The sequence below is a fragment of the Pristis pectinata genome, chromosome 27 (assembly GCF_009764475.1).
Source record: "Pristis pectinata isolate sPriPec2 chromosome 27, sPriPec2.1.pri, whole genome shotgun sequence".
Lineage (NCBI taxonomy): Eukaryota > Metazoa > Chordata > Chondrichthyes > Rhinopristiformes > Pristidae > Pristis > Pristis pectinata.
The window spans coordinates 582,484-726,662 of NC_067431.1; the positions used below are offsets into that span (position 1 = coordinate 582,484).

The following is a 144,179-nucleotide window of genomic DNA, read 5'->3' on the forward strand; positions in this document are numbered from 1 at the left end:
CACACTGGTCAGACCAGATGAGAACGGCAGATTTCCTTCCAACATGACATCAGGGTACCAGTAGGCTTTATCCGTATTTGTTTATGTCAGTTTTTTCATTCACAAATTAATTTATTAATTGCATTTAGATCATCGGAATTTGTAATTGAATAATTTAACACTATGCTGCTATGTGCCTTCATCGGGGGCAAAGGGATTAGGACATTTACTGAGACAAAGGGACAGAAGTGGATCAGGGCAGAATGAAGAGGACTGGGTGCAGAATTAGGAGGATGAGATCAAGGGGAGGAACAAAGAAATGTTCAGCAGCAGAGTGACAGGGAGAGTGGTGGAAACCGAGCAGGTGAGTGGTAGGGCAGCAAAATTTAGGCAAGATGAATTTAGTCACGAAGAAAAGGGTGTATGTAAGGCTTAGGAAGCTAAAATCACACAGCCATTCAGGATTGTAAAGAAGCCAGAAAAGAACTGAAGGGCGGAATTGGGAGAGCCAGGGCAGGCAAGTCGGATTAAAGTGAATCCCACGGCATTCTACAGCAACAGCAAGAGGATAACTAGGGGAGAGGGTCGGACCACTCAAGATAGAGGAGGAAGATGTGCTTGGAGCAGAGGATTGTGGGCGAGGTCCTAAATGAATACTTTGCATTGGTATTTACCAAGGAGAAGGGACGTGGAGGATGGTGAGATCAGTGTGGAGCATGCTAATATAATCAGGCATTTTAAGATTAAGAGAGCCGTGAAGTGATGATGCAGCTTTACAAAACTCTGGTTCAGACCACACTTAGAGTACTGTGTCCAGTTCTGGTCGCCTCATTATAGGAAGGAATTTGAGGCATTGGAAAGGATGCAGTGGAGATTTACCAGGGTGCTGCCTGGATTAGAGAGTATGGATTACGAGGAGAGACTAAAGGAGCTAGGGGCTTTACTCATTGGAGAGAAGGAGGATGATGGGAGACATGATAGAGGTGTACAAGATATTGAGAGGAATAGACAGAGTGGAAGCCAGCGCCTCTTTCCCAGGGCACCAATGTTCAATACAAGAGGACATGGCTTTAAGGCATTGGGTGGGAAGTTCAAGGGAGATGTCAGAGGGAGGTTTTTCACCCAGAGAGTGGTTGGTGCATGGAATGCGCTGCCTGGGGTGGTGGTGGTGGCTGATACATTGGACAAGTTCAAGAGATTGTTAGATAAGCATATGGAGGAATTTAAGTTAGAGGGATATGTGGGAGGAAGGGGTTAGATAGTCTTAGGTGTGGTTTGAAGGTTGGCACAACATGGTGGGCTGAAGGGCCTGTATTGTGCTGTATTGTTCTATGGTTCTATAGTGTTGCATTTCTTGAAGAACGTTAAGGTGGATAAGTCCCCAGTACCTGATGGGATATACCCCAGGTTATTGAGAGGAACGAGAGATGAGATTACTGGGGCTTTGACCAGTATCTTCATGTCCTCTCTAGCCACAGGCGAGGTCCCAGAAGACTGGTGAGTAGCTAATGTTGTCCCATTATTCAAGAAGGGAAATGGGGATAATCCTGAAACCATCAACCAGTGAGTCTCACATTAGTGGTAGAGAAGATATTGGAGAGGATTCTTAGGGATTGGATTTATGAGCATTTTGGAAAACCATGGCCTAATTAGGGACAGGTCAGGATGGCTTTATGCAGGGCAAGTCAAGTCTTACTAACTTGATTGAGTTTTTCAAGGAGGTGACGGAGGTGGTTGATGAAGGTAGAGCTGTGGATGTTGTCTCGATGGATTTTAATAAGGAGTTTGACAAGGTCCCTCATGGGAGGCTCATCCAGAAGATTGAGATGCATGAGATCCATGGAGATTTTGGCCATTTAGATTCAGAATCAGCTTGCCCATAGAAGATGGTAGTGGTCGATGGGACTTATTCTGGCTGGAGTTCTGTGACTAGTGGTGTCCTGCAGGGATCTGTACTGGGACCTCTGCTGTTTGGTGATACATAAATTATTTGGATAAAAAACACGGATGGGTGGGTTTGTAAGTTCACAGACGATACAAAGATTGGTATTGTGGGTAGTGTAGAAGATTGCCAAAGGATACAGTGGGATGTAGATCAGTTGCAGATATGGGCCAAAAAATGGCATGGAGTTTAATCTGGATAAGTGTGAGGTGTTGCACTTTGGGAGATCAAATGTAAGTTAATGGCAGGACTGTTAACAGTGTTGATGTACAGAGGGATCTTGGGGTCCAAGTCCATAGCTCCCTGAAAGTGGCTGCACATGTTTAAAGAAGGCATATTGCATGCTCAATTAGTCGAGGCATGGAGTTCAAGAGTCAGGAAGTTGTGTTACAGCTTTATAAATCTCTGGTTAGGCCTCATCTGGAGTATTTGTATACAATTATGATTGCCCCATTACAGGAAGGATGTGGAGGCTTCTGAGAGAGTGCAGAAGAGGTTTACCAGGACGCCGCCTGAATTAGAGGGCATGTGCTATAGGGAGAGGTTGGACAAACTTGGGTTGTTTCTCCGGAGCGAAGAGGGGAGACCTGATAGAAGTTTGGGGGGCATAGACTGTAGATAGCCGGTATCTTTCTCCCAGGGTTGAAATGTCTAATACTGGAGGGCATACTTTAAGGTGATTTGTGGGGGTGGGGGGGGGGCGGTGTGGAAATGTTCACAACTGATGTTCGGCAAGTTTTTTTTACAGAAGGATGTGGTGGATGCCTGGAAGGTGCTGCCTGGGGTGGTGCTGGAGGCAGATATGATAGGTGGTTAAGAGGCTCAGAGAGGCACATGGATGTGCAGAGAATGGAGGGATATGGACAGAAGGGACTGTGTAGGGCAGAAGGGACTAGTTTTCGAAGGCTTTTAATTATAGTTTTAATTAATTTAGCACAACATTGTGGGCCAAAGGGCCTGTCCTGTGTTATAGTATGTCCTGTGTTCAAAAGTCTGCTGCAGAAATGTTGAAAACCTGAAGTGTTAATTCTGTCTATCTCTCCACAGATGTTGCCTGACCTGGATGAGAATTCTGTTTTTATTTCAGATTTCCAGCATTTACATTCTTTTGCTCTTGCACAATAAATATTTTCCTTCTATTTGTGTTTTCTACCTAACTTGTTCATCAGGTCAGGAGCTATTGACATGTACAAACACTTACCTGAGAGTTGAATCGCCGGTGACAAATGTTGCAGGAATTGATCTGCTTCTTACTGAGAGGTACGGAACCTTGAACAAAGGACTGATGACCACCCTCTGTACAGCATCTATCTAAATGGAGTCAAAGTACAGAACCACATCATAACCAACTTCCATGGAAAAAAGGTTATGCACATTCACCTTATCTATGCTCCTCAAGATTTCATATGCCTCAGTCTCCTACACTCCAAGAATAAATTCTCAGCCTGTCCAACCTCTCCCCATAACTCAGGCCCTCGAACCCTGGTAACATTCTCGGAAATCTTCGTTGCACTCTCTCCAGCTTTATGATATCCTTCCTATAAGAGGGTAACCAAAACTACACAATACTCTAGGTGTCCCCTTGCACTAGACTCCCTGGCTGGTAGCAACAGCTTCTCTCCATCTACCGTCATACCATTGATGACTTTAACTACCTCTCTCAGATATCTTGGTAAACTTCTCCAAGTTATTGATGGTCGTTGAGAAAAGCTGTGGAAGAATTTTAGAATCAATAGTGTCAAAAAAAGATTTCAGGATGAAAGTTGGAATCGCCTGAAATAGATATAGAAATTTTGGTAAAATATTCATCTTAACCGCATTAATTCAGCCTATCAATTATAGAGATAATGGGGACCATTTAGTAAATAATTATTTAATGTGATCAATTAAAGGTAACAACTTAACTTTAAACAGGTCCTTATGCTTCTTGGTAATTTTAACACCCAAATATGTAAAATAGTTACTAATCTAAAAGGTAATTGCCTATAAATTGGGGTTTGCATATTTAATGGAAAGAGTTCACTCTTATTAAGATTTAATCTCTAACCATAAAAAATGCCTAAACTGAGCACGGAGTGATAGTACTGCAGGGATGGATTCCTCTGGGTTAGAAATATAAAGTAACAGTTCATTTGCATATAGAGATACCTTATGAATCCCCTGTCCACAAATGATACCAAATATTTTAGAAGAATCCCAAAGGGCAATTGCCAAGGGTTCCAAAGCAATAGCAAAATAATAAAGGACCTAGAGGGCAACACTGTCTAGTACCTCGAAAAAGCCTAAACAAAGGGGATCTCCGATTATTAGTAAGTATTGAAGCCAATTCAATGTCCCAATATGGGTTTACCTTGAGTATGAATCAGTGCAAGGATTTTCATTAGTTTCTATTTTAGGAGCCTCGCTCCCTTTTGCACTTAATAAATTGAGTAAACGTATGATTAACTCAATAGTTAAATATAAATATGGTTTCAATTCTGTAAATTCTTTGGATTGAATAAATTCAATTTATCAAGTCTCATTCAATCTAATTTTTTCTTTCAACCATCCAGAATCGACGTAGCTTTTCTTTATGAAAAACCGAAGGGAATAACTTGCTTCTGCGATTTATTCATTGATAACTGTGTTTTTATCTTTTGAACAGTTGTGTATAAATACAATTTGCCTAGATCACACTTTTTTCGATACTTAAAGATTAGAAACTTTTTAAAAGTTAGTATACCTTGTTTTCCGACTCCATATAAAATTGAAATTACAGAAAAAATTTTAGGTTTTAATCCCTATCAGAAGGGCTTGATAGCAATAATTTATGATCTAATTATGAAATACGATCCAGAGACACTTGATAAAATTAAGAATGAATGTAAAAGAGAACTCCAGATACTCTTACCCACAGAGACATGGAAGAAAATTCTTCAATTAGTTAATACATCTTCAATGTGGGCCAGACACTCTTTGATACCATTGAAGGTGGTTCACAGGACCCATATGTCTAAGGACAAGTTAGCCCGTTTTTATCACCATGTAAATCCTATATGTGACAGATGTAAGTCAAAGGTGGCTTCCCTGGCACATATGTTTTGGTCCTGTCCTCTTTTGGAAAAATATTGGAAAGACATTTTTAACATTATTTCAACTGTATTGAATATTGATTTACAACCTCACCCAATCACTGCAATTTTTGGGCTACCAATGATGGAATCTGGCCATTTATCTGCTGCTGCTTGCCGTATGATTGCCCTTGTTACATTAATGGCCAAACGATCCATTTTGCTTAAATGGAAGGATCCAATACCCCCTACTACTTTTCAATGGTTCTCTCAAACTATATCATGTTTAAACTTGGAAAAAATTAGGAGTGGTACTGTTGATCCTTCGCTTAAATTTGAGGAAGTTTGGAGTCCATTTATTCAATATTTTCATATGATCTAGATCCCTTTTCAATAACCTTTGAACTTAGAGGAGTGGAGTTGACGACATAATACTGCTCTTTGTTCATTGAGAAATGTCAGTCCAGTTTTTTCATTTGAAGTTTTGTTAGTTTGTTTTGATTTATTACTTACAACCCTTTTTTGATTTGGGGGTTCTTTTTTTTATACAATAAATCTTTTTCTTTCCCGTTCTGATTTTTTTTGTATTATATTCGCTTACTAAGAGACCGTGGGGTCTAGAATATATTTTTTATTCTTTATGATTATATATGTCATGATTGTCCTCCTGATCTCTTTGTATGACATGTATAATCACTGATGTTATATATATTAATCTGTACTAATTTGAAAATTAATAAAAAGATTGGAAAAAAAAGAGAAAAGCTATGGAACCGGTTCTGATCCTGAGGAAGTCCTCTGCACATTTCCTTACAACTTGCGCCCTTATATCGGTTTCCTGTCATTTAGCCGGTGTTTTATCCACACAGCTACAGCCCTTTTTATTCATTGCCCTTCAGCCTTGATGACAAGCCCATTAAGTTCATCAAGCACCCTTGGAAGGTCCATATATACCACATCATTGACTTTCTCTGTCACTTCATCAAACAACTGTGATGTGGATCGAGACAGTGATGACTGATTGAGACTGATGTGGATTGAGATTCAGAAAATGAGGCGACATGGGTTCCACCAAAAGACAGAAAAGGGGCAACAACTGTTTGGAATATACCACCAAACAACCCGAGGAAGATAGAAGAACAAATTTACAGACATATTTCTGACAAGTACAAAGAACATTATGGAGGTGGGACAGAGGTTGGTGTGTGGATGTGGGAGTTGTGTGTGGGGGGAGTTTGTTAAACAACCATAATGTTAACTGCCACACAGTCAGTGTAATAGATGAAAGGGGCACAGAATTCAGGCACAGTTACACAGCTACAAGTGCTGCCACCTCACAACTCCATGGTGAAACCCATGTGGGCTCAGAGAATCAGCCACTGTCAACCATCCCTCAGTGTAGGGAACTGGCAAAACAATCAAAGGGGAGCTGGCATGGACTTGATAGGCTGAATGGCCCCCTGCTGTGTGATAATAATAATGATGTAAGGAGAACCTTTCAGCCCAGCAGGAGTGGGGCAACTCTGGCTTTAGTTTTAGGGAAGAACCTGGGCAGGGGACGGAAGGGGCTTGGGGCCTGGAGCGGAGATCTGTGCTGAGGATCATCTGTCACTTACATTTTGTGAAATTACATAAAATTGACAAGGATGAAATAAGAATAAATAAGAAATAAGAATAATAGTTCTCAATTAGGCTCAGACCAGTTTTACTGGGCCAAGTGATCCAAGTGATTGGAAGCTGCTCCTGGAAGGCGTTAGTGCAATGGAAGGCGACAACAATGCCACTGTTGTGGCTGTCAAACCCAAGAGCCAAGATCCAGCCAAAAGAGTTTTATCAGACCCTGGGAGCTCTGTTGCAGAGAGCCCTGAAGAATATAGAACACGTAGGGAACATGAGAGGCAAGTGTTTTACACAGAGCATGTTTGATATTTGGAACACTGAGATGGTGGAACCAGATACAATCACCGTACCTAAGTGACGTTTGGACAGAGAGGAAGAAGACTGAGATTTTGCTGAGACTGGCACAGGCACAGTAGGAAAAAGGGACTGAGGGATTTGGCATCTTTGAAAGTGGACAAATGAGCAGGTCTGCATGAAATATTTCCCAGGCTGTTGATAGAAGCCAGAGAGCAGTTCACACAGGCTGTTTCCAGTGACTTTCAGTCCTCCTTTGCTAAGTGCCAGAAGACTAAAGGACTGCTCACTTTGTATAATTGTTTAAAGATAGAGAAAGGAATAAACCAAGTAGTTACAGACCCGTTAGTGGTGGGCAATTTACAGCAATCAATTCCGAGGGTCAGTATAAGCCTTCAGTTGGAGAGGCCCAGATTAATCAAGGATAAAAAGTGGCGATCTGTAGGGGAAGGTGGAGTCTGACTAACTGATAGACCTTTCTCAGGAGGTGTGAGGATGGTCGACAAGGAAAATGTTTTGATGTAGTCTACAGCAGGTTTTTGACATGTCCACAAGTCAGCAAAAGAATCAAAAGCATGTGGATCCCAGGGGGAGCAGCAAATTGGATCCAAAACCGTCTGAATAGCAGGAAGCAGAGTGGCAATTAACGGTGGGAGCCGCAGGGCTCAGGATTCACTGCCTTGCTTTTTAAATAAATGAGAATAATTTAGATTTAAATGCAGGGAGCATAATGAAGAAGTTTCCATGTGACACAAAGATTGGCCATGTGGTTTGACTGTATGAAGGCACAGATTATAGAGTCATAGAATCATACAGCTAGGAAAGAGACCCTTCAGCCCACCTTATTCATGCTGACCCTCAAGTACCCACCCACACTAATCAAGTTGAGGTAGGACACATCATTAAATGGTAGAGCACTAAGGAATATTGATGAACAGAAAGACCTAGAGGTCCAAGTCCATAGTTCCCTGAAGGTGGCAACACAGGTCAATACGGCGGTGAAGAAGGCGTATGGTATTGCTTGTTTTCGTGGGTCAGGGGCATAAAAGAGTTGGGATATTCTGTTGCAACTTTACCAAAAATTTGTTAGATGGCACTGGAGAACTGTTTGCAGGATGTGATTGCACTGGAGAGCGCAGAAGAGAATCACCAGGATGTTGCCTGGATTGGAGGACTTTTTAAGGGGAGAGATCGGACAGGCTGGGCTTGTTTTCCCTGGAGTGAAGGAGACTGAGGGGTGACCTGATAAAATTATATAAGATTATGAGAGGTGTAGACAGGGTAGATGGTCAAAACCCTCTTCACATAATAGGGCTGTCAAAAATAAGAGGCCATAAGTGCCCAGCGAGCTAGTCCCACTTGCCTGCATTTGGCCCATATCCCCCTGAGCCCCTCCTATCCATGTACCTGTCCAAATGTCATCTGAATGTCGTTATTATACCTGCCTCAACTACTTTCTCAGGCAGCACGTTCCATATAGATACCGTCCTTTAAATGAAGAAGTTGCCCCTCAGGTCCCTTTTAAATCTTTCACCTCTCACCTTAAAACCTATGCCCCTAGTTTTTAGTTCGCTTTTCCTAGGTAAAAGAGTGTGTTCTTTCACCCTACCTATACCCCTGATAATTTTATACACCTCTATGAGATCGCCCCTCAGTCTCCTACACTCCAATGAATAAAGTCCCAGCCTTCCCAACCTCTCTCTATCACTCTCCCTATTAATAAGTTGAGAGGAAGAAATTTTAAAAGGGATCTGAGGGGTACACAGAGAGCGGTTGATATTGAATGTGGGCAAATGGGATTAGTGTAGATGGTGCATCATAGTGCATCACCTCACACTTATCAGGATTAAGTTCCATCTTCATTGCTCTGTGCATCTTACCAACTCATCAATGTCATCTGCAGCCTATGACTATCCTTTTCACTATCAACAATTTTCATGCCATCTGCCTACATACCTACGTTCACACCCACCTCCAGATCCAAACTGTTAATGTAGGTCACAAACAGTAAGTGTGCCAGAGGTCAAAGGTTTCCAACCACAAATAAAATCACCCTCTGCCTCCTACTACAAAGCCAATTTTGGATCCAAATCCACCTGGATCCCGTGGGCTCCAACCTTTGCAGCAAGTCTGTCATGTGGGACCTCGTCGAAGACTTTACTGAAGTCACGTAGACTGCAAGAACCTCACTTTTCTCATCCATACATTTTGTTTCCTGTTTGAAAAGTTCAACCAAGTGAGCAGACAGGATATCCCCCTAATAGAAGCAGACTGACAATTTTTGATTGATCCCATGCCTTTCCAACTGTAGATTAATCCTGTCCCTTGGATTTTTTTCCAATAACTTCCTTATCATTTACGGTAGACTCACAGGTGTGTAGTTATATGGATTATCCCTGCTGCCCTTCTTGAACAAGAACAGCAAATGGAACGTAATCTGGAGAAGTGTGAAGTAGAGCAGTTGGGGAGATGGAACATGACAAGGGAATACATTATAAGTGAGGGGATATTGAGGAGTGTGAGGGAACAGAGGGACCTTGGAGTCCACCTGCATGTTTCCTTAAAGTTAGCAGGACAGATCAGTAAGTTGGTTAGCTGGAGCAGAGAATATAAGACCAGGGAAGTTTTGTGTGAATACAGTTCTGGTGAGCACATCACAGGAAAGATGTGATTGCACTGGAAAGGGTGTGAGAGGGGATTATGAGGTTGATGCCAAGACTGAAACATTCAGCCAAGAGGAAAACTAGGTTTGTTTTCTTATCTACAGAGGAAGTTGAAGGGAGACATAATTGAAGTGTATAAATTATTGGAGGCGTTTGTAGAGCAAATAGGAAGGACCAATTTCTTTACAGGTCCTCTACAGGTCAAAACCAGGAGGCATGGATTTAAAATCATTAGTAGATAATTTAAAGAACAAAGATTTTTTTCAGTCAGTGGGTAGTAGAGGTTTAAAATTCACTGCCTGAAAAAGTTGGGAGAACCAGAAACCCTCATCACGTGTATAAAACCTGTGAAGAGTCCTAAAGAACCAGGATTGGAAGGCAGGACTGGGTTGGGGAGCTTTTTCTTGACTGGCACAGATGTGTTGGGCTGAATGGCCTCCCACAGTGACATCCCTTTGCTCTGATTCTGTGATTCAGACTCTGATGTGCATTGAGTTTTTTAATTATTTTCCAGGATGTGGGAGTTGCTGGCAGTCCCGACATTTATCGCCCTTCACCTGATTGCCCACGAAGAGATTGCATTGAGTTGTCTCCTGGTGAAGGAGTTCCCATGTTGCAGAGGGAGGTCCAGGATTTAGACCCAGTAACAGTGAAGGACCAGCAATATATTTCCAAGTCAGGATCGTGTGTGACCTGGAGGGGAACCTGCAGGTGGTGGTGCACCAATGCACCTGCTGCCTTCGTCCTTGTTGGTAATGGGAGGTGCTGTTGGAACTGGCTGGGTGGGTAACTGCAGCGACTAAACGGTGGTGGTGCAGGAAATGGATATTTAGGATGATGAAGGGGTGCCAATCAAGCAGCTTCAAATAACACCAATAGAGGCCAGTCAGCCTCTCTGATCCATACTGACCCCAGCAGAGCAAATCCCATCATTCTGATTCTCCCTCCTTGTGGAGCTCGAACATGGAACAGCAACAGGCCTTTCAGCCCACAACGATGCCAAGTTAAACTAATCCTTTCTGTCTGCACATGATCCACATCCCTCCATTCCCTCCATATTCATGCAGCCTATTCCAGGCACCCACCGCTCTCCATGTGTAAAAACTTCCCCGCACAACTTTGAACTTTCTACTCCCCTGCCTGAGTTCCTTCCGGCTTCTGTTCCTCTCCTCCTGAGGCATGTCCTCTCTCACCTGTCCATCAACCTCCCTCTGATTCACTTCACTGCTGAACACCAAGGGGTAACCAGCAGTACCCAATTAACCCATCAGTGCTGGAGGAACTCGGCGGTCAGGCAGCATCTATGGAGGGAAATGGACAGTCGACATTTCAGGTCGAGATCCTTCATCTGGACTGGAAAGCGAGAGGGGGAGCGGGTGGAGCAAGAGCTGGCAGGCGATAGGTGGATCCAGGTGAGGAGGGAGTGGGAATGGTGTCAGAAGCTGGCAGGTGATAGGTGGAAGTGACAAAGGGCTGAAGATGATGGAATCTGATAGGAGAGGAAGGGGGAGCCCGGAATAAAGGGAGGGAGGTGGGGAGGGGAGCCGGTGGGAGGAGTGTGGGGGGGATGGGCAGATGGGGAGGGTGGGGGAGGGGATAGAGAAGGGGTGATGGGGCCGGTGGGATCAGGAAGGCAGAGAAAAGAGAAATGAAGGTTGGAGACTGCCCAGGCGGGATATGAGGTGCTGTTCCTCTAATCTTCGTCATGACCTGGCAGTGGAGGAGGCAAAGGACGGACATGTCAGTGTGGGAACGGGAAGTGGAACTGAAAGGGCTGGATGCCCCACTGCCCCAGGTCCTACCGCTCCTCTCCCACCACCACTCTCCAGCCCCCTGGTCTCCCACACCACACCCCACCCCTCGTCCTCCCTTCACCCCTCCAAACCCTTCTCTTCTCACCCCTCACCTCCCTCACCTCCCCTGAGCCCTCTACCCCACTGCCCTCCCCAGACCCCACACCTGACCCCAGCGCCAACCCCTGCCACGTCTTCACCATCCCCTCCCATCTCCCCCTCTCTGAGGCTGAAGTTCTGTCCTCAGCAGGGGCCTCACCTTCGTCCCCCCGCGCCCGCACGTGCCTGCCATGATGCCGAGCTCTCCTTTAGTCTCCTCCGCCTCAGCGACTGCTTCTTCAGCAAAGATTCCCCACCCGGCACCACTGACCCCTTCCCCTGCCTCAAACCCTCCTCTTGGACAACCCTCTCTGGCCTTCTGCCCACTCTGGATCTTTTCTTCTCCAACTGCCGACGGGACATCAACCATCTCGACTTCAATCCTCCCCTCACCCCCTCCAACGTCACCCCCTCTGAACGCAGTGCTCTCCACTCTCTCTGCTCCAATCCCAACCTCACCATCAAACCCGCAGCCAAGGGCGGACTGACCTCTACCCGGCAGAGGCCAGACGGCAGCTCTTGGACACCTCCTCGCACCTATCCCTGGACCAGGACCCCACCGAGGCTCATCAGGTCGTTGTCCCCTGTACCATCACTGGCCTCATCACCTCCAGAGATCTCCCTCCGCAGCCTCCAACCTCATTTTTCCCCAACCCCACACTGCCCACTTCTACTTCCTACCCAAGATTCACAAACAGAACGGCCCCGCGAGGCCCATCATTTCTTCCTGCTCCTGCCCTACCGAACTCGTCTCCCCATATCTCGACTCCATCTTGTCCGCCCCGGTCCAGTCCCTTCCCACCTACATCCGTGATACCTCACATGCTCTCCACCATTTCCACAACTTTCAGCTCCCTAACTCCAACTGCCTCATTTTCACCACGGACGTCCAGTCCCTGTACACTTCCGTTCCCCATCAGGAAGGCCTCAGACTTCTCTGTTTCTTTCTAGAACACAGACCCAACCAGTTCCCCTCCTCCGTCTGGCAGAACTGGTGCTCACCCTCAACAATTTCTTTCAGCTCCTCCCACTTACTCCAGACCAAAGGTGTAGCCATGGGCACTCACATGGGCCCCAGCTATGTCTGTCTTTTCGTTGGCTACGTGGAACAGTCCAAGTTCCAAACCTACACCGGTAACGCTCCCCAACTCTTTCTCAGCTACACTGACGACTGCACTGGGGCTGCTTCCTGCACCCGTGCTGAGCTCGTCAACTTCATCAACTTCGCCACCAATTCCACCCTGCCCTCAGATTCGCTTGGTCCGTCTCCGACACCTCTCTCCCCTTGCTGGATCTCTCTGTTTCCATCTCAGGAGACAGATTTTCCACCAACCTTTACTACAAACCCACCGACCCACAGCCACCTCGACTACACCTCTTCCCACCCTGTCACTTGTAACGATGCCGTTCCTTTTCCTTAGTTCCTCTGTCTCTGCTGCATCTGGTTCTCGTGATGAGGTCTTCCACTCCAGGACATCCAAGATGTCCTCCTTTTTCAGAAAACTGAGTTTCTCCCCCAGTGTCATCGACGCAGCCCTTGCCTGCATCTCCTCTATTTCCCGCACGTCTGCCTCACCCCATCCCCCTCTCGACATAACAGGGATTAGAGTTCCCCTGGTGCTCACCCACCATCCCATGAGCCTCCACACCATTCCTCACAGCTTCCACCAACCCCAACGGGATTTCACCACCAGGCACACCTTCTCCTCCCCTCCCCTCCCCTCACTTCCCCTCCCCTCTCCACTTACCGCAGAGATCCATGACTCTGTTGTCTGCTCACCCCTCCGTCCCCAGGCACTCTCCCCTGTAACTGTGGCTACGTGCTACACCTGCCCCTTCACCGCCTCCCTCACCCCCATTCAGGGCCCCACACAGGACTTCCAGGTGAGACGGTCCTTCACCTGTGAATCCCTCAAGTGTCATTTATTGTAGCTGGTGCTCCCAGTGCAGCCTCCTCTACATCAGTGAGACCCGACAGATTCGTCAAACACCTTCGCTCCGTCCACTGGAACAGCCAGGATCTCCCGGTGGCCAGCCATTTTAATTCCACTTCCCATTCCCACACCGACATGTCTGTCCACGGCCTCCTCCACCCCCAGGCTGAGGCCAGATGCAGATCAGAGGAACAGCACCTCCACCTGGGCAGTCCTGCAGTCCTGGTAGCATGAACATCGAATTCTCAAGCTTCTAGTAACCACTCCCCCCTGACCCTCCTCCCCATTTTTCTTATTTATCTCCCGTCCTGATCCCACTGCCCCATCTCTTTCCCCTCCCCCACCCTCCCCATCTGCTCATCCCCCCCACACTCCTCCCACCGTTCCCCTCCCCACCTCCCTCCCTTTCTTCCAGGGTCCACCTTCCTCTCCTATCAGATTCCATCTTCTTCAGCCCTTTGTCACTTCCACCTATCACCACGCAGCTTCTGACATCATTCCTGCCCTCGTCTACCTATCACCTCCCTCACCTGGATCCACCTATCACCTGTTGACTCTTGCTCCACCCCCTCCCCCCACCATTTATACCGGCCATCCTCCCTCTATCTTTCAGACCAGATGAAGGGCCTCGACCCGAAACGTCGACTGTCCATTTCCCTCCATAGATGCTGCCTGACCCGCTGAGTTCCTCCAGGACGAAGCATACCTTGGCTTTGTCAGGGATGGTGCAGAGATTACTGAGAGGAGTTGATACTGCCCTCATCCAGGAAAGAGAAGACTACTTCACCGCATGCCTTCACCACTCACTGCAGGATACCCAGCCTTTACCCACTCATCTTGTCACAGCATTAATGTGGCTGGTCCAAATCAGTGACCCCTCGGGATGTTGATGTTGGGGACCAAGCGGTAACAATGCCAGGGTAGCGGGGTTAGCCTCTCCCTTGTTGGAGATGGTCATCGCCTGGCACTTCAGTGGCACATATGTTACTTGCCACACCAGCTAAATGTTGTCTAGGCCTTGCTACACACGGGCATGGGCTGCTTCATTTGTAAATGGAATTTTTCATTGTCAATTCATCATCAAATCATCAGACCACAAGTCTGCTCTGATGACAGAAGGAACATAATGAAGTCGACTGAAGGGCACTGGACCCCTGACTGATGTCCTGGGTTCTGGGATAATTGACCTTCAACATTTACCCTTGAAGCCCATTGACTCCAGTTTTACCAGGTGTCTTGATGTCACAGTCAGAAGCTGCCTTGATATCAAGAACTATCACCTCTGGAATTCTGCTCTTTGGTCCACATTTGACCCAAGGCCTAAAGTGGTGTGGTCCTGGCCAATGTGGACTGAGATGTTGACATGTGTGGTTCCTTAGTGTCTGTTTGTGATACAGGTCCATGGTGTGCAGTTGTCTGCCCACCTCACGTCATTCTGTATTCAAGCAACTTTCTTGGGAATGACACGACGTTTACTGGTGTATGTTCTGGCTTCTTTTTTAAATCTTCCACGCATCTTACAATGTTGATTTTGGAGAAAGTGTTGCAGAGTTTTGTGGTTCTCACCACAGATCCCCTCACTCCATCCTCCCTCCCCTCGCTCCATCCTCCTCCCCTCACTCCATCCTCCCTCCCCTCACTCCATCCTCCACCTTCCCTCCCCTCGCTCCATCCTCCCTCCCCTCACTCCATCCTCCCTCCCCTCACTCCATCCTCCCTCCTCCCTCCCTTTGCTCCATCCTCCAACTGATTTACAGCACATTTATTTGGTGCAATTCAACCTTTGACTTTACTCACTGTGTTGTGGATGAGCCTGTTGCGAGAAGGCAGATCAAATGGGATCGAGACAATGGGCTTCACCACACACTGCTGTGCTGCAGCACTGTGGGGCCTTGGGATTGCGGGGATTACGTTGTATTGATTCATGCTTCCTGCAAAACACAAACCAAAAATATCCAAACCGTTACCTGTGACAAATAGTCCAGCAAAATAACGATCTCCATATGGACTTCTTTCCATGATCATCTCCACCTCTCCTCCTTGAACATGTTCCTTCACCAAGCTTTTGTTCACCTGCCCTCAAATATTCCTCCGTGACAATTTTTATCTGATAATATTCCCATGTGATCTGAGAGTCATGGAGTCACACAGCACAGAAACAGACCCTTCGGCTAAGCCATGTCCTCTCACCTTAAACCTATGCCCTCTAGTTTTAGATGCCCCTGCCCTGGGAAAAAGACTGTGTCCCTCTGCCTTGTCTACGCCCCTGATGATTTTATAAACAAGTTCATCTCTCAGCTTCCTTCACTCCAGGGAAAACAGTCCCAGCCTATCCAGTCTTTTCTCATAACTCAAGCCCTTCGGTTCAGGCAACATCCTTGGGAACCTTTTCTGCACCCTCTGCAGCTGAATCCCATCCTTTCCATAGTGTGGTGACCAGAACTGCACTCACTGTTCCAGGAGCAGTCTCATCAATGTCCTCTCCAGCTGTAACATGACGTCCTAACTCATGTACTCTGTGCCCCGATTGATGAAGGCAAGCATGCCATGTGCCTTCTTCACCACCCTGTCTAACTGTGCGGCCACTTACAGGGAACCAGGTCTCTCTGTTGTACAACACTCTCCAGGGCCCTGTCATTCACTGTTGTATCCTGCCCTGGTTTAACTTCCCAAAGTGCATCACTTCACACCTTCTGGGTAAAAAAATCTTCCAAACCCCTCTAATCTTTTCACTCCTTATCTTAAACCCACAGCCTCTGGTTTTAGTTGTCCCTGTTATAGGGAAATGTTTCTCACTATCCACCCGATCTATGCCTCATAACCTCAGGTTCCGCCTCAGCCTCTTCCTTTCCAGGAAAACAAACCCAACCTATCCAGTATCTCCTCATAACTGAAAGATTGCATGCCAGGCAACATCCTGGTAAACCTTCCCTGCTCCCTCATTCTGTGGATGGATCAGGTATCCTGCGATGCATTGTTCAGTCACGTGCACTGTCTCTGGGTGGATAACAGACACTCTGTTATCCACCCAGGGACTCAACTCCTGGCATTGCAAAGCCTTCTTGTCATCTACTTTTCCATCTCTTGCCATGAAGTGCCATCTACCTACTAGGGTTACAAAGTATGACTTGTGAGTGCATCTCCAATAACATGATTCAGGGCAGAAGAGCCCAACTGGTCCATGCCGACCAAGATTCCCATCTAAGCTAGAGCCATTTGCCCACATTTGGCCCGTATCCCTCTAAACCTTTCCTATCCAAGTACCTTTTAAATGTTGTTCATGTACCAGCCTCAACCACTTCCTCTGGCAGCTCGTTCCATACATTGACCACTGTCTTGGTGAAAAGTGGCCCCTCAGGTTCCTATTAAATCTCTCCCCTCTCACCTTAAACCTGTGCCCTCTAGTTCTTGGTTCCCCAACCCTGGGGGAAATAAGGTGCACATTGACCCCATCTATGGCCCTCATAGCTTTATGCACCTCCATAAGATCACCCCTCAATTCCCCTGCACTCCAATAAAAAGTCCCGACCTGTTCAACCTCTCTCCATAACAGTCCCTTGAGTCCCAAGCAACATCCTCATAAATCTCCTCCGCACTCTTTCCAGCTTAATGGCATCTTTCCTATAGCAGGGCAACCAAAACTGAACACAATATTCCAAGTGTGGCCTCACCAACATCTTGTACGACTGCAACATAACGTCCCAACTTCTTTACTCTGCCCTGACTGATGAAGACCAGCTTTCCAAACACCTTCTTCACCACCCTGTCCACCTGCAATTGTTTACTTTCAGGGCACCATGTACTTGTACTCCTGAGTCCCTCTGTTCTACAACACTTCCCAGACCCTACTGTTCACTGTGAATATCAGAAGGATTCCATGAATGAGGAATGATAAAGAAGGGACAATTTCCCCTTGCATGAGACTTTCAAACTTCTGTTCAGTCTCTGACTAATGATCTCAGCAGCCATTTGGCCATGAGTTATGAATGTAAGACCCAACCAAATCAGGATTCAAAGCCAGATTTATACACGCAGCCTAGAGTAAAAGCAAACAATTACTGACCAATCACCCTCCATCACAGTGTTCCCTTGTGGCCACAGTAAGATGCCCACGAGGACATGGAAGCCATCGTCAGATCGTGTGCTCCCAGCAGTAGAGGCAGCAGCCAGGGCTGTCTGCTTGCTGAGTTACAGTAAATGCTCCAGTGTCCAAGGATCATCAATGCCATCACCATGAGAGATGACAGCCAGTGTTCCCTGGAGCCAATGCTATTCCCTCAGGACAATGCCGTAGCTTCACATAGCTGCCTCACAGCTCCAGTGATCCGGGTTCGATCCTGACCTCAGGTGCTGTCTGTGCAGAGTTTGCACATTCTTCCTGTGGCTCTCTGGGTTTACTCCAGGTGCTCTGTTTTCCTCCCATATCCCAAAGATGTGGGGTTGGTGGGTTAGTAATAATAATAAGGTTAAAGTGTCCGTCTCAGTGACTATGACCCAGGAGCTCTAACATTGACCAAAATGAAGTGCTTTGAGAGATTGGTAATGGCCCATATCAGCGCCAGCATAATCAAAGACCCCACCCACCTGGGACATTCTCTCTTCTCCCCTCTTCCATCGGGTGGAAGTTACAGGAGCCTGAGGGCACGTACCACCAGGCTTAAAGACGGCTTCTACCCCACTGTGATAAGACTATTGAACGGTTCCCCTATACAATGAGATGGACTATGACCTCACGATCTATCTTGTGACCTTGCACCTTATTGCACTGCACTTTCTCTGTAGCTGTGACACTTTACTCTGTACTGTTATTGTCTTTACCTGTACTACATCAATGCACTCTGTACTAACTCAATGTAACTGCACTGTGTAATGAATTGACCTGTACGATCGGTACGCAAGACAAGTTTTTCACTCTACCTCGGGACAAGTGACAATAATAAACCAATACCAATAATTGGCTGCTGTGTGGGTGAGTGGGAGAATGGAGAAATGTGGGCCAACATTGGGGTCTATCCTAACCAGAAACCATGAGGGTACAGGGAGACACTTTGCTGAAGTTCAGATCTGAGGCTTTCAGGAAGGATAACCCCACACTGTACAAGAAGGCAGTGTATGGTCTCCTAAAGCTATCAGGGATTCAAAGAGAGAATACCAGAGCAAGATGGAGGCTCAATTCAATCAGGAAAATGCCAGACAACTGTGGCAGGGCCTGAACACCATCACGGGCTATAAGCAGAAATCAGGGGGTGATCTCTGGCAACGACACATCTCTATCCAATGAACTCAATGTCTTCTACACCTATTTTGAGCAGGCAAAGTTCTACCAAGGGGCATCCCTCATCCCGCACTGACTCTGTCCCTGACAGCTCAGTGGCAAAAGTCAGATCTGTTTCACAAGGGTAAACTCTCAGAGAGCGGCCAGCCCAGATGAGTTCCGAAATCGTGCGCAATCTGAAATGGCCAAGGTCTTTGCTGACATCTTCGACCTCTCACTTCAACAGTCTACTGTTCACATCTGCTTCAAGGAAGCCTCCATCATTCCAGTGCCCAAGTGTCCGTCTCAGTGACTACGACCCAGGAGCTCTAACATCGACCAAAATGAAGTGCTTTGCGAGATTGGTAATGGCCCACATCAGAACCAGACTCCCAGACAATCCAGACCCCTTGCAACTTGAATACAGGAAAAATAGGTCTACAGAGGATACCATCTCCCTTGCACTATATTCAGCTCTGGATCACCTCGACAATGAGAATACATTTGTCAGGATGTTAGTTATTGATCACAGCTCAGCATCGCTGAACTCTTGGACCTTGGACTTCCGCCCTCCATCTACAACTGGCTTCTGGACTTGCTGACCAGCAGACCTCAGTCGGTTAGAATTGCATCCACTCTGACCCTCAGCACTGGTGCTCCCAGGGTTGTGTGCTCAGTCCCCTGCTCTACTCCCTGTGTACCCAGGACTTTTGCCCAGATATAGCACCAACTCGATCCTGAGGTTCACAGATGACACCACTGTGATAGGCCGGATTAACAATGATGTAATACAGGAAGGAGGTTGTGAACCTTGTGTCATAGGGTCAGAACAATAACCTGGTCCTTAATGTCAACAAGAAGAAAGAGTTGGTTGTTGACCTAAGGAAGTGGGGAACGTGAACACAGCCTCGTCCTCATCAACGGAACTGCTGTAGAGATAGAAACATAGAAACATAGAAAAACCTACAGCATAATTCAGGCACTTTGGCCCACAAAGCTGTGGCGAACATGTCCCTACCCTAGAAATTACTAGGCTTACCCATAGCCCTCTATTTTTCTCAGCTCCATGTACCTATCCAACAGTCTCTTAAAAGACCCTATCGTATCTGCCTCCACCACCGCTGCCGGCAGCCCATTCCACACACTCACCACTCTCTGAGTAAAAAACTTACCCCTGACATCTCCTCTATACCTACTCCCCAGCACCTTAAACCTTTGTCCTCTTTTGGACACCATTTCAGCGCTGGGGAAAAGCCTCTGACTATCTACCCGATCAATGCCTCTCATCATCTTATACACTTCTATCAGGTCCCCCCTCATCCTCCGTCGCTCCAAGGAGAAAAGGTCGCGTTCCCTCAACCTACTTTCAGAAGGCATGCTCCACATCCCAGGCAGCATCCTTGTATATCTCCTCTGCACCCTTTCTATGGCTTCCACATCCTTCCTGTAGTGAGGCAACCAGAACAGATAATCGACAGCTTCAAGTTCTTTGGCATCCATGTCACCAGCAACTTCCCCTGGTCCCTCCACACTGATGTGGTGATCAGGAAAGCACATCAGCATGTGTACTTTCTCAAGTGTCTGAGAAGATTTGGCTTGTCTGTGAGGATTCTCTCAAACTTCTACAGATGTGCTGTAGAAAGTATCCTAGTGGGTTGCACCTCAGCCTGATATGGCCACTGCTCTTGGGGTCCACGTCCACACATCCCTCAAGGTTGCCGCGCAGGATGATAGGGTTGTTAAGAAGGCACATGGAGTGTTGGCCTTCATTAGTCAGGGTATTGAGTTCTAGAGCCGCCAGGTGATGTTGCAGCTCTTATAAGACCCTGGTTAGGCCACACTTGGAGTATTGTGTTCAGTTCTGGTCGCTTCATTATAGGAAGGATGTGGAAGCTTTAGAGAGAGTGCAGAGGAGATTTACCAGGATGCTGCCTGGAATGGAGAGCATGTCATACGAGGATAGGTTGAGCGAGCTAGGGCTTTTCTCTTTGGAAAAGAGCTATCCACACACAGCTCTCACACAACATGTGCACTCACACTGATTACACAAACATGAAGCTCACCAGTATTTACATGCTGTTCACTCTCCGGGCTGACGTATTTATAGTGTACTTGCACAGTGCAAATGCATGGACTCCTTCTGAAAATTTGGTGTAAACATTATACATGGTGTTCACAGACACAGATGTAAACAATTCTCACAAACACTCACACACTGTATGCACATGACACTCATTCACCTCCAGATATACCACACACTCCAGGGAATGTGGGGAAATGGGACTGATGGGATTGTTCTAAAAACCAGAAAAGACCAACAGGATAAGTGGCCTCCTTCTGTGTCATGAGGAAAGATGAGAAAATGTGCTCACTTACCCATGATGGTGACATAAACAGTGTCCACACACTCAGTGCAAACAATGATTTGATGCTCACCTTCTATCGTAGTCACAGGTGAGGTACCTGGCGGGTGGCTAATCCAGTGCATTTATTTAAGAGGGGCCGCAAGGACAAGTCAGGGAACTCCAGGTCAGTGGTGGCAAAGTTACCAGAGGGGATTCTGAGGGACAGGATCTACCTGCATTTGGAAAGGCAGGGACTGACTGGGGACAGTTAGCTTTGTGCGTGGGAAATGGGACCTCATAAATTTGATTAAGTTTTTTGAAGAGATGACCAAGCGGACTGATGAAGACAGGGTGGTAATGTTGTCTGCATGCAACTTACCAAGGTGTTTGACAGGGTCCCGCTTGGTAGGTTGGTCCTGAAGGTGAGATCACATGGGATCCAGGGTGAGCTCACCAACAGGATACAACATCAGCTTGCTGGAAGGAGACAGGAGGTGGTGGTTTTTTGGACTGGAGGCCTGTGACCAGTGATGTGCCGCAGGGATCGGTGCTGGTCCAACTTTGTTTGTCATCTCTGTTCACGATTTGGCTGAGACTGTAGGCAGTGTGATTAGTAAGTGTGTGGATGACACCAAAATTGGTGGTACTGTGGACAGTGAAGAACGTTGTCTGAGGTTACAATAGAATTCAATGACAGTAAGGTCAGGAGACAAGTCAGGCAGCAACATAGCAGGGAGTGAGGAAAGACTGTTGGATTAAATTGCATTTACTTCAATGCAAGAAGCCTGACAGGTAAGGCGGATGAACTCAGGGCATAGACTACATGGGACTGGGATGTTACGGCCATTACAGAAACATGGCTAAGGGAGGGACAGGACTGGCAGCTTAATGTTCCGGGGTACAGGTGCTTTAGGTGAGATAGAGCGGGAGGAAAGAGAGGAGGGGAGTTGCATTTCTGATTATGGAGTTTGTCACGGCAGTGGTCGGAGATGAAATTACTGAAGGATCAACCAGTGAGGCTTTATGGGTGGAGCTGAGAAATGATAAGGGGATGATCACCTTGTTAGGATTATACTGTAGGAGCCCTAATAGTCAACGGGATTAGAGGAACAAATCTGCAGGGAGATTGCAGAAAATTGCAAGAATAATAGGGTTGTTATGGCAGGGGATTTTAATTTTCCCAATACAGACTGGAACTGCCATAGTGAGAAGGGCTTAGATGTGGTGGAATTTGTTAAGTGTGTTCAGAGAAGTTTCTTCTTGAAATGTGTTGAAGGCCCTGCCAGGGACAGGGCAAAGCTCGACCTTGGGAAATGGGGCAGGACAAGTGACTGAGGTGTTAGTGGAGGAGCATTTTGGGACCAGCGACCATAGTTCTGTTAGTTTTAAATTAGTTATGGAAGGGAACAGATCTGGTCCACAAGTTAAAGTTCTAAATTGGGGCAAGGCAAATTTTGATGGTATTAGACAGGAACTTGCAAAAGTTGATGGGAGTAGATTGCTTACAGACAAAGGGATGTCTGGCAAGTGGGAGGCTTTTAAAAGTGAGATATCAAGAGTTCAAGGTCTGCATGTTCCTGTTAGAGTGAAGGGCAAGACTGGCAGGAGTAGGGAACCCTGGATGACGAGGGATATTGAGGTTCTGGTCAGGAAAAAGGAGGTATGGGTCAGGTACAGGGGGCTAGGGTCCACTGAATCCCTGGAGGATGCAGGACTGTATTCAAGAAGAAAATAAGAAGGGCAAAAAGGAGGCATGAGATAGCTTTGGCAGCGAAGATTTAGGAGAATCTAAAGAGATTTTATAAGCATATTAAGGGAAAAAGAGTAACCAGAGAGAGAATAGGACTCCTCAAAGACCAAAATGGACATCTATGTGTGGGGCCACAGGAGATGGGCGAGGTTCTTAATTAGTATTTCTCCTTAATTAGTTTTTACCGTGGAGAAAGACACGAAGACTTCAGACCTTGAGATAGTTAATGGGGAGCTCTTGGGGATGGTCTGCATTCCAGCAGAGGAGGTACTGAATGTCTTAAAATGTATGAAGCTAGATAAACCTACAGCACCTGATCAGGTATATCCAAGAACACTAGTGAAGCTGGAGAAGAAATAGCAGGAGCCCTGCTGAGATACATGCATCGTCATTAGTGACGGGTGAAGTGCCGGAAAACTGGAGGTTAGTGAATGTTATGCCTTTATTTAAGAAGGGCTGCAGAGAAAATCTTGGGAACTATAGACCAATAAGCCTGACATCTGTGGCAGGTAAGTTGCTAGAGGAGATTCTGAGGGATAAGATAAACATGCATTTGGAAAGAGAAGGGTTGATTAGGGACAGTCAGCACTGCTTTGTTCGTGGGAGATTGTGTCTCACAAATTTGACTGAGTTTTTTGAAGAAGTAACCAAGAAGGTTGATGAGGGCACGGTGCTGGATGTGGTCTTTATGGAATTCAGTAAGGCCTCCATATTTTAGGCTGCTGTGGAAAGTTAAATCACATGGGATTCAAGGAGAACGAGCTAATTGGATGCACATTTGGCTTGATGGTAGGAAGCAAAGGGTGACAGTGGAAGATTGTTTATTGAGCTGGAGGTCCGTGACTCGCGGTGTTCCGCAGGGGTCAGTGCTAGACCCATTGCTATTTGTCAACTACAACAATGATTTGGTTGAGGATGTACAAGGCATGGTTAGTAAGTTTGCAGATGACACCAAAATAGGTGGTGCCGTTGACAGTGAAGATGGTTCTCAGGATTTACAGAGAGATCTTGATCAGCTGGGTAAGTGGGCCAAGGAATGGCAAACGGATTTAATTCTGATAAGTGCGAAGTGTTACATTTTGGGAAGACAAATCAAGTAGGACTTTCACAATCATTGGTGGTGCCTTGGAAGGTGTTGTAGAACAGAGGGACCTCAGGGTACCTGGTTCACACTTGGAATATTGTGTTCAGCTTTGGTCGCCCTGCTATAGGAAAGATTCCATTAAGCTGGAAAGAGTGCAGTGGAGATTTACAAGGATGTTGTTGGGACTTGAGGGACTAAGTTATGGAGGGAAGTTGAGCAGGTTGGGACTTTTATAATTTGAGCATAGGAGAATGAAGGATGAACTGAAAGACGTGTATAAAATGATGAGGGGCATAGATAGGGTGAATGCACTCAGTCTTTTTCCCAGGGTTGAGGAATCAAGAACTAGATGGCACGGGTTTAAGGTGAGAGGGGAAAGATTTAATAGAAGCCTGAAGAGCAACTTTTTCACACAGAGGGTGGTCAGTATTTGGAACGAGCTGCCAGAGGAAGTGGTTAAGGCAGGTACATTAACAACATTTAAAAGGCATTTGGACAGGTACATTGATAGGAAAGGTTTAGAGGGATATGGGTCAAACAGGGGTAAATGGGACTAGCTTAGGTTGGCATCTTGGTTGGCAAGGACCAGTCGGCCCGAACAGCCTGCTTCTGTGCTGTGTGACTCTATGACAACAGGATCTTGATCAACTGGAAAAGTGGGCAAGGGAATACAGATGGAATTTTACTCAGAAAATTGGGAAGTGATGCATTTTGAGAAGTTAAACCAGGGCAGGACATACACAGTGAATGGCAGAGCCTTGGGGAGTGTTGTTGAACAGAGAGACCCCGGGGTACAATACATATTTCCCTGAAAGTGGCAACATAGATCAACAAAATCATAAAGAGGTACATGGCATAAGTTCTAAAGAGAGATTGGACAGGCTGGGACTGTTTTCCCTGGAACAAAGGAGGCTGAGGGGTGACCTGATGGAGGCTTATAAAATCATGAGGGGCGAGCATAAGGTGGATGGTCACTGTCTTTTTCCCAGGGTAGGGGAGTCTAAAACATGAGGCCATAGGTTTAAAGTGAGAGGGGAGATATTTGAAGGGGACCTAAGGAGCAGGTTTTTCACATAGTGGATGTGGTGGACGCAGGTAGAATAAGAACATGGACAGGTACATGGATAGGAAAGGTTTATCGGGATACGGGCCAAACGTGGGCAAATGGGACTAGCTCAGGAATGCAGTTTGGTCGGCACGGACGAGTTGGGCTGAAGGGCCTGTTTCTGCGCTGTATGACTCTGTTGCCATGAAACTGCTCATATATTCACAGGCAGAGGGGAGGGACAATCTAAACAAGGAGGAAGAATTGCAAGATTGATCTTGGAGTCCATGACAGCAGTAATGAGGAAAGTTGCAGAATCCTGGAGGACTCTTCAAGTGAGACCATATGGGTAGAGCCTTGGAATAAAAAAGAGTGGTCACTTTGCTGGGGGCCCTGAATTGGGGGAAGGCTGATTTTAACAGCGTAAGACAGTTAGTTGCAGGTAGGTCTACAGCGGAGACACAAGAGACACAAGAATCTGGAGCAACAAAGAATCTGCTGGAAGAACTCAGTGAGTCAAGCTGCATTTGTGGGAGGAAATGCTGCTCAAAGATATATTCATAGATTCTGTTCAACCTGCTGAGTTCTTCCAGCAGATTGTGTGTTACTCCAGCTCCACATTGGGCAAGTGAGAGTCCATCAAATGTGAAAATGTGGGAGTTCAGCATCAGGATGTGGTAGGGGATGTTCTGCTGGGATTCTATGGATTCCAGAATTGTTCGTGTAAATTGGAGGGTAGCAAATGTGACCTCAGTGTTAAACAAAGAAGGGATAGAGAGAACAGCCAAATATAACCTGTCAACTTCTCCTCACTCTTTGGGAACATGCTGAGATCTATAATGAAGGACGTAATAACAGAACCCATTGAAAAGAATAATGGGATTGAATGGAGTCAACATGGATTTATGAAAAGAAAACCATGTTTGATAAATGTGTCAAAATGTGAGGTCATCCACGACAGGACATAACAGGATAAATAAGGGATTTGTTAAATGGTGAGAGGTTTGTAGTGTTGATTTTCCACAGGACCCGTATGTGCTTGTACTCAGGTCACTGAAGGTCTACAGGGAGTTGCTGCAACCGATTAGGAGGCAAGTGGTTTGTTATTGGAGTTTATTACAAGAAGGTTTGGTTGCAAGTTGTTGATCACGTCTTCATACAGACAATAAGCAGTAGTATGCCTGAGGGTAATGTCTAGAGAGCCCTCACAGAATGAGATGGGACTTTAATCATCAACTGATCAATGAATGGCTCCGGCCACTGGAAAAGTAACTGCAAAGCAGTGTATGGCAGACTGAAGAACTTTCACCGAAAAGGTTTGCTGGTGAATCCCTTTGGGAGTTTTGTGTGCAGTTTTGGTCTCTTTATCTAAGGAAGGAAGTTCTTGTCCTGGAAGGAGTTCAGAGAAGGTTTACTAGACTGAAAGAGAATCCAAAGGGTTGCTATAAATATATTAAGAGAAAAAGGATAACAAGGGACAAAATTGGTCCTCTTGAACAACAGCATGGTCATCTATACATGGAGCTGAAAGAGATGGGGGGAGATTTTAAATAGATTTTTGCATCTTGGCTTAGTGGCTTAGCGGGAGAAGCCAGAGAGTGGTAGTAGATGGTCGTCTCTCTGACTGGAGGCCTGTGTCCAATGGTGAGCCACAGGGATCAGTGCTGGGTCCGTTGTTGATTCAGGTGATAATGTCGTAAACTGGATCAACAAATTTGCAGATGACACCAAATTTGGGGGTATAGTGGACAGCAAGGAAGGTCATCAAAGCTTGTAAAGTGATCTCAACCAGCTGGGAAAAAGGGCTGAAAAATGGTAGATGGAATTTAATGCAAGCGAGTGTGGGGTGATGCACTTTGGGAGGACAAACCAGGGTAAGACTTGCACAGTGAATGGTCGGGCACTGAGGTGTGCGATAGAACAAAGGGACCTGGGAATACAGATCCATAGTTTCTTGAAAGTGGCATCACAGTTAGATAGGGTCATAAAGAGAGCTTTTGGCACTTTGGCCTTCGTAAATCAGGGCATTGAGTACAGGAGTTGGGATGTTATGTTGAAGTTGTATAAGACGTTGGTGAGGCCAAATTTGGAGATTTGTGTGCAGTTCTGGTCACCAACCTACAGGAAAGATGTCAATAAGTTTGAAAGAGTGCAGAGAAAATTTACAAGGATGTTGCCGGGACTTGAGGACCTGAGTTACAGAGAAAGGTTGATTAGGTTAGAACTTTATTCCCTGGAGTGCAGGAGAATGAGGGGAGATCTTATAGAGGTATACAAAATTATGAGGGGTATAGACAGGGTGAATGCATGCAGGCTTTTTCCCCTCAGGTTGGGTGAGACTAGAACTAGAGGACATGGGTTTAGGGTGAAAGGTGAAATATTTAAGGGTAATCTGAGAGGAAACTTCTTCACTCAGAGGGTGGTGTGAGTGTGGAACGAGCTGCCAGCAGAATTGGTAGATGCGGGTTCAATTGTAATGTTTAAGAGAAGTTTGGATAGGACGGGGGGGGGGGTGGGTGTGGGGAGGGGTTTGAAGGGATACGGTCCAGGCGCAGGTAGATGGGATGAGGCAGAAAACCAGGCCAGCATGGACTAGCTGGGCCAAAGGGCCTGTTTCTGTGTAGTGCTCTATGAATCTATGATATCTGGGACAGCAGGACTGATGTATGAGGAGACATTGGATGTAAGAGGGGATCTCATGGAAACCAGAGAAATTTCAATAGACTGGAGAGACCAGAGAATGACCAGTGGCTGAGAGTCCAGAACCAGGGCTCACAACACTTGGGTATGGAGAATCGAGATCAAGAGAAGGTGGTGAACCTGTGCAACTCTGAACCACGTGAAGATTGATAGCATTGTGGATAGTGTAGAAGATTGCCAAAGGATACACCGGGATATAGATCAGTTGTAGATATGGACGGAGAAATGGCAGATGGAGTTTAGTCCAGCCAAATGTGAGGTGTTGCATTTTGGGAGATGAAATGTAAAGGGACAGTACACTGTTAATGGCAGGAGCCTAAACAGTGGGATCTTGGGGTCCAAATGCATAGCTCCCCGAACGTGGCTGCACAAGTCAATAGGGTGGTAAAGAAGGCATACGGCCTGCTTGTCCTTATTAATTGAGGCATTGAATCAGGATGTTATGTTACAGCTTTGTAAAACTCTGGTTAGGCTGCATCTGGAGTATTGCATTCAATTCTGGTCACCCCATTACAGGAAGGATGTGAAGACTATGGAGAGGGTGCCGAAGAGGTTTACCAGGATGCTGCCTGGATCAGAGGGTATAAGGAGAGTTTGGACTGACTAAGGTAGTTCTCTCTGGAGCGGCGGAGGCTGGGAGGGGACCTGATAGAAGTTAATAAGATTAAGAGAGACGTAGATAGAGAAGACAACAGGTATCTTTTTTTCCAGGGTCAAAATGTCTAATACTAGAGGTCAGAGGTGGAAAGTCCAAAGGAGATGTGCTGGGCAAGTATTTTTACACAGAGGGTGGTGGGTACCTGGAATGTGCTGCCGGGGTGGTGGTGGAGACAGATACAATTTTAAGATGCTCATGAATATGCAGAGTATGGAGGGCCATTTGCAGACAGAAAGGATTGTGTCATTATCTTGATTAGTTTGGCACAACATTTTGGGCCGAAGGGCCTTTTCCTGTGCTGTACTGTTCTATGTTCACAGAAGGTAGTGCAAGCCAAGTCATTACACATAATCAAGAAGCAGGTAGACTTCTCTCTCTCTCTCTCTCTCTCTCTCTCTCTCTCTCTCTCTCTCTCTCTCTCTCTCTCTCTCTCTCTCTCTCTCTCTCTCTCTCTCTCTCTCTCGCTCTCTCTCGCTCTCTCTCGCTCTCTCTCGCTCTCTCCCCCCCCCCCACTCTCTCCTGGAACAGACAGACTGCTCACCCTCACAGCATTCACACATCCACACACCATCAGTACTGCCAGGACAACGCACACACTCACCCACACAGTGTTTACACACATTCACATCCATTGCTCACATTCACCAAGTACTCAAATAATTATCACACGGACAGTATTCACATACACACTGCTTTACACACACGTGTTCACATTCATGTTATTCACACACATGCACTGCTTACACTGTGCTGATGCATATAACAGCTCACACAAGACTCATCTGCACAGGCTGGCAATGCCTTGCCTTCCCTCCTTCATAATTACACCCAGTTTACATGTAGATGAACCGTAATCAAACACATAGAGGCTGGGAAAACGCATCTCCCTCCAGATTTTATGCAGGCAGTTAATGCACAAACACTGCATACTGACAGATAAATACACAAAAGCACAGGCAGACAAACACGCAGACACATATATAAACAGATAAACAGGTACGCACACAAAGATGCATAATTACAACCACACAGAAAATGGCTGGAACCACGAATACATAAAAGGACGTACGCGCAAACACACCATCGAGCAAGCAAACAGACAGATATACACTCAACTGAAGGAACATGCTAACAGTCAATAAGCACATAAACTTGAAAATAGACACAAATCTACTGACATAAACATGCAGATAAATAAACATATTTACAGTCTCCAGAAAAGACAACTTATTAGAAGCAAGGCACCCAGATACTTATAGACAGGTGGGTTGACTCCACTTGCAGACGACCTTGTGTTTCCACCTCCAGCTCTCTCGATTCCAAATTCCTCATTAGTGATCTTGTGATGATATGAAAGTATACTTCCTTGACAAACTGCTATGACTTTGTTTACTTAAAGTATTAATCTGTCGATTTCCTGACCTTGAAGACTCAAGGCAACTCACTTTAAATCATAAAATCTTGAAAGCACAGAAGGAGGGGACCCACTTTCAAGGACTATTCCCCTGCTCTTCCATGGTTCCCATTTTCTGAGCCTTTATCCAGTTTGAGAATTCTACTGAGCCAGACTCCTCTCCCTTTACTGGCGCAACGTTCTTCACCTCAGCAAATTCACTTCATGCACTATTGCCACTATAGAAGAATGATTATCATTGAAGTTAATATGAAGTCTCCATTCTTGGATCAATAAAGAATTTGCAATAAACAGACTGAAAGTAAAAGCTAAATGATCATCGAACAAACCTTTTTCTAGTCTTAGACTATCACAAGAAAAGTTACGTCTGTCTTCTGAGCCCCAAAGGAAGGACATCAAGCAATGAGTTTAGTGAAGCGCTGACATTCCACAGCGAAAACGAAGGTGCGACTTACCTATCAACATGCTGAGAAAGCCGGGCTCTGAGTTAGCTGGACACCTGATTGGAGTGTGAGTGCAGCAGGATACAGTAATACAGAGCAGGTGGTACGCTGCTGTATCTAAACTTTTTCATAGATGCTGGTAAATTGATGGCCGGTCTGTTAGACCACACCCCTCGAGCACTGCATCTGCTCAGCAATTGGCTAAACTACCTGAAAGAAGGAGGCAACAGCAGGACTGATAGCAAATCAGCAGTGAAGTCCTCCAGCGACCTCCAGCTATTTCAGTAACCACAACCCTCCTCACTCTATCACACATATTTAAACACTGTCTCTGGTCATTTCAAGCACAACTGCCTGAATGAGCTCCGAAAGCCCAGGGAAGTTCTCGCCACCCTGACTCTTCTTTGCTGGTGGAGGATATCACCTGTAACGTCTCATCAGCAACATACGTCAGCAAATACAAAACAACAAAATCACCAGATGACATGATCCCCATCACCAAATACACAATTTAAAATTTATTTAAAAGAAACACCATAAAAAAGTGTATTTTTCAAATTGGTGCTCTCTTCCTCTCTCTTCACCTGGTTTACCCTCTCTCCTTACCTGGTTTACCCTCTCTCTTCACCTGGTTTACCCTCTCTCTCTCTCGGAGATCAAATGTAAAGGGAAGTACACAGTTAATGGCAGGACCCTTCACAGCATTGACGTACAGAGGGATCTTAGGGTCCAAGTCCATAGCTCCCTGAGAGTGGCTGCACAGGTTGATAGGGTGGTAAAGGCAACGTATGGCGTGCTTGCCTTTATTAGTCGAGGCACTGAGTTCAAGAGTCTGGAAGTTGTGTTGCAGCTTTATAAATCTCTGGTTAGGCCCCATCTGGAGTATTGCATTCAATTCTGGTCATCACATTATAGTAAGGATGTGGAGGCTTTGGAGAGGGCGCAGAAGAGGCTTATGAGGATGCTCACACAAGATGTCATCTTTTTTCAGTAAACATGGTTTCCCTTCAGTAAACGTGGCTGCACCATCAGTGCAGCCCTCACCCGCATTCCCTCCATTTCCCGCACATCTGCCCTCACCCCATCCTCTCCCCGACATAACAGGGACAGGGTTCCCCTCGTCCTCACCTACCACCCCACGAGCCTCCGCATCCAACACATCATTCTCCGCATCTTCCGCCACCTCAAACGGGTCCCACCACCAGGCACATCTTCCCCTCCCCCCTCTGCTTTCTGCTGGGACTGCGCTCTCCGCGACTCCTTTGTCCACTCGTCCCTCCCCACTGATGACCCTCCCGGCACTTATCCCTGCAACCGCACTACGTGCTACACTGTCCCCACACCTCCTCACTCATCACCATTCAGGGCCCTAGACAGTCCTTCCAGGTGAGGCAGCGCTTCACCTGTGAGTCTGAGGGTGTCATTTATTGCATCCGCTGCTCCCGGTGCGGCCTCCTCTACATCGGTGAGACCCGGCGCAGAATGTGTGACCACTTCGTCGAGCACCTTCACTTCGTTCACCGCAAAAGCAAGGATCTCCCGGTGACCAGCCACTTCAATTCCACATCCCACTCCCATACTGACACATCTATCCACAGCCTCCTCTACTGCCAAGTTGAGGCCAGACGCAGGTTGGAGGAACAACGCCTTATATTCCGCTTTGGTCGTCTCCAACCTGATGGCCTCAATATCAGTTTCTCTAACTTCCGGTAACCCCACCCTTCATCCCCCCCCGTTCCACCCTTCATCCCCCCCCCCGTTCCACCCTTCATCCCCCCCCGTTCCACCCTTCATCCCCCCCCCGTTCCACCCTTCATCCCCCCCCGTTCCACCCTTCATCCCCCCCCGTTCCACCCTTCATCCCCCCCCCCGTTCCACCCTTCTCCCCCCCGTTCCACCCTTCATCCCCCCCCGTTCCACCCTCCTTCCCCCCCCCGTTCCACCCTTCATCCCCCCCCGTTCCACCCTTCATCCCCCCCCCGTTCCACCCTTCATCCCCCCCCGTTCCACCCTTCATCCCCCCCCCGTTCCACCCTTCTCCCCCCCGTTCCACCCTTCTCCCCCCCGTTCCACCCTTCATCCCCCCCCGTTCCACCCTTCATCCCCCCCCGTTCCACCCTCCTTCCCCCCCCGTTCCACCCTTCATCCCCCCCCGTTCCACCCTCCTTCCCCCCCCCGTTCCACCCTTCATCCCCCCCCGTTTCCACCCTTCATCCCCCCCCGTTCCACCCTTCTCCCCCCCGTTCCACCCTTCATCCCCCCCCGTTCCACCCTCCTCCCCCCCCCCGTTCCACCCTTCATCCCCCCCCGTTCCACCCTTCATCCCCCCCCCCGTTCCACCCTTCTCCCCCCCGTTCCACCCTTCTCCCCCCCCGTTCCACCCTTCATCCCCCCCCGTTCCACCCTCCTTCCCCCCCCTGTTCCTGTTGCCCCCCCCAACCCTTCTCTTTCCCCTCCCCACCCCCACGACCTGCCCATCTATCCCCCACCTCCTTCCCTTTATTCCAGGGTCCACTGCCCTCTCCTACCAGATTCCTTCTTCTTCAGCCCTTCGCCTCTTCTACCCATCACCTCTCAGCTTCTTACATCTTCCCCCTCCCTCACCCACCTACCTTCCCCCCTCACCTATCACCTGCCACCCTGTGCTCCCCTCCCTCCCCCAACCTTCTTATTCTGGCTTCTGCCCTCTTCCTTTCCAATCCTGATGAAGGGTCTCAACCCAAAATGTTGACTGTTTCTTTACCTCCATAGATGCTGCCTGACCTACAGATTTCCTCCAGTACTTTGTGTGTGTTGTTACCAGGGTGCTGCCCGGACTAGAGGGCATGTGCTGTAAGGAGAGGTTGGACAAACTAGGATTGTTTTCTCTGGAATGGTGGAGGCTGAGGGGAGACCTGATAGAAGTTTATAAGATTATGAGTGGCACAGATAGAGTAGACAGCCGGGATCTTTTTCCCAGGGTTGAAATGTCTAATACTAGAAGACATGCATTTAAGGTGAGAGGGGGAAAGTTCAAAGGAGATGTGTGGGGCAGGTTTTTTACACAGAGAGTGGTGGGTGCCTGGAAAGGTGGTGGTGGAGGCAAATGCCTCTGTTTAAGAGGCTCTTAGACAGGCACGTGGATGTGCAGGGAATGGAGGGATGTGGATATTGTGCAGGCAGAAGGGATTAGTTTAGTTAGGTGTTTAGTTACCAGCTTAATTAGTTTGGCACAACATGGTGGACCGAAGGGCCTGTTACTGTGCTGTATTGGTCGATGTTCTATGTTCACCTAGTTCACCCTTTCTCTTCACCTGGTTGCAATCAGCTTCCCTCCTGCTATTGGTGTTGACTTCCAATGGATATAACTGATTTCTCTTGGAGTAAGTTGTTCTGCTGCTACAGATGGGAGCAGGGGAGTCCTGAGTCACACAGCGCAGAAACACTGAGTCTGCACTGACCAGCAAGCACCCCTTACACTAATCTTACACTAATCCCATTTTATTCTCCCTACATTCCCATCAACACCCCCACCACTCCCCCCTCCCCTCACCGATACTCCGCAGATTCAACGCACTAGGGGAATTTCACAGTGCCCAATTAACCCGCCAAAGTCTTTGAGATGTGGGAGGAAACCAGAGCACCCAGGGGAAACCCACGTGGTCACTGAGAGAACGTGGAAGTTCCAACAGGCAACTCAGGAGGTGACGATTTGATCTGGGTTGCTGGAGCTGTGAGGCAGCAGGCTCTATTACAGTTCAGGAGGCAGGCGGGCATTTCTATAAAAAAGTTCTGTCGGAGCACTCGGGTAAATGAGACCCTTCATCTTCCTTCTCCAACCTGAAATGTTAACTCTGTCCCTCTGTCCACAGGTGCAGACTAACCTGTGAATATTTCTGTTATCTCCTGTTTTATACATGGAGAATACCCGCACAGATTTAGAACACGTACGCAAACTAACAAAATGTGATAAATACTGGTAACTAACTGCTGCACTCACGGAAAAATGGTCCTTCTCCCGCGGGCCGCACTACTCGTGTGTTCTACCCTTATAACTCTGTACGTATCAAAATTAAATTCCATCGGCTCATCTTACCAAAAGATCAACTGAGCAACATCATCCTGTAGCCTGGGACTCCCTTCCACACCCATTGTTGTGTCCTCCGCAAACTTACTAATCACACCTCCTACCTTCATATCCAAGTCACTACTGTACATAACAAACAGCATTAGTTGAGGCATTGATCCCTCTGGTACACCACAGGTCACAGCTTTCAATCATAAAAAGTACCCTCCACCATCATGAAGCCAATTTTGGATCCAATTTGCCAACTTGCCTTTTATCCCACGACTTGATAACTTTTGGACAAGTCTTCCACATGGGACCTGATCAAAGGCCTTACTGAACTCCACAAAGACTACATCCATTTCACTGCCCTCTCAATACATTTTGTTACCTCGTTGAAAATTCAACCAAATTGGTCAGCCAGGACCTCTCCCTAACAATGCTGGACTATCCTTGACTAATTCCTGCCTCTCCAAGTGTAGATTAATCCAGTCCCTCAGAACTTTTTCCAATAACTTCTGTACCACTTAATGTTAGAGTCACGGGGCAGACTCACCTGGCCTATCCCTGGTGCCCTTCTTTGATAAAGGGACCACATCTGTTGTTTTACAGACATCTGGTCAGCAAAGACTTATAAATCTTTGTCAAGGCTCCAGTGAAGACCTGCCTTGTCTCCCAGAGTGGCCTGGGATACACCTCATCAGTCCCTGGCATTTATTCAACGTTAAGCTAGTAACATGTTCCAGAGTTCTTCCATGCCCTCCCCTGAATTCCCCAGTACAATGTCCTTCTCAGTGAATACAGTTGAGAAGGGTTCATTTAACACCTCACCAATGTCCTTTGGCTCAACACCCAGATTGACACTTTGGTTCCTAATGGGCTCAACCTTTTCCCAGTTACCCTCTTGCCTTTACTATACCTATCAAATGTTTTAGGGTTTTCCTTAGTCTTGTGCTTTAAATGGTGGGGTGCTCTCCATACTGACCATATGATTCTTTTTTTAATCTTTATCCTGCCCTCGATATCCACTGACACCCAGGGTTCCTTGGGCTTGCTGTTCTTAGCTTCCACACCAGTGGGAACATGTTGGTTCTGAACTCACATTATTTCACATTTGAGTGCCTGCCATTGTTGGATGTGGACCTTCCTACAAGTTGCTTCTCCCAGTCTATTTCTTCTAGGTCCTGTCTAATGATACTGCAGCTATGGAACATAGAACATAGAACGGTACAGCACAGGAACAGGCCCTTCAGCACATGATGTTGTGCCAAACTAATTAAACTAATGAAACCTAATCCCTTCTGCCTGCACAAGGTCCATATCCCCCCATTCTCTGCACATTCATGTGCCTGTCTAAGAGCCTCTTAAACACTTCTATCGTATCTGCCTCCACCACCACCGCTGGCAGCACATTCCAGGCACCCACTGCTCTCTGTGTAAAAATCTTGCTGCACACATCTCCTTTGAACTTACCCCCTCTCATCTAAAATGCATTCCCTCCGGTATTAAACATTTCAATCCTGGGAAAAAGGTACTGACTGCCTACTCCATCTGTGCCTCTCATAATTTTATAAACTGCTATCAGGTCTCCCCTCAGCCTCCACTGGTCCAGAGAAAACAACCCAAGTTTGTCCAACCTCTCCTCATAGCTCATTCCCTCTAATCCAAGCAGCGTCCTGGCGAACCTCTTCTGTACCCTCTTCAAAGCCTCCACATCCTTCCTGTAATGGGGTGACCAGAATTGAATGCAATGCTCCAGGTGGGGCCTAACCAGAGTTTTATAAAGCTGCAATATACAGTAACTTCCCAGTTCTTGAACTCAGTGCATCAGCTAATAAAGCCCAGCACGCCATACGCCTTCTTCACCACCCTATTAACCTGTGCAACCACTTTCAGGGAGCTCTGGACTTGAACCCCAAGATCCCTCCATACGTCAATTCTGTTAAGGGTCCTGCCATTAACAGTGTACTGTCCCTTTACATTTGATATCCCAAAGTGCAACAGCCGACAATTGGCCTACCCTATTTCAGGGCCGTAATTTCTGGGCTATTCTTATCTGTTTCCATAGCTACCTTGAGACTTAAAGAGTCACTATTTTCAAAATAATCTTCCACAGGCCCTTCAACCACTTGCCTGCTACAGTTCCTAACACAAGATCCACCACAGCCCCTTCTCTGGTAGGACTGTCTACGAAATGGATCAAAAAATTCTGCTGGAGGCACTTTAAATATTTCACCCTTCCAAACCTTTCATGCCAAATTAATATTGGGGAAGTTAAACCTGGCCCCCCCCCACCGCTGCAATAGTCCTATTGGTCGAGCACCTCTCAGCGTTTTGCCCACATATCTGCTCCTCTATCTCCCACTCACTGCTGGGAGGCCTGCAGTATACTTTCAGGAAAGAGATCACCCCCTTTTTGTTCCTTCGAGTTTTGAAGAGATGACCGCAGACATGGTGAGTGCCCCGCTTATCACCTTCCAAAGTTGCCCCTCAGGTTCCTATTAAATCTCTTCCCTCTCACCTTAAACCTGTGCCCTCTAGTTCTTGGTTCCCCAACCCTGGGAAAAAGACTGTGTGCATTTACCCTGTTTATGCCCCTCATAATTTTATACACCTCTATAAAATCACCCCTCATTCTCCTACGCACCAATGATACAAATCCCAACCTACCCAACCTCTCTCTATAACTCAGTCCCTCAAATGCCAGCAACATCCTCGTAAATCTTCTCTGCACTCTTTCCAGCTTAAAGGCATCTCTCCTATAACAGGGTGATCAGAACTGAACCCAATATTCCAAATGTGGCCTCACCAATGTCTTGTACATCTGCAACATAACATCCTAACTTCTCTACTCAGTGCCCTGAATGATGAAGGCCCGTGTGCCAAATGCCTTCTTCACCACCCTGTCTAACTGCGATGTCTCTTTCAGGGAACCATGTACTAGTACTCCTAGGACCCTCTGTTCCATAATATTCAAGTGCAGCCAAAGTGTTTTGTAAAGTTGTGGTAATAAAATTGTGGTAAGACATCTTTACTTTTGTGCTCAAATCCTCGAGCAGGAAAGACCAACATATCATTTGAGCTTCCTCAGTGCTTATTGACCCTGCATGTTACCTCTCAGTAAGACATTCCGGTCCCTTTGAACATTAATATTTTCCAGTCGTCCAGTATTTAGCTACAAGGAGTAATATGTTTTTTTCTTGATAACCTTAATATTTTCCATATTGTACTCCATCTGCTATGTTGTTACTCACAAAGTCAGTCTGTCTCTCTCCTCAGAACCTCCTTCCTACTCATGATGCCACCGAGTTTACTTTCATCAGCATGTAAATATGACTTGGTCATTGATATACCGTGTGTATTGCTGTGGTACCTCATGGGTCACAGCTGGCCAGCTGTAGTTTATTCCAATGTTTTCTACCTGTTTACCAGCTCCCAATCCATGCTAATATGTTAATTCCAGCTCCATGCGGATGAGGTGGTATAGTGGACGGTGAGGATGGTTATCAGGATTTACAGAGGGACCTTGATCAGCTGGGTCAGTGGGCCAAGGAGTGGCAAATGGAGTTTAGTTCAGATGTGTGAGGTGTTGCATTTTGGGAAGACAAATGAAGGTAGGACTTTCACAGTAAACGGTAGGGCCCTGGGGAGTGTTGTGAAACAGAGGGACCTAGGGGTACAAGTACATTGTTCCCTGAAAGAGGCATCGCAGTAGACAGGGTAGTGAAGAAGGAGTTTGGCACGCTGACCCTCATCAGTCAGGGCATTGAGTACAGAAGTTGGGACGTTATGTTGCAGTTGTACAAGACGTAGGTGAGGCTACATTTGCAATATTATGTTCAGTTTCGGTCGCCCTGCTAAAGGAAATGTCCATTGAGCTGGACAGAGTGCAGAGCAGATTTACAAGGATGCTGCTGGGACCTGAGGGACTGAGTAATGGAGAGAGATTGGGCAGGTTGGGACTTTTTAGAGCTTAGGAGAATGAGGGGTGATCTGAGAGAGATGTATGAAATTATGAGGGGCATGGATAGGGTGAATGTGCTCAGTCTTTCTCCCAGCGTTGGGAAATTAGAACTAGAGGGGAGAGATTTAATAGGAACCCGAGGAGCAACTTCTTCACCCAGAGGGTGACCAGTGAATGGAATGAGCAGCCAGAGGAAGTGGTTGAGGCAGGTACATTAACAACATTTAAACGGTGCATGAACAGGTCCATGGGAAGGAAAGGTCTAGGGGGATATGGGCCAAAGGGCAAATGGGACTGGCTAAGATGGGCGTGTTGGTTTGCATGGACCAGTTGGGCTGAAGGGCCTGTTTCCGTGCTGTATGACTCTATGGTTCTAGGAATGGGAGCAGTTAGAGGGTGAGAGTTTTGACTAAGGGACAGAGGATGAGGAAAAGGAGGAAAAACAATAAGCTTGGCCAACATCAGAGGTGGACAACCAACACAGACCGAGATATCACCTTCCCTGAAGTCGTGGAATTCACTATTGGGATATTAGGATCAGTGTGAGCTTGAATAAAAAATAACTTTGGGAGAGAGAGTGGTGAATTGTGTGAAGTGATTGCTTTTCAGCCTGGGGCACGGTGGCCACTGACCACACACCATCGGGTCAGGCAGCAGCGAACCAATGCTTTAAATTATATTTGAATGACTGGAATAGTGGAGCACAGTGTAAAGTTTCAGCATTTGTTGATGATGTCAGACTTCAGGCTGTGGCAGTGAGATAAGGCTCAAAGACCGGCAGACAAATGGTTGATGAAACTTAATACCCAGAAGTGTGAGGAGACGGGTCGTCAGAGCGGGTGGGGAGAGGCACTTTGCAGGATCAGGGGAATCCGGGATTTCACATGCAGGGATTATTGAAGGTGGCAGGCATATTCAGAGAATGCACATGGGATCTTGGGATTCATATCTCGAGGTATTGGCTACATAAACAGATAAGTTATGCTGAGCCCCGGTTTGGCCACAGCCAGTGCTAGGCCCAGCTCTGGCCACCACACTTTAGGGTGGAATTGATGGTTCTTGAGAGGATGAAGGTCCCAGTGATGAAGGGTTTTAGCTGTGAAATTAGGCTGAGAATCTGGAGTTTTTCTCCTAAGAGCAAAGCACGTTCAGGGGAAATTTGATTGAGGTGTTCATGATTATGACAGTTTCGAGAAGGTAGACAAAGAAAGCGATTTCTGTCTGTCAGCTGATGCTACAAGGACTAAGTGCGGGTTTAAAGCTTTGGGCTAGAGATACAGGGTGTGTGAGGAAGAACTGTTTTACACAGTTAGTGGTGATGATCTGGAACTGTCCACATATCAGAGTGCTGGAAGTGGAAACTATCAAAGATTTCAAAAGGAAATTGGATGAGTACATGAGGGAAAGAAGCTGTGGGCTACAACTAGCTGGAAAGGTTCTCCTTTCCAGAACGTGTGACTTTCATTGGGTATAATTGGTTTCCCCCTGAAGGTGCAGACTGCACTCTGGAGAGGTTCTTCAAAAGGCAGCTTCCACTAAGTGCAAAGGATAGCATTTAGTGAGCAGGGAGTTTGTAATATGGTGATCTCATTCCAAAATTTCATGAGGAGTTGCTGTTACAGTTTCTTAACTTCAACTTGTCCTTCCATTTTCACCATTAGTCAGTGGTAGACAAGTTGCTTCCCAGTGGGGAAACTGAGTAAATGGCCAACTCCATCTGTTTATTAGTTAATTACTGTTAGCAGAATAAGAAGTTGAGAATTTGACTGAACTTAAATGCAGTTCAGCCATTGAGTCATAAAGTCGTACAGCACAGAAACAGGTCCTTCAGCCCAACTTGTCCATGCTGACTCTATTGCCCAGCAAGCTGGTCCCATCTGCCCGCACAAAGGAGAGGACTTGGTGAGCAGGAGAATTTGGTGAGGTTGGGGGAACCATTGCGAGGTATTTAACAATAGGAGGTTACGTTGATAAGAAAATTATTTAATCAATCAAACCAGCTTGGAGTTAGGTAAGTGTTCACCTGAGAGATTAGTTGGATTTTACTCATTTGAGATATGGTAGGACATTGTGGTAAACCCAGGATGACCAAAAGTGCGGAAAATGTCATGAACTGAACAGCTCTTTAACAGTTACTGGGCAGGGCAATGGTTCCTTACAGGAGTACAGCCAGAACGAAGTCCTCTGACCCACTGGTCCAGACTGGAGGTCAAAAGGACAGTGGAGCGACAGACAGAGAGCTCAGCATCGTAGGAAGTCTAGAGGAGTCGAGAAGGTGCAAGGCTGAAATGCGGAATGGAATTAGGAAGATAAGAAGGATGCATGAGAAACGTTACCAGGTAGAAACAGGGAAAATCTGAAGATGTTTTTAAATGAAGAAAAAGCGGATTTGAAATGAAAGCATATCTCCACTGGAAACTAAAACAGAGTCACAGTGCAGAGGTGGGAAACGCGTGAAAAGTTCTGAATATGTCTTCACAGCAGAGACCATTGACATAGGCGGTGACATAATAAAATATAGTATTGGGATTCATCAGCATCAAGAGCAGGGACAGATTAAAGGGTTTGGCATCTTTCAAAGTGGATAAATTGCTTGGTTAGAAATAAAATCTATGCCGAGCAAGAGTGGAAATAGCACTGACTCTGTCATCTCCCAGTGCTCTGTGGCTAAAGGTGTAGTGCCCAGTAATACCAAGAAGGGTAGAAGAACAGAGTTCCTGGAAGTACCAGTACAGTAGATAGAGGAGTCAAAGGGAGACTTGCTTTATTCATCAAAGAGCAGAATATAAGGGCATGGGGGTCATGCTAGAACCGTTTGACCATCCAGGGTCCTGTGTATGTGAAAATTCAAAAACTGCAGAAGCTGTAAATATTAAATAAAAACACAGAAAATACTGGAAACACTCAGCAAGTCAAGCAGCGTCTGTAGAAAGGGAAACAAAGTTAACGTTTCAGACCCTTCAGCAAAACTGTAGAAGAAAGAAAACAAGTTAAAACATAGAACAGCACAGCACAGGAATAGGCCCAACATCGGCACAACATAATGGGCCGCAGGGCCTGTTCCTCTGCTGTACTGTTCTATGTTCTAACAGGCTCTTTGGACCACAATGTCGGTGCCGAACACAATGCTGAATTAAAATAAATTTCTTCTGCTTGTACATGAGAATATTCCCCCAGTCCCTATATATTCACGTGTCTATACATTCACCTCTTAAACACCACTTTCGTATCTACTTCCACCACCACCCCGGCAGCCTGTTTCAGTCACCCACCACTCTCTGTGTAAAAAAACTTGCCCCGCACATCTCCTTTCAACTTTCGCCCTCTCACCTTAAATGCATGTCCTCTAGTACTTGACATTTCTACCCTGGGAAAAAGATTCTGATTCTCTACCCTATCTGTGCCTTTCATAAACTTATAAACATCTATCAGGTCTCCCCTCAGCCTCTGAAGCTCCAGAGAAAACAACCTAAGTTTGTCCAGCTTCTCCTTATAGCTCATTCCCTCTAATCCAAGCAGCGTCCTGGCGAACCTCTTCTGAACTCTCCGAAGCCTCTGCATCCTTCCTGTAATGGAGCGACCAGAACTGCACACAATGCTCCAAGTGTGGCCTGACCAAAGTTCAATACAGCTGCAACATGACCTCCTGACTCTTGTACTCAATACCCCGACCAATGAAGGCAAGCATGCTGTACACCTTTACCACCCTATCTACTTAACGTGTCCATTTCCAGTGAGCTATGAACTTTGACCCAATCCCTCTGCAGAGCCGTGCTGTTACGGGTCCTGCCATTATCTGTATTCTTTCCCCTTCAAAGTGCAACATCTCACACTTTCTCGGACTAAGCTCAGATTTCCAGCTTTTGCCATTTCTCTGCCCATATCTGTAATGGATCTGTATCCTGCTGTATCCTTTGACAGCCCTCTACACTGTCCACAATCCACCAATCTTTGTGTCGTCTGGAAACTTACTAACCCACCCGTCTACATTTTCATCCAAATCATCACAAACAACAGAGGCCCCAGCACTGAACCCTGCAGAACACCAGCCAGAATAACACCCCTCCAGCACTGCCCTCTGTCTTCCACGGGCAAGCCAATTCTGAATCCAAACGACCAAGTCATCGTGGATCCGACACATCTTAACTTTGTGGATCAACCTACCACAAGGCGCCTTGTGAAACACCTTATCAAAATCCATGTAGACAACACCCACTGCCCTAACCTCATCAACCACCTTCATCACCTCCTCGAAAAACTCAGTCAAGTTTGTAACACATGACCTGCCCTGCACAAAGATATGCTGACTTCCCCTAATCAGGCCACATTTATCCAAATGCGTGTAAATCCTATCCCTAAGAGTCCATTCCAATAGCTTACCTACCACTGATGTGAGGCTCACCAGCCTATCATTTCCTGGATTATCCTTATTTCCCTTCTTGAACAAAGGAACAACATTGGCTACTCTTCAGTCCTCTAGCACCTCTCCTGTTGCTAGTGAGGATACAAAGATCTTTGTCAAGGCCCCAGCAATCTCCTCTCTCGCCTCGTTCAATAACCTGGGATATATCCCATCAGGCCCTGGGGACTTATCCACCTTGATGCCCTTCAAAAGACCCAGCATCACCTCCTTCCTGATCTCAACATGCCCTAGACATCAGCGTGCCCCACACTGCTCTCACTGTCCTCCATGTTCTTCTCCTTGGTGAATACCGACACAATGTACTCATTTAGTACCTCGCCCACATCCTCTGACTCCAAGCAGAAATTCCCTCCTTTATCCTTAAGTGGTCCTACCATCTCCCAAGTTATCCTCCAGTTTTTAATGCACGTATAAAATGCCTTGGGATTCTCTTCAATCCTACTTGCCAAGGACATTTAATGGCCCTTTTTGGCCTTCCTAACCTCCATGGTGAGCTCCAAGTTTCCACTACGCTGCCATCCTCGTCCTTCCTCCTTACCGGAACATGCCGGTCCTGAGCTCTGATCAGCTGGTCTTTAAACAAGTCCCACAAGTCAGATGTGGACATGTCCGATAACAGCTGCTCCCAACTAACTCCCCCAGTTCCTGACTAATGATGTCGTAATTTCCCCTCCCACAATTTCCCACAAGATCCTTATTCATAACCATCTTAAAACTTAAGGAGTTGTGATCACTGTTGCCAAAATGCTCTCCCACTGAAAGGCCAGTCACCTGGCCAGGCTCATTTCCCAAAACGAGGTCCCGTATGGTCCCTCCTCTCATTGAACTATCCATGTACTGTTTCAAGAGACCCTCTTGAATGCACTGAACAAATTCTGCCCCATCTCAGCCCCTTGCACGAAGGAAATTCCAGTCAATGTTGGGAAGTTACAGTCAGGAGGTGGGCAAGGGATAGGGTAGGACAGAGGGAATATTACAGGTAGGGTGAGGCCAGGGTTACCGTGGTGACAAGCTGGTGAAGTCATCTGGTTTTACGTAAATGAGGAAAGTTAAAGAGAAGAAAGGGAAAACAGAGGAACGTGTAAACACCGTGCTGTCTGTTCCTTGAGCATCTCAGGGGAAGCAGAGGTGGTAGAGGTAATGGATAAGATGGAAATTGTTAAGATGCCACTAAGAGGAAGGGATGCTCTGCCTGTGTCGAGTTGTCTGTGAGATCACACGTGTAATGCATCCTGGGTTAACAGGAGAGGCTGTGGTCCCAGCTGCCAAAGTGTCTGCTGTAACCTTCGTCCATCCTTGTGCAGAGAAGATGCCAGAGCCACAGAAATGAAAGGTTCTCAAAACATTGTACAAGAGATATTAGTGAGCTTGGAAGCCAAAATCTCAAGAACCCAGTGACCTACATCCTAGAGTTGAAGGGGGCTTTTTGGAAGGTGATTAATAAGGACATACACAAAATATTAGTTGCAAAACTAAGGTTTAAGGAATTGGCCAACTCATAGTTTCTCACAGAAACACAGGAGTAGGAGTGACCATTTGGCCTATTAGACTTTCTCCAGCATTCAATAATGATCATGGATGATTTCCAGCTTTCCCTCATATCCATTGACCCCTCGAGCCATAAGAACAATAAATACTCCTTGAATATTTGGCTTCAACTTCCTTCTTCTCCTCTCAAGGAGAAAACATTTCTCCTTGTCCCATTCTTAAATGGCTGACTCCTTATTCTTAGATCATAATCCCTGTCCTGGTCTTCCCAGCCATTGGGAATATCCTTCCTGTATCTAATCTGTCCAGTCCAGTTAGAATTGGGTAGCTGCTGTGAGATCCCCTCTCACTTTTCTAAATTGTAGAGAACATAAACCTAATTGACCCAACCTCCCTTCATATATCAGTCCCTCCGAGAAAGGAATCAGTATGGGGAACCTTCCCTGAACTCCACAGCAAGAACATCCTTCCTCAGATAAGGAGACTAAAACTGCACACAGTGCTCAAGGTGCGGTCTCGCTGAGGCCATGTACAGTTACAAAAGGACATCCTATCTGGATGCATCACGGCTTGGTACAGCAACTGCAACTGCAGAGTGTTGTGGATACAGCCCAGCACATCATGGACACCAGCCTCCCCTCCTTGGACTCTGTCTTTACCTCTTGTTGTCTTGGTGAAGCAGCCAGCATAATCAAAGACCCCACCCACTGGGTCATTCTCTCTTCTCTTCTATTCCATCAGGTAGAAGATACAGGAGCCTGAGGGCACGTACCACCAGACTTAAGGACAGCTTCTACCCCACTCTGATAAGACTATTGAATGGTTCCCTTATATGATGAGATGGACTCTGACCTCACGATCTACCTTGTTGTGACCTTGCACCTTATTGCACCGCACTTTCTCCGTAGCTGTGACACTTTACTCTGTACTGTTACTGTTTTTACCTGTACTACATCAATGCACTCTGTACTAACTCAATGTAACTGCACTGTGTAATGAATTGACCTGTATGATCGGTTTGCAAGACAAGCTTTTCACTGTACCTTGGTACAAGTGACAATAATAAACCAATACCAATATATCTCTTTTCCTGTAGTTGAATCCTCTTACCATGAAGGCCAGCACACAATTTACCTTCTTAATCACCTGCTGGATCTGCAAGCTGACTTTCATCGACTGGTGCACAAGGACACCCAGGTCTCATTGCCTTTCAGATAATGATCTGCCTTCCACAGTGGATAACCTTACATTTACCCACATTATACCACATCTGCCATGTATCTGCCTACTCCTTCAGTCTGTCCATATCAACCTGGATCCTCTGCTTCCTCAAGGCTGACTCTCCCACCCAGCTATGCACCTTCTGCAAATCTGGAGATATTACATTGAATTCCCTCATCATTAATTAATATGTATGGCTGCAGTCTCAGTCTGCAGTTCTGGTCACCGCACTGTGGGAAGGACGTGATTGCACTGGAGAAAGCATAAAGGACATTCACCTGGATGTTGCCTGGATTGAAGGACACGTTCTAGGTGACGTTAGACAGGCTGGGCTTGTTTCCCCTGAAGTGAAGAAGGCCGAGGGGAGACCTGACAGGAGAGACCTGAATTCGAGATACTGAGAGGCATAGACAGAAAGTCAGAATCAGTGTATCAAAAACAAGAGGGCGTTGGTTTAAGGAGAGATGAAAGAGTTATAAAGTGAATTTGAGGGGAAAGTTTTGTTTCACAGAGAATGCTTGATATCTGGATCTCACTGCCAGAGCAGGTGTTGGAAGCAGATACAATTCCTCAGTTTAAGAGACGTTTACACAGGCACTTAAATAGGCAAGGAGTGGGAGGATTCAACGGACCTCGTGCGGGCACATGCAATTAGTGTAGATGGGCAAAACGGGTGGCACGGATGTGGTGGGCCAAAGGGCCTGTTTCTGTGCTGTGGCTCTGTGAGACTGAACACTGAGCTACCCCACTCATCACTGCCTGATGTTTACTCTTTGCTTCAGCCAACAGTTCTTGATCCATTCCTGTACCTTACAACCAATATATTGCACACTAATCTCTTGTGTGGGAACTTCTTGAAAGCTTTATTTGAAGTCCATGTGCACCACATCCGCTGGTTCTCCTTCATTTATTCTGCCAGCTACATCCTCAAGAAATTCCAGTCAACCTGTTGAGCATTGTACATGCTCACTGACTTTGTCCTATCTGATCACTTCTCCTAGTGCTCTGCTATTGCAGATTTTCTAGTAGACTCCAGCACTGCCCCAGCACCAACGTCTGGCTGACCCACCTACAGTTCCCTGCATTCTCTGTAATTTTGTTCTAAATATTGGGGTTACATTATTTACCCTCCAATCCTTGGAACTGTTCCAGAGACCACCAGTGGGTCCAATATAACCACACCCAGCACCTGGGAGAACTCTGGGATACAGACTGTCAGAGTTTGGAGATTTACTGGATGTTAATCGCTAATACCACGTCCCATTTCATTCAGTTCCTCTCTCACTACACCCTGCATTCCCCAACATCTCTGGGAGCTTACTTGTTTCCTTTGTGAAGACAGAACCAAAGTCTGTGTTTAATTGTTCCCCATTATCAGTTCCCCGTTTCTGACTGTAAGGGACCAAGATTTGTTTTCACAAATCTTTTTCTCTTTACATATCTATCGAATCTTTTACAGTCATCTTTTATGGTCCCTACAAGCTCACGTTCATAATCCGTCTGCTCCCCCACCCCTCCTGGACAATGTTCCCACCTCAAGGACCATTGATTTTTGTTAACTTACAATTTGAAAATGGATGTGCAGAGTAAAATGTGAATTTGGCAGATGCTGCCACATTTGGGTTGTGTGTCTAGGCTGTCAGAATGGGCAGACTCATGGCAAAAAAAGGCTGAAGTGATACATCTGGCAGTTAAAATGAAGAGAGACTTTCTGTGTAAATGGCGCTGTAGTGACTGGTGTCTGCAGTGGGTTCTCTCAAGGGATTCTGGTATCTGACCTTCGGATCCATGTGTTTTGCACCTGTTGTATCAGATTGCACATTGAGTGACACCAGTTATTATTAATTCAGTGGAGGCAGTGTTGTGTTCAATAGTTTCTGTGCTAATTTGCTCTCCAGTCCTATTGTAGACTCGGTGAGCATGGTTTTAATGAATGTAATGATGATGGGAAGAAATTTAAACCCACTCATGTCAGCAGCTGCACACCTAACTCACAAGTGGAGTTCAATTCCCGTTACCATAACGTCAAAAACTCCCCTCACGAGTTCTCCAGCCCAGGTGTCCACAGACACATGACCTCCTGCTACTCTGAGCTTCCTAAGGCAGCAGTGCTGTGTCTGTAGTAATGGGACAACAAAGGCTTCTATGTATATAACACCCCAAAACACGGGTCAAAGAAGTCATTCTGAGCACGAATCACTCTTGTAGTTCAGCAATGCAGTAACTGAGGGGTAACAGAGAGCGGTGTGGTAACTGAGGGGTAATGGGCAGTGGTGGGGTAACTGAGGGGTGATGGGGAGCAGTGGGGTAACTGAGGGGTAACTGGGAACAGAGGGGAAAGAGAGGGGTAACTGGGAGCGGTGGGGTAACTGAGGGGTAACTGGGAGCAGTGCAGTAACTGAGGGGTAACTGGGAACGGTGGGGTAACTGAGGGGTAACTGGGAGCAGTGCAGTAACTGAGGGGTAACTGGGAGTGGTGGGGTAACTGAGGGGTAATTGGGAGCAGTGCAGTAACTGAGGGGTAACTGGGAGCGGTGGGGTAACTGAGGGGTAATTGGGAGCAGTGCAGTAACTGAGGGGTAACTGGGAGCGGTGGGGTAACTGAGGGGTAATTGGGAGCAGTGCAGTAACTGAGGGGTAACTGGGAGCGGTGGGGTAACTGAGGGGTAATTGGGAGCAGTGCAGTAACTGAGGGGCAACTGGGAGCGGTGGGGTAACTGAGGGGTAATTGGGAGCAGTGCAGTAACTGAGGGGTAACTGGGAGCGATGGTGTAAGTGAGGGGTATTGGTATTGGTATCAGTTTATTATTGTCACTTGTATCGAGGTACAGTGAAAAACTTGTCTTGCACACTGTTCATACTGATCAATTCATTACACAGTGCTTTGAGGTAGTACAGGGTAAAAACAATAACAGAGTAGAGAGTAAAGTGTCACAGCTACAGGGAAGTGCGGTGCAGGTAGATAATAAGGTGCAAGGTCAAACAAAGAAGATTGTGAGGTCAAGAGTCCATCTCATTGTATAAAGGAACGATAGTCTTGTAAATTCAACATGCTTCAATAGACCGTTCAATAGGATTATCACAGTGGAATAGAAGCCGTCCTTGTGCCTAGTGGTACGTGCCCTCAGGCTCCTGTATCTTCTGCCTGATGGGAGAGGAGAGAAGAGAGAATGACCTGGGTGGGTGGGGTCTTTGATTATGCTGGCTGCTTCACCAAGGCAGCGAGAGGTATAGGCAGAGTCCATGGAGGGGAGGCTGGTTTCTGTGATGTACTGGGCTGTGTCCAGAACACTGCAGTTTCTTGCGGTCCTGGGCAGAGCAGTTGCCGTACCAAGCCGTGATGCATCCAGATAGGATGCTTTCTATGGTGCATCGATAAAAGTTGGTGACTGTCAAAGGGGACAAACCGAATTTCTTTAGCCTCCTGGTGAGCTTTCTTGGCCGTGGCATCTATATGGTTGGACCAGGACAGGCTGTTGGTGACGTTCACTCCTAGGAACTTGAAGCTCTCAACCCCCTCGACCTCAGCACCGTTGATGTAGACAGGTGCATGTACACCACCCCCTTTCCTGAAGTCAATGACCAGCTCTTTTGTTCTGCTGGCATTGAGGGAAAGGTTGTTGCCATGACACCATGTCACTAAGCTCTCTATCTCCTTCCTGGGGAGCAGTGTGGTAACTGAGAGGGGTAACAGGGAGTTGAGGGGTAACTGAGGGGTAATGGGGAGTGGTGGGTTAACTGAGAGGTAACTGGGAGAGGTGGGGTAACTGAGGGGTAACTGGGAGCACTGGGGTAACTGAGAACAAGAAATTGTCTGGGTGAGAACAGCAGAACTAGTTTCCTGTTCTCTCTTATCAGTTTTATGTGTTTTTGATGCCGTTCACACAATGCTGTGGAAGTGTGGTCACGTTACCATAGTGAGTGGTTTTATTTACTGACTTATGGACACCTGTGAAGATGGAACCTGTTCATTGGAGACAGGAGAGACCACAGATACTGGAATCTAGAGCAACACACAATCTGCTGGAGGAACCCAGCGGTCAGGCAGCATCTGTGGGGGGAAGGAACCGGTGACGCTTCGTGTCATGGCCATACATGAGGACCAAGAGGAGAGAGGGGAGGTGGCCTGTACAAAGAGGGGAGGTTGAGTGGTGAGAAAGGATTGCGAGGTGACTGGTGAACTGAGGAGGGTGAAAGGTGACGGGCAGGTGGTGCTGGTAGGGGAGGGGGGCGGGGGTGGAGTTGGGAGACAGTGGCAGGTGAATGATAGATGGAGGCAGAGAGAGAGAGAGAGAGAGAGAGAAAAGGGGAAACACATGGTGTGAGGTGGGGAGAGGAGGGTGGAGGTGGAGACAGCTGGACAAGGGAGATGAGCAGGAACACAAAGGGCTCGAGTGCTGGACGCTGAGGGGTAAAGGAGGAGAGGACGGGAACCATTCGGGGAGAGGTGAAGGGCGGATGGAACCGGAACCAGATCGGGTGGGGTGGGGGAATGCTGTGTGGGGGGAGCCTGTAGATGAACTGTGTGTGTGAAGTGGGTGGATGGAACCAGGAGAGGGAGGGACATGAAGGTGACTGAAGGGGGGATCTCGGGGGGGGGGGGGCTGGAGGGGGCCAGGGTGGGCCGGGGGGGCCGTGGGAGGTTGGGGGGGCTGGGGGGAATGTGGACAAAAATGGCAGGACCAGAGGAGGGTCAGAAGGAGATGGGGGGAGGGGGGAATTAAGGGTGATACCTAAAACCGGAAAACTCGATGTTCATGCCATTGGGCTGTAGAATCCCAGGCGGAATGAGGTGTTGTACTTGTAGTCTCCCCTGGCAGTGGGGAAGGCTGAGGATGGGCAGGTCTATAGAACCATAGAACAGTGCAGTACAATACAGGCCCTTCGGCCCACCATGTTGTGCCGATCTTTAAACCTCGCCTAAGACTACCTAACCCCTTCGTCCCACGTATCCCTCTATTTTAAATTCCTCCATATGCTTATCTAACAATCTCTTGAACTTGACCAACGTATCAGCCTCCACCACCAGGCAGCGTATTTTATGCACCAACCATTCTCTGGGTGAAAAACCTTCTGACATCTCCCTTGAACTTCCCACCTTTAAAGCCATGCCCTCTTGTATTAAGCATTGGTGCCCCGGGAAAGAGGCGCTGGCTGTCCACTCTATCTATTCCTCTTAATATTGTTATTACCTCTATCATGTCTCCCCTCATCCTCCTTCTCTCCAATGAGTAAAGCCCTAGCTCCTTTAGTCTCTCCTCATAATCCATACTCTCTAATCCAGGCAGCATCCTGGTAAATCTCCTCTGCACCCTCTCCAACGCCTCCACATCCTTCCTATAATGAGGCAACCAGAACTGGACACAGTACTCTAAGTGTGGTCTAACCAGAGTTTTGTAAAGCTGCATCATTACCTCGCGGCTCGTAAACTCGATCCCACGACTTATGAAAGCTAACATCCCATAAGCTTTCTTAACTACCCTATCCACCTGCGAGGTAACTTTCAGTGATCTGTGGATATGAACCCCCAGATCCCTCTGCTCATCCACACTGCCCAGAATCCTGCCATTAACCTTGTACTCCACCTTGGAGTTTGTCTTTCCAAAGTGTACCATCTTACACTTCTCCGGATTGAACTCCATTCTGCCACTTCTCAGCCCAGCTCTGCATCCTATCAATATCCCTCTGTAAGCTTCGACAGTCCTCCACACTATCCACAACCCCACCAATCTTTGTGTCGTCTGCAAACTTGCTAACCCACCCTTCCACCCCCTCATCCAAGTCATCAAATAAATATCACGAAAAGTAGAGGTCCCAGAACCGATCCTTGTGGGACACCACTAGTCACAGGCCTCCAATCTGAATGCACTCCCTCCACCACAGCCCTCTGCTTTCTACAGGCAAGCCAATTCTGAATCCACACTGCCAAGCCTCCCTGGATCTCTTGGACTCTGACCTTCTGAAGAAGCCTACCATGTGGAACCTTGTCAAACGCCTTACTGAAATCCATGTAGACCACATCCACTACACTACCCTCATCAATCTTCCTGGTCACCTCCTCAAAGAACCCTATCAGGCTTGTGAGACATGATCTTCCCTTCACAAAGCCATGCTGGCTGTCCCTAATCAGTCCATGATTCTCTAAATGCTCATAGATCCTATCTCTTAGAATCCTTTCCAACGGCTTGCCCACCACAGACGTAAGGCTCACGGGTCTGTAATTCCCTGGACTATCCCTACTACCTTTTTTGAATAAGGGGACAACATTCACCACCCTCCAATCCTCCAGTACCATTCCCGTGGACAACGAGGACTCAAAGATCCTAGCCAATGGTTCAGCAATCTCCTCCCTTGCCTCGCAGAGCAGCCTGGGGAATATTCCGTCAGGCCCCGGGGACTTATCTGTCCTAATATTTTCTAACAGCTCCAACACATCCCCTCTCTTGATATCTACATGCTCTAGAACATTAACCTTACCAACACTGTCCTCAGCGTCATTAAGGCCCCTCTCTTTGGTGAATACTGAAGTATTCATTGAGAACCTCACCCACTTCCACAGCTTCCAGGCACATCTTTCCACCTTTGTCTCTAATCAATCCTATCTTTACTCTCGTCATCCTTCTGCTCTTCACATACGTGAAAAAAACCTTGGGATTCTCCTTAACCCTATTCGCCAAAGCCTTTTCATGTCCCCTTCTTGCTCTCCTCATCCCCTTCTTAACTTCCTTCCTTGCTACTCTATATTCCTCCTGATCCCTATCTGATCCTTGCTGCTTACACCTTACGTATGCCGCCTTCTTCCTAACTAGTTGTTCCACCTCTCTTATCACCCATGGTTCCTTCATCCTGCCATTCCTTCTCTGCCTCACTGGGACAAATTTATCCCTGACATCATGCAAGAGATCCCTGAACATCGACCACATCTCCATAGTATATTTCCGTTCAAAAATGTCAGCCCAATTTACACTCTCAAGTTCTAGCCTTATAGCCTCATAATTTGCCCTTCCCCAGTTAAATATCTTTGCTCTTATCCTTGTCCATGACAATTCTAAAGGTTATGGAGCAGTGGTCCCTGTCCTCCAAATGCTCACCCACCGAGAGATCTGTCACCTGACCCGGTTCATTACCTAAAACCAGATCTAATATGGCATTCCCTCCAGTCGGCCTGTCAACATATTGTAACAGGAATCCATCCTGGACACACTTAACAAACTCTGCCCTGTCTAAACCTTTGGCACTAAGCTGGTGCCAATCAATATTTAGGAAGTTGAAGTCTCCCATGATAACAACCCTGTTAGTCTTGCATCTTTCCAAAATCTGCCTCCCAATCTGCTCCTCAGTATCCCTGCTGCTACCGGGGGGCCTATAGAATACTCTCAGTAGAGTAACTGCTCCTTTCTTGTTCCTAACTTCCACCCATATTGACCCTAGGGAGGATCCTTCTACATTATCCACCTTTTCTGCAGCTGTAATAGTATCCCTGACTATTAACTCACTTTTCAGGTTGGGGTGGGAATGGGGAGGGGAGCTGAAATGGTCTGTAACTGGGAGCTCGGGGTAGCCATGGCGGACTGAGCGCGGGTGCTCTGTGTAACGGTCGCCCAGTCTGTGCTTGGTCTCACCGATGCAGAGGCCACACCGGGAGTACCGAATGCAGTGGACGAGGTTGGAGGAGGTGCACATGAACCTTGGCCTCACCTGGAAGGGCTGGTAAGGTTTCTGGATGGTGGTGAGGGAGGAGGTGTAGGGACAAGTGTTACACCCACCATGAGGGCAGGGAGGGATGAGTCCCTTCACCCCTCTTCCTCTCCTGGTTCCATCCACCCGTTTCACACAAGGTTCCTCCCCCCACCGCCCCCCCATCCGGTCCCATCCGCCCTTCACCTGCCCCCCTTATGGTTCCCATTCCCTCCTCCTTTACCCCTCAGCGTCCAGCACTGGAGCCCTCTGTGTTCCTGCTCATCTCCCTCCAGCAGCTTCTCCAACCTCCACCCTCGCCTCCCCTCAACCCGCTCCCTCTGCCTCCATATACTTTTCCCTCTCTCTCTCTGTCTTCATCCATCTGTCATTCACCTGCTACCGTCTCCCAACTCCACCCCCACCCCCCTCCCCTACCGGCACCACCTACCCGTCATCTTCCACCCTCCTCAGTCCACCAATCGCCCCGGAATCCTTTCTCACCCTCCCCTTCTCTTTACACTGGCCGTCTCCCCTCTCCACTCTCAGTCCTGATGAAGGGTTTCAACACGAAACGTCGACAATTCCTTTCCCCCACAGGTGCTGCTCGACCCATTGATTTCTTCCAGCATGTTGCTTGTTGAAACCTATTCATTACCCAGCCCATAACACGAGGAGAGCTCTCTCCGTGGATAACAGGAAGCAGCACAGTAGCTGGGCAGCACAGGAGGACACCGTGTCCGGGGTAACGGGGAGACACCGTGTCCGGGGTAACGGGGAGACACCATGTCTGAGGGTAATGGGGAGATACCATGTCGGGTTGTAACGGGGAGACACCATGTCCGAGGGTAACGTGGAGACACCATGTCCGAGGGTAACGGGCAGACACCGTGTCCGAGGGTAACGGGGAGACACCGTGTCCGAGGGTAACGTGGAGACACAATGTCTGAGAGGGAGGGTTAACTGGAAGAAATGTAAAATGTCGAGGGATAGCAGGGTCTTACCCTGGAAGGTTTCATTTGAAGTGGGTGGGAAGCACCCTGTCTCTCTGCACTTTATTGGATAATCAAATAACCTGATGAACTGAACTTACTGTCAGCTGATTAAGAACATCTGTGGCTGAGGGTACAAGGTGAGGTAGATACTGGGGTGCAGAAAGTAACATTTGGAGGACTTGGGTAACGGGTATGAAATTCTTGCAGCCGTACAGATGAACAAACTGACCACAGCTCAGGAGTCATTCATGGTGGCAGCACAAAAAACAGAAACAGGAAGTCACAGGATCCTCTCTCCAAGGATGCTGCCTGACCTGCTGTACATTTCCAGCATTTTCTGTGCTTTTAATCAGAAGATGGCATATGTAAGGGGACAGATACTGTATTGTCTGCCCAGTTCTGGAATTAAGGACCTCTTTATGGGGACTGGGGAGGAACTTGGAGCTGAAGTATCCAGTACTCACGAGGATGCAGCAACATAGATGGAACATAGAAGGAGATTCTGCTGAAGGAGTCCAAATTACAAAGCAAAACCACTTGTGGTCCTTCACACTCAATAACTGAGTTGCTTTCACTTCAGTTCCCAAGGGTCTGAGGTGAGTGATGAGGCCACTGTCGGAGCTGTCACAAGTGGGATTAGGAGGTGGTTGTTGGCCAGGTCAGTGGACAGTTTGTGAGGTGGGACACTCCTTCCACTGCCTATGCTGGACTCTGTGTGCTCAGGTTCTCAGTGCCAACCTGAATGTCCCTTCTCCAGTTGGAGCGGGGGGGTGGGGGTGGTGCCAAGGATTGGGGCCAAGGGCCAGAAACACATCATCAATAACTGTGGTTGTTGCAGTTTGTTCAAGTAAACCTTGAGAACATTCTTGAGTCCTTCCTCTGACCAACTGGTAATTCCTTCCCGTGACGGAGCTCGGAATAGTGTGTCTGCTGTGGGAGTCTGGTGTCAGGCATATAAATGACCTAGCCTGCTCAACAGAACCAATGCAGCCTAATTAATTGATGAGGTTGTGGATTTGTCACAAGATGCTCACAGCTAATAAAGGGAATTTTGTCTGGAATACAACCTGATTCACATGCAAATTGGGTCAATAAGGTGGGGAACAGAATGTGTGGCTCAAAACTTTATTAGAAGAAATGTGTTTCAATTCACAAGAAAGAGTCATAGAGACATGTCCCTGCTGACCATTAAATGAATCATCTCTACTACTCCCACTTAGCACCATTTGATCCACAGCCTTCGGTGTGCTGGCAATTCAAGTTCTAGTCTAGCTACTTCTTAAATGCTGTGAGATTCTCTGCCTCCACCACCCCTCAGTGCCTTCCAGATTCCAACCACCCTCAGGGTGAAAAGTTCTTCCTCAGATCCCCTCTGAACCTCTTACCCTTCACCCTCAACCTATCCTCTTTAGTTTTAGACACCTCCAATAGGGACAATTTTCCTACTACCTACCCTTGTAATGTTATACACCTCCATCAGACTCCCCCTCCAGGGAGAACAGACCCAGCCTCTTCTGACTCTCCTCATAACTGAAACATTCCTAACTTTTAAACCCAGCAATGATGAGGGAACATTGTCGACTCTGTATTTAAGTGAATGGTCCTGCTGAGTGTGTGGTCAGTGGTAATCCCGGGGTGCTGATACTGGAGGCTTGGCAACAGTATTGCAGTCGAGTATTAAAGGTACAACAAGGCTCTCTCTTGTTGGAGCTGGTTATTGCCTGGACCCTCTGTGGAACAAATCACTGGCCACATCTGCCCAAGGATGGATGTTTTGCAGATGTTGCTGCATACAGGTCGGATGGCTTCACTGGCTGGGGAGTTGTGAACGCCTAATCATCAGTAAACGTCCCCATTTCTCACAATGGAAGAAAGATCACTGATGAAGCAGTTGAAGGAGGTTTTATCAAGAATACTGCCCGGGGGAAATCTTGCAGTGATGAGCTGAGATAGGATAATGTGAGGGATGACTTCAACTAATGAAGTATTTTACTCTTGGTGCCCAATGATTGTAGTCCTATCAGGGCTCCACGATGCTCTACTTGGTCAACTGTTGCCGTAATATTAAACAACCACTTTCATCTCAGCTCTGGGACTCAAGTCTTTGTTCCGTGCATGGAAAACGATGAGATTAGATCCGTAGGTGTCCTTCAGAAACACAAGCAGGTGAGCAAGTCACAAGTGATGATTGTGGTTGTTGGCGATCAATCATCTGTGCCCCAGGAGAACGATGCCACTGATTCCTCAAGGCTGTGTCCAAGGCTCCATTTTTAGCTGCTTCATCTATGGCCCTCCGTCCATCATTGGATCAGAAGCAGGGATGCTGCTGATAATTGTACAATGTTCCGTTCCATTCACAACTACTCTGCAAGTACAAATTCAGCAGGCACAATGTTTAAAAAACACTTGGGACAGTTACATGGATAGGCGAGGTTTAGAGGGAAATGGACCAAATGCAGGCAAATAGGATTAGCTTCGACAGGCACTTTGGTTGGCATGGACAAGTTGGGCTGAAGGGTCTGTTTCCCTGCTGTATAACTCTATGAATCTATAAAATGAAGTGGCTCATGCCTGCTTGCAGCAAGACACAGACAACATTTAGACATGTGCTGATAATTGGCAAGAAACATCTGTGCCACAGAAGTGCCAGGCACTGACAAACTCCAAGTTGATAGGATCTAAGTATCTACCTTTCATTGAAAAAAATCTCAGCTGGAAGTGTAAATCCAGCATCTACCACAGCAGCTCAGACTGGGTATCCCGTGGCAAAGGGGATCCCAAAGCCTTTCTATCAACTACAAGGGACAAGTGATGGAATATTCCCCATTTGCCTGGTTGCCTGTAACTCCAATATCCACTTGACATGATTCCAGACTAAGAGGCAGACAACTGCAACAGTATTTGCTAAACCTGTGACCTTTACCACGATGAAGAATTAGGGCAGCATATTTGCAGGAACACTATTGCTTGCGTATTCCCATCCAAGTTGCACATCATCCTGACTTGGAAATCATCTTGAAAACTGGATTTAGATTCAGTGCCTGAAGGAAAACTGAATGTCCTGCTGTGGAGAAAGAGTGAAGCAGCCAGGTTAATTGGTTAGCTTTTCAAAGTGCCAACAGAAATACAAAGGCCTTGTGGTTTCTTTCTGTGTGTTTATTTTCAAACTACATGCCAGCACTCAACAAACAAGTATCACATTTATCTGCAACAACAAAAAGCACTTTTGTTCAAATCTGCAAAATAAAATATAAAATTCCAAAGAAACACAGCCCACTGTACCTGGTAACTCTCAAATAGACCATTTCTTCTGTGTACTGGAAGAGTAAAATCTCCAGTTGAACAGCACGTTGTATATCAGCCCAAAACTGCCAGGTCTGCACAGTCCCATAAATTACAAAACAAAGGCAGGGTATTCTGCTCAACTACTCCACCACTTGTTAATTCCAATTACACTCACCCATGAACTCCTCGATCATTTTTCCTTCATCCACCCAACCAATCTAATCAGGAATGTTGGCACAGTTTCTGTTTCAACTGGGAATGAATTTCATAGTAAAGAAGTTTCTCCTGCTGTCTGTACCATTGCATCTTCATTCCAATCTTCTCAAAAATAGGAAAGGTGCAATCACTCACAGATCCCCCAGTAGCCACCAGGACATTGAGGAACAGATATGCAGGCAGATTAGGGAAAGGTGTAAAACCAACAGGGTTGTTGTCACGGGTGACTTCAACTTCCCCAATATAGTCTGGGACCTCCTCAGTGCAAGAGGTTTAGATGGGGCAGAATTTGTTAGGTGTCTCCAGGAGGATAAATTACAAAACAAAGGCAGGGTATTCAGCTCAACTGCTGAGAATTGAGAAGGAGTCAGTGCCCAGAAAATGGAACTTGTTGCAAGGACCCACAATAACTGCTTGCCCTTTCCAACACTTTCTACCATCCAGTATTAGATGTCACTGCAATCAATCTGGAGACTGTGAGGAGATGATGAGAGGTGGGGTCAGTGCATATGTGGGAGAAGGGGTATCTTTGGATGATATTGCCAAGGAGCAGTACTTTGCAATAATGGGGGCAAGCATAAGTCTTTGATAACTTTGTAGGCAACAGGAACAAAAAGCATTGCAGATAATTCTCTAAATATGATTGTTTAGGTCAGAATGAATATTCCATCCAGATGAAACATAATCAAGAGGGTTGGACAAGGACAGTAGGATCAATTGCATTGAAAGATAAATCAAGGAGGATTCCTTATTTGATATGCAGTCTCATCATCTTAACTTTATCATGGAATACCTCATCAACATTAGCTTTCTCCACAGCCTTGCAAGACTGCTGTGCTGCTTATAGTAACCTTGGGCTAAAAACCTCACTGTTCCACATTGGAAACTGCCATTGAAAGTACAATTATTGCTATATTTTTTATTGCCGCAAAAATTTCTGACTGGCACTAAATTTGCATTGCCAATTTTTAATCTATTCCCTGACTTTACCTAATTTATAACTTCCTTTGGCCTTCCAAAGAATTAAGTAGACCCAGTATAATCTGCAAATTTCAAAGGCACACCCAAACTCCAACAGCAAATAAATCTGCACAGTGAAGCAGCCTTGGTCCTCAGAGCTGAGGGACGACATTAACCAGGGCCCCAAAGTACACTTGCTCCAAATCTGTATTATTTTCTTCTAATCCCAGTTCCTACAAACCACTAGGCACCTCTACCCCCACAACTGACACATCCACTATGTCTATTGCCTATGCTCACCTGCCACCACCACCCCCCCAACCCGATCCACCCCTACCTATTGTGCAAGATACTCAGAAAATATTACAGGTCCTTGAAAGCTGTCAAAAGCCACGGAGGGCCAACGTAGATGCCTTTGAGCACAACTGCAGCACACCCAGGTTAGTTAAATACAGATGAAGACCTTAAAGCTGCTCGTTTCAGCAAGCCCCAGCTCCAGCAGGGGTCAGTGCTCAACAGCAGCACGGATACTTTGGCTCTCAGCCTGTACACCCTTGAACCGTGATTGTGGCTCAGAGCACACACTTTGGTTACTTTCCTTTATACTTAACACATATGGGAGAAGTAGCAAAAGAAAATTGCAGATTCTAGTGAAAGCAGACTGCCAGTAGTGATAACTATACACGTTTCACTGCCAGATCTGACTCAGGATTTATTATTTGTCCGTTCCAGTTTTCCTCTTGTTGTTAAGAGTGTGCAATATTAACCCAGGTGTACATTTTTCGTCTGTGAACCAAGATAATGACAATAACCCAATTCTGTTGCTAGAGGGGACCCCAGTACTGAGTGCCTAGTCAGGAGTTCGTACAGGATACACAGCAAGCTTTTGGTTTCTAACATACAATCTTGTCTTAACATCAATACACCTGGGCTTTCCTGCAGAGAATTTAGGAACTGGAACCCTGGCTGATGTATGCCTCCCTCAACAGAGATTAATTATAGTGGATGAACTTCTATGATCGAGTTCTTCTGCTGGCTCAGTACCACAATGAGAGTTACTAACATCCAACAGAGGAGCAAGGTTGATATTCCCTTAGACAGCATACTTCTACAGTACTTTCGTCCAAACTTGCCAAGTTATCGGAGGAAATAAGTAAATAAAGCAGTGATAGGGTGCCTTCTCCTGGGCTAATACCAGGCAGGGATATGAGAGAGCCAGGCTGTGACCTACAGTGTCAGAACTATATCCTATAACAGGGAAAGAGACAGAAAAATTCCATGATAAAGACTAAGATGTAGACATTCTGTAAAGGAAAAAGTAATGCACACTTTATCATGGAAACTTTGATGTACACATTCTGTAATGGAGAACAAGATATGTTTTGTCAGAGACTAGGATGTCTACAATGGAGTAGGAGAAATCCATGTAACATAATGTAGTCTTATGCTGAAATTCCATATATGTCTTAAACACCCACTGCCAAATGCACACTGCATTCTGAGTGATCTTCTACTGCCACACCAGGGCCATACTCCAGTTTGTTCAGGGAGGATGTGCAGAAAACTCATAATGGCTTCTTCCTCAGCCCAAATACTGCAACCACGAGGACAATTTCAATACATGCTGGGAGAGCACTGAAAAATAAGCAGAGATACCATGTAATATCAGAATAAGTCATCTCCACAGTTGAAAATGGACAGCATGGGTAAAGTGTTAGCGGAGTAGATGATGCAATAATATACCATGTGCTATGTATCTGTTGCCAGAAAAATCCCCTACACAGTGTGCCTAGATGGAAGTTAGTACAGGATGCATAGCAAGTATTGGTTTCTAATATATACACATATCAATTTTAGAGCAGTACAGAACTGAAGAAGGACATATAGCCCAGTGAGTCTGTGCCAGCTCTTTTGGAGGAAGTTCTATTCCCTTCTCTTGCCCTATATCCAATTTTTTTCCAAATATTTATTTAAATCATCTTTGTGATTTTTATAAACGACCTGGATGAGGAAGTGGAGGGATGGGTTAGTAAGTTTGCTGATGACACAAAGGTTGGAGGTATTGTGGATAGTATGGAGGGCTGTCAGAGGTTACAGCGGGACATAGATAGGATGCAAAACTGGGCTGAGAAGTGGCAGATGCAGTTCAACCCAGATAAGTATGAAGTGGTTCATTTTGGTAGGTCAAATATGATGGCAAAGTATAGATGGCAGAGTAGGACACTTGGCAGTGTGGAGGATCAGAGGGATCTTGGGGTCCGAGTCCATAGGATGCTCAAAGCAGCTGCACAGGTTGACTCTGTGGTTAAGAAGGCATATGGTGTATTGTCCTTCATCAATCGTGGAATTGAATTTAGGAGCCGAGAGGTAATGTTGCAGCTATATAGGACCCAGGTCAGACCCCACTTGGAGTACTGTGCTCAGTTCCGGTCACCTCACTACAGGAAGGATGTGTAAACCATAGAAAGGGTGCAGAGGAGATTTACAAGGATGCTGCCTGGAACGTGGGTTGAGGGAACTCGGCCTTTTCTCCTTGGAGCAACGGAGGATGAGGGGGGACTTGATAGAGGTGTATAAGATGATGAAAGGCATTGATCGTGTAGCTAGTCAGAGGCTTTTTACCAGTGCTGAAATGGTTGCCACAAGAGGACATAGGTTTAAGGTGCTGGGGAGTAAGTATAGAGATGTCAGGGGTAAGTTTTTTTACTTAGAGAGTGGTGAGTGTGTGGAATGGGCTGCCGGAATTGGTGGTGGAGGCGGATACGATAGGGTTTTTTAAGAGACTTTTGGATAGGTACATGGAGCTGAGAAAAATAGAGGGCTATGGGTAAGCCTAGTAATTTCTAAGGTAGGGATATGTTCGGCACAGCTTTGTGGGCCAAAGGGCCTGACTGTGCTGTAGGTTTTCTATGTTTTCTAAATACAGGTGACCTCCACATTACAGAGGGGTTGCATTCCTAAAAAAATGCACGTATCACAATTTCTGTAATGCCAAACCCTATTTCTCATTGAAGCCCATGTGATAAGTGGAGATGGGTTCCTATGGGACGCTTTTCTCTCAACAGTAATATTTGTACTGCAGCTGCTGGTTTACAGCAGGGGGCCACTGAAGAGATTGCCTTGGCAGTTTCCACAGCAAATTTCTTAAGCGGTCAACAGCTGAGTTTGGAGACTCAAGGGACTGCAGACGCTGTAACAAGCCCCATAGCTTTGGCTATTGCACAAGGTTTTCTCCAACATCACGCCTTTGTAAAATACCAAGTTTTACACCCAGTGAAATTCCTTTGTGTGATCATTTAGGTTTACAACTTGCAATTAATATTACTGCATTTTCCTCCGCTCTTGCTCAATGTTTGGAGTTTCATCCTCAAATCAAACATGTTGGAGATTGTTACACGTGCCAATGGACAAGAAATGATAAGCTTAGGTCAGGTTTGGACTGGGCGTAGTCTGGTTGGAGCAGACCTCAAGTCCCATCCAGCTAGAAAGTGGTGTAGGACTTTGTAGAACGGTGTGGTCAAGCACGTGCTAAGCTGCATACAGACTGTGGACGGAAAGCATGGAGAAATTACCATTGTCGCACTCACAGAAGGTCCTGTGACATGTACAGAGATCATGTTAGGCATTCAAACAAGGAGCTCCAAATAAGACAGAGGAGATAAGAGAGCAGGTATGTCGAGAAATCACAGAGAGATGTAACAGCAATAGTAGAAGAGGATTTCAACTTCCCCAACACTAACAGGGATTGTTTTAGTATGAAAATCATTGAGGAAGTGGAATTTTTAAAGTCCATCTGGGAGAAGTTTTGAGCCACTGTGTAGATAGTCTGGCTATAGAAAGAGCAGTACTGGACCTAACCCTAGGGAATGTAGCTGGACAACTGGTTGAAGGATCAGAGGGAGAGCACTCTGGAGATGGAGACAGGAGCTGGCAAAAGGAGAGCGGGAGCAACTCCTTGCAGGTAGATCTAACTCTGACAAACGGGAGTCATTCAAAAGTGAAATAATGAGAGCACCGAGGCAAAGTGTTGCTCCAAGGATGGAACCTTCTGGTAGCAAGTCCAAGGAACCCTGGATGTCAAGGGCCAGATAAAGCAAAAAAAGGAAGCACATGGCAAGTACACAGAACTGAAAACGGGAGGTGAAAAATAAAATTACAAGGGCAATGAGGGGGTCATGAAACAAGATGAAGGAGGATCTGAAAGCATTTTATAAGTATGTTGAGGCGGTAACCAGGGAAAGAGCAGAGCCTGTTTGGGTACAAAATGGCAACGTGTGCATGAAGCCAGAGAAGACAAGTGAAGATACAACAGATAATTCTCATCTATACTCACTAAGCAATCACTAAGGTGATTGCAGTTGGAGAATTCTGGGAGAAGGGCTGTGAAATTCTAGAATATATCATCAATAAAACAGAGGAGATATTGGATGTCTTAGCGAGGTTAAATGTGGACAGATTCTGGCCTGATGAGATCCATCCTCGGCTGCTGGGGCAGGCAAGGGAGAGATTTTTAAATTTTCACTGGGCATGGGTAGGGTAAAGACTGGAGGACTATAAATGTGAACTTTTATTCTAGGTGGGAAGCAGGGATAAGCCGGGTAATTTCAGGCCTGTGAGTCTGACGTTAGAGGTAGGAAAGTTATTGGAAAAATATCCAAGGGTCAGGATTAATCTGCAATTGGAAGGACAGGGATTAATCAAAGATAATCAGGATGGCTTTGTTAGGAAAGAACTTGTTCGACTAATTTAATTGAATCTTTTGAAGAGATAACGGAGCATACTGATGAGGGCAGTGTTGATGTGGTTTGCATGGACTTCAGTAAGGCCTTTGACAAGATCCTATATGGGAAACAGGTCCAAAGCTCAGAGCCCATGGATTCATGGGAGTTAGCAAATTGGATCCAAATTTGGAAACACAAGAGACTGCAGATGCTGGGAGCTGGAGTAACAAACAATCTGCTGGAGGAACTCAGTGGGTCAGGCAGCATTTGTGGAGCCAGGGGATGGTCAATCATTTGGGTTGAGACCCTGCATCAGGAGTGAGAGTGGAGAGAAGGGAACCAGTGGGGGGAGGGGGGGCGCAGGAGCTGGCAAGTGATAGTGGATCCAGGAGAGGTAAGTGGCCCTCTTCTGGGGCAGAGGTGACCTGTACAAGAGGGACAGGTCGCACCTTAACTGGAGGGGAACCAATATCCTGGCCGGGAGGATCGCTAGTGCTACTTGGGAGGGTTTAAACTAGATTGGCAGGGGGAGGGAAACCAGAGCACCAGGTTGGAGTGTGGAGGGGTTGAGGGGAAGGTAGATGTCATGACCAGTATGTCTGTAAGAAAGAACAGACAGGAGCAAGGTAATAGACACGATGGGACAGATGGGTTGAAGGGCGTTTATTTTAATGCTGGGAATATTAAGGGTAAGAGTGACGAACTTAGAACATGGATCAGTACATGGAACTACTATGTTGCGGCCATTACAGAGATTTGGTTGAGAGAGGGGCAGGATTGGATGGTTAACGTTCCAGGGTTTCCACGTTTTAGAAAAGATAGAGAGGCAGCAAATGGGGGGCGGTGGGGCGGGGGGCAGTTGCACTGTTAATCAGGTGCACTCGGGGGGACATAATGGAGGGCTTATCCACTAAGTAAATGGTTAGAGCTCAGAAGTAAGAAAGGTGCAATCACTCTGGTGGGATTACACTACAAAGCCTCCAATAGCCACCGGGACATTGAGGAACAGATATGCAGGCAGATTAGGGAAAGGTGTAAAACCAACAAGGTTGTTGTTGTGGGTGACTTCAACTTCCCCAGTATAGTCTGGGACTTCCTTAGCGCAGGAGGTTTAGATGGGGCAGAATTTGTTAGATGCATCCAGGAGGGTTTCTTAAATCAATATGTAGATAGTCCAACAAAAGGGGGGACATACTGGACCTGGCGTTGGGAAATGAGCCTGGCCAGGTGACTGACCTTTCAGTGGGAGAACATTCACGTAATCACAGCTCCTTAAGTTTTAAGATGGCTATAGATATAAGATGGCTATTGAGCTTGTGGGGGAGTATTAAATTGGAGCAGGGCAAATTACGAGAGCATTAGGCAGAAACCAGGGAGAGTTAATTGGAACCAGCGGTTTTTGGGCAAGTCTACATCTGACACGTGGAGGTGTTCAAAGACCAACTGCACAGAGTAGAGGACAGGGATGTTCCAGTAAGATGGAAGGACAAGGATGGCAAGGTAAGGGAACCTTGGATGTTGAGAGAGCTGGTGAATTTAGTGAAGAAGGAAAAAAGAAGCATATGTAAGGTTTAGGAAGCTAAAATCAAATGGAGCCCTTTAAAGCAGCCGGAAAAAAACTCAAGAAGGGAATCAGGAGAGCCAGGAGGGGCCATGAAAAGTCCCTGGCAAGTAGGATTAAAGAGAATCTCAAGGCATTCTATACATACGTCAAGAGCAAGAGGATAACTATGGAGAGGGTAGGACCACTCTAGGATAAAGGACGGAAGATGTGCTTGGAGGTGGAAGACGTGGGTGAGGTCCTAAATGAGTATTTTGCATTGGAATTTACCAAGGAGAAGTACATGGAGGATAGTGAGATGAGTGTAGAGTGTGCTAATAGGCTCAGGCATTTTGAGATGAAGAAAGAGGTAGTGTTGGGTCTCTTGAAGAACCTTAAGGTGGATAAGTCCCCAGGACTTGATGGGATAAATCCCAGGTTATTGAGAGAGGCAAAAGATGAGAGTACTGGGGCCTTGACCAAGATCTTCATGTCCTTTCCAGCCACAGGCAAGGTCCCAGAGGACTGGTGAATAGGGAGCGATCACTCTTTTGGGAGTATTCTACAGACCCCCCCAATAGCAGCAGAGACACTGAGGAGCAGATTGGGAGGCAGATTTTGGAGAGGTGCAAAAAGAACAGGGTTGTTGTCATGGGTGATTTCAACTTCCCTAATATTGATTGGCACCTCCTTAGTGTGAAGGGGGTAGATGGGGCAGAGTTTGTTTGGTGTGTACAGGAAAGATTCCTGACACAGTATGTGGACAGGCCGACTAGAGGAAAGGCCATACTGGTACTAGGCAATGAGCCTGATCAGGTTTCAGATCTCTCGGTGGGAGAGCATTTTGGAGATAGTGACCATAACTCCTTGACCTTTACCATAGCCTTGCAGATGGATAGGAGCAGACGATATGGGAAAGTATTTAATTGGGGAGGGGGAATTATGATGCTATTAGGCAGGAACTTGGGAGTGTAAATTGGGAACAGATGTTCTTGGGGAAGTGCACAGCAGAAATGTGGAGGTTAAGGAATACTTGCATGGGGCTCTGGATAGGTTTGTCCCACTGAGCCAGGGTAAGGATGGTAGAGTGGAGGAAGTGGAGGGATATGTGGGAGGAAGGGGTTAGTTAGTCTTAGGCGTGGTTTAAAGGTCGGCACAACATGGTGGGCTGAAGGGCCTGTATTGTGTTGTATTGTTCTATGGTTCTATGGAACCGTGGTTGACAAGAGATGTAGAATATCTTGTCAAGAGGAAGAAAGAAACTTACCTGAGGTTTAGAAAGCATGGATCAGACAGGGCTCAGGAGAGTTACAAGGTAGCCAGGAGTGATCTTAAGAATGGACTTAGGAGAGCTAGATGGGGTCAGGTGACAGATCTATCGGTGGGTGAGCATTTGGGGGACAGTGACCACTGCCCCATAACCTTTAGCAATGTTATGGACAGGGATAGGAGCAAATAGGAAGGGAAGATATTTAATTGGGAAAAGGCGAATTATGAGGCTATAAGGCAAGAACTTGAGAGTGTAAATTGGGATGACATTTTTGAAGGGAAATGTACTATGGAGATGTGCTAGCTGTTCAGGGATCTTTTTCAGGATGTTAGGGATAAATTTGTCCCAGTGAGGCAGAGAAGGAATGGCAGGGTGAAGGAACAATGGGTGACATGAGACGTGGAACAACTAGTTAGGAAGAAGAAGGCAGCATACATTAGGTATAAGCAGCAAGGATCAGATAGGGCTCATGAGGAATATAGAGTAGCAAGGAAGGAACTTAAGAAGGGGCTGAAGAGAGCAAGAAGGGGACATGAAAAGGCTTTGGCGAGTAGGGTTAAGGAGTGAAGAGCGGAAGGATGGCTAGAGTAAAGGTAGGTCTGATTAAAGACAAAGGTGGGAGGATGTGCCTGGAAGCTGTGGAAGTGGGTGAGGTTCCAAGGAGAGGGGTCTTGATGACGTTGAGGACAGTGTTGGTAAGGGTAATGTTCTAGAGTATGTAGGTATCAAGAGAGAGGATGTGTGGGAGCTGTTAGAAAATATTAGGACAGATAAGTCCCCGGGGCCTGACAGAATATTCCCCAGGCTGCTTCGTGAGGCGAGGGAGGAGATTGCTGAACCGTTGGCTAGGATGTTTGAGTCCTTGTTGTCCACGGGAATGGTACCAGAGGATTGGAGGGTGGCGAATGTTGTCCCCTTATTCAAAAAAGGTAGTAGGGATAGTACAGGGAATTACAGACCAGTGAGCCTTACGTCTGTGGTGGGTAAGCTGTTAGAAAGGATTCTAAGAGATAGGATCTATGAGCATTTAGAGAATCATGGACTGATTAGGGACAGCCAGCATGGCTTTGTGAAGGGAAGATCTTGCCTCACAAGCTTGATAGGGTTCTTTGAGGAGGTGACCAGGAAGATTGATGAGGGTAGTGCAGTAGATGTGGTCTACATGGATTTAGTAAGGTGTTTGACAAAGTTCCACATGGTAGGCCTCTTCAGAAGGGCAGAGGCCAAGGGATCCATGGAGACTTGGCCGTGTGCATTCAGAATTGGCTTGCCTGTAGAAAGCAGAAGGTTGTGGTAGAGGGAGTGCATTCGGACTGGAGGGCTGTGACTAGTGGTGTCCCGTAGGGATCAGTTCTGGGACCTCTACTTTTTGTGATATTTATTAATGACTTGGATGAGGGGGTGGAAGGGTGGGTTAGCAAGTTTGCAGATGACACAAAGGTCGGTGGTGTTGTGGATAGTGTGGAGGGCTGTCGAAACTTGCAGAGGGATATTGATAGGATGCAGAGCTGGGCTGACAAGTGGCAAATGGAGTTCAATCTGGAGAAGTGTGAGGTAGTACTCTTTGGAAGGACAAACTCCAAGGCGGAGTACAAGGTTAATGGCAGGATTCTGGGCAATGTAGAGGAGCAGAGGGATCGGGGGGGTTCATATCCACAGATCCCTGAAAGCTGCCTCACAGGTGGATAGGGTAGTTAAGAAAGTTTATGGGATGTTAGCTTTCATAAGTCATGGGATCGAGTTTAAGAGCTGCGAGGTAATGATGCAGCTTTACAAAACTCTGGTTAGACCACACTTAGAGGACTGTGTCCAGTTCTGGTCCCCTCATTATAGGAAGGATGTGGAGGCGTTGGAAAGGATGCAGAGGAGATTTACCAGGACACTGCCTGGATTAGAGAATATGGATTATGAGGAGATACTAAAGGAGCTAGGGCTTTAGTCATTGGAGAGAAGGAGGATGAGGGGAGACATGATAGAGGTACACAAGATATTGAGAGGAATAGATAAGAGTGGACAGCCAGCGCCTCTTTCCCAGGGCACCAATGCTCAATACAAGAGGGCAGGGCTTTAAAGTAATGGGTGGGAAATTCAAGGGAGATATCAGAGGGAGGTTTTTAACCCAGAGAATGGTTGGTGCATGGAATGTGCTGCCTAGGGTGGTGATGGAGGCTGATATGTTGGCCAAGTTCACGAGATTGTTAGATAAACATACGGAGGAATTTAAAATAGAGGGAAATGTGGGACGAAGGGGTTAGATAGTCTTAGGTGTGGTTTGAAGGTTGGCACAACATGGTGGGCCGCAGGGCCTGTATTGTGCTGTATTGTTCTATGGTTCTATGGGCATGAGAAGTCCTTGGCATGTAGGATCAAGGAAAACCCCAAGGAATTCTACACGTATGTGGAGAATAAGAGAATGACTAGAGTGAGGATAGGACTGATCAGGGATAAAAGAGAAAACATGTGCCTGGAGTTGGAAGAGGCAAGGGAGGTCCTTAATGAGTACTTTGTTTCAGTATTCACCAGAAAGACCTTAACATTTGTGAGGATGGTGTACGACAGACTGATATACTAGGGCATGTCGATGTGAGGAAAGAGGATGTGCTGGAACTACTGAAAAACATTAGGATAGATAAGTCACCGGGGCTGGACAGGATATATCCAAGGTTATTACAGGAAGCTAGGGAAGAGATTGCTGCACCTTTGGCAATGATCTTTGCATCCTCACTGGCCACAGGAGTAGTGCCAGATGATTGGAGGGTGGAAAATGTTGTTCCTTTGTTTAAGAAAGGGAGTAGGGATAACCCTGGGAATTATAGACCAGTGAGTCTTACTTCAGTGGTGGGCAAATTACTGGAGAAGATTCTTAGAGACAGGATTTATGGGCATTTAGAGAAGCATAGGCTGATTAGGAACACTCAGCATGGCTTTGTGAGGGGCAGGTCATGCCTCACAAGCTTGATTGAATTCTTTGAGGATGTGACAAAGCACATTCACGAAGGTAGAGCAGTGGATGTGGTGTATATGGATTTTAGTAAGGTGCATGGGATCCACGGTGACTTGGCTGTTTGGATTCAGAATTGGCTTGCCCATAGAAGACAGAGGGTAGTGGTGGAAGGGTGTTATCCTGGCTGGAGGTCTGCGTTCTGCAGGGATCTGCACTACTCTGCTGTTTGTGATCTATATAAATGACTAGATAAAAATGTTAATGGGTGGCTTAGTAAGTTCACAGACGATACAAACATTGGCAGTGTTGTGGATAGTGTAGAAGATTGGCAAAGGATACAACAGGATATAGATCAGTTGCAAATATGGGTGGAGAAATGACAGATGGAGTTTAATCCGGCCAAGTGTGAAGTGATGCACTTTGGGAGATCAAATATAAAGGGACAGTACACTGTTAATGGTAAAACCCTTAACAGTGTTGATGTACAGAGGGATCATGGGGTCCAAGTCCATAGCTCCCTGAAATTGGCTGCACAAGTTGAGAGGGTGGTAAAGAAGGTGTATGGCGTGCTTGCCTTTATTAGTCAAGGTATTGAATTCAAGAGTCAGGAAGTTATGTTGCAGGTTTTTAAAACTCTAGTTAGGCCACATCAGGACTATTGCATTCAATTCTGGTTGAAGGATTTGGAGGCTGGAGAGGGTGCAGAAGAGGTTTACCAGGATGTTGCCTGGATTAGAGGGCATGTGCTATACGGATAAGTTGGACTAACTCCGGTTGTTTTCTCTGGAGCAGTGGAGGCTGAGGGGAGACCTGATAGAAGTTTATAAGACAATGAGAGGCACAGATAGAGTAGACAGCTGGTATCTTTTTCCTAGGGTCAAAATGTCTAATACCAGAGGGCATGCGTTTAAAGTGAGGGGGGTAAGTTCAAAGGAGATGTGCAGGGCAAGTTTTTTTAAAACACAAAGTGGTGGGTGCCTGGAATGTGCTGCCAGGGGTGGTGTTGGAGGCAAATACAATAGAGGTGTTTAAGAGGCTCTTAGATAGACGCACGAATGTAAAGAGAATGGAGGGATATGGACATTCTGTAGGCAGAAGGGATTAGTTTAGTTAGGTATTTAATTACTAGTCTAATTAGTTTGACACAACATGGTGGGCCGAAGGGCCTGTTCCTATGCTGTACTGGTCGATGTCCTGTGACAGGTTGATGGATAGATGGAGCTGGGTGAGGGGGAAGGGGTGCAAATAGCAACAGAGGCTGGGAGGTGACTTGTGGAGACGACAAAGGGATGTAGAATCCGATAAGAAAGAACCAGAGAACAATACAGCACAATATAGGCCCTTCGGCCCACCATGTTGTGCTGCCCTTCAAACCACACCTGAGACTATCTAACCCCTTCCTCCCACATATCCCTCCATCTTAAGTTCCTCCATATGCTTATCTAACAAGCTATTGAACTTGCCCAACGTATCCGCCTCCACCACCACCCCAGGCAGCACATTCCATGCACCAACCACTCTCAGGGTAAAAAACCTCCCTCTGACATCTCCCTTGAACTTTCCACCCATTACCTTAAAGTCACGCCCTCTTGTACTGAGCATTGGTGCCCTGGGAAAGAGGCGCTGGCTGTCCACTCTATCTATTCCTCTCAATATCTTGTATACCTCTATCATGTCTCCTCTCATCCTCCTCCTCTCCAATGAGTAAAGCCCTAGCTCCTTTAGTCTCTCCTCATAATCCATACTCTCTAATCCAGGCAGCATCCTGGTAAATCTCCTCTGCACCCTTTCCAACGCCTCCACATCCTTCCTATAATGAGGGGACCAGAACTGGACACAGTCCTCTAAGTGTGGTCTAACCAGAGTTTTGTAAAGCTGCATCATCACTTCACGGCTCTTAAACTCGATCCCCCGACTTATGAAAGCTAACATCCCATAAGCTTTCTTAACTACCCTATCCACCTGTGCGGCAACTTTCAATGATCTGTGGATATGAACCCCCAGATCCCTCTGCTCCTCCACACTGCCCGGAATCCTGCCATTAACCTTGTACTCCGCCTTGGAGTTTGTCCTTCCAAAGTGTACCACCTCACACTTCTCTGGATTGAACTCCATCTGCTACTTCTCAGCCCAGCTCTGCATCCTATCAATATCCCTCTGCAAGTTTCGACAGCCCTCAACACTATCCATAACACCACGAATCTTTGTGTCATCTGCAAACTTGCTAACCCACCCTTCCACCCCCTCATCTAAGTCGTTAATAAATATCACAAAAAGTAGAGGTCCCAGAACTGATCCCTGCGGGACACCACTAGTCACAGCCCTCCAATCCGAATGCACTCCCTCCACCACAACCCTCTGCTTTCTACAAGCAAGCCAATTTTGAATCCACACGACCAAGCTTCCCCGGATCCCTTGGCTCTGACCTTCTGAGAGGCCTACCATGTGGAACCTGGTCAAACGCCTTACTAAAATCCATGTAGACCACATCCACTGCACTACCCTCATCAATCTTCCTGGTCAGCTCCTCAAAGAACCCTATCAAGCTTGTGAGGCAAGATCTTCCCTTCACAAAGCCATGCTGGCTGTCCCTAATCAGTCCATGTTTCTCCAAATGCTCATAGATCCTATCTCTTAGAATCCTTTCCAACAGTTTATCCACCACAGACGTAAGGCTCAACGGTCTGTAATTCCCTGTACTATCCCTATTACCTTTTTTGAATAAGTGGACAACATTCACCACCCTCCAATCCTCCGGTACCATCCCCGTTGACGACAAGGACTCAAAGATCCTAATCAATGGTTCAGCAATCTCCTCCCTCGCCTCACGAAGCAGCCTGGGGAGTATTCTGTCAGGCCCCGGGGACTTATATGTCCTAATATTTTCTAACAGCTCCAACACATCCTCTCTCTTAATATCTACATACTCTAGAACATTACCCTCACCTACACTGTTCTCAGCATCATCAAGATCCCTCTCCTTGGTGAATACTGAAGAGAAGTATTCATTGAGAACCTCAACCCACTTCCACAGCTTCCAGGCACATCCTCCCACCTTTGCCTTTAATCGACCTACCTTTACCCTAGCCATCCCTCTGCTCTTTATGTATGAGAAAAAAGCCTTGGGATTCTCCTTAACCCTACTCGCCAAAGCCTTTTCATGTCCCCTTCTTGCTCTCCTCAGCCCTTTCTTAAGTTCTTTCCTTGCTACTCTATATTCCTCACGAGCCCAGTCTGATCCTTGCTGCTTACACCTTATGTATGCTGCCCTCTTCTCGCTAACTAGTTTTTCCACCTCTCTCGTCACCCACTGTTCCTTCACCCTACCATTCCTTCTCTGCCTCACCGGCACAAATTTACTACTAACATCCTGCAAAAGATCCCTGAACATCGACCACATCTCCATAGTACATTTCCCTTCAAAAATGTCACCCCAATTTACACTCCCAAGTTCTCGCCTTATAGCCTCATAATTCGCCTTCCCCTAATTAAACATCTTCCCGTCCTCTTTGCTTCTATCCCTGTCCATGACAATTCTAAAAGTTATAGAGCAATGGTCACTGCCCCCCAAATGCTTACCCACCGATAGATCTATGTGGCCGAAGGGCCTGAATTGTGCTGTAGGTTTTTCTGTTTCTAAGGGTGTGTGCAAGAGGCCCTGGGTAGATCAGAAGGAGAAAGGAACAGACAGAGTGCAGCTTACCTGAAACTGGAGAAGTCAATGTTCGGCTGAAATCCTTTAACCTTGAAACCACACCATTCAATCTTACCTGCACTCTCTGTTGGACCTTCAACCCTTTCTAATGTGTGATGTCACAACCAATATTTTGTTTGGATACAACGGCTCAACTCGTCCATGCTGACCAAGGTGCCTTCCTGAGCCAGTCCCATTTGCCCGCATTTAGCCCATATCCCTCTAAAGCTCTCCTATCTGTGAACCTATCTAGATGTCTCTTAGACACTGTAATTGTACCTACTTCTACCACTTCCTCTGGTAGCTCATTCCATATACCCACCACCCTCTGTGTGAAAAAGTTACCTCTCGGGTCCACTTTAAATCATTCACCCCCCCCCCCCCCCCAACATTAAGCCAATACTCTCTAGTTTAGACTCCTCTACCCTGGGGAAAAGACTGTGACCATTCATCTTATCCATGTCCCTGATGATTTTATAGGTCACTCCTCGGCTTCCTACACGCCAGGGAAATCATCCCAGCCTACCCAGCCTCTCCTTATAACTCAAGCCCTCAAGTTCCACTGACATCCTTCTGAATCCTTTCTGCGTTCTTTCCAGCTTACTAAACAGGGCGACCAGAACTGCACACATTCCACGTGTGGTCTCACCAGTGTCTTGTACAGTTGTAACATGACGTTCCAACTTGTTGTAACAACGTTGATTCATGGCGTATCAAGTGAATCATGTTCCAGCTTATGGTGCATCTGTGATGACCCAGTCAAATTAGAAATCCAACACTCACTTTCCTTTCAGTAGAGCCCACTACTTAAATGATCCTTCTTGCAGACATGTTCCATTTTTGAAGGGCTGACATTAAATGTAAACACGGGCAGTAATACCTGCAGAATCCAAAGATGTACCAGTAGGTCCAGCACTCCCATCTCTCAAACACAAAAGAAGGACAGACAGATGGAACCCTGCAATGAGCTGTAACAGCTGCAGCACAAATCAAGGAAGAATTGTGGGGAATTATCTCACACTCACACACACACACACACACACACACACACACACACACACACACAGAGTCTCTCGCTCTCTCTCTCAGAGCCACATATCTTGTTAATGGTGAACATCCTCCATGTATTTAATGATGCCTCAGCTTAATAAAGCATCCCATGTGCCTCTCAATCGCCTGAACTATGTTATTCTACTTTTGGGATCTATAGACATACATTCTGCTGCTTGTTTTTAGCATTGTATCATCCTTTTGCCTTGTTTACCCTCCCACTAATGCAAGTCATGCATCACCTCACACTTGTCCAGAGTTAATTCCACCTGCCATTTTTTGCCCATTTGACCTGTCAATTGATATTTTCTGACATCTTTGCTTATCATTAACCAACCTTTCTATTCCCTTCCAAGGAAGGGAGTCAGGCACATCTGAGGGCATCTCCCTCCACACTGTGCCTCCATGTTGGAAAATGGTGAGGGGTGAATGTAGCTCTGAGGAGTCCGACCAGAGCCAAGGTCACAGTACCCTGGGGGCTCAACTGCCCAAAGGGGAGAAGCAGGAGTCCAAGTGCATGAGTGGGAGGAGAAAAGACAGCCATTTCTGCAGCTGCATAAGTGAATCTAGGATGGTGTGTTGTTTCTTTTGTGAAAGGGTCAGTAGATGGAGAGAATAAACAGCCAGATGGATGAGGGATGTGGTTCCACAACATGAATTTAGGGAGCGAGATCACAATTAAAGAGCAGGACTTGTAAATTTGTAATCTCTGGATTACTTCCAGTGCCACATGCTATAGTGACCATAGGAATAGGATGGTCAGGAGAACGTGTGGCTAAATGGATGATGTAGGAGGGAATGCATTAGATTTCTGGATCACTTGAACACGTCCCCAGAAACAGTTCCAGTTGCACATGTTGCAACTGAACCAGAACGAATCCAACATTCTTACAGGCAGATCGACTGGTGCTGTTGGCAAGAGTTTAAACTAATTTGGCAGGGAATGGGCCGCAGAGTAGTTGGAGAGTTGGCGCAGTGGGTGGGGGGGGGGGGGGGGGGGGGGGGGGGGGGGGGGGGGGGGGGGGGGGGGGGGGGGGGGGGGGGGGGGGGGGGGGGGGAGGTTGCGTGCTGGGAAACTAAGTCAGTCCAGTAGGCAGAGCAGACAAGGTGTGAAAAGGCCTGTGGGAGGAATATAATGCTAAACTGCATCTATTTTAATGCAAGAAATCTGACCAATAGGGCAAATGAACTGAGTGATGATCAACACAGGGAAATATGATATTATTGCTATCACAGGGAAATGGCTCAAAGAAGGGCAGGATGGTGACTCAACATTTCAGGTGTTGCAGGTGGGAGGGTGGGCAATGTAAAAAAGGTAACATTACAATTCCTGCAGTAACCAGGGGGGATTTGTAGAAAGCTCTTCAAATGAGGTCATACGGATCGAGCTGAGGAACATAAAGGGGCAATCACGTTACTGGAGGTATATGGCAGGCCTCCTAATGCTCAGCAGGAGATAGAGGGGCAGATATGCAGATAAATCAAAGGTCAATGGAAGAGCAATAGGGTGATAGAAGTTGGGGATTTCAACTTCTCAATTTGAATTGGGATTGTTTTAATGTGAATGGTGTAGACAGGGTTGAACTTTTTAAAGTGAGTCCAGGAGAGCATTTTGAGCCACTGTTTTGTCCCAGGGAATAGAGCCAGGCAAGTGGTTGAAGAGCATTTTGGGGATAGTGACCATAACTCTGGAAGATTCAAAGTAGTTATGGAAAAGGATAAGGATGGTCTGGAAATTAAGAATCGGTGGAAGGGTGATTTCAGTCTCATAAGACATGACCTGAAAAAGCAGACAGGGAGCAGCTATTTGCATATAAGTCAATATCCAACAAGTGTCAGTCATTCAAAAATGAAAAATGGGAGCTGAAGGCCAATGTGTTCCCGTGAGGTGGGGGCAAGGTAAAGAGAGATATCAAAGGCTGTATTAGGAAAAGCAATCACTCAGGAAAATTTGAAGTAGAGCTCAAAAATAAGAGGGCGCAATCACTCTGATGGGGTTAGACTACAGGCCACCCGATAGCTACCAGGAGATGGAGAAACATACGTAGACTGGTTATGGAAAGATGTAAAAGCAACAGGGTTGTCATAGTGCATGACTTAAACTTCCCCAACAATCACTGGGATTTCCTTAGTATGAGAGGCTGAGATGGGGCAGAAGTTTTTCAATATATTCAAGAGGGTTTCTTAAAACAGTACGCGGATAGTCCAACGAGAGGAGGGACCATACAGGACCTTGTTTTGGGAAACGTGCCTGGCCAGGTGACTGGCCTTTCAGTGAGAGAGCATTTTGGGAACAATGATCACAACTCCTTAAGCCTTAAGGTAGTTATGAATAAGGATAAGGCTGGACCTTATGGGAAAGAACTGAATTGTGTGAAGGCAAATTACAACATTATTAGATGGCAGCTGGGGTAAGTTAATTAGGAGCAGTTGCTATCGGACATGTCCACATCTGACATGTGGGGGTTGTTTAAAGACCTGCTGATCAGAGTTCAGGACCGGCATGTTCCGGTGGGGAGGAAGGACGAGGATGGCAGGGTAATTGAACCTTGGATGTCGAGAGAGGTTATGAATTTATTCAAAAATATAAAGGAAGATTATGTGAGGTTTAGGAAGCTAAAATCAGACAGGGCCCTTGAGGAATATAGAGATAGCAGGAAAGAGCTCAAGCAGGGAATAAGGAAGGCCAAAACAGGCCATGAAATGTCCTTGGCAAGTAGGATTAAAGAGGCAGTGTGTACACATCAAAAACAAGAGGATAACTAGGGAGATGGTAGGTCCACTTAAGGATAAAGGAGGGAATTTCTGCTTGGAGTCAGAGGATGTGGGCAAGGTACTAAATGAGTACATTGTGTCGGTATTCACCAAGGAGAAGAACATGAAGGACAGTGAGAGCAGTGTGGGGCACGCTGATGTCTAGGGCATGTTGAGATCAGGAAGGAGGTGATGCTGGGTCTTTTGAAGGGCATCAAGGTGGATAAGTCCCCAGGGCCTGATGGGATATATCCCAGGTTATTGAACGAGGCGAGAGAGCAGATTGCTGGGGCCTTGACAAAGATCTTTGTATCCTCACTAGCAACAGGAGAGGTGCTAGAGGACTGAAGAGTAGCCAATGTTGTTCCTTTGTTCAAGAAGGGAAATAAGGATAATCCAGGAAATGATAGGCTGGTGAGCCTCACATCAGTGGTAGCTAAGCTATTGGAATGGATTCTTAGGGATAGGATTTACACGCATTTGGATAAACATGGCCTGATTAGGGGAAGTCAGCACATCTTTGTGCAGGGCAGGTCATGTCTTACAAACTTTTACAAACAAGTTTTTTTGAGGAGGTGACAAAGGTGATTGATGAGGTTAGGGCAGTGGGTGTTGTCTACATGGACTTTAGTAAGGCATTTGACAAAGTCCCCATAGTAGGCTGATCAAAAGGTTGAGATACACGGGATCCACAGTAACTTGGTAGTTTGGATTTAGAATTGGCTTGCCCATAGTCAGAGTGATACAGCACAGATACAGGCCCTTTGGCCCAACCAGTCCATGCCGACCACGGTGCCCACTCAGCTAGTCCCAATTCCCTGCGTTCGGCCCATATCCTTCTAAGTCCCGCCCCTCCATGTACCTATCCAGATGCTTCTTAAATGATACTGTTGTACCTACCTCAACCACTTCCATACACTCATTCCATATACTCGCCACCCTCTGCGTGAAAAGTTGCCCCTCAGGTCCCTTTTAAATCTTTCCCCTCTCATCCTAAATCTATGCCCCCTGGTTTTGAACTCCCCCACCCTGGGAAAAGACTGTTACTGTCAACCTTATCAATGCCTCTCATCATTTTAAACAGCTCTATCATGTCACCCTTCATCCTCCTACGTTTCAAGGAATAAAGACCTAGCCTAGCCAACCTCTCCCTATAACTCTGGCCCTCTAGTCCTGGCAACATCCTCGTAAATCTTCTCTGAACTCTTTCCAGTTTAAACTCATCTTTCCTATACATGGTGACCATAGGTCCATAGCTCCCTGAAAGTGCTCCAAGTGCAGCCTCACCCACAACTCATACAACTGCAACATCAAGTCCCTTCTCCTATACGCAATGCCCTGACTAATGAAGGCCAGCGTGCTAAACACCCTGTCTAACTGTGACATCACTTTCAATTAACGACGTCCCTCTGTTCCATTCCACTCCCTAGTGCTTTACCATACGTCCTACTCTGGTTTGACTTTCCAAAATGCATTATCTGTATTGATATCCATTTGCCAGTCCTCATCCCACTTCCCTAACTGATCAAGATCCCCCTGTAATCTACGATAACCTTCTTCACTATTAACAACAACAACTAATTTCGTGTCATTTGCAAACTTACTGATCAATAGAAGACAGAGGGTAGTGGTTGAAGGGTGTTATTCTGGCTTGGAGGTCTGTGACCAGTGGTGTTCTGCAGTTCTGGGACCTCTGTTGTTTGTGATGTACATAAATGACTTGGATTAAAATGTTGGTGGGTGGGTTAGTAAATTTGCAGATGATACAAAGATTGGTGGAATTGTGGACAGTGTAAGGGGCTGTGAAAGGACACAGTAGAATATAGATAATTTACAAATATGGGTGGAGAAATTGCAGATGGAGTTTAATCCAAGAAAGTGTGAGGTGTCGCACTTTAAGAGGTCAAAGGTAAGGGGAAAGTATACAGTTAATGACAGGACCCTTAACAGCATAGATGTACAGAGGGATCTTGGGGTCCAAGTCCATAGCTCCCTGAAAGTGGCCATGGATGTAGCAGCTACCATCGGGCAGGAGGTAGAGAAGCCTGAAATCCCACACCACCAGGTTCAGGAACAGCTGATTTCCTTCAACCATTCAATTCTTGATGCAACCTGCACAACCCTAATCACTATAGTGTAGCAACACTATGACCACTTTGATCACTTTGCACTAATATGGACTTTTTTTTTGTTCTAATTGTGTTCTTTCTTGTAAAGATTGTGTAAAATTTGTTAATTTATGTTTCTCTTGTGAATGCTGCTTATACGATGCTATGTGCCTGGGATGCTGCTGCAAGTAAGTTTTTCATTGCACCTGTGCACACATGGACTTGTGCACATGACAATGAACTCGACTTTGACTTTGACATGCTTGCCTTCGTAGGTCGGGGCACTGAGTACAAGTCAGACAACTATATTAAACTTTGGTTAGGCTGCACTTGGAGTATTGTGTACAATTCTCGTTGCCCCATTACGGGAAGGATGTGGAGGCTTTAGAAAGGGTGCAGAAGTTTACCAGGATGCTGCCTTGATTAGATGGTATGTGCTATAAGGAGAGGTTGGACACACTTGGGTTGTTTTTTCTGGAGCAGCAGAGGCTGAGGGGAGACCTGATTGAAATTTATAAGATTATGAGAGGCATAAATAGGGTGCACGGTCAGAATCGTTCTCCCAGGGTAGAAATGTCAAGTACTAGAGGTCATGCATTTAAGGTGGGGGTGGGGGGGGTTGGGCAGAAGTTTAAAGGAGATGTGCAGGGCAAGTTTTTTTTTGTATACGGAGAGTGGTGGGTGCCTGGAATGGGATGCCACAGTGAACAGTGGAAACAGATACAACAGTGCTGTTTAAGAGGCTGTTGGGTAGACACATAAATATGCAGGGAATGGGGGAGTAGGATCATGTGCAGGCAGAAGAAAATTTGTTTGATTCAGCATTGTGTTCGGCACAGACATCGTAGGCCGAAGGGCCTGTTCCTGTGCTGTACTGTTCTGCATTTCATGTTCTTAGTCATATGGCAAGTGAAGAGGTGAAAAGTGGGGAGTCCATTCAGAAGTATCGAAGTGTGAGGAGGAGCAGGTACTTAAAAGAAGAAATTAGAGAACAAAGAAGGATCAGAAAATATCACTGGTGGAAAAGAGTAAGGAAAATCCCAAAGCATTTTAGAGTCATAGAGTCCTACAGCACAGAAATCGGCTCTTTGAACCACCGTCCATGCTGACCTTCAAGTGCCTAAATACTAATCCCATTTACCAATACTTGGCCCTTAACCTTTGATGCCTTGGCATTTTAAGTGCTCATCCAGTGTTGTGAAGCCAGTACCACCCACTCGAGCAGCGTGTTCCAGATTCCAACCACCCTTTGGATAAAATGTTCTTCCTCAGGCCCTTCTGAACCACTTACTCTTTACCCTAAACCTATGCCCTCTGGTAACACCCTGGTGAATCTACTCTGCTCCCCCTCCAGTGCAACCTTGTCCTTTCTACAGTGTAGCAATGAGAACTACACACAATACTCCAGCTACGACCTAACCAAAGTTTTACAAATTTGTATCACAACCACCATGCTCTTTTCCATGCCCCAGCCGGTAAGGCCAAGAGTCCCCTGTGCCTCCTTCACTACCTTTTCTACCTGTGCTGTCACCCTTAGCAATGCACAGTCTTGAAGACCAAGGTCCCTCTGGGCCTCAATACACCCATCGCCTTCCCATTCACAGTGCAAACCCTGTGATGCGCCCCTGGTCACAGGCTTCCAGTCACAAAAGCAACCGCCATCATCATCCTCTGCATCCTGTTACAAGGCCAACTTTGAAACCAACAAGGTCAATTTGTCTTGGATCCCGTGGGCTCTGCTTGGGCCAGCCTTCACTATGGGACTTATCAAAGGCTACTGAAGTCTACATCGACTACATCAACTACGCTGCTCCCATCAATACATCTTGTAACTTCTTCAAAATCTCGAATTTATCAGACAGGATGCTCACCTATCCCTGATCTACCTCTGTCTTTCCAGGTATAAATTAATCCTGTCCCTTAAAGTTATTTCCAATAACTTCTTAACATTAGACTTACTGGCATGTAACCACATTTGTTGTCCTTTAGTCACCTGGCACCTCACCTGTGACCAGCAGAGATTTAAAAATCTGTCAGAGCCCCAGTAATCTCCTCCCTTCCTCCCATTGGGCCTCAGGGATTAAACCAACTTTAAACTCTCTAAGACAATTAATATGTCTTTTTTAATGTTAATACATCCTAAAATATCCCCATTCCTCTCCCTGAAATCTGCAACTACAACGTCTTTCTCCATAGTGAACACAGATGAGCCGATCCGTGTTGGGGTGTGTTTGTGACTGGAACCCTGTGACCAGTGGTGTACCCTTACTCAGACTAAAACAGAAATGCTGAAAAAAACTCAGCCAGTCAAGTAGCAAATATGGAAATATGCAAATATGGAAAGAGAAACAATCAACATTTTGGGTCAGCGACCTTTCCTCAGAACTGGGAAGGGTCTGAGAGGTCAGGTTCAAGTTCTTCTTCAGTTCTGAGGAAGGGTTCCTGACCCAAAATGTTGACTGGTTTCTCTTTCCACAGATGCTGCTTGGTTAGCTGAGGTCTTCCAGCATTTCCCTCTTTTTTTCAGATTCCAGCACCTGCAGTTTTACTTGTTTTCCATTACTGGTACACCCTTACTGTTTGTTTATTAGATTAATGGCTTGGATATGAATGATGGAGGTATGATTACAGATTACTCAAAATTTATGTTGTTGTTGATAATGAGGAGAATAGTCTTAGGTTACAGATCCTATTGACCCCTTGATATCGATCATTCTGTAACCCAAGTTGGTCAGAGCGATGGCGAGAACGGAATTTAATCCTGATAAGTGCAAAGTGATGCATTTTGGAAAGACTAATAAGGGAAGGGCATACATAATTCTCCATAAGGTCCTACCATTTACTGAGGAAGAGAGGGACCTTGGGGATTCCTGGAGGTGGTGAAGAAGGCACATGTGACACTTGCTTTCGTTAGCTGGGACACAATATAAGAGCAGTTGTACAACTTCATAAAACATTGGTTAGGCTACAGCTGGAATATTGTGCACAGCTCTGGGCACCACACTATAGCCTGGGAGGGAACATTCCAGTTATGGGGAGTGACTGAATATGCTCCCTTTGTTTTCCTTGGAGCAGAGGAGGGAGCTGACCGCAGTAGACAAAATTGTGAGAGGCATAGATAGGGTGCAAAATAAGGAACTTTTCCCCATGGCAGAGGTGTCTAAGACCAAAGGGCATAAGTTTAATGGAGGACTAAGAGATTTAGAGGTGATCTGAAGAAGGATTTTTTCAACCAGAAGGTGACTGCAATCTGTAGTGCACTTCCTGGGAAGGTGGGAGAGGTATGTACTCTCATAACATTTAAGCAGCATCTGGACAAGGTCTTGATTCACCAAGGCATGGTAGGCTACAGACCAAGCGCTGCTGTGGGATTAGTACAGCTGGGTACTTGACATGGACATGGTGGGACAAAGGGCCGGGCTTTTGTGCTGTTGGACCCGATGACTTGTGTAGCATGAATGTTACTTACCACTTCACAATTCTGGACACAGAAGACATCCCATCCGCAGGACTGAAGACCTGTGCTGCAAAACTAGCTGCTCCTCTCATTAAGCTTTTCCGGTATTTACGTCACTGGCATCTACCCAAGAATATGGAAGATTGCCCAGCTATATCCCATTCAAAAGCAGGAGGACAAGCCCAATTTGTCTAATTACCACCAATCAGTCTATTCTCAGTTATCAGCAAAAAGGGGGAAGCCATCGTCAACAGGACTATCAGGTAGCAGTTGCCAATAACCTCCTCACTTGGCTCCAGTCATCTCAGTCTCAGTCCAAACATGGACCTAGGAGCTGCATTCCAGAGGCAAGGTAAGCATTGCTTCCCTTGACACAAGACAGCAGTTGACTGAGTGTAGCATCAAGGTGCCCTGGTAAAAAGGACATCAAAGGGAAAGCACTCCAGCGGCTGGACTATACCTCATGCGTGGGTGGTTGAGGATGTCGAATTTCACTCACTCCAGCCCTCGGACAGCACTGCCAGAGTTTTCAGGGCAGTATTCGACCCAGTCACCTTCCATTGCTTCATCAGTGACCTCCCTTCCAGCGACACAGGGGGACTGCAGGTGATACAGCTGTCACACAGCTCAGCACCCTGGGTACAATAATGACCTCCAGTACTGTCTGTGTGGAGTTTGCATGTTTATCCGTTGATCATGTGAGTTTCTCCAGGTGTTCCAGTTTCCTCCCAGATCCCAAACGGGTGCTACTGTTAGATGGATTGGCAACTGTAAAATTGCCTCTGGAGTAGGTGGGTAGCTGGAGAATCCATGGACTTTAGGGTGGGCAAATGTGAGAGGACATTACAGGGGAACAAATGAAGGAATGGGACTGATGGGACTTATCTAAGAAACAGCAAACACTCAATGGGCTGAATGGCTTCCAGGGCTGTAATTATGAGAAGCAGGAAGGATAGGTCAGAAATGAGGATATTCACTGTCATTGCACTCACAGCTGCTCAGCAAATGAAGCAGCTCAAACCCAACACAGCAGGACCAAGACAACATTCAAGCAGGGGCTGATATGCAGCAGGTAACAATGAAGCACTGAAGTACTGGTTAATGACGACCTCCAACAGCAGAGAATCGAACCACCTACCAATGAAATTCATAGTCACTGAGCCATGCAGCAGACCATATCTCTACCAATCGTTGAGTGTCCATCTATACTAATTCCAGTTTCCAGCACCTATGCCATGATTTGGTAATTCAATGGCACTAGGCTTGCTGAGTTCTCACCATCAGTATCCTGGTGGTCACCACTGATCAGAAACTCAGCTGGACCAACCACATAAGTACCAGAGCTACAAGAGAAGGTCAGAGACTGTCTATCCTGCAGCAAATATCCAAGTTTTTCCAGCATGGATAAGGCACCAATCGGGAGTGTAATCAATATTCTCTACTTGCCCAACAACTCTCATGAAGTTCAACACCGTCCAGGACAAAGCAGGTCACTTGAGTGGCATCCCATCCACTGCCCTAACCATTCATTCACTCCAACACTGACTCACAGTGGCAGCATGGTACACCATTTACTAAATGCACTGTTGTTACTCCCCCATCATGGTGGGCTGTACTGTTCAATGTTCTATAAACACTTTTCACAGTTTTAGAACATTTTATACATGCTTGTTGCTCCTGTTGAGTACTATCTGCTGTCCTTCATCAGAGGTTAGCCATTCAATGAGGATCAGGGAGTAAGTGCGGTGAATACTTACTGGTGGCCAAGAGTATGGATGGTGGTGGGGTGGCACAGTAGATGGTGGTGGGGTGGTGGGATGTGGCTTCACTTCTTACATCTGGGCTCAGAAGGATGGCCCACCATACAACTGCCTGTCCCTCAGCAGCAGAGCAGGCTGACTCCCTGAAACTTCTACAGGGCATCTACTAATTTTCTCCTTCTCTGGCAAACGCTGACACAACCCAACTACATGTGTGCACCTGCACGCTCACCTTACGAATGACCTACCTGCAGAAAGTGAATATCCACCAGTAAGTACTGCATGGCCATTGTTCAAATAAGAAGAAGAGAAGAGCAACTGAGGCACTACTGTGGGCTCCAATAGCTGAGGTAACATTTATAGGAAAGTGGCAAAAAAATTCAATGCTTCGCAGATACCACAGAAACAGAGCACCACGTCCCAGTCCCTGATGGGCTAACATACAATTCTCATCAGGTGGTACAGCACAGGAGGCAGCTACTCTGCTCATCATCCACGCGCCAGCACTTGGGTCTGACTATCCAATTAGACCAATTCCCCAATCTTTCCCATTGTCCTAATTTTTTTTTCTCTCCTTCAAGTATTCACCCAATTGTCTGCTGAAAGACATTGTTGACTATATTTTTATTCTCTTTCTGGGAGAAAGTCCTACCTTAGTCCCAAGTCCCTTGTATAATCAGGTTTCCAATGCACACAGTGATAGATGTTTAAATATGCCAGTCTGGTGAGCACCCTGGCCCTGTGGTGGTTCCCACCCCCTCTCACTCTCACTCACACCAACTCCCACCCAACAACTGCTGCTAGAAAAGAACATTTTTGTAGCACATTATCTGTACCCTACATATCAGACTTCCATCAGTGGGAAAGCTGAATAATCAAGGACAATAACATAAATAATTTCCTGAAAATCCACAGGTTACAAATACTGGGGAATTGGTCCAATTGGATGGTTGGTACTAGCACAGTGATGTTGGGCTGAGTGGCTGCCTCCTATGCTGCATCACGTAATGAGTTTAGCCAGGGCCAAGATCCCAGCACCAAGGGGAGTTCAGCTGCACAAGGGGGAAGGAGCAGGGTCCAAGGGTGAGTGATTGAAGACTCAATAGTGAGGGGAATAGACAGGAGATTCTGTGGCTGCAAACATGAATCCAGGACGGTGTGTTGCCTTCCTGGTGCCAGGGTGAACGGACAGTTGCAGGATATTCTAAAAGGGGAGGGTCATATTGGTACGAATGACAGAGGTAAAAAGAGGGATCGGCTGCTGCATCATGAATTTAGAGAGCTAGGTAGCAGGTTACTGAGCAGCACCTCTATGGTTGTAATCTGTGGATTACTTTCAGATTATGACAGGGTTCCATACCCGAGAACTGCTCGCACTCAAACAGTTTGCAAATTGGAAATGAGGACAATAAGAACATGGGCCAACCAAGGGCAACATAGAACATGGACCAGTACAGCACAGGAACAGGCCCTTCGGCCCACAATGTTGTGCCCAACTAATTAAACGTCTAACTAAACTAATCCCTTCTGCCTGCACAAGGCCCAATCTAAGAGCATATCTAAGAGCCTTTTAAACGCCGCTGTTGTATTTACCTCCACAACCTGGCAGTGCATTCCAAGCACCTACCACCCTCTGTGTAAAAAGAGTTGCCTTGCACATCTCCTTTGAACTTACCCTTCTTGCCTTAAATGCATGCCCGCTAGTATTAGACATTTCGACTCTGGGATAGATATTGCTATGAACCAAGTTCCCAGAGCCCCACAGCAGCCAGCAAATCCAAGCCGCCAGTCTCCCAAATATTCATTTGTATCTACAGGCTGTACATGAGTCAAGTGTTCTTCACTTGGAGATGAGCTGTAGAAGGATAGGCCGGATGGCTATGTGAGTAAGGGGACAGTGTCAGAGGGCGGCTTTAGATTTTTGGATCATGGGACAGTTTCTGGGAAAGGTGAGGTTTGTACAACCTGGATGGCTGCACCTGAACTAGAAATGATCCAACATCATTTTGGTGAGGTTGGCTGGTATTGCTGGAAAGGTAAAACTAATTTGGCAGGGGAATGGAACACAACAGTTGTGCTATTAGAGGGCAGATAATGTCAAATGTAGAAAACTAAGTCAGTCCAGTAGGTAGAGCAGACATGGGTGTGACAAAACATGAGGGAGAAATGCAAGGCTAAATTGCAAGTATTTTAATGCACGGGTTTGACTAGTAACGTGGATGAATTTAGATTGTTGATTAGCACATGGGAATATGATATTGTTCTGATCACAGAGGCAATGGGTACAAGGGCAGGACTGGCAGTCATTATGCCAGGGCATAGAATCTTCAAGTAAGATGGGTGTCGGAAGGGGATGGTAAAAGGGGGGGGTAGCATTGCAGTATCAAGGAATTCATTACAACAGTAAAGAGGGCAGCTATTCAAGAAGGCCCCACAACTGAGGCCATGTAGGTAGACCTTAGGAACAAAAAGGGGTAATCACTTTGCTGGGGATATATTACAGGACTCTTAATAGTCAGCAGGAGATAACGAGCAGATATGTAGACAAATCTTCAAAAAGTGCAAGAATAATAGGGTTAGTGTTGGGGATTACAACTTCCCCCATTAACTGGGATTGCCACAGTGTGGAAGGCTTGGAGGGGGTGGAATTTTTAAAGTGCACCCAGTAAAGATTTTTGAGCCAGTCTGTTGATAGTTCTACTGAGGAAGGGACAGTGCTGGAGCTAATTTAGGGGAATGTAGCTGAGCAAATGGTACAACAAGTGACTGAGGTGTCAGTGGGGGAGCACTTTGGGGCCAGTGACCATAATTCTATTAGTTTTAAATTAGTTACTGAAAGTGACAGATCTGGTACACAAATTAATTCTAAATTGGGACAAGGTAACTTTTGACGGTATTGGACAGGAACTTGCAAAAGTTGATTGGAGTAGGTTGCTTGTGGGCAAAGGGACATCCAGCAAGTGGAAGACTTTTAAAAGTGGGATAACAAGAGGTCAAGGTCTGCATGTTCCCATTAGAGTGAAGGGACAAGGCTGGCAGGATTAGGAAACCCTGAATGATGAGGGATGTTGAGGCTCTAGTCAGGCATGGGTCAGGTAGAAACAGCTGGGATTCTGAGTCCCTGGAGGAGTACAGGGTTGAAGAGCTGCTCGATGTCTTAAAATGTAAGAAGGTAGATAAATCTATGGGGCTTGACCAGGTATATCTAAGAACACTGTGTGAAGCCAGAGAAGAAATTGCAGAAGCCCTGGCTGAGATATATCCATCATCATAAGCGACAGGTTAATTGCCGGAAGACTGGAGGGTGGCTAATGTCGTGCCTTTATATAAGAAAAACTGCAAAGAAAAACTTGGGAATTATAGACCAGTAAGCCTCACATCTGCAGTAGGTAAATTACTAGAGGGAATTCTGAGGGATTTAGAAAGACAGGGGTTGATTAGAGATTAGGGGTTGATTGGCTTTGTGTGTAAGAGATCATGCATCACGATTTTGATTAAGTTTTTTGAAGAAGTAACCAAGAAGGTCGATGAGGGCAGGGAAGTAGACATGGTCTATATGGCCTACAGTATATAAAGGCCTTTGATAAAGTTCTGCATAGGAGGCTGCAATGGAAAGTTAGATCGCATGGGATCCAGGGAGAGCGGGCTGCTTGGATACACAATTGGCTTAATGGTAGAATCAGAGGGTAAATTGGACAGTGAAAATCTTTGTTTTGCATGCCATCCATACAGATAATTTCATCACATCAGTACATTGAGAATGCAGTAACAGAATGCAGAATAAAGTGTTACAATTACTGAGAAAACGCACTGCAGGCAGACAATAAGGAAGTGGTTGAGGCTGACACATTAACAACATTTAAAAGGCACTTGGATAGGTACATGGACAGGAAACATTTAGAGGGAGATGGACCAAATGCGGGCAAATGAGACTCCCGAACCCTACCCCTCTCCCCCAGCACACAGGTTTTCTTTCCTGGTAGTTATTTCAATTGAGAATTCTCAAGTCTTTCTCTGAGAAATGGGACGCTCTTCACTGCCTCTGTGGCAGCCCTTCTGTGTGTTGCTCTTGCAGTCTGGCTGCCATGAGGAGTGCAGCTTTGCTGTGTAACAAACTGCACACAGCTCAGTAAAACTGGATACCTCTGTCTGGAACTGTCCTGGTTCCCACATAAGGAAGTGTTTGGCACCCAAAACACAAGGGCATTGTTACACTCTGGGATCCCATTGGTCACAGCCACCCAACGCAACAAATTTATAGCACCACAAGAAAGGACAGAATGAATTTCTAGACATAAATTTTAACAGAAGGCAGAATTCAATAAACGCACCATATGTTTAAACTATAGAACTTAAACCTTGCAGAGTCAGGAGTTGGAGCGAGATTTGGAGTGGGACCTTTGAAAAGAGGTGAGTCTCTGTGCCTGAGCTGGTGATTTTCACCTTGCAAGAGTCTAAATGAGTCACATTTGCAAATTGTTACCAGCTGATTGCCTTATTAACAGCAGCAAATAAAGGGAAGGCAGGTATAAGCAGAGTGGTCATTTTGGTAGTGGGCCAATGTTAGACTGGTGGAGCTGAGGCTTTGGTTTGAAGTGGTGAAGGTACTTCCTTTCTTTGATTTGGTGTTCCCTTTAGTGCCAGTCCAGAGTAGTGAGAATGGCTCCAGGGTCAGTGGTGTGTTCAGCTTGTGAGATGTGGGAGTTCTGGGAGACATCCAGTCTCCCTGATGACTACATCTGCATGAGGTGCATCCAGCTGCAGCTCCTTTACAGACTGTTAGGGAACTGGAGCTGCAGCTGGATGACCTTTGGCTCCTATGATATAAAGAGGAGTACATAGATAGGAGCTACAGGGAGGCAGTCACTCTGAAGCTGCAGGAAGCAGGTAGCTGGGTGACTGTCAGAATAGGCAGGTAGTGTGGAGTACCCCTGTGGCTGTTCCCCTCAATAACAGGCATAGTGCTTTGGATACTGTTGGGGGTGATCCCCTACCAGGGTGAAAGCTGCAGTGACCAGGTCTCTGGCACTGAGCCTGGTTATGGTGCAGAAGGGAAGGGGTGAGAAGAGGAGAGTGGTAGTGATAGGGGATTCCATAGTAAGGGGGTCAGACAGGAGATTCTGTGGATGTGAGACTCCTGGATGGTATGTTGCCTCCCCAGTGCCAGGGTCAGGGACGTCTCTGATCGGGTCCACAGCATTCTGAAGGGTGAGGGTGAACAGCCAGAGGTTGTGGTACATATTGGTACTAATGATATAGGTAGGAAAAGAGATGAGGTCCTGAAGAGGGAATATAGGGAGTTAGGTAGAATGCTGAAAAGCAGGACCTCAAGGGTAGTCATCTCTGGATTGCTGCCTGTGCCATGTGCCAGTGAGGGTAAGAATTAGGATAATTTGGCAGATGAATGTGTGGCTGAGAAACTGGTACAGAGGGCAGGGTTTCACATTTGTTGATCATTGGGATCTCTTCTGGGGAAGGTATGACCTGTACAAAAGGGACTGGTTACACCTGAACTGGAGAGGCACCAATATTCTTGTGGGCAGGTTTGCTAGAACTGTTGGGGAGGACTCGAGGGCTTCGGTTCGAAGGACTTTGGAGCAGCTAAGTTTTTTTTCCTGTTTATCACTTTTGTTAGGGTTTTAAGTGTAAGGGTTAGTTTTTGTTAGGGTTTTAAGTGTAAGGGTTAGATTTTTATAACTTTCTTTAGTAAGTGTTTTAAGTTTTTTTCTAACTAGTCGAGTGGGGGCTAGACTGCGCGGGCAGCTTAAAAAAGCAAACAGCCTATAGAGCGGGCAGCTGAGTGAGAGGCAGCAGAGTGGTTGCACTTTGGCTCAAGGGGCTTTGGTGTGAAGGGGCAAGGAGGGTAAGTAGGTAAAGGTAAGGTTTACCTTTTGTCTAGTACAGATTTGTAGGTGGGATTAACTAGGGGGGAAAAGAACAAGGTAGTCAGATGGAGGACATGGTCATATGCTGCAGCCGTTTGACGTGGGAACTCGTGCCACAACTGCAGTTAAGTGCTTGAGGCTGGATGAACTTTGGCTCAGTTGATGAGCTGGAGTCGCAGCCACAAACACTGTGCAGCATGAGGGAGAGAAAGTTATACAGACACCCTCCATCAGGAGGCAGTCACCCCCCTTAGAGCAGGTACATCTGAGGTTCAGGATGCAGATAGAATGGTGACTGTCAGGGGAGGGAAGAGGAAGAAGTCAGGCAGGCAGACAGAGCAGGGAACCCCGGAGGCTGTTCTCCTCAGTAACAGGTTTTCCACCTTGGAGGCTATTGAGGGGGATGACCTGCAGGGGCCTAGCTGCAGTAACCAGGCCTCTGGCACTGGGACTGGTACTGCTGCTCAGAAAGGAAGGGTGGGAAAGAGACATGTGGTGGTGATAGGGGACTCTATAGTCAGGGAAACGTAGGAGGTTCTGTGGCAGTGAGCATGAATCCTGGATGGTATGTTGCCTCCCAGGTGCCAGGGTCTGGGATGTCACTGAATGGGTCCACAGGATTCTTGAGTGGGAGGGAGAGCAGCCAGAAGTTGTGGTCCATGCTGGCACCAATGACATGGGTAGGAAGGGGGATGAGGTCTTGAAGAGCGAGTTCAGGGAGCTAAGCAGAAGACTGAGGAACAGGACTCGGGACTGCTGTCGGTGCCACATGATAGTGAAGGCAGGAACAGGAGAAGGTGGTAGATAAGTGTGGCTGAGAAGTTGGTGCAGGAGGGAGGGTTTTAGATTTTTGGATCATTGGGATCTCTTCTCGCAAAGGTGGGACCTGTACAGAGAGGACGGGTTACACCCGAACCAGAAGGGGGACAATATCCTTGCGGCTAGGATGGTTCGGGAGGGTTTAAACTCCTTTGTGAGGGGGAAGGGAACCGGAGGAGTAGGTCAGAGGAAGAAGGGGATGGGGAAAAGTTAAATCAAACAGGTAGAGAGGCTTTGGCGAAGGAGAAACAGAATGCAGACTATAAAAGTAGTGAGGTAGATGGACTGAAGTGTGGTTACTTAAATGCAAGAAGTGTCAGGAATAAGGGAGATGAACTGAGAGCTTGAATAAGTATGGGGGACTGATATTGTGGCTATTACTGAGACGTGGCTGATGTCAGGGCAGGAGTGGATATTGAATATTCCTGGTTTTCGGTGTTTTAAGAGGGATAGGGAAGGGGGGGAGAAGAGGAGGAGGGGTGGCGATACTGGTCAGGGACACTTATGGCTGTGGAAAGGATGGCTGTTGTAGGAGGATCATCTCTAGCGTCCATATGGGTGGAAGTAAGGAACCAGAAAGGAGCAGTTACTCTACTAGGAGTATTCTATAGGCCCCCCGGTAGCGGTAGAGATGTAGAGGAGCAGACTGGCAGGCAGTGTTTGGAGAGAAGCAAAAATAACAGGGTTGTTATAATGGGAGACTTCAACTTCCCAAATATAGACTGGAACCTGCTTAGTGCCAAAAGTTTAGATGGGATGGAATTTGTTATGTGTCCAGGAGGGATTCCTGATGCAGTATGTTGACAGGCCAACTAGAGGGAATGCCATGCCAGATCTAGTTTTAGGAAATGAACCAGGACAGGTCAACGATCTATTGGTGGGTGAGCATTTGGGGGACAGTGACCATTGCTCCATAACCTTTAAAATTGTCATGGACAGGGACAGGTGCAGAGAGGACAAGAAGATATTTAATTGGGGAAGGGTGAACTATGAGGCTATAAGGAGAGAACTTGGGAGTGTAAAGTGGGATGTCCTTTTTGAAGGGAAATGTACCATGGAGATGTGGTCGATGTTCAGGGATCTTATGCAGGATGTTGGGGATAAATATGTCCTGGTGAGGCAGAGAAGGAATGGCAGGGTGAAGGAGCTGTGGGTGACAAGAAAGGTGGAACGACTAGTTAGGGAGAAGGTAGCATACATAAGGTATAAGCAGCAAGGTTCAGACAGGGCCTGTGAGGAATATAGAGTAGCGAGGAAGGAACTTAAAGGGCTGAGGAGAGCTAGAAGGGGACATGAAAAGGTGTTGGCTAGTAGGGTTAAGGAAAATCCCAAGGCCTTTTTCATGTACGTGAAGGGTAGGAGGATGGCTAGGGTAAAGGTAGGTCCGATTAAAGACAAAGGAGGGAGAATGTGCCTGGAGGCGGCAGAAGTGGGAGAAGTTCTCAATGAATACTTCTCTTCGGTTTTCATGGACTGATTAGGGACAGCCAGCATAGCTTTGAAGGGAGGATCTTGCCTCAAGCCTGATAGGGTTCTTTGAGGAGGTGACCAGGAAGATTGATGAGGGTAGTGTGCTGGATGTGGTCTATATGGATTTTAGTAAGGTGTTTGAGAAGGTTCCCCATGGTAGGCTTCTTCAGAAGGTCAAAGACCAAGGGATCCAGGGAAGCTTGGCTGTGTGGATTAGGAATTGGCTTGCCTGTAGAAAGCAGAGGGTTGTGGTGGAAGGAGTGCCCTCGGATTGGAGGGCAGTGACTAGTGTCCTGCAGGGATCGGTTCTGGGACCTCTACTTTTTGTGATATTTATAGATGACTTAGATGAGGGGGGTGGAAGGCTGGGTTAGTAAGTTTGAAGATGACACTAAGATTGGAGGTGTTGTGGATAGTGTGGAGGGCTGTCGGAGCTTACAGAGGGATATTGATAGGATGCAGAGCTGGGCTGACAAGTGGCAGATGGAGTTCAATCCAGAGAAGTGAGGTGGTACACTTTGGAAGGACAAACTCCAGGGCAGAGTGCAAGGTACTTGGCAGTGTAGAGGAGCAGAGGGATCTGGGGGTTCATATTCACAGTTCACTGAAAGTTGCCTCAGGTGGATAGAGCAGTTAAGGAGGTCTTTGGGATGTTAGCTTTCATAAATTGTGGGATTGAGTTTAAGAGCTGTGAAGTGATGATGCAGCTTTACAAAACTCTAGTTAGACCACACTTAGAGTACTGTGTTCAGTTTTGGTCACTGCATTATAGGAAGGATGTGGAGACGTTGGAGAGGGTGCAGAACAGATTTACCAGGATGCTGCCTGGATTAGAGCATATGGAATAGGAGCACAGGCTTAAGGTGCTAGGGCTTTATTCACTGGGAAGGAGGAGGATGAGAGGAGACATGATAGAGGTATATAAAATATTGAGAGGAATAGATAGACAGCCAGCGCCTCCTTCCCAGGGCACCAATGCTCAAGACGAGAGGGCATAGCTTTAAGGTTATGGGTGGGAGGTTCGGGGAGATGTCAGGGGGAGGTTTTTCACCCAGGGAGTGGTTGGTGCATGGAATGCACTGCCTGGGGTGGTGGTGGAGGCAGATACATTGGACAGGTTCAAGAGTTTGTTGGATAGGCACATGGAGGAATGTGAGATAGAGGAATATGTGGGAGGAAAGGGTTAAATAGTGTGAGGGTGGTTTGATGGACAGCACAACATGGTGGGTCAAAGGGCCTGTTTTGTGCTGTATGGTTCTATGGAGGGTTTAAAATAGCTTGGCGGGGGGACAGGAACCAGAATGAGGTCAGAGTTGGTGCATTTAGTGTATAAGTAAATGCAGAGTGTAGAAAGACTAAGGAAGGATAGGCAGTTGAAAGGGCAAAATTGCAGTCAGTTGGATGGGCTTGAAGTGTGTCTTTAATGCAAGAAGTATCAGGAACAAGGCTGATGATCTTAGTGTGGGTAAGTACATGGAACTATGATGTGTGGCCATTAGAGACTTGGCTGTCGCAAGGGCAGGAATGGCTGCTGAATATTCCAGTATTTAGATGTTTCAAAAGGGACAGGGATGGAGGTAAAAGTGGGGGAGTGGCTTGGTTGATCAGGGACAGTGTCACGGGGATGTCCTGGAGGAATCGTCTACTGAGTCAGTTGGTGGAAGTCAGAAACAGGAAGGAAGCAATCACTCTTGGGAGTATTCTACAGACCACCCCCACCCCCCCCAACAAAAGCAGCAGAGATGCAGAAGAGCAGATCAGGAGGCAGATTTGAGGTGCAAAAATAACAGGATTGTGATGGGTGGTCTCAACTTCCCTAATATTGATTGACACCTCCTTAGTGTAAAGGGGATAGATGGGGTGGAGTTTGTTAGGTGTGTACAGGAAGGATTCCTGACAGTATGTGGACAGGCTGACTAGAGGAGAGGTCATACTGGTATTAAGCAATAAGCTTGATCAGGTTTCAGATCTCTCGGTGGGAGAGCACTTTGGCGATAGTGACCATAACTCCTTGACTGTTACCATAGCCTTGGAGAGAGATAGGAGCAGAAGATAGAGGGAAGTATTTAACTGGGGGAGGGGGAATTAGGCAGGAGAAAGACTGAGGAAGGATAGGCAGGAACTTGGAAACAGATTTTGGGGAAGTGCACAGTGGAAATGTGGAGGTTGTTTAAGGAAAACTTGCATGGGGCTCTGGATAGGTTTGTCCCATTGAGGCAGGGTAAGGATGGTAGAGTGAAGGAACTGGTTGACATGAGATGTAGAATATCTTGTCAAGAGGAAGAAAGAAGCTTACCTGAGGTTTAGAAAGCATGGATCAGACAGGGCTCTGGAGAGTTCCAAGGTAGCCAGGAGGGAGCTTAAGAATGGACTTAGGAGAGCTAGAAGGGGGCATGAGAAGGCCTTGGTGAGTAGGATCAAAGAAAACCAAGGTGTTCTACATGTATGTGAAGAATAAGAGGATGACTAGAGTGAGGGTGGGACCAATCAGGTATAAAAGAGGAAATGTGCCTGGAGTTGGAAGAGGTAGGGGAGGTCCTTAATGAATACTTTGCTTCAGTATTCACCAGAGACCTTGATGTTTGAGGATGGTGTACAACAGGCTGATATGCTAGGGCATGTTGACATGAGGAAAGAGGACGTGCTGGAACTTTTTAAAAACATTAGGATAGATAAGTCACCAGGACCATATGGGATATATCTAAGGTTATTATAGGAAGTGAGGGAAGAGATTGCTGCACCCTTGATGATCTTTGCATCCTCACTGGCCACAGCAGTAGTGCCAGATGATTGGAGGGTGGCAAATGTTCCTTTGGGAGTAGGGATAACCCTGGGGATCACAGACCAGTGAGTCTTTCTTCTGTGGTGGGCAAATTACTGGAGAAGATCCATAAAGACAGGATTTATGGGCATTTGGAGAAGCATAGGCTGACTAGGGACAGTCAGCATGGCTTTGTGAGGGGCAGGTCATGCCTCATGAGCCTGACTGAATTCTTTGAGGATGTGACAATGCACATTGAAGGTAGAGCAGTGGATGTAGTGTACATGGATTTTAGTAAGGTGTTTGATAAGGTTCCTCATGGAAGGCTCATTCAGAAAGTCAGGAGGCATGGGATCCAGGAAAAATTGGTTGTGTGGATTCAGAATTACCTTGCCCATAGAAGAGGGTGGTGGTAGATGGAGCATATTTCTGCCTGGAGGTTGGTGACCAGTGGTGTTCTGCAGTGATCTGTTCTAGGACCCCTGCTCTTTGTGATTTTTATAAATGACTTGGATCAGGATGTGGAAGGGTGGGTTAGTAAGTTTGCTGATGATACAAAGTTGGTGGTGTTGTGGATAGTGTAAAAGGTTGCTGTAGATTACAATAGGATATCGATAAAATGCAGAGCTGGGCTGAAGTGGCAGATGCAGTTCAACCTGGATAAGTGAAGTGATACACTTCAGGAGATTGAATTTGAAGGTAGAATACAAGGTTAATGGCAGGACTCTTAGTGTGGAAAAACAGAGGGATCTTGGGGTCCACATCCATAGATCCCTCAAGGTTGCCATGCAGGTCGATAGGGTTGTTATGAAGGCACATGGAGTGTTGGCCTTCATTAGTTGGGGTATTGAGTTCAAGAGCCGCAAGGTGATGTTGCAATTCTATAGAACTCCGGTTAGACCACACTTGGGAGTATCGTGTTCAGTTCTGGTCACCTCCCTATAGGAAGGATGTGAAAGCTTTAGAGGGTGCAGAGGTGATTTACCAGGATGCTGCCTGGATTGAAGAGCACATTTTATGAGGATAGGATAAGTGAGCTGGGACTTTTCTCTTTGGAGAGGAGGAGGATGAAAGGTGACTTGATAGAGGTGTACAAGATGATAAGAGGCATTAGTCAAGTGGACAGTCAGAATTTTCCCAGGGCAACAATGGCTAACAAGGGGACATAATTTTAAGGTGATTGGAGGAAGGTGCAAGGAGGATGTCAGGGGTAAGTTTTTTTTTTACCCAGAGTGATGGGTGTGTGGAACACTGCTGGCAGAGGTTGTGGGGGCAGATACATTATGGACATTAAGGGACTCTTAGATAGCTTCCCATTCCTATCATTTGTGTCTGTGGGAGGGAAGAGTTAGAGATCTTACAGCAGGATAAAATGTCAGCACAACATTGTGGGTTGAAGGGCCTGTAATGTACTGTGCTGTAGTGTTCTGTTCTTTGTTCTATATCCAGTGGCAGAATTTAAACACATTTTATGACTGGCAAATACTAGCAAGTGATAAGGTGACCCATCCTTAGAGAAAGGAAAGTCAAAGAAACATGAACCTGCTCCTTCAGCCATCAGATTCTAACTGACCTTATCTTTCACCTTGAGCCAGTTTTCCTTCCTGATTTCTCAATGCCTCAAGTACAGTCCAAAAATGTAGCTCATGCCTCTGCATTCAGATCATGCTAGGCAAGAAAATTCCAAAAATCCACAACCATCAGACAAGTAATTTCTATTCATTTCAGCCTTTAAAGTGACCTTCTCATTATTTGTGAGCCCATTCCCCCGGCTCATGCCTGCCCCATCTGGCTCACAGCATCTACCCAACCAATCTCCCTACTCCTATGGGCATGTAAACACCACTGAGTATAGTCATGTTTTGCTCAATCTTAACAGCAAGATATTTCATCAACACTGAATGCTGTGTTACTGTGAAGGATACAAATGAGGTTCTGGGTGCTGTTGAACATGGAAACTCCAGAGAAGAAGCCCAGCAGCTCAATTAGGAACATGCCCAAAGTCAGTGACAATGCCACAATTAATCTGAAAGTAAAAAAGGACAATGGTCAGCAGATATTGAAGAGAAACCATTGGTTTCTTGTGTGCAGATGCAAAGGAAAGGTAGGAACCAGACAGGTAACATGGAAACACCACAAAACAAGAGTAGGGCAGCAGTCAGTTCCACTATTTTGTTAGCAACAGCCCCCATTGTTTTAATATTAATTTTCTATCCAGATCACAGAACTAATTCTCCAATTATTCCCTTTCTCTGCAAACAGTTTACTTTGAAGCAAATGAAAACCAAAAAAAACTGCAGATGGAAATAAAGTACTAGAAAGAACCAGCATAAATCACAAATCACACAGCATCTGTTGAAAGAAAGTTTGAGAGAATTTATTTTGCATTTGATTTCATACTATTTACTTTTCAGAAAATCTTCCCTAACCAAGTCTAACTATGGCTGTGATGCTGCTGCAAGTTTAACATTGCACTTGTGCAGATGACAATAAACTCAACTTTGACTAATTCTTAGATTCTGTCCACATTTCAGAATCCTTCCAAGATCCAAAAAGATAACTCAAGTTTACCATGGCACTCCTAATAACTGTTTCCATATAACCTCTTAAACCGTCATTAGGTTTCCACCATTAAAGCCTTTCAGTGAAGAGCTGAAGAAAACAAGAAAGCAGTAGGCCACTCAGCCCCTCAAGCTTGCCCTGCTGTTTGATGTGATCATGGCTGATCTATGCTGGTCTCAACTCCACTTCTGTGCCAGTTCCCTGATCTTTCACAAATATTTATCCATCTCCACCTTAAATATATCTAATGATATGGTCTCCACTACCCTCAGGCAGAGAATTCCAGAGATTCACTACCCTCTGAGAAGAAATTTCTATGCACCTCAGTTTTAAGTGTCCACCCCCACCAATTTTATAAGCTATGTCTCCTTGTTCATGACTCTCCCTCTAGTGGAAACATCCCAACATCAACCCTGTCAAACCCATACAATCTTGTAAATTTGAAATAAGGTCACCCCTCATTCTTCTAAACTCTAAGGAATACAGACCCAAACTATCTCACCTCTCAATAGGACAACCCTCTTGTCCCAGGAACTGGTCTGTGAATCTCCTTTGGACTACCTCCAGTGTTACAATATTTTGTTTTAGGTAAGGGGACCAAAATTGCATCATATTCCAGGTGTGGCCTCACCAAAACTGAACAACTGCAACAAAAAATGTTAATAGTCCAATAAGTCTTAGCATTCTGCTTTTTTGACAGAGAATGCTATTTTCTCAATCATAGATGTAATAGTCAACAGATCTAAAGAAAAATAGTCAAATTGGATTTAACAGTCTGTATCCACAAGGGCTTTCATTCTAAGTTACACAAGTGCTGCCATCACTTTGGATGGGACTGATCAACAGGCATTCCAAGTTGATACGGGCACATTGTTTATGTCACTGAGGAATTAATGTGGCTCCAATGGGGAGCTTGGCTTCTGACTTTATAATTCATAAGTTTCATATGTCTAGAAATTGGTTTGCTATATTTTTGCTCTCCACAAAATGGATCCAAAATTGGCTTGGTAATAGGAGACACACAGTGGTGGTGGAGTTGCTTTTCTGATTGTAAGTCTGTGGTCATAGAGTCAGAGTATTACAGCACAGAAACAGGCCCTTTGGCCCATCTAGTCCACACCAAACTGGTTTTCTGCCCAGTCCCATCTGTCTGCACCCGGATCACAGCCCTCCATACCTCTCATCCACTTCCCTTAAATGTTACAACTGAACCTGCATCCACCCCTTCCACTGGCAGCTCGTTCCACACTTGCACCACCCTCTGAAGAAGACTCCCTTATATTTCACCTCTCACCCTTTCATCCCAACTCCTGTATTCAATGCCCTGATTTATGAAGGCCAAAGTGCCAAAAGCTCTTTGCAACCTTGTCTACCTGGGATGTCACTTTCAAGGAATTATGGATCCCTTTGTTCTACTGCACACCTCAGTGCCCCACCGTTCACTGTGCAAGTCTTACTCTGGTTTGTCCTCCCAAAGTGCATCACCTCAAACTCGTCTGCCATTTTTCAGCTCATTTTCACGGTTGGTCCAGATCACATTACGAGCTGATAGCCTTCCTCGCTGTCCATTACGCCCCCAGTCATGGTGTCATCCACAAATCTGCTGATCCAGTTTACCACATTATCATCTAAATCATTAATATAAATGAGAAACAACAGGCCCAGCACTGATACCTGTGGCACACCACTAGTCACAGGCCTCCAATCAGAGAGACAACTATCTACTACCACTCTCTGGCTTCTCCCACTAAGGCAATGTTCAATTCAATTGGCTACTTCATCCTGAATGCAAAGCGACCTAATGTTATGGAGCAGCCTCCCATTGCAGGACTTTGTCTACATGGACTTTAGCAAGATCTTTGACAATGTCCACCACCTTCCCTTCATCAACCTTCCTGGTAACCTCCTCAAAAAAAAACTCCATAAGATTGGTTAGACGTGACCTGCCATGCACACAGCCATGTTGACTATCCATAGTCAGGCCCTGTCTATCCAAATATTTATGTGTCCTGTCCCTCAGAATACCTTCCAATAATTTACCCACGACTGATGTCGGGCTCACCAATCTATAATTTCCCAGCCTTTCTTAAACAACAGAACAACATTAACTGTCTTCCAGTACCCCACCTGTGGCTGAAGATGTTCTAAATATCTCTGCCAGGGCCCTGCAATTTTTGCACTAGTCTCTCAAGGTCCAAGGGAACAGCTCTACAGGCCCTGGGGATTTATCCACCCTAATTCGCCTCAAGACAGCAAGCACCTCTTCTTCATTAATCTGGTTACAGTCCATGACCTCACTATTCTTTTGCCTCAGTTCTATAGTTTGTCTGTCTCCAGAGTAAATACAGATGCAAAAAATTCATTTAAGATCTCCCCCATCTCTCTTGGCTCCATGCATAGATGACCACGCTGATCTACAACATGACCAATTTTGTCCCTTGCTATCCTTTTGCTCTTAATATTGCTATAGAAACCCTTGGGATTCTCTTTCACCTTGTCTGCCAGAGCAACTTCATGTCCTCTTTTAGCCCTGCTGATTTCTCCCAAGTGTTCTCTTGCATTTCTTATACTCCTCAAGCACCTTGTTTGATGCTAACTACCTATACCTGATATTCGCCTCTTTCCTTTTTCTTAACTAGGCCTCAATATCCCTTGATACCAAGGTTCCCTAAACCTGTTAGCCTTGTCTTTTATTCTAACAGGAACAGACAGATTCTGTACTCTCAATATTTCACTTTTGAAGCCCTCCTACTTACCAAGGATCTCTTTGCCAGAAAACAGCCTATTCCCAATCCATGCCTGCCAGATCCTTTTTGATGCCCTCAAAATTGGCCTTCCTCCAGTTTAGAATCTTAACCCTAGGACCAGTCCTATCCTTTTCCATAATTATCTTGAAACTAATGGAATTATCACTAAATTCAAACTGTTCCCTACACTCACTTCTGTCACCCACCCTGTCTCATTCCTTGAGAGGAGATCCAGTATTGTGCTCTCTCTAGTTGGGACCTGTACACATTGATGAAGGAAGCTTTCCTGAACACATTTGACAAACTCTATCCCATCCAGTCCTTTTATAGTACAGGAGTCCCAGTCAACATGTGAAAAGTTAAAATCACCCACTATCACAACCTTATTTCCTACAACTGTCCGCTACCTGTCTACAATTTTGCTCCTCTAAATCCTGCTGACTATTGGGAGGTCTGTAATATAGTCCCATTAATGTAGTCATCCCCTTTTTATTCCTCAGTTCCACCCATATTGCCTCAGTAGTCAAGCCCTCCAGTGTGTCCTCTCTGAGCACTGCTGTGACACTTTCTCTGAGTAATGCCACCCCTTCCCCCTTTAATACCTCCCCCTCTAAAACAATGGAACCCCTGAACATTGAGCTGCCAGCCCTGCCCCTCCTGCAACCAAATCTCACTAATGGCTACAGCATCATAATTCCACATACGGATCTGTGCTCTAAGTTCATCTGCCTTACCTACAATACTCCTTGCATTGAAATAGACACATCTCAGAACATTAGTCCCACCATGATCAACCTTTCGGTTTCCATCTTTGCCTGTAGTCTTAACATCTACTTTCCCCACAGCCTCTCCACTTGCTGCCCTGCCACTCTGGTTCCCCCCCCCCCTGCAACTCTAGCAAACTTTCCTGCAAGGATATTAGTCCCCCTCCAGCTCAGGTGCAAACCATCCCATTTGTACAGGTCCCAGCTGCCCTGGAAGAGAGCCCAATGATCTAAAAATCTGAAGCCCTCCCTCCTGCACCATCTCACTAGCCACATGATGAACTGCACCATCTTCCTATTTCTTGCCTCACTAGCACATGGCACGGGTAGCAATCCTGAGATCACCGCCCTGGAGTTCCTGACTTTTAACTTAGCACCTAACTCCTTGAACTCACTTTGCAGGACCTCGTCACTTTTCCTGCCTATGTTATTGGTACCAATGTGGACCACAACCTCTGGCTGCTCACCCTCCCCCTTAATGTTATGGACTCAATCCAAGACATCACTGACCCTGGCATCTGGGAGACAACATACCATCCGATAGTCTCGTTCTTGTCCACAGAACCTGTCTGCTTCCCTGACCAATGAATCCCCTATCACTACTGCTTGCCTCTTCCCTTCTGAGCCAAAGAGCCAGACTCAGTGCCCAAGACTCGACCACTGTGGCTTTCCGCTAGTCGGTCATCCTCCCCAACACTATCTAAAATGATATACTTGTTATTGAGGGAAACAGCCACAGGGGTCCCCTGCACTGACTGCCTATTCTCCTTCTCACTCCTGACAGTCACCCAGCTACCTGCTTCCTGCAACTTAGGTGTGTGACCGCTTCCCTGTAACTCCTGAATGATCCAACGGTCATCCAGCTCCAGTTCCCTCACTGTGTGTAAGGAGCTGCAGCCGGATGCACTTCTTACAGGTGTAATCATCAAGGACAATGGCTTCCAGACTTCCCACATCATGCAAGAGGAGCACACCACGGCACTGGGTGTCATCCCCACTGCTCTCCCCATGCAATAATGAAGAAAGAAAGAGAACTTAACCTCACCTTAGTCTCCACATCTATTCACTGAAGTCTCTTGAGCCAAAGCCTCAGTCCCCCACTCTAACACTGACCACTCACACAATGGCTGCTCTGCTTAACCCTAACTTTTTATTGGCTGCTGCCAATTAGCCAATCAATTATTACTAACAATACGCAAGTGGCCTCTTTAAGGGTTCTGCTCACTGAAACTGAACACAAAGCCCAGAGACTCGCCTCTTGAAAGGTGTACCACAAAGATCAGTGCTGGGACTTTTGGATGTTTGTGACATACATTAATGACTTGGATGTGCATGTAGGGGATATGATATTGCAAGTCTGAAGATGACACCAAAATCTGTAGTGTGGTAAGCAGTGAGGAGGATTGGCTTTGGTTACAATATGATATTGATCAGCTATTAGTTGGATGAAGCAATGGAGGATGGAATTTAATCCTGAGAAGCATCAAGGGATGCATTTTGGAAGACCAGATAAGAGTAGACGTACACAGTAAATGGTCGGGCCCTAGGGAGTTTTGGATGAACGTGGACACCTTTGGGTACAAGTCTATAGATCCCTGAAAGTGGCAGCACAGGCAGGTAGGATGGTGAAGAAGGCAGAAGAGATGCTGACCTTTATCGGCCAATGGCATGGAATACAAGACTTGTTACAACTTCATAAAACATTGATTAGGCCACACCTGGAGCACTGTGTGCAGTTGTGGTCCCCACACCACAGGGAGGAGGTAATTGTGCTGGAGAGGGTGCCAAAGTAGACAATTTGTTTGAGAGAAGAATTAATTTGTCCATTATCTATAACAGTGAGATTGCTCTTCTCTTGTTCTTTAGTTCAACTATTTAGCCTCATTTGATGACCTAACATGTTTTCTTAGAGGTGGTGGTAGAGGCAAATAGGATAGAGGTGTTTAAGTGACTCTTAGATAGGCACATGAATGTGCAGAGAATGGAGAGATATGGACACTGTGTAGGCAGAAGGGATTAGTTTAGTTAGGTGTTTAATTACTAGATTAATAAATTCAGCACAACATGGTGGCTGAGGGCCTGTTCTTGTGCTGTACTGTTCTATGTTATATCTCTATTTGTGCCATTAATTCACCTGTGGGCCCTTCCCAGTACATGGCAGGATTCACAACCCGATCCATTCACGAATCAGAAATGTGACAACAAACTGAGTTCCCAGGTGGCAGAATTCACCTGCAGCTCCACAGCAGCCGGCAAATCCATCCTGCCAGTCTCCCAGATGTTCGTTGATTTATACGGGCTGTACACAAGCCGGGCGTTGTAAGCTGAGGAGGACCTGCACCTTGGTATGAATGCTTTGCTTCCCCTGCCTCGAGTTCCGAAATGGACATCAGTCTCAGGATGAATGGCTAGCACTGAGAGGGCCATAACTCTTCAAAATCCTTGATCACAGGGGGTTTTGTATGTTCAATCAACTAGTATGTTTAATATTAAGACCAATAGGTTTTATAGAGACCAAGGGAATGTGAAAAAACAAAGAATATGAGGATTTAACAAAAAATGGAATCTTATTGACTTGTGGAGCAGATTTGCGGGGCCTTATCGCTGCTTCTGCACCATATGTCCTCACTGTTGGAGGGATTGAGCAGAAAAAGGGTTGTAATTTAGTTGAAGCAGCAATTTGCTTTTTCTACCAAAATACTTCAGTGAACATCACTTGACATTTGTATACCTGTTTGAGACTTCACACACCAACCTATTGATGCTTCATTGCAGCTGGGCTGGGAAAGTAAGAAAAGGTAGCTGAGAAAGTGTCAGAGTTATATGGCATGGAAACAGGCCCTTCGGCCCTAACGTGAGCAATTTTGGGCCCAGTATCTAAGGAAGGATACTGGCCCTCTATCTTTCAGTCCAATGAAGGGTCTTGACCTGAAACGTTAACTGCCCACTTCCCTCCACAGATGCTACCTGACTTGCTGAGTTCCTCCAGCAGGTTGTTTACTGTTATTATAGATTCTTTCTTTGCATAAGTACTTACTCTGTGTCACGGTTCTGATACTGGTGAAGGGTGTAGCTTGGGGGAAGACAAGCCAACACATTGTCTTCCTGCAACATAAAAAAAACAAGCATCGAAGAATAAACTATATTAGCAAGCAAGTGAAGAGACAACAAATGCAAACTCATAAAAGCAAAGCAAAATTTTACACACACATTCAGATCCAATCACTATGTTTAAAAGGCATTTAAAATAGGCAAGGCATAGAAAGATCTGGTCCTAATGGGGACAAATGGAATTAGTACAGATGTGCACAAAGGTCAGCATAGACGTGGTGGGCCGAAGGGCCCGTTTCCGTGCTCTATGACCTGATAACATGGAAAACTGTCCAACTAGGTCCTGTCCACTAAAAGTAGGGAGATTCAGTCCAGTCAATTATTTCACAGATTACTCCCAATGAGCAGCAAAGGTAGATGAGAGTCCTAAGGAGTGGGCAGAGTATAAAACAAGAGTGCACTAGTAAATACAGTCAGAGCAAGGAAAAATAAAGATACAATTAAAGACAAACAAAGCAAAAAATAGAGAAGTCAGTTCACACTTGATTAGGTAAGTGCAAGAAATTTTCTTGGGGGTTGTCAATGAAAGTGATCCCTGGAATGAAAGGCTTAACGTATGAGGAATATTTGATAGCTCTGGGCCAGTGCTCAATGGATTTGAGGAGGATAAGGGGGGATCTCACTGAAACCTACAGCATACTGAAAGCCTGGACCAAGTGAAGGTAGAGAGGATGTTTCCATTAGTAGGAGGGTCTAGGATCCAAGGGCACAGCCTCAGAATAAAGGGATGTCCCTTAAAACTGAGATGAGGAATTTCTTCAGCCAGAGGGTGGTGAATCCGTGGAATTCATTGACACAGAGGGTGTGGTTCTTGATTGGTAGGGAGGTTAAGTGTTACGGGGAAAAGGCAGAAGAATGGGGTTGAGAAAAAAAATCAGCCATGATTGAATGGCAGAACAGTCTCAATAGGCCAAGTGGCCTAATTCTGCTCCTATACTTTATGGTCTTCTTGCCTTAAAATGGAAATGAAATAACAATTAATTTGGCCCACTATGCATGTATCTTAATGAGCAGAGTGTGGAGAATAAGGTTGGTAAATCACAAGCACAGTCAGCCATAAGGCAGTGTGATGTGGTGGTGATGAACGGTCTGGGCATTAAATATTCTGTGACACAAAATGTCAAAGAGGATAAGAAAGGAGAAGGGGTAGCAGACTTATTAATGAGAATATTGGTGCTGGAGAGAGAAGATGGCACAGGAATCAAAGACAGAATCTGCTTGGTTAGAGGCAAGAAACTGGAGGATCTGGAGGCAGTTGATGGGAATGGAGGAAGAATAGGTTAAAGGGGATATTAGTGCAGAAATGGGATTGCTGTGAGCTGGCATAGACTCAATGGGCTGAATGGCCTCCTATGCAGCAAGGAAATAGTTTCAGTAGGGGAACACTTAAGAGTGTTCTACCTCTCCCTATAACTCAGTCCCTCAAGTCCTGGCAACTTTTCACAAACTCAATGTTCCAAAGTCATTGAGTACATTTTGAAGTGTAGCCATGACATAATATACAAGTTGCTGCTTCACGAATGTTGACTGTCATATTAGCCCTGTTATTGAAAATACTCTCATTGGATCTCTTGGGGGATAGCTGGGGTCTCAAGTTAATTTCATTTGAAATAAGGTTTAGAGGGAGTATGGACCAAACACTAGCTTAGATGGGAATCTTGGTTGGCATGGATCTGTTGGGCTGAAGGGCCTGTTTCCATGCTGTCTGACTCTATGGGACCTCTGACAATGTGTCTCTCACTACCTTCTCAGCACTACAGCAGAGCATCAACTGAGATTTCTACACTCTGGTCCCTGGGACTGGGACTCAGATGTTCTGCTTAAGAGGTAAGGGTGCTTGCAACTGATATTCAATCATACCTCAATGCAGAAATCAAAAACATGTATTAGGGATTGGAGAACCCTTGCAAATTTTTATATCTATTCATATCACTACTTGCCAAAGGACAACTGGTCACCAGCACCAGAGAAGATAATGTTCATCTTTAAGTAAGACAGGAATGATACATGGACGCCAGGTAAACACAGTTAGACACTATGGTTATCTAAGACTACAACAGGATTTTGATCAACTGGGACAGCGGGACGAGGAATGGCAGATGGAGTTTAATTCAGATAAATGTGAGGTATTGCATTTTGGCAAGACAAACCAGGGCAGGATCACACAGTAAATTGTAGGGCCCTGGAGAGGGTTATAAAATAGAGGGTGGAGGTACATAGTTCCTTGAAAGTGGTGACACAGGTGGACAGGGTGGTGAAGAAGGTGCTTGGCACACTTGCATTCATCAGTCAGAATTGAGTATAATAGTTAGGACGTCATGTTACAGCTGTACAAGACATTGGCACGGTTACATTTGGAGTACTCGGCACAGTTCTGGTCACCCAACCATAGGAATGATGTCATTAATCTGGAAAGGGTGCATAAAAGATTTACAAGGATGTTACCAGGACTGGTGGGCTTGGTTTATAAGGAAAGACTGGATAGGCTAGGACTTTTCTCCCTTAAGTGTAGGAGGCTGAGGGGACTGTATACTGGTTTATAAAGTCATGAGGGGCAAGGATAAGATCAATAGCCAAAGCCTTTTCTCCAGGCGAGGGGAATCTAAAACTAGAGGGCATAGGTTTAAAGTGAGGGGAAAGATTTAAAAGGGACACAAGGGGCAACTTTTTCCACAGAGGGCGGCGAATACTCTGCCAGAGGAACAAACTGCCAGAGAAAGTGGTAGAGGCAGGTACAATTACAACATTTAAAAGGGATTTGGACAATTACGTGGATAGAAAAGGTTTAGAGGGACATGGGCCAAACACAGGCAAATGGGGCTAGGTCAGTTAGGCAACTTGGTCAGCACAGACAAGTTGGGCCAAAAAGCCTGATTCTGTGCTGTACAACTCCATAACTCTATCTTGAAGGGGCATCAAATGAAACGGGCCCGAGGGTTCAGGCCCTCCATTGCTCAGATGCTTCTGCATCCACTGAAGAAAATCACCCCTGGCAACATTTGGAGCAGCCTCAGAGTGGTTCTGGAATTCGTGGCAAGCACAGCATTTGCAATTCTGACTTTCTTTCTCATCTCCAGGCTTGTTTTATCTAGACAATCCATAGCATCCTTTCTTAATTTCATTTGCATTATGTTACTGATCCATACGACTCTGTGACATCCTGGTCCTATTGTACCGTGCCTTCTGCTCCTGCCTCAGTGCATTCACTACTGAAATTTTCATCTGTCACCTTATCTTCATAAATCTAATCTCATCCAATGCTCTCCTGCCCAGTCTCACAGCCTCCACCGTAACCTTCAGCTTCTCCAAAACTCAGTTGCCAGTGGCACACCTTACACCAGGTCTCGCTCCTGTCATCGTAGTCCTTGCTCATTGCTTCCCAATGCTTTTTAAAACAAAAAGGTCACGGCTTCATCACTTTCCACCTCTGCAACTTCCTCCAGTTTTACAGCATCCCTCTAGCTCTCGTTTGTGCATCCCCACCGCCCCCCCCCCCCCCCCCCACTAATGGAAACTAATTGTTTAGATCTTGCTCCTAATAATTCCACTGTCAATGTCCATTTTGATCTGAATAAACTTTTTGTGAAGTACCTTGGGATGGTCATCTATGATAACTGAATCATTGAGTCATAAACAGGCCCTTCAGCTCAAATGGTCCATGCCAACCAAGATTCCCATTTGCCAATGTTTGACCCATCCTTCTAAACCATTCCTGTCCAAGAACCTCGCGAATGTTGTTAATGAACCTGCCACAATGACTTTCTCTGGCAGCTCACTCTATATACTGGGTGAAAAAGTTGTCCTTCAGGTTCCTATTAAATCTGTTTCTCCACCCCCCCCCCCCCCCACCCATCTTAAACTATGCCCTCTAGTTCTTAATTCCTCACCCCTGGGAAAAAGGCTGTGTGCATTCACCGTACCTATGCCATTCATGATTTTATACACCTCTATAAGATCACACCTCATTCTCCCACACTCCAATGGAAAAAAAAGTCTCAACCTGCTCAACCTCTCTCCATAACTCAGACCCTCGATAATGGCTCTACATAAGTGCAGGTTTTAGCTCTACCTCTTTGTCTCTAGATGCTGACCCCACCAAATATTGAGCTTTGGTGAAGGCTGAACTTCATCTGGGCAGAGAACTGTCCCTCATGTTTCTCCTATATCTGCCAGTCATTTCAACTCCCCCTCCCCCTCCATCACCGATATGTCAGTCCTCGGTCCCCTCTGCTGCCGGGAGAAATCTAACTGCAAACTGGAGGAACAGCACCTCATCTTCTGTCTTGGGACCTTACAGCCTAACAGGATGAACATCTAATTCCCCCACTTTAAGTAAACCAACCACCACACCACCACCTTGCCCCTTCTTTTCTTTCCTAGCCTCACTCTCTTTTTTCTCCTCGCCATTTTATTCTTTTTTTTCCTCTCTCCTTTTCTTCTCATCCCCACCCCTCATACCTTTGACCCATCCCCCAGTGGATGTGCCCTGCCCTCCTCCCCCACACCTGCCTGTCACTATCACTTACCTGCATCTACCTATCACCTCCCTGTGCCCACCCTGCCTCCCCTCTTTTGTCCACCTATCACTGCTCTGTCTTCCCTCCTATATATTGGGCTTCCCCTTTTCCTATCTTCAGTCCTGAAGAAGGGTCCTAACCCAAAACGTTGACCGCCTGCTTTTCTCCGCAGATGCTGCCTGCCCTGCTGAGTTCCTCCAACATCTTGTTTTTTCATCTAGGTTCCAGCATCTGCAGTCCTTTGTTTCTCTTTCCTCTATACCTACCCTGGACCAGAAGATATTGACTACTATGAGAAAATGAGCCATGAGTGTCAGAAATCGTGATGGTACTAGGCTGGTAGGCATCGACATCTCCAGTTCCTGCTCTGCACTCAAGTTGTACCTGCAAAAATGAAGAGGAAACTTTTAAAAGGCAAGACAATTATTCTCTTATCTCTACCCTAATATTTAAACCAGCTAACTTCAGAGAGAAGTGAAATAAAACAGAAAATACTGGAAATATTTTGCAGGTCAGGCAATATTTATGGAGAAACTAGATTGTCTCTCCACAGATCATGTCTTAACTGAGTACTTACAACACTTCCTGTTTTTGGTTCAGATTTCCAGCATCCGCAGTCTTTTATAGATTAGACAATAACAAGATGTCTTTACTAGTCACACGTACATCGAAACACACAGTGAAATGCACCTTTTGCACTGAGTGTTCTGGGGGCAGCCCGCAAGTGTTGCCACACTTCCAACTCCAACATTGCATGCCCACAACTTCCTAACCCATATGCCTTTAGTATGTGGGAGGAAACCGGAGCACCTGGAGGAAACCCACGCAGACACTGGGAGAACGCACAAACTCCTTACAGACAGTGGCTGGAATTGAACCCAGGTTGCTGGTGTTGTAATATTGTAACGCTAACGGCTACACTACCATGCCTGCCCGTATAGAAACAAGTACATGTGAGGACCTTCTTTCAAGTTCCAATAATTGCTGACATTTACAAAGCATCTTTAAAGCAGAAAAATGCCTCACGGTTAAACAAGCTCATATACAAAGCCTTTCATTTAACTTCGATCATGAGGATAGGTGGAATGGCATGGAGGGAAGAGGAATGAGTGCCACACCTTAATACTCCAGTTTTACTTTAAGCAATTCATTGAAGTCTATGTAAAAATAGGGGAGTACACTTTAACCTAAGTCCCGGGGACAGTCAAAAGAACCACCCTAAGCATGTTGATCACTGAGAAACTTTCAATGGCAGAAGGACAAAAAATAAACAAAATGTTTAGGGACTTAGAAGTGTTAAAGTAGCTGAGAATATTCAAAGCAGAGATCCATGGATTTATAGATATTAAAGAGATCCAGTGAAGGACAGGGAAACTGAACTGTAAGATCAGTCAAAAGGCAGGATGGGTACAAAGGCCAACTGTTTCCTCCTGCTTCTCCCTCTCATGAAATAGTCTAATCCCTGGCTTTTTGAACCCAAAACAGATTCAGGCACCTCTCTTGCAATTTAACCCTTTTAAATCCCAATATCAGTCTACTTACACTAAACTGTACACCTTCCAAGGCCTATTTTTTTGTTGAACCACTCTCCACAACTAAATGCAGCATTCTGGAGGTCCAGCCAAGATCATGCACTGAAACACAAGTTCTGACTCATTCACTATTTTATTCCAATTGCCTTGAGGCAAAGCATAACATTCCACATGCCTTCTGATGAGTTTTTATACCAATTGGTTTGCTGCACATGGACACTTACCTCTTCCACAGTTCCCAGTTACATAAATGCAGTTACATAAATTCATACTTCATGTTGAACCTATGTACAATTTCATACACTACCTTTAACTTCCTGTACATATTGGGCCTAATTCATTGTCATTCTTAAACATAGATTTCAAAGGGATCTTAGGGGCAACTTCTTCACACAGATGGCGGTGCGTATATGGAAATAGACTGCCAGAGGAAGCGGTTGAGGCAGGTACAATAACAGTTAAAAGACATTTAGGCAGGTACATGGATAGAAAAGGTTTAGAGGGATATGGGCCAATCATGAGCAAATGCGTCTAGCTTAGATGGGCATCTTGGTTGGCATGGATGAGTTGGGCTGAAAGGCCTGTTTCCGTGCTGTATGACTCTATACATAGAAATCTGCCATTTCTTCTTCCAAATCATTGATACTATGGTGGGAAGTAAGGCCTTCTAGAAACATTACTGAATACATCCTGCAAATCCATCAGATTATGTTCCCTTTATCAGTGCATATTATCTTCCAAAAATAAATGGCCAGCCCGCATAACAACACCCAGGCATAGGCTGATCAGTGACAAGCAACATATGTGCAAAAAAGTCAGGCAATGACCCTCTCCAACAGGAGATAGCTTTGCCTTGGTTGTTGTTGAGTTTTGCACGTATTGCTGGAGCCACACTCATCTAAGGAAGCAGACACCATTCCACCACACTCCTGATTTGTACCTCGTAGATAGCAGAAAGCGTGTTGCACAGTGAGTCACTCACCTTAGGATCCCGAAGCTCCGACCTGCTGCTGTATTCAGTTGACAGGTCCAATTACAAAAAAACTGTGACTACAATGTACAGATCAGGAGTGCGATGGAAAGTTCTCTACTTCCCTGGATCAGTGCAACAATACTCATGAAGCTCAACTCCACCCAAGGCATTGGTATGCCATCCACCAGCCTAAACATTCTTACATAGAACAGCACAGCACTGGACGGGCCACCTGGCTCACAATGTTGTGCTGACCTTGATGCCAATACACACTAAATGTCCTCCCCCTGTGTATCATCCACATCCCTCCATTCCCCTCATATTCATGTGTCTGTTTAAAAGCCACTTAAACTCCACCAAAGTGCCTGCTTCCACTACTACCCCTGGTGACCCATTCCAAGCACCTACTATTCTCTGTGTCAAAAAAACTTGCCCCTCACGTCACCTTTGAACTTCCCCCTCTAACCTTAAAAGCGTGTCCTCTGGTGTTTGAAACTTCTACCCTGGGAAATAGATTCTGACCATCTACCCTACCTATGCCTCTCATAATTTTAAAAACCTCTATCAGGTCTTTTTCAATAACTGCAGCACAGTGACTGCAGTCTGTGTCATCTATAAAATGCATTCCAGTTGTTCACAGACTATTCCAACATTTCCCAAGTCTGGGACCTTGTATTATCAAGAAGTTGCATGGGAACTTGATAGCACCGACAGGGTGGGCCACAGGGGCTGCTTCTGTACCATGTGACCCTACGTCTGCCACCCACATTTCTCTCCGTATCACACACTATCCTGACTTGAAAATATATTGTCATTCCTCTTTCAACACTGGGTCTAAATTTTGGAACTCCCTCCCCAACAGCATTTTGGGAGTAGCTTCATTGGAAGGAATGAAGCATTTCAACTAAGTACTCAGACAAACCCTTGCCGACTCTTTGATCAGTTCAAGTATTCATCACACTATCCCTGGCTTTTTGTCACGAGTGACATGAACTCGCTCGCTCTGTGCAAAGGTCATGTCTCAGCTATGACTCCTCTGTTTTATACGAGTGCACAAGCATTTCAGCTAGTGTACCAGTGAACCCAGCAATTTGCTGTCTATGTTCATCAGCCTTCTGTAGATTTGATCATTAAAGTCACTGAGAACTATCTAGAATCAGGATGTTAGATAGTTCTTGGTGACTCTGATATCAGAGTCCTAGTTCCTGTGCTCTGCTGCCCAGTCACAGCCTGCAGATCCCTCCACTAACTCTGCCTCGGCAGCCAGGGTCCATGCAGCTCGAGTGCATAATTGTGCTACAGTGCAACCTCCACTGGCTGATGATGTTCTTCTTGGGGATCAGAAACAAAAAAGAGAGGCTGGTAACAGTGTGGAAGGGAGGAAGGGAAAATAGAGAAAAGCACTGGAAAAAAATTACAACTTCTGATTTATAATGTCTTAGGTGAGGTGGAGAAACAGAAGCATATTAAATAAAACTTCCCATGCTACTGCACAGAAATGCAGTCAGATAAAAATGAACAGTGCAGTGGGTAACAAGTGAGGAGATCCTTTCACAGCTGTGCTGTAGTTATAACTGGTACAACCAATATGTCGTCCATATGAGCCTCAGTGCTGAGGGATCCACAAGATGCTCTGAAAACTGAGCAGGTTTATTTCTGCTGCTTTTCCTAACAAAAACTCCTAACGAAGTAGAGCTGCTGGCGTGCCTTCTTCATGATTGCATCAATGTGTTGGGCCCAAGATAGATCCTCTGAGAAGCTGACACCCAGGAACTTGAAGCTGCTCACCCTTTCCACTGCTGACCCCTCAATGAGGACTGGTGTGTGTTCTCCCAATTTCCCCTTCCTGAAGTCCACAATCAATTCCTTGGTCTTGCAGACGTTGAGTGTGAGGTGGTTGTTGAGACACCACTCAACCAGCCGATCTATCTCACTCCTGTACGTCTCCTCGTCGCCATCTGAGCTTCTGCCAACAACAGTGGTGTCATCGGTGAATTTATAGATGGCATTTGAGCTGTGCCAAGCCACACAGCCCACTGCTCGACAGTCTCTATACTCATGACTAAGAACACATCCTTGAGGTGCGCCTGTGTTGTCAGCCAGCAGAAGTCCTGCCATCCCTCAATTCCTCGATTCTAGGGTTATTTCCCTCCCCAACTCCCTTGATCCTGGGAAGAATTCTCTACCTTATCCCTACTTCCCTTCCCTTGTTGCCAGGAACAGTTCCCTCTCTCATCTAGAATTCCTTTTATCCCGAAAAATGCCCCTGCCTTATTCCCAGTTCTGCCATCGTGAGAACTATTCCTGGCCTCAGCCGAACCCCACCACCCCCCCCCACCTCCCTCACCCGAACCCCCGCACCCGAACCCCCCCACCTCCCTCACCCGAACCCCCGCACCCCCTACCTCCCCCCACCTCCCTCACCCGAACCCCCGCACCACCCCCCCACCTCCCTCACCCGAACCCCCGCACCCCCTACCTCCCCCCACCTCCCTCACCCGAACCCCCGCACCCCCTACCTCCCCCCACCCTCACCCGAACCCCGCACCCCCCACCCTCACCCGAACCCCCCCCACCTCCCCCCCCCTCACCCGAACCCCCCCCACCTCCCCCCACCCTCAGCCGAACCCCCCCCACCTCCCCCCACCCACAGCCGAACCCCCCCACCTCCCCCCACCCTCAGCCGAACCCCCCCACCTCCCCCCACCCTCAGCCGGTGGGCTGGGGCTGGGGCTGGGGCTGGGGCTGGGGCTGGGGCTGGGCCGACCCTCCCCACCCCCGAGTCCAGATATCTTCCTCCCCCCGTTCGGAGAGGACGCGCGGTTGCCCGGGTAACCAGGGCCGACCGCTGCGTGTGGAACGCCGGTCCAACGTCCCCAACCGGGGCCGAGCACCTCCCCCCCCCGTGACCGCGGCCCCGCTCCCACCTTCTCCAGCACCTCCGACCCCCCCCCCCGACCCCGCTCACCTCACTCCCCGCCCCGCCCCGCCCCGCCCCGCCCCGGTCCACGGCAGCGGCCTGGACCCGTGCGCCTGCGCATTGAGATCCTTCAAAGTAAGTGGATGCCCTTCTATCGCGCGTTGCCTTCTGGGTAACAAAGCGCCCATTGAAGGCTCCCCCTGCACGGCTGGGAGGCTGCTGAGGTCCTGACTCTCAGCGATAGATCCATGCAGGGAATGAGGCGCTTTGGGTGCTGTGAATTTAGATCTGCAACTGTGGAATGGGTGATTTTGTGATGTAAAATAAAATTCGAGGTTGGTGAGTGTCGGTGTTCGGTCGGTTTGATGCCGAACCATCGGATTTCCGAACATTCAGTGGATTCTGGGAGTTTTATTCGACTGCAGACCAGTCAGTTTGACCTTCAGTGATGGGGTAAATTCTCAGAATAATCTGGGATAGAATTAGCATTCACGTGAACGTGTAGATTGATTACAGAAATTCAGTATGGGTTTATTGTAGGCAAATTGTTTCAAATAGACAATTTTTTTAAAAATAATACAGAATTTCCCTGAATGAAGTACAGCTGATAATGCTGTACATGGATAATTGTGCTATTGACAAGATTAAATGCCATGGAATAAAATTGACTGTCGGTGCAGGGAAGTAAAATTGGCTGATCAGCAAAGGTTTTTCTTTTAGGACTGGAGGGAAATGTTCAGGAGTTGGTCTTGGGTTCACAGCTTTCCTTTCATATACAGTACATTTGGACAAACAGGGAACAATTTGTGAAAATGCAAATGATACAAGACTTAGAAATACAATGAACTGTAAGGAGGCAGGAAAAGACCAGAGAGATAAGAAAGGCCATAGAACAGAAACGGGCCCTTCTACCCAACCAGTCCATGCCGCCAAGATGCGCATCTAATCTAGTCTCATTCGCCCACGTTTGGCTCCTTAGCCTCTAAACCTTTCCTATTCTCTTTCAAGGTGTCTTTTAAAATGTTGTTAATGTACATGGCTCAATCACTTCCCTGGCAGCTCATTTCCATAAATGAACTGCCTTCTGGATGAAAAAGTTGCCACTCAGGTTCCTATTAAATCTCTCCCGTCACCTTAAACCTGATTCCTCAACCCTGGGAAAACGACTGTGTGCATTCACCCAATCTATACCCTCATGATTTTATGCACCTCTATAAGATCACCTCGCAGTCTCCTACATTCCAACAAATAGAATTATGGCCTGTTCAGCCTCTCTCAACAACTCAGTCACTCAAGTCCTGGTGACATCTTTGTAAATCTGCAGTCTTTCCAGCTTAATGGCATCTTTCCTGTAGCAAGGTGACCAAAACTGAATACAATACACAAAATGCAGCCTCACTAACGTCTAGTACAACATCCCAGCTTCTATACTCCGTGTTCTGACTGATGAAGGCCGGTGTGCCAAAAGCCTTCTTCACTACCCAGTCTACCTGTGACTCCATTCTCAGGGAATTATGGACTTGTACTCCTAGGTCCCTCTGTTCTAGAACACTCTCCTGGGCCCTACCAATCACTGTGAAAGTCCAACCCCTCATTTGTCTTTCCAAAATGCAACACCTCGCACTTATCTGGATTAAAGTCAATTTTCCACTCCTCGGCCCACTTACCCAGCTGATCAAGATCCTGCTGTAATTCTTCACTGTCTACGACCCCACTTATTGTAGTGTCATCTGCAAACTTACTAACCATATCTTGTACATTCTCATCCAAATCATTGATATAGATGACAAATAACAATGGTTCCAGCACTGAGCCCTGGGGAATACAACTACTCATGGGCACCCAGGCCGAGAAACAACATTTCACCATCACCCTCTGCTTCAAGCCAATTCTGTATCCAGTTAGCTCGCTTTCCCTGATTCACATGTGATCTAACCTTTTATAGCATCCTTCCACACAGAACCTTAAAGGCCTTACTGGAAGCCATATAGACCATGTCTACCACCCTACCCTCATCGATGTTCTTGGTTACTTCTTCAAAAGACTCAATCAAATTCGTGAGACATGATCTCCCACACACAAAGTTGTGCTGACTATCCCTAATCAACCCCTGTCTTTCCAAATGCTTGTAAATCTTACTCCTCAGATTCCCCTCCAGTAACTTATCTAACACAAATGTTAGGATCACTGGCCTATAGTTCTCAGGTTTTTTGACTTACAGCCCTTCTTAAATAAAGGCACAACATCCATAACCCTCCAGTCCTCTGGCACTGCACCTAACGATGATGCATTAATGTCAGCCAGGGCTCCTGCAATCTTTTTTCTACCTCCCCACAGTATTCTTGGATATACCTGGTCAGTCCCCAGAGATTTATCAACTTTCATACGTCTTAAGATGTCCAGACCTCCTCTGCTATAATGCACACTATCCCTAAGACATCCCCATAAACTATCTCAAGTTACAAAGTCTTCATGTCTTTCTCCATGGTAAAAACAGAGGACCTCATTCATTGAGGACCTCGCCCATCTCCTGCGGCTCAACACAAAGATGTCCACTTTGCCCTGTCCCTGGCAGGGCCTTCCTGAAGACACCATCTAAGCCCTTCGCACTGTGGCAGTCCCAGTCTATATTAGGAAAGTTAAAATCCCCAACAATAACAACCCTATTATTCTCGCAAATTTCTGAACTCTCCCTGCATATTTGTTCCTGTAATTCCCGCTAACTATTAGGGGGCCTGTGGTATAATCCCAACAAGGTGATCATCCCCTTCTTGTTTCTCAGCTCCAACCATGAACATAGAACAGTACAGCACAGCAACAGGCCCTTTGGCCCGTGATGTTGTACTAAACTATTTAGCTAATGACACAGAATTAAACTAAAACCTTCTGCCTTCACATGGTCCATATCCCTCCATCTTCTGTATATTCATGCCTAAGAGCCTCTTAAACATATCTATCGCATTTCCCTCCACTATCACCCCTGGCAGTGCACTCCAGGCGCCCACCACTCTGTGTCAAAACCCAGCCCCACACATCTCCTTTGAACTTACCCCCTCTCACCTTAAATACATGCCCTCTAGTATTAGACATTTCGACCCTCAGAAATATACACTGGCTGTCTACCCTATCTATGCCTCTCATAATTTTAAAAATTTCTATCAGGTCTCCTCTCAGCCTCCACTGCTCCAGAGAAAACAACCCTAGTTCGTCCACCCCCCTTATAGCACATGCCCTCTAATCCAGGCAGCATCTTGGTAAACCTCTTCTGCACCTGGTAGCTCTGCACCTCCTCTCCAGAGCCACCATATCCTTCCTATAATGGGTGACCAGAACTGAATGCAGTACTCCAGATGCAGCCTAACCAGAGTTTTATAAAGCTGTAAGATTACTTCCTAACTCTTGAACTCAATGCCTTGACCAAGAAAGGCAAGCATGCCATACACCTTCATAACCACCCCAACAACCTGTGCAGCCACTTTCAAGGAGTTATGGACTTGGACTCCAAAATCCTGTACATCTATGTTGTTAAGGGTCCTGCCACTTACTGTGTACTTTCCCTTCACATTTGATCTCCCAAAGTGCAGCACCTCACACTTGCCTGGATTAAACTCCATCTGCCATTTCTCCACCATATCTGCAGCTGCTCTGTGTCTCACTGTATCCTTTGGCGATCTGCTACATTATCCACAACACCACCAACCTTTGTGTCATCTGTGAACTTACTAACCCACCCACATTTTCATTCGAGTCATTTACAAACATCACAAACAGCAGTGGTCCCAGTACGATCCCTGAGGAAGACCACTAGTCACGGACCTCCAGTCAGATTAAGACCCATCAAACACTACCCTCTGTCATCTATGGGCAAGCCAATTCTGAATCCAAGTGGCCAAATCACCATGGATCCCATGCTTCTTAATCTTCTGGAAGAGCCTACCAGGAGGGACTTTGTCAAACACCCACAGCTCTACCTTCATCAATCACCCTCGTCACCTCCTCAAAGCTCAGTCAAGTTAGTGACCTGTCCTGCACAAATTCAGCCATAGTTTTCCAAATGCTCATAACTCCCATCTCTTTATCCATAAAGTCTCACTGAATGATCCCTCAGTACTTTCATCTCCGACCACTGCCGTGACATTCTCCTTAATCAGAAATGCAACTCCCCTCCTCTCTTTCCTCCGCCTCTATCCCGCCCAAAGCACCAGTATCCCGCAACATTAAATTGCCAGTCCTGTCCCTCCCTTAGCCATGTTTCTGTAATGGTTATAATATCCCAGTCCCACATAGCTATCCATGCCCTGAGATCATCAGCCTTACCTGTCAGGTCTCTTACATTGAAATAAATGCAATTTAACCCAATAGTATTTCCTCACTTCCTACCAGGCTGTCGCCTGTCTCGTCTACTGACCTTACTGTAGATGAAATGTATCGCAACTTCCAGCCTCCCATCTGCCTTACTGCTTCTTTGGATCTCACCCCCCTGCCGAACTAGTTTAAACCCACCCTAGTAGCACTGGCAAATCGGCCTGCTAGGATATTGGTCCCCCTCCAGTTCAGGTGCAACCTGCCCCTCTTTTACAGGTCAGCTCTGCCCCAGAAGAGATTCCAATGGTCCAAAAAACTGCATCCCTGCCCCTGCACCAACTCCTCAGCCACACATTCATCTGCACTGTTCTCCTATTCTTACCCTCACTGGCTCGCAGCACAGAGTAATCCAGAGATCACTACCCTTGAGCTCCTGCTTTTTAACCTTTTTCCTAACTCCCTATATAAACTCTGCAAGACCTCATCCCTTTCTCTGAGTCCCCTTGAGAATGTTCTGCAGCTGCTCAAAGACATGTCCGACCCTGGCACCCAGTTGGCAACCACCATCCAGGAGTCTCTTCTGCGGCCACAGAATCTGTCAGCCCCCCCAACTATCGTGTCTCCTATCACTGTCGTCCTTTATCCTTTCCTGCTGAGCCTGAGTCAGTCCTGGTGCCACAGACCTGGCTGCTGCTGCCTTCCCCTGAGCGGTCACCCCCTCCCCAACCAACAGTATCCACTATGGCATACTTGTTTCCTAGGGGAATGGCCACAGGGGAATCCTGCACTCTCTGCCTATACCCTCTACCTTTCCCGGTGGTCACCCAACTACCTACAGCTTGCACCTTAAGTGTGACCTCCTCACTGAAACTTCCATCTACGGTCCTCTCAGCATCCTGGATTATCTTGAGTGCGTCCAACTTCAGCTCCTTGACGTGGTCATCCAGGAGCTGCAGCTGGAGTTGGACACACTTCCCATGGGTGTGGACATCAGGGGCACTGGAAGTCTCCCTAATCTCTCACATCCTGACTCAACTGCCACCCTGACTGTACCAAGTCTGAAGATTAACATTGAAAGACCTTACCTGCTGAGAATTGTGATATTACATTTGGTAGGAAGAATGATATTTGGCAATACAACCCACAGGGCACAAGTCTACAAGGGCTACAATATCAGACAGATCTGGGGTACATGTGCCTGGTTCATTGAACATGGAGGGCAGGAAGGGATTCATAGAATCGTACCACACAGAACCAAGCCCTTTCGGCCCATCTTGTCCATGCTGACTGTGATACCCATCTACGCTGACCCCATTTGCCCGCATTAAGCCTGTATCCTACCACACCTTTCCTATCCAAGTACTTGTCCAAACACTTGTTAAATGTAATTGTACCTACCCCTACCACCACTTTGCAGCTGATCTATGTCTCACTGCATCCTTAGACAACCTTCTTCCTCATCCACAACTCCACCAATTGTTGTGTCATTTGCAAAATTACGAATCAGACCACCTACATTTTTATCCATGTCATTTATATATATTACAACCAACACAGGTCGCAGTACATCCCTGTGGTACACCACCTGTAACATCTCCGTCACAAAAACGCCCATCCACCACCACCGTCTGCCTCCTATCACCAAACCAATTTTGGATCCAGTGCGCCAGCCTTCTGCCTTAAACCTCTGGACCAGCCTATCATGCAGGACCTTGTCAAAAGCCTTACTGAAGTCCACATAAACCATGTCTACTGCTCTGCCTTCAATTTTCTTGGTTACCTCCTCAAAAAAAACCATGCTGACTCCTGTCATAAATATAAATCCTGTCCCTCAGAATCTTCTCCAAGAACTTCCCTCCCACTGGTGTAAGGCTCACCAGCCTGTAATTTCCAGGCTTATCTTAACTGACCTTTTCGTTCAAGGGAACAAGATTAGCCATCCTCCAGTCTTCTGGTATCTCATCTGCGGCTAACGAAGATGAAAAAATCTTCAGATCTCCAGCAATCTCAACAAATACCAATGAGGAATACTTATTTTGGTTCCCACTCATGTCCCATCTCCACACATAGATTTCCCCTTTAGCCCCTGAGGGGACCTATTTTTTCTTTAGCTACCCTCTTGCTTCTACTTACAAAAGGTTTTGGGATTCTCCTTAATCTTGGTTGACAAGGCCATTTCATGTCCTCTCTTTGACCTCCTAATATCTTTAAATTCACTGCTTCATCCCCTATAAATCACAAAGGACCTACTCAAACCAAATGCTAGTACCTGACATGTGCTTCCTTCTCATTTCTGATCACATCTTCAATTCACTTTGTTAACCAAGGTTCCCCTTTCTTAACATCTCTGCTCCTTATCCTTACAGGGACACGCTGACTCTGAGCTTTTCCTAACCTTTAAATGCCTATTTATCGAATGTTGTTTTTCTGTCTAGCAACTGCTCCTAGTCTACTTTCACCAGATCCTGCTTTATACTGTTGAAATTAGCCTCACCTTAATTCAATATCTTAACTACAAGACCAACTTCATCTTTTTCAATGACCACCCTTAAACTTACCGAGCTATGGTCACCATTTCCAAAGAAATTTTGCTCAAGCACTTCCACCACTTAACCATCCTCATTTCCTGAAATGACTCCAGCCCCTTCCCTTGTAGGACTATTTACAAACTGCTTTAAACCGCCCCCCCCCCCCACCCCGGATGCATTTTACAAATTCCACCCCATCCAAACCCCTTCCACAAAGACAATTCCAGTCAGTATTGGGAAAATTAAAATCCCAATACCTATTTCTGTGGAGTGAGAAACAATTCACTAGTATTTAGAGAGTACAAAAAGGCCATAATCATCCCTGAACTCAAATTGTCTGAAGACATTACCACTCACTAAGTCAGCTTAGACAGTGGGTACCTGCATCTCAATGTTGCTTTAGCAGTTCAGATCCAGAGTACAACATCCCTCCATCATCAGTGTCCAACAAAACTTTGGTTAAAGATCCAAGTCCTGACCACCTGTAAACACTGGACTGTGTGAACTGATTCATACAGGACATGATAGATATGCTTGGGCACTCATTGAATTACAAATGTAGGTAAGTGCAGCCATATTGCAAATTCCTGCCCTGAACTTCCCACAAAAACAAGCAACCTACCTAGCTGGCTGGCTAAAGAATACCTTCATGTTGTTTCACTGGTGATGGAGTATTTGGCATAATGTGGATAATTAAAGATGTTAAAGACGTGATTGAGAGCCAAACCACAAAATAAAATGACTGAATCAATGAACTGCAAGTAAGATACACATTTATGGCCAATATTCATATTCCTGAAAAACAATATCAAAATGGACATAAAAGGAACCTTGGGCTAAAACAAAAATTGTCCTGGTTTGATTTTAAAAAAACGATACAAGCACAACTTAAAGCCTAAAGCTTCATAAAAGTGCTTTGAGACAAAAGCTTAGTCCAAGAAAGAACCAAGTGCTTTACATGGGAGATTTTTTAAAACTCTGCATTTACTCTGATGCCATAAAGTAATTATGCATGCACAGTAAAGAGAAAGATTGAATAAATGTACAAGCAGCCAATCATTGTACAGCAAGTTATGCTGAAATATGGTCTAGGTAACCTAGAAATAGGATCCTATAGCAAATGGCAAGAGGCATCATTAGAGTTTTAGACACTTGAGTAATTTGGCTTAGAAGGCGAAAGGTTTCATAGGACTTCCAGAAATTTTACGACGGCAGTTGGAATGTGATGTCTGAATCTCTTAAAACACATTCGTAGAAAAGCAAATTATGGCTGGTTTATCCAGGATACATTTAACTTTTCATACTTGTTAATCATTATAGAAGTAAGGAGAATTTTATAGTAGTGCAAACAACATGGCTGAGTATCTAGAGTTATGGTCAAGTATCTCTTTAATACAGCATAAGGAAACCAGTACACACCCCTCCAAAATGTAACCCATAACAGTTCACTGGTTAGTTCTATAAAAAGTTAATAGGAAATTCAACAAGACAGTCAGGTAAACTTTTATACTTGTATTTATCAGGTTAATGCTATACAGTTAGTGCATTGTAACACTGCTTGTTAATAAAGCACATTTTGGAAATTCTTCTAGTGCATTTTCGTATTGAGTCTTTGGAAAATCCCAGAGAACCAAACAAGACCATCTCCATAGAACCATAGAACCATACAGCACAAAACAGGCCCTTCGGCCCACCGTGTCATGCCGTCCATCAGACCACCCTCACACTACCTAACCCCTTCCTCCCGCATATCCCTCTATCTCATGTTCCTCCATATGCCTATCCAACAAGCTCTTGAACCTGTTCAATGTATCTGCCTCCACCACCACCCCAGGCAGTGCATTCCATGCACCAACCACTCTCTGGGTGAAAAACCTCCCTCTGACATCTCCCCTGAACCTCCCACCCATAACCTTAAAGCCATGACCTCTCGTCTTGAGCATTGGTGCCCTGGGAAGGAGGCGCTGACTGTCTACTCTATCTATTCCTCTCAATATTTTATATACCTCTATCATGTCTCCTCTCATCCTCCTCCTTTCCAGTGAATAAAGCCCTAGCACCTTAAGCCTCTCCTCATATTCAATACTCTCCAATCCAGGCAGCATCCTGGTAAATCTCCTCTGCACCCTTTCCAACGCCTCCACATCCTTCCTATAATGAGGCGACCAGAACTGAACACAGTACTCTAAGTGTGGCCTAACTAGAGTTTTGTAAAGCTGCATCATAACCTCGCGGCTCTTAAACTCAATCCCGCGATTTATGAAAGCCAACATCCCATTGGCCTTCTTAACTGCTCTTTCCACCTGTGAGGCAACTTTCAACGAACTGTGAATATGAACCCCCAGATCCCTCTGCTCCTCCACACTGCCAAGTACCTTGCCGTTTACCCAGTACTCTGCCCTGGAGTTTGTCCTTCCAAAGTGTACCACCTCACAATTCTCCAGATTGAACTCCATCTGCCACCTGTCAGCCCAGCTCTGCATCCTATCAATATCCCTCTGTAAGCTCCGACAGCCCTCCACACTATCCACAACACCGCCTATCTTAGTGTCGTCCGCAAACTTACTAACCCAGCCCTCCACCCCCTCACCTAAGTCATCTATAAATATCACAAAAAGTAGAGGTCCCAGAACCGATCCCTGTGGGACACCACTAGTCACTGCCTTCCAATCCGAGGGCACTCCCTCCACCACAACCCTCTGCTTTCTACAGGCAAGCCAATTCCTAATCCACACAGCCAAGCTTCCTTGGATCCCTCGGTCTCTGACCTTCTGAAGAAGCCTACCATGAGGAACCTTATCAAACGCCTTACTAAAATCCATGTAAACCACATCCACCACATCAATCTTCCTGGTCACCTCCTCAAACTCTATCAGGCTTGTGAGGCAAGATCTTCCCTTCACAAAGCCATGCTGGCTGTCCCTAATCAGTCCATGATTCTCAAGGTGTTCGTAAATCCTATCCCTTAGAATCCTTTCTAACAGCTTACCCACCACAGACGTGAGACTCACCGGTCTATAATTCCCTGGCCTATCCCTATTACCTTTTTTGAACAAAAAACTTCGGAGGACTCGGGCTTCGGTTCGGAGGACTTCGGAGCAGCTAAGTGTTTTCTCTGTTTATCACTTTTATTAGAGTTTTTGAGTGTAAGGGTTAGTTTTTTGTTAGGGTTTTTAGTGTAAGGTTTAGATTTTTTAGTAAGTTTTTTAAGTAGTCGAGTGGGGGCTGGACTGCGCAGGCGCGGCGCAGGCAGCTTAAAAAGCAAACAGCCTATAGAGCGGGCAGCGTCGGAGCGGGCAGCGGAGTGAGTGGCAGCAGAGTGTTCTGGGCTTTGGCTCAAGGGGCTTCGGCGCGAAGGGGCAAGGAGGGTAAGTAGCTGGTAAGTAGGTAAAGGCAAGGTTTAGCTTTTGGTCATTATAGATTTGTAGGTGGGACTAACTAGGGAAAAAAACAAGGTAGTCAGATGGAGGACATGGTGGTGTGCTGCAGCTGTTTGATGTGGGAACTCGTGGACCTTGCTGCGGTCCAAGATGGCCACATCTGCAGTAAGTGCTTGAGGCTGGACGAACTTCGGCTCAGAGTTGATGAGCTGGAGTTGCAGCTACAAACACTGCGCAGCATAAGGGAGGGAGAGAGTTTTGTAGACACGGTGCATCAGGTGACAGTCACCCCCCTTAGGGTAGGTACATCTGAGGTTCAGGAGGCAGATAGAATGGTGACGGTCAGGGGAGGGAAGAGGAAGAAGAAGTCAGGCAGGCAGACAGGACAGAGAGCCCCGGAGGCTGTTCCCCTCAGTAACAAGTTTTCTGCCTTGGAAGCTGTTGAGCGGGATGACCTGCAGGGGCCTAGCTGCAGTTACCAGGTCTCTGGCACTGGGACCGGTACTGCTGCTCAGAAGGGAAGGGTGGGAAAGAGACTTGCGGTAGTGATAGGGGACTCGATAGTCAGGGAAACAGACAGGAGGTTCTGTGGCAGTGAGCATGAATCCCGGATGGTATGTTGCCTCCCAGGTGCCAGGGTCCGGGATGTCACTGATCGGGTCCACAGAATTCTTGAGTTGGAGGGAGAGCAGCCAGAGTTTGTGGTCCATATTGGCACCAATGACATAGGTAGGAAGGGGGATGAGGTCCTGAAGAGTGAGTTCAGGGAGCTAGGCAGAAAATTGAGGAACAGGACTTCAAGGGTAGCAATCTCGGGATTGCTGCCAGTGCCACGTGATAGTGAAGGTAGGAATAGGAGGAGGTGGCAGATAAATGTGTGGCTGAGAAGTTGGTGCAGGAGAGAGGGTTTTAGATTTCTGGATCATTGGGATCTCTTCTCGCGAAGGTGGGACCTGTACAGAGAGGACGGGTTACACCCGAACCAGAAGGGGGACAATATCCTTGCGGCTAGGTTTGCTAGGGTGGTTCGGGAGGGTTTAAACTAGTTTGTGAGGGGGAAGGGAACCGGAGGTGTAGGTCAGAGGAAGAAGGGGATGGGGAAAAGTTAGATCAAACAGGTAGAGAGGCTTTGGGGAAGGAGAAGCAGAATACAGGCTGTAAAAGTAGTAAGGTAGATGGACTGAAGTGTGTTTACTTAAATGCAAGAAGTGTCAGGAATAAGGGGAATGAACTGAGGGCTTGGATAAGTATGGGGGACTATGATATCGTGGCTATTACTGAGACGTGGCTGACGTCAGGAGAGGAGTGGATATTGAATATTCCTGGTTTTCGGTGTTTTAAGAGGGATAGGGAAGGGGGGAGAAGAGGAGGAGGGGTGGCGATACTGGTCAGGGACACTGTTACGGCTGTGGAAAAGATGGATGTTGTAGAAGGATCATCTCTAGAGTCCGTATGGGTGGAGTTAAGGAACAAGAAAGGAGCAGTTACTCTACTAGGAGTATTCTATAGGCCCCCCGGTAGCAGTAGAGCTGTAGAGGAGCAGATTGGCAGGCAGTGTTTGGAGAGAAGCAGAAATAACAGGGTTATTATAATGGGAGACTTCAACTTCCCAAATATAGACTGGAACCTGCTTAGTGCCAAAGGTTTAGATGGGACAGAATTTGTTAAGTGTGTCCAGGAGGGATTCCTGACGCAGTATGTCGACAGGCCAACTAGAGGGAATGCCATGCGAGATCTAGTTTTAGGAAATGAACCGGGACAGGTGAAGGATCTATTGATGGGTGAGCATTTGGGGGACAGTGACCATTGCTCCATAACCTTTAAAATTGTCATGGACAGGGACAGGTGCAGAGAGGACAAGAGGTTTTTCAGTTGGGGAAGGGCTAACTATGAGGCTATAAGGAGAGAACTTGGGAGTGTAAATTGGGATGTCCTTTTTGAAGGAAAATGTACCATGGAGATGTGGTCGATGTTCAGGGATCTTATGCAGGATGTTAGGGATAAATATGTCCCGGTGAGGCAGAGAAGGAATGGCAGGGTGAAGGAACCGTGGGTGATGAGAGAGGTGGAACGACTAGTTAGGGAGAAGAAGGTAACGTACGTGAGGTATAAGCAGCAAGGTTCAGACAGGGCCCGTGAGGAATATAGGGTAGCGAGGAAGGAACTTAAGAAAGGGCTGAGGAGAGCTAGAAGGGGACATGAAAAGGCTTTGGCTAGTAGGGTTAAGGAAAATCCCAAGGCCTTTTTCAAGTACGTGAAGGGTAGGAGGATGGCTAGTGTAAAGGTAGGTCCGATTAAGGACAAAGGTGGGAGAATTTGCCTGGAGGCGGTGGAAGTGGGAGAAGTTCTCAGTAAGTACTTCACTTCGGTATTCACCAGGGAGAGGGGTCTTGATGATGCGGAAGGGAGTGCTGGTAGGGGTAATGTTCTCGAGGTTGTTGATATCAAGAGAGAGGATGTGTTGAAGTTGTTAAATAATATTAAGACAGATAAATCTCCGGGGCCTGACGGGATTTTCCCCAGGCTGCTTCAAGAGGCTAGGGAGGAGATTGCTGAACCGCTGGTAAGGATCTTTGAGTCCTCGTTGTCTACGGGGGTGGTGCCGGAGGATTGGCGGGAAACTTACAAAATTCTTAAGGGCCTTGTCAGGACAAGAACAGAGTTGATGTTTCGTCAGGCTGGGAGTCTAGAACCAGGGGTCACACTCTCAAAATATGAAGCTAGCCATTCTGTATTGAGCTGAGTGGAAGTTTTATCACTCAGTGGAAAGTGAATCCCATGAAGGGTGTGGAGCCTCAGCCTCAGTATGGAGTTATAGTGCAATACAGCACAGGTACAGGCCCTTCAGCCCAAACAGTCCATGCCAACCACAGTGCCCACCTTGCCAGTCCCAATTTCCTACGTTCGGCCCATATCCCTCCAAGCCCCTCCCCTCCATGTACCTATCCAAGTGCTTCTTAAATGATACTGTTGTACCTGCCTCACCCACTTCCTCTGGCAGCTCGTTCCATAAACTCACCACTCTCTGTGTGAAAAAGTTGCCCCTCAGGTCCCTTGTAAATCTTTCCCCTCTCACCCTACATCTGTGGCCTCTAGTTTTGGACTCCCCGACCCTGGGGAAAAGACTGTTACCATCCACCTTATCTCCGCCTCTCATAATTTTAAGTATTTCTATAAGGTCGCCCCTCATTCTCCTACATTCCAAGGAATAAAGACCTCGCCTGGCCAACCTCTCCCTGTAACTCAGGCCCTCGAGTCCTGGCAACATCCTCATTAATCTTCTCTGCACTCTTTCCAATTGAACCACGTCTTTTCTATAACAGGGCAACCAAAACTGTACACAAGTGCGGCCTCACCAGTGACTTATACAACTGCAACATAATGTCTCAATCTCTGTACTGACTGATGAGGCCAACACGCTGAACGCCTTTTTCACCCCCATCTACCTGTGACGCCGCTTTCAGTGAACTCTACACTCGTACTCCTTGGTCCCTCTGTTCCACTACACTCCTCAGTGCCTGACCATTCATAGTACAAGTCCACACTGATCTGACTTTTCAAATTGTACACTTTTGGTCACCCTGTTATAGGACCTGAGGGGCAACTTTTTCCACACATAGGAGGGAGAGTATGAGGAGCGAGCTGCCAGAGGAAATGGTTGAGGCAGATACAATAGTAACATTTAAAAAGCACTTGGATAGAATGTGTACAAGTACATGGAGGGGATGGGCCAGGAGGGATACGGGTCGAATGCGGGAAATTGGGATGAGCTGTGTGGGCACCGTGGTCTGTATGGACTGGTTGGGCTGAAGGACCTGTATCCGTGCTGTATTGTTCTGTGGCTCTAAATGCATCACTTCACCGTATTGAAATCCATTTGCCACTCCTCGACCCACTTCCCTAACTAATCAAGATCCCCCTGTAACCTACGATAATCTTCTTCACTGTCAACACCACCTCGTAATTTCTTGTCATCCGCAAACTTACTGATCAAGCCTTGTGCATTCACATCCAAATCATTTATTTAAATAATGAATAACAAGGGTCCCAACACCAACCCCTGTGGCACACCACTGGTCACTGGCCTCCATTCCGAGAAACAACCTTCAACCACCCACACCCTGCAGGAGGAGCATCCCACTGCCCTAACTGCCACGCTGCCTACACTGAGTCAAGTGCTAAGGATGAACAGGAAAATAAAAACTGTACCTGCTCCTCACCTGTGCCTCTTCGCCAAAGCCTCTTAAGCCAAAACCTCAACTCCCCACTCTCACACTAGCCCACTCTTACAATGGCTGCTCCGAAATGACCGCTCCAAAACAATTTTTCAAATTGTAAACAGACTTGCAAAAAAGTCTTATTTTAATTCCAAAGAGAAAAAGGCAATCAGTCACTCAGTTAAATTCTTAATTATTACCCAAACAGAACATTAAAAATGTTAAAGTAAAATAATAGTGAAAAAAAATTAAATTTATCCATGTTCCAGAAGCAAGCACGAAAAAATTAACAAAGCACAGGAAAATATCTCCGGGCATAAAAATCATTTAAACCTATAAGTTAATCATTGCTTGGTAGACCAATTAAGTACAAAGTCAAAGAAAAGCACATTTCTTGACCACCTGGCGACAAAAAGTTAACCTTGGAGGAAATCTTCGGCTTCTTTACCTGCGTGATCTGTCGGGAAGTGAAATTCTCAGACGGGCTGAGAACAATAATGCAGGTTGGTAATTCTCTTGATAAAGCCACGGCATAATCGGTTTGTTAAAAAAAAATTGTTTTGGCTAATCTTTCCTTTTTGTTTAGTCTATGGATGGTGCCTTGCATTCTTTTAAATTTGGAGATATGCCACCAAAAGGTCAGGGTTAAACAATAGTGGGTAGCATTCTGGCCGTCTATTGGCCAGTTTTCGGGCTTTTCTGGGTGGGGGGTGGGTCTGTTTTTAGGTTAGTTGTTTTTTCCCTCTGGACTGATAAACTACAAATATGTCCGAACTGTTGTCATTACCAGCTCCTCTTTGAACTTTTTTTCTCTTCCTGTTAATGAATCTCCTTAGCAACAAGGTTAACCCTTTACATACCATGTCTTTTAGGCTATTAAAATGGATAAGATGATTAATTTTGTTACATGAAATACAAACAGCTTGAATAATCCAATTAAGCCGAAGAAGATCTTTAAAGTTTTTCATAGACTGAATGCTCAGAATATTTTTGCGCAGGAGACTCATATTAGGAGAGAGGATAATCAACGCTTTTTTAGATTTTGGAGGGGTCAACAGTTTCATTCTAACTCATAAGCAAAGGTGAAAGGAGTCTCTCTTTTTATAGACTCCTCAATTTCATTTGTTCATCATGAGACAATTTCAGACCCGATTGGTAGATTTCTATTAATTACTGGCTTACTTCATAACAAAAACATTGTTATGGTTAACGTTTATGCACCAAATGTGGATCATCCCGAGTTTGTTAAACATTTATTTGCATCTTTTCCTAATTTAAATGAATATACGTTGATTATGGGTGAAGATTTTAATTGTTGTCTGAACCCTTCAATGGATAGATCTGTGTTGAATCTTGCACTTCCCAACAAATCTGCTGTTTTTAACAACTCTTTTTTAGTTGATTCCTGAATTTTAGAAATTTGGAGATTTCTACACCCAAGTGATAAAGAGTTTTCATTTTTTTCTCATGTCTATCACAACTACTCTAGGATTAATTATTTTTTTATCAATTCTTGATTAGCTCCTTTTGTTACTGACTGTAAGTACGATGCAATTGCTGTTTCTGATCACATGCCAATGAAACTATCAATTAAATTAGCGGACGTACCCTCTGGTGCCAGACAATGGCGGCTCAATCCTTCTTTACTGCAGGATTTAGACTTCGTTCATTTTATTTCTTCTCAACTAATTTTACTGAAGAAATTTCCAGTGGGATATTATGGGATAATTTTAAAGCTTATATCCACAGTCAAATTATTTCATACTCTGCTGGCCTGAAAAAATGAACTAACAATGAATTACGTATATTGGCTGATAAGATTAAAGAAATCGATAAAACTACTCTGATGCTCCTAGTTTGGAGCTCTATAAAATGAGAACAGAACTTCAATTACAACACAGTTTATTATTAACATCTCCAACTGAAAATCAATTACTCAAAACCAAAAGTCAGCTTTATATACATGGTGATAAATCTGGTAAATTGTTGGCTGTTTCAATGAAATGTCAGATTATTAAAGTTAATAAACGAGATGGTAACTACACGGTAGACCAAACTCAGAGACCTGGGACTCAACACCTCCCTCTGTAAATGGATCCTTGACTTTCTGACCAACAGACCGCAATCAGTGAGGATAGGCAGCAATACCTCCGGCACGATTATTCTCAACACTGGTGCCCCACAAGGCTGCATGCTCAGCCCTCTATTCTACTGCCTATATACTCATGACTGTGTGGCCAGATTCTGCCCTAACTCCATCTACAAGTTTGCAGATGATACCACTGTAGTAGGCTGTGTCTCAAATAACGATGAGTCGGGGTACAGGAAGGCGATAGAGAGCTTAGTGACATGGTGTCATGACAACAACCTTTCCCTCAATGTCAACTAAGGAGCTGGTCATTGACTTCAGGAAAGGGGGCGGTGTACATGCACCTGTCCGCATCAACGGTGCTGAGGTCGAGAGGCTTGAGAGCTTCAAGTTCCTAGGAGTGAACATCACCAATAGCCTGTCCTGCTCAAATCACGTAGATGCCACGGCCAAGAAAGCTCATCAGCATCGCTACTTCCTCAGGAGGCTAAAGAAATTCGATATGTCCCCTTTGACACTCACCAACTTTTATTGATGCACCATAGAAAGCATCCTATCTGGATGTATCACGGCTTGGTACGGCAACTGCTCTGCCCGGGACCGCAAGCAACTGCAGAGAGTTGTGGACACAGCCCAGCGCATCACAGACACCAGCCTCCCCTCCATGGACTCTGTCTTTACCTCTCATTGTCTTGGTGTAGCAGCCAGCATAATCAAAGAGCCCATCCACCCAGGTCATTCTCTCTTCTCTCCTCTCCAATCAGGCAGAAGATACAGGAGCCTGAAGGCATGTACCACCAGGCTCAAGGACAGCTTCTATCCCATGGTGATAAGACTATCGAACGGTTCCCTTATACAATGAGATGGACTCCTTGACCTCACAATCTACCTTGCTGTCACCTTGTACCTTATTGTCTACCTGCAATGCACTTCTCTGTAGCTGTGACACTTTACTCTGTATTCTGTTATTGTTCTTACCCTGTACAACCTCAATGCACTGTGTAATTAATTGATCTGTACGATCAGTACAAGTGACAATAATAAACCAATTTACTCTCACTCCAAGTCCTGACTCTGCAAAATGAAAAACTCAGTATGTTTGAGAGAGCTCACTGAATCACCTCACTGAATGGTATAATGGCACATTATACCATTCTATACACGGAGACGCATTATCGACAGTGTTATGTTTTAACTGTTGCATGATAGACGAGGGCTTCATCAAGGAGAAACACAGTTATTGGAGTGTTTTTTGTTATTCAGTGAACAAAATGTGTCTTGATACAAAATACAACGTAAACTGACAACAATGAACTCAGTCACATCAGAGCAGCAGTGGGATAGAAGGTGAAGTCAGAAAGACTTCACCTGGGTAATGGGCCAGGTTGTGACTCTTCTTAAAGTGCAGATCCAGCGTTAACTGCCTGGCCTGATTCTTCCACTTGGGAGCATTTCTCTGTTGCAGGAGAGTGTCGACCACAATCTTCTTCACTGCTCTCCTAGGCTGAGTCATCCTTTGATAACTGCTCTAATACCTCTTTGATCGTTCTGATACTGCCCATCAAACTGTTGCGGTTGAGTGGACAGTCAGAGACTTTTTCCCAAGGCGAAAATGGCTAATGTGAGTGGGCATAATTTTAAGGTGATTGGAGGAAGGTATGGGGGGGTGGGGGAGGATGTCAGAGGCAAGTGTTTTTGTTTCCCTCACACAGAGAGTGGTGGGCGTGTGGAATGCACTGCCTGCAGAAGTGATGGAGGCAGATACATCAGATACATTGAGGACATTTAATAGGCACATGAATGACAGAAAAATGGAGGAATACGTGGGAGGGAAGGGTTAGATAGATCTTAGAGCAAGATAAAACCAAAGGGCCTGTACTGTGCTGTAATCTTCTATGTTCTGTTAAAGCTGGCAAGTTAAAATCATTTGATCTTGTATTGTTTAGTTCATTAGTCACTTCTCCCCCAACCTCTGAGACAGCACTGAATGGGAACCTGTTCGGCCCAAACCCCCTCCCCTTATTTCACTGAAGCTCAGCATGTGAACCTTCACACATTGTGACTCTCACACATTCCCATCCACTCCATTAACCCACTGTAACAAATAACTTACAGTTCATGAAAATAAAACTTGGGTTAGTCATCTGAAATAAAACAGAAAATGCTGGAAACACTCAGCAGGCCAGGCAGTGAAATAGAGTTAGTGCTTTAGGTCAAGGATAGTTGACCATAGATGGTTAACCTATCAGTACAACCTTGGGATGTGGGGGAAACTAGAGCACCCGGAGGAAATCCGCTGGTGTGGGGAGAATAGGGTGAACTCCGCACAGGCAGCAGCCAAGGTCTGGATCAAACTTGGGTGCCTGGGCTGCTGTACTGCCGTCTCACTGTTTCAAAACATTCTTGGGGAGCGGGACAGAACAGATGCTGAGTTGGTTTTCCCACAGGTGGAGCAGTTGAACCAGATGTCACAAACTCAAAGGGGAGATCCATTCAGGAATGAGACAAGAAGAAACTTCTTCACCCAGAGGTTGGTGAATCTTTGGAACTCTCTACCCAAGAGGGCTGAAGAGGCTCCATTGCTGAATACAGCCTGTATAGATCAATAGACTTTGAGATATTGAGGGAATCAAGAAACATTGTGTTAGTACAAGAAAGTGGCACTGTCATGAAGTTATTGAATGGCAGAGCATAGAAGGGAGCAGGTGGCCCACTCCTTCTTCTGATGCTCTCATATTCGTATACATCCACTTGAGTAGCAAAAGGAGGGCAGTGAAGGACTCTGCAGGAAGGTGGCACTCCCAATGTTAGAAAGCAAAGCATTGAAATTGGCTCTAGGCTAGTTCTAGACACCCAGCCAGGGGAAAATGGCTGTTCCACATTTATCCTGTGAAGTCTCAAGAATTTTGTTTTAAGTTTTAATCATCCTTTCCTGGTTCCCAATCCTTGGGCATTATACGCCTTTTCTTTCAATCTAACAAGGATTCAGGAACTCAAGACGATCATCACTGGAGCAAAATGTAGAATGTATTACCTGGAAATACCTGGGAAAGATGAAGTAGAAAATATATTGATCTCAAGAAGCATGAATGATATCACACGGCCACACCTGGATGTAATACACCCACACAGATCTCCCAGGTTTTGTACTTTAAAAAAATCAACATCATTTTCAGTCAGTTAAAAGACAGCTGAGTCAGCAAAGTTAGTCTTATGCAAGAACATGAGTCACAGGATTGATCAACTTTTAAAGGGCTGATAGAAGGCACAATATGCATCTTATACATTAACCAGCCCACTTTGTTACTTAAACCAAAGTTAAACATCTTCTTATTTCATTCTGATGAATTTTTTTCACAACAATTTTATAAATGATCATTTTTGGGTATTATGAATGTTGGGGCAGGTAGCTTAGAACTTTTGCTGTACAGAGGACATTTCTTCAGGTTACAGGGCCATTCCTTCCATGCATAACGAACTCCACTCACTTTCTGCTGACACTGTTCCAGAGACAAAGACAGTATATTGAAGAAATTGTCAACTATGGGGGCAGAAACCCACTTACAGCTGGAATAATTCCACATTGTACAGCATCGAATCTGTGGGGGAGAAAAAACATCCGATCACCGACATTGGTCCAGTCCACCACCACAGCTCACCACCACCACAGCTCACCAATTGGTCCAGCTCACCACCACCACAGCTCACCAATTGGTCCAGTCCACCACCACCACAGCTCACCAATCTCAGCACACAAATGATCACAGACAATTTTATTCCATAACCACAAATTAATTTTGGATTGCCAAGAAAAAAGGTGATAAGTTTTCTTCTTTTACAGGAGCATGCCTCAACATTACCCAAATCTGCAAGTTGATAAACAGGCTTTAGAGTCATACAGCACAGAAACAGGCCCTTCGGCCCAACTGGTTCATGCAAACCAAGATGCCCCATCCAAGTTAGTCCCATTTGCCAGCATTTGGCCCATAACCCTCTAAACCTTTCCAATCCATGTACCTGTCCAACCGTCTTTTAAAAGTTGTTATTGTACCTGCCTCAACCACTTCCTCTGGCAGCTCATTTCACATAGATACCACCCTTTGTGCAAAAAAAGTTGCCCCTGAAGTTCCTCTTAAATATTTCACCTCTCACCTCTGGGTAAAAGACTGAGTGCATTCCCCCTATCTAAACCCCTCATACACCTCTACAAGATCACCTCTCAGCCTCCTTTGCTCTAAGGAATAAAGTCCTAGCCTGTCCAACCTCTCCCCTTAACTCAGTCTGTCAAGTCCTGGCAACATCCTTGTAGATCTTTTCTGTACTCTTTCCAGTTTAATAACATCTTTACTATAAGCAGGGCGACCAAAACTGAACACAACACTCCAAGTGCAGCCTCACCAGTGTCCTGTACAACTGGTTAAACTGATTTTCAAACAAGACTGTTTTAATTTCAAAGTGGATGACTGTCATGCATTGGGTTATAACTCCAAGACGTTGAGCTTCCTGCTCTGCACAAACTGGCAGGAGGCCGACATGGTTGTTGCTTCTTGCTTCCGACATAAACAGACCTGCTGATCAGTATGTATTCTTGTGGTAGGCACAGAAGAGTATCATGTGCACCACATATCTCCATTACATAACTTAAAAATTAAATTGTGACAGTTCTGCGGCAGCTTCTTCCTTCTCATTGCATTTCCCGGGGGCAAGTAACTGGTAAGTGCTGGGTACATTCAGCAGTTTGTGTGATGATAGGACACACTAATTTTGTAAGAGGAGTTCTTTTAAAAGAGGAGTTCTTTACCCAGAACCTGTAGCCCAAGAGAAATTACTCCATCCCTAGCATGGAGCTGTGCAAGGGATCAACTTTAGAGAGAGAACGATTTTTCTGCTGGCTAAAAACCTTCCTAGTTAAGAAAAGGTTTTTCTGTCACAGAATGAACTTCCATCCAGTGCTAATTGGCATTCATTTACCTGACTAATTTAATAACTCAAAAGTTTTGAAGGCACAAAGGAAGCAAGCTGTAATTGGTTCTAACTCAGTGAAAGTTTTGAACAAACCTGTGTCAATAAATCTCTCAACAGATGAGTTTTTTGGAACCACAGCACAGCACAGCAGAAGAACTGGCCCTCTAGCCTACGCCAACCTTTCCACCCAACTACACTAAACCCATTTGCCCACAGTAGGTTCTTATTCATCTATGCCTTGCCTATTTATGTGCCTGTCTAAATGCCCCTTAAACATAGTGACCACAAGTAACTGCAGAGCGTTGTGGACACAGCTCAGCACATCACGGAAAACCAGCCTCCCCTCCATGGACTCTGTCTACACTTCTCGCTGCCTCAGTAAAGCAGTCAACATAATCAAAGACCCCACCCACCCTGGACATTCTCTCTTCTCTTCTCTCCCATCAGGCAGAAGATACAAAAGCCTGAAAGCACGTACCACCAGGCTCAAGAACAGCTTCTATCCCACTGTTATAAAACTATTGAATGGTGCCCTAGTACGATAAGATGGACTCTTGACCTCACAATCTACCTTGCAACTTATTGTCTGCCTGCACTGCACTTCCTCTGTAGCTGTGACACTTTATTCTGCATGCTGTTATTGTTTTACCTTGTACTACCCCAATGCATTGTATGGATGGCATGCAGAACAAAGTCTTTCACTGTTCCTCAATATATGTGACAATAATAAACCAATTTATCAATTTAGTAACTGTATCTGATTCCAGCACCTCCTCTGGCAGCACAGTCCAGATATCAACCACTCTCTGTGTGTAAAAAAACTTACCCCTCAGAGCCCTTTTAAATCTCCTACCTCTCACCTAAAACCTACATCCTCTTGTTCTTGATACCCCTACCAGGTAAGAGAAGATTTTGACAGTCTACACTATCTATGCATCACATAATCTTACATAATTCCACCAGATCACCCTCTGCTCCAGAGAAAACAAGCCCAGCCTTTTCAATCTCTCTCCATAACTGAAGTCCTCCAATCCAGGAAACATCCTGCTGAACCTCTTCAACCACTTTCGAGGCCATGGCGTCTACGTGGTTGGACCAGGAGAGGCTATTGGTGATGTTCACTCCAAGGAACTTGAAGCTCTCAACCTGAGTGCCATTGATGAGCATGTGCACTGCCTCCCATCCTGAAGTCAATGACCAGCTCTTTTGTTTTACTGACACTAAATGAAAGATCGTGTTGTGACACCATGTTACTAGGCTCTTTATCTCTTTTCCTGTACTCCAACTCATCGTTATTTGAGATTCAGCCCAGCACAGTGGTGTTATCTGCAAACTTGTAGATGGACTTAGAGCAGAATCTGGCCACACAGTCTTGAGTGAATAGGGACTGAGGACACAGCATGTAGGGCACCAGTGTTGAGGATAATCATGGCAGAGGTGTTGCTGCCGATCCTTACTGATTGCTGTTTGTTGGTCAGTAAGTCAAGGCTCCAGTTGCAAAGGGAGCTGTTGAGTCTGAGGTCCAGGAATTTGGAGACGAGTTTGCTTAGAATTATGGTATTGAAGGCAGAGCTGTAGTCAATAAATATTAGTCTGATGTAGGTGCCTTTACTATCCAAATGCCCCAGAGGTGAGTGTAGGGACAGGGAGATGGTGTCCACCATGGACCTGTTTCAATGGATGGTGAACTGCAGTGGGTCGAGGTTTTCTGGGAGGCTGGAATTGATGTGTGCCATGACCGGCCTCTTGAAGCACTTCATGATGGTGGATGTCAGAGCCACCGGGTGGCAGTCATTAGGGCATGTTACCTTATTTTTATTTGGTACCAGGATGATAGTGGTCTTCTTAAAGCAGGTAGGAACCTCAGATTGAAGTAGTGAGAGGTTAAAATGTCTGCAAATACCCCCACCAGCTAATCTGTGCAGGATCTAAGGACACGGCTGGGGACTCCATGCAGGCCACATGCTTTCTGTGGGTTCCCTCTCCAGAGGACTGATCTGACATCTGCAGTGGTGACTGTGGGTTCAGGTGCATTGGAGGCTGTCAGGGTGGGTGGTGACATTCCAATCCCCTTTTGTTCAAAATGTGCATGGAATGTGTGAAGCTCATCAGGAAGGGATGCACTGTTATCAGTGATGCTGCCCAACTTTGTTTCGTAGCCCGTTAAAGCATGTAAACCCTGTCACAACTAACGGCTGGTCTGGGACCTGATTTTGGTCTGGTATTGTCTCTTAGCATCTCTGATAGCTTTATGAAGGTTATATCTCAATTTCCTGTACAAGTCAGGGTCACTTGATTTGAACACCACAGTCCTGGACTTCAGTAGGGAGTGGATCTGCCGGTTCATCCATGGTTTCCGGTTTGGGAACACCCGCATTGTCCTCTTTGGTACACAGTTGTCTACACACTTGCTGGTAAAGTCCGTGATGGTGGTGACATACTCATCTAGGTTGGCTGCTGAGTCTTTGAATGTCGACCAGTCTCCCAACTCAAAGCAGTGGCGTAGAAGCTCCTACCTCCTCAGACCAGCACTGTACAAGTTTCTGTACTGGATCCTCATGTATCAGTTTCTGTTTGCACACAGGGAGGAGGGGTGCAGCCTGGTGGTCTGATTTACCAGAGTGGGCAGGGGATGGATCAGCAGGCATCTTTGATGGTTGTGTAGCAATAGTCAAGGGCCCCTGGTGGGACAGGAAATGTGCTGGTAGTATTTTGGTCACATACTCTTGAAGTTGACCTGGTTGAAGTCACTGGATATGATGAGGAGGGCCTCAGCGTATCCCATTTCAAGGCTGTTGACCACGGAGTACAGTTCATTGAGTGCAGGCTTCACCTCCACCTCGGGTGGGATGTAGACTGCCATCAGGACAGCTGAAGTGAACTCCCATGGCAGGTACTATGGGTGGCACTTCACTCTTAGATATTCTAAGTCCAGTGAGCAGGAACTGGTCCAGATCATCACGTCTGAGCACCATAAGCAGCTGATTAGGAAGCAGACCCCTCTGCTGCTTGCTTTTTCCAAGGACGCCATATGGTCCACCCAGTGAATTGAGAAGCCCTCAGGTTGTATGTCGCAGTCAGGTGAAGCAGGTGTAACAGGTGAGACAGAGTGCGTAGCAGTCGCTCAGTTCCATTTGATAAAGTCAGTCTTGCTTTTAGTTCATCAACTTAGTTCTCAATGGCCTGGACATTAGCTAGTAGTATGCTGGGGAGGGGAATTGAATCTGCCTCATTTGGACGATCCGTCAGTAATTTCATCTCGGACTACTGCCGCAACATTCTCCTTAATCTTGCAGGAGGCTGGAAATCAGGGAGACCTTCAGTGTCCCTAATCACTACACCTGCAAGAAGTGCATCCGGCTGCAGCGCCTTACAGACCGTATTAGGGAACTGGAGCTGGATGAACTCTGGATCATTCGGGAAACTGAGGAGATGACAGATAGGAAATACAGGAAGACAGTTACACCCAGGTTGCAGGATGCAAGTAGCTGGGTAACCGTCAGGGGAGGGAAAGGGAACAGACATTCAGTGGAGGGGACCCCTGTGGCCAATCCCCTCAAATAACAAGTATATCGTTTTGGATACTGTCGGGGGGGGGGGGGGGGGGGGGGCGCGGGGACACCCTACCAGGTGAAAGCCACGGCAGCCAGGTCTCTGACACTGAATCTGATTCTGTGGCACAGAAGGGAAGGGGGGGGGGGGGGGGTGCAGAAGACGACTGTGGTGGTGATGGGGGATTCATTGGTTAGGGGAACAGATAGGAGATTCTGTGGATGAAAATGAGACTTCCTGATGGTAAGTTGCCTGCCAGGTGCCAGGGTCAGAGACATCTCGGATCGAGTCCACAGCATTCTTAAGGGGGAGGGTGAGCTGCCAAAAGTCATGGTACACATTGGTACCAACGGCATAGATAGGAAAAGGGATGAGGGCCTGAGCAGGGAACATAGGAGTTAGGAAGGAAGCTAAAAAGGACCTCAAGGGTGCTAATCTCTGGATTGCTCTCTGTGCCACGCACCAGTGAGGGTAAGAATAAGAAGATATGGCAGACGAATGTGTAGCTGAAGAGTTGGTGCAGGAGGCAGGGTTTCAGATTTGGGGATCACTGGGATCTCTTCTGGGGAAGGTACAACCTGTACAAAAGGGTCGGGTTACACCCGAACTCGACAGGGACCAACGTCCTTGCAAGCAGGTTTGCTGGAGTTGTTGGGGGGGGGGGTTTAAACTAGGTTGGCAGGGGGATGGGAACCAGAGCGTTCGGTCAGATGATGGAGCAGTTGGTGTAAAGGTAGATGCATTATGTGGAGAGACTGTGAGGAAGGATAGACAGTGGACAGGTCATAAACACAGTCAGTTGGATGGGTTGAAATGTCTTTACTTTAATGCGAGAAATATTAAGAATAAGGGTGATGAACTCAGAGCACGGATCAGTACATGGAATTATGATACTGTGGCCATTACAGAGACTTGGCTGTTGCAAGGGCAGGATTGGCTGCTTGAGGTTCCAGGGTTAAGATGTTTCAAAAGGCATAGGGAAGGAGGTAAAAGGGGCTGGGGGGAGGGGGGGGGGTGGTGGGAAGGGGAGTGGGTGAAGTCAGAAACAGGAAGGGAGAGATCACTCTATTGTGAGTATACTCTAGGCCCCCCAGTAGCCACCAGGACACTGAGGAGCAGATCAGGAGGCAGATTTTGGAAAGGTGCAAAAATAACAGGGTTGTTGTCATGGGAGACTTCAACTTCCCTAATATTGATTGGCACCTCCTTAGTGTAAAAGGTTTAGATGGCGCAGAATTTGTTAGGTGTGTCCAAGAAGGATTCTTAACACAGTATGTAGACAGGCCAAATAGAGGAGAGGCCAGACTGGATCTAGTACTAGGCAATGAACCTGGTCAGGTGACAGACATCTCAGTGGGCGAGCACTTCGGAGATAGTGACCACAACTCCCTGATCTTTATCATAGCCATGGACAAGGATAGGAGCAGACAATATGGAAAAGTTTTTAAATGGGGGAGGGCTAATTATGACTGTTTTAGGCAGGATCTTGGGAACGTAAATTGGGAGCAGATGTTCTCAGGGAAATGCACAGAAGAAACATAGAGGCTGTTAAGGGAACACTTGCATGGGGTTCTGGATAGGTTTGTCCCACTGAGACAGGGAAAGGATGGAACGGTAAAGGAACCATGCTTGACAAGAGAAGTGAAATATTTAGTCAAGAGGAAGAAGGAAGCATACATAAGCTTTTGGAAGCAAAAATCAGGCAGGGCTCGAGAATTAGCTAGGAAGGAGCTTAAGAAGGAACTTAGGAGAGCAAGAAGGGGACATGAGAAGGCCTTGGTGAGTAGGATTAAGGAAAACCCCAAGGCATCCTACATGTATGTGAGGAACAGGAGGATGACTAGAGTGAGGGTAGGACTGCTTAGAGATAAAGGGGGAAATACGCTTGGAGTTGGAGGAGGTAGGGGAAGTCCTTAATGAATACATTGCTTCAGTGTTCACTAGGCAGAGGGACTTTTATGAATGTGAGGTCAGTTTAGAACAGCTAATGTGCTGGAGCATGTTGAGAATAAGAAAGAGGTCGTGTTGGAGCTTCTGAAAAACATTAGGATAGATAAGACCCCAGGACCGGACGGGATATACCCCAGGAAGCAAGGGAAGAGATTGCTGGGGTGTTGACGATGATATTTGCATCCTCCTTGGCCACAGGAGTGGTACCAGAAGGTTGGAGGATGGCAAATGTTGTTCCTTTGTTCAAGAGAGGTAATAGTGATAATCCTGGGAATTATAGACCAGTGAGTCTTGCCTCAGTGCTGGGCAAGCTATTAGAGACGATTCTCAGAGACAGGATTTACGAGCATTTGGAGAAGCATAGTCTTATTAGGGATAGTCAGCATGGCTTTGTGAGGGGCAGGTCATGCCTCACGAGCCTGATGGAGTTTTTTGAAGAGGTGACAAAACAAGTAAATGAAGGTAAAGCAGTGGATGTGGTGTATATGGATTTTAGTAAGGTGTTTGACAAGGTTCCCCATGGTAGGCTCATCCAGAAAATCATGAGGCATGGGATCCATGGAAACTTGGCTGCATGGATTTAGAATTGGCTTGCCCACAGAAGGCAGAGGGTGGTAGTAGATGGAGAGTATTCTGCCTGGAGCTTGGTGACCAATGGTGTTCCGCAGGGATCTGTTCTGGGACCCCTGCTCTTTGTGATTTTTATAAATGACTTGGATGAGGAAGTGGGGGGATGGGTTAGTAAGTTTGCGGATGACATGAAGGTTGGAGGGGTTGTGAATAGTGTAGAAGGTTGTCGTAGGTTACAACAGGATATAGACAAGATACAGAGCTGGGCGGAGAAGTGGCAGATTGAGTTCAATCCGGAAGAATGTGAAATGGTACACTTTGGAAGAATGAACATGAAGGCAGAGTATAAGGTTAATGGCAGGATTCTGAGCCGTGTTCAAGTCTATAGATCCCTCAAAGTTGCTGCGCAAATTGATAGGGTGGTTAAGAAGGTATGGTGTGCTGGTCTTCATTAGTCGGGGGATTGAGTTGCAAGGTAATGTTGCAGATCTATGAAACTCTGGTTAGACCACACTTATTGTGTTCAGTTCAGGTCTCCTCATTATAGGAAGTCTGTGGAAGCTTTAGAGATGGTGCCGAGGTGATTTACCAGGATGCTGCCTGGATTAGAGAACACATCTTATGAGAAAAGGTTGAGCAAGCTAGGACTTTTCTCTTTGGAACAACACAGGATGAGAAGCAACTTGACGGAACCATAGAACTATACAGCACAGTTCTCTAAAGGTGTATAAGATTATGAGGGGTATAGACAGAGTGGACAGCCAGCACCTTTTCCCCAGGGCAGCAATGGCCAATACCAGAGGACATCTGTTTACAGTCAGAGGACGAATGTTCAGGAGAGATGTCAGAGGTAGGTTCTTTACACAGAGAGCGGTGGGTGCCTGGAACACACTGCCGGGGGTGGTAGAGGCTGTTACAACAGGAACATTTAAAAGGCATTTAGATCGGCAGGTGGAAGTAAGAAAAATGGAGGGTTATGGGCTGTGCAGGAGGGAAGGGTTTGATTGATCATGGAGGAGGTGTTCATATAGTTCAGCACAAGATTGTGGGCTGAAGGGCCTGTACTGTGCTGTACTGTTCTATGTTCTATAAATGCAACACCCCCTCCTCTTTTTCCTGCACCTCTATCCTGCCTTTAGGACCTGTACCTAAAGCTGCCTGTCCTGTCCCTCCCTTAGCTATGTTTCTGTTATAGCTATAATATCCAGTACAATGTAGCTATATTATGCTGGAGGAACTCAGCTCCATGGATGCTGCCTGGCCTACTGAGTTCCTCCAGCATCATCGTGTTTTTCGTCTAGATTCCAGCATCTGCAGTCCCTTGTTTCTCCACAATGTAGCTATCTATACCCTGAGTTCATCCGCCTCACCTGTCAGGACTCTTGCATTGAGATAAATGCAATTTAATCCAAGTCTTTCCTCACTCCCTGCTTTGCTACTGCCTGTCCTGTCTCCTGACCCTACTGTCATTGAATTCTGTCTCAACTTCCAGCCTCCCATCTGCCTCACTTCTGCTTTGGATCCCACCCCCCTGTCAAACTAGTTTAAACCCTCCCTAGTAGCACTGGTAAATCTGCCTGCTAGGATATTGGTCCCCCTTATCTGAAGAAAGATGTTCTTGCTATGAAGAGTGTTCAACAACGATTTAGCAGAACCAATTCCAGGAGATGCTAAACATAACTTTTTCTTTAACAAATCCATGTTGACCATGCTCAATCCTATTATTCTGTCCTGAGGATCAGACTCAGGAGAACACATCTGTGTGTAGAAGATTTAAGAGGGAGCCTATGGAAATCATATCATCCAATCCAAAATATGTTAAGGTTGTGAAGCTAGTGTTTGCCCTCCTCAGCTATACCATCAGGTGCGAAAGTTAAAGCAGTCTTCAAAAGCTGACTGCAACTGCACATACCTCAAATATGTCCTTACTGAGCTCCAGCACAGCAAGTTCCTGGGAATAGGTGATTCTCAATTCTGTGGAGTTCTTTAGCTGGAAGTATTTTGGAAAAGGTCCCTGGAAAACAATTCCTGCCTCTCCGTAAGCTATGGCAAGAGCACCAAGGTACAATCTGTAGGCTACTTCTTGTTTATATCGAGGATGAATGCTGAAAAATATGAAAGTAAATGTTTGTTGTCACTTGTATACAAATCTGATTCTCCAGAATTTGAGTGTTGTGGATTCTGACCAACTCCCAATGTTAATCTGAGAGCCCAGGCTGGCACTGGGAGCAATACTGTCAGGAACTAAGGCGCATTCACTGCTGCTAAAGATCCCATACCAAAGAAATGGACGGGAGTTCTCTCAGGCTTCCAGTCAACATTCCAACGTCATTCATAGGATAGGATAGGAGCAAAGAGGAGGGGAAGATATTTAATTGGGGAAAGGCGAATTATGAGGCTATAAAGGCGAGAACTTGGGAGTGTAAATTGGGATGACATTTTTGAAGGGAAATGTACCATGGAGATGTGGTCGATGTTCAGGGATCTCTTGCAGGATGTCAGGGATAAATTTGTCCCAGTGTGGCAGAGAAGGAATGGCAGGGTGAAGGAACCATGGGTGACAAGAGAGGTAGAACAACTAGTTAGGAAGAAGGCAGCATACATAAGGTGTAAGCAGCAAGGATCAGACAGGGCTCGTGAGGAATATAGAGTAGCAAGGAAGGAACTTAAGAAAGGGCTGAGGAGAGCAAGAAGGGGACATGAAAAGGCTTTGGCGAGTAGGGTTAAGGAGAATCCCAAGGCTTTTTTCTCGTACGTGAAGAGCAGAAGGATGGCTTGAGTAAAGGTGGGTCCAATGAGAGACAAAAGTGGGAAGATGTGCCTGGAAGCTGTGGAAGTGGGTGAGGTTCTCAATGAATACTTCTCTTCAGTATTCATCAAAGAGAAGGGTCTTGATGACGCTGAGGACAGTGTTGGTTAGGGT

At 46.2% G+C, this 144,179-nt stretch overlaps 2 protein-coding genes across 9 annotated transcripts in view; both read right to left on the reverse strand.

Annotated features, from left to right (window-relative positions):
* Positions 1-57,031: 57,031 nt before the first annotated feature.
* Positions 57,032-113,769, reverse strand: tmem107l (transmembrane protein 107 like). Of its 8 annotated transcripts, none has more exons than XM_052040122.1 (7): positions 113,749-113,769; positions 112,569-112,746; positions 108,542-108,659; positions 103,685-103,752; positions 96,500-96,600; positions 73,391-73,487; positions 57,032-59,976 (listed from the first exon to the last, which is right to left on the reverse strand). In XM_052040122.1, exons 3-7 carry the CDS (start codon positions 108,626-108,628, stop codon positions 59,907-59,909), a joined length of 423 nt encoding a protein of 140 aa, XP_051896082.1. In that variant the 5' UTR covers positions 108,629-108,659; positions 112,569-112,746; positions 113,749-113,769; the 3' UTR covers positions 57,032-59,906. The 8 variants fall into 8 exon arrangements, with proteins under 8 accessions (XP_051896082.1, XP_051896081.1, XP_051896085.1 ...); XM_052040121.1 differs by lacking the exon at positions 73,391-73,487 and adding an exon at positions 83,888-83,984; XM_052040125.1 differs by lacking the exon at positions 113,749-113,769 and adding an exon at positions 113,708-113,736.
* Positions 113,770-130,015: 16,246 nt separating this feature from the next.
* siae (sialic acid acetylesterase) overlaps positions 130,016-144,179 on the reverse strand; it is a 69,362-nt gene continuing 55,198 nt past the window's right edge. The window contains exons 8-9 of the mRNA XM_052039686.1: positions 143,169-143,361; positions 130,016-133,818 (exon numbers count right to left, since the gene is read on the reverse strand). Coding sequence (XP_051895646.1) covers positions 133,585-133,818; positions 143,169-143,361 — 427 coding nt within the window. The 3' untranslated portion in view covers positions 130,016-133,584. The remainder of the gene's footprint in view (positions 133,819-143,168; positions 143,362-144,179) is intronic.

Coding starts and splice junctions, on each gene's coding strand:
- tmem107l (XM_052040122.1), bottom strand. CDS start 108,628: ATGTCGATGCCTACCAGCCTAGTACCATCACGATTTCTGACACTCATG. Junction 96,601..103,684: donor TATCAGAACCGTGACACAGA/GTAAGTACTTAT, acceptor TTTTACTTTCAG/ATTAATTGTGGCATTGTCAC. Junction 59,977..73,390: donor TACATCTTTGGATTCTGCAG/GTATTACTGCCC, acceptor CTTATTTTTCAG/TGCTCTCCCAGCATGTATTG.